The sequence below is a fragment of the Engraulis encrasicolus genome, chromosome 4 (genome assembly GCF_034702125.1).
Source record: "Engraulis encrasicolus isolate BLACKSEA-1 chromosome 4, IST_EnEncr_1.0, whole genome shotgun sequence".
NCBI lineage: Eukaryota > Metazoa > Chordata > Actinopteri > Clupeiformes > Engraulidae > Engraulis > Engraulis encrasicolus.
Genome location: NC_085860.1, coordinates 36773288 through 36914350, shown reverse-complemented (window position 1 = coordinate 36914350; position 141063 = coordinate 36773288). Strand labels below are relative to the sequence as shown.

Genomic DNA, 141063 nt, shown 5'->3' with positions numbered 1-141063 from the left:
TCCTAATCAGTGGCAGTCCCCTAAGGCTGAAAAACTAAGTGTAAGATTCAGTGTGGATAACTCTGTGTCAGCACACGTGCCTATGAAAATTAAGACCCTTAAATGAGGACCCACAGGGTGCCTGAGTGCACTGGAAATGCTGTCATCATTCTGCTAGGTTTATGTCTATGTGGCAAATCTGAAGCAGAGTGTTTGTTGTTGTTCTGTTCTCATCATTAAGCTATGCAATGAGAATGAAAACATTCTTTGAACAGTTAAGATGTTGTTCATGTCAATTAAACAATCTTTTCTGATAAAAAAATGTGGTGATGCAGCCTGATGTGCAGATGGAATCTTTTCATATTTTAATGCTAATTTCAACATTAGCATTGTTTGTACATTTCTTCATTTTTTGTGTGACTTCTGGGCGTACGGAGATGTCTGAAGAGTTTGAAGGAAATGTCGATGTGTAGTAACAGATACACTTTCGATGTGAAAAGTGGCTGGGTGGATGCTGTGCTGCTCTTAGCTGAGGTGACCATGTGTAAGGGGGGATTTCAAGTGGTCTGTTGTCCTGGGCCCCTGGAGAGCAGGGAGTGGGACACAGCCTTGGGTCCTCATTATGTTGCATCTATTGGGTGAGAACGGGTCCCTCAGATGACTTTGTCCTGGGCCTGGCCAAAGCTGTCACCGTCCCTGCTTGTTTGTGTCTCCAGGGCTGCTGCTAAGGTTTTGGAGGCCCTAAGCATAGCTGGTTAGGAGCCCCCCCTCACAATGTATTATTATTATTAATAATAATAATTATTTAATAATAATAATAATATAAATAATAATTAAATAATAACCTACAAACTAATAAATATATATGTTTTTGTCATGTAATTCAGTATTTTTTCAAGATGTTTCTTTTTTTGTCAATCTCAATTTAAGAGGCCCCAATTTTGGGTGCAAAGTGGTTGGTGCCCCAAGCTCTGGTGGTTGCCCTAAGCACTCTGCATACTCTTCTTATGTCTAGCGGCCGCCCTGTGTGTCTCCCTGGTGATGTGCATGTGGGCCGGTGAGTCAGCTCAGTCAGTCAGGACCAGCAGCTCCTCTGATCCTCCAGCCAGGAGCCCCCATGTACTCCACCTCACGCAGAGACCATCACAGGCCACACAGCAGTATGCACACACACACACACGCTCAGCAGTACAAACAGACACACACACACACACACACACACACACACACACACACACACACACACACACACACACACACACACCTCAGCAGCACACACACACACACACACACACACACACACACACACACACACACACACACACACACACACACACACACACACACACACACACAGCACTACACACACACACACACACACACACACACACACACACACACACACACACACACACACACACACACACACACACACACACACACACACACACACACACACACACACACACACACACAGAGTGAGTACTCAAATGTTTATAAGGTAGTGAATAGTGATGTCAACAATAATCGATTCGGTAATGCATCTGCGATGCGGGATCAGCATCATTTAGCAACAAGTAATCTATGTGGAATATTTGTTCAAGTTCCTACTACTTCCATGGGCATGTCCGGTGTACATTAACTTCATTAAACTCTAATTTTGTTGTTAGAAAAAAGTGTCTGTCTCTCAACTAGCCTACGCCTATAAATAATCAAAAATGCATGCCATTTCCTCAGTCGCCTCCCGCTTCTCTGGGAGACTGCACTGAAACGTGCCATCACGAACATGACCTATAATAATGTTGTAATAATATAACAGCAGTGCGAACTATATCTGATTACTATTTGGGTCTAGCAACTAGTGGTGTGGATTGGCACTGCCCTCACGATCCGATTCAATCACGATTCGGGAGGTAGTGATCCGATTCGATTCGATTCTATGCGATTCGATACGATCCGATTCAATTCTACAATGCATTGCAATGCAGTACATTTCTACTGAAAGCAAAGCAAATGTTTCATCAGTCATGATGAGGCAACACAAATAGGCAGATACTGAGCAACAATTTATTGGCTGTTTTCTGGATCAGTCTGTATCAGTCTTGATGAATCCATTGAATGTAGGGGAGAGATTATGGCAATTTGGTCAGTTTTTCTTTCCCTTTCTATAATGTAAATAGGATAGTCTGTTATCATCCATCCATCCATCCATCCATGCACTCCCCCTCCCACTACTGTGACAGCAGCCAGTGAGCCCCATACATGGAAGCCGTGGCTGTGCCCACCTGCCTGCCTGCCACTTTCCTGGTTCATGTGCTCATGCGTCCTGGTGATGTCTCGTTGCGTAATAATTGAGCAGATAGGTGATTATAATTGTAGATTTGTTCCCCAATACAAAGTGTTCTCTGTGGAGTGGAGGGGTCTCAGACAGGTGTGAGACAATGGGGAAGCGAAAGAGGAGAGGTGGGCAATGTCTTGGCAACGCAGCAACGACCTTAAATGAACAAGGGTGTGTGTGTGTGTGTGTGTGTGTTCACATGTGTACATGGGGAGGATGATTCTTCTGTGTTCCTGAGTGACAGTGTCTGACGCACATGGCAGCTGAGCTCTTTGATATACAAATGAAGGCAATGGAAGTACCCTCCTTCTCCTCAAGGTTTGGTCTCCATGCTCAGTACCACCCACCACCACCACCACCACCACCCCCACCCATCTGAAGTGGCCATCCCCATTCATAACAATCTCATTTCATGCATGTAACTATGGCTGCTAAGACAGCAGCAAGAGATCAATTTCAAACAAACAAAACACAAGGTCATGACAGCACAAACATGCTGAGTTGCCAAATATCACATAAGAAAAGGCAACCCTGATTCACTGGATGAATGAATGAATGAATGAATGAATGAATGAATGAATGAATGAATGAATGAATGAAATAAGAGGGCATAGTTACATCATTACAATGTCCATAAATAGGCCTACATAACCTACATAAAACTTGGTGAATGAGGGGTGATACATAAACTTTTGCACTGTGGCCATTGGATGGTAGATGCTTACAGCAAAACAACAATTTGTTCTGTAGGGCCTATGTTTTGAATAAAATAATAATAATAATAATAATAATAATAATAATAAATATAGCCAATTAAGTGTCTATGACAGCACACGGAAATATTAAACGAAACAAAACGTGCGCTGTCATATACACCCCTGCTGTTTCCCAACATGTGTAAACTACAGTACATCACCACTCCAACAACAGAGCTGACCAGCGCAGACCTTGTGTGCGTCTCATAAATAAATAACCAAGCTATGAATTATGTGTCTTGCATCTCCACAAGCTCATGTGACATCAGACCCTGCCGAGGTTTCCAGGATAGGCTACCTGACTAGTATTAAGCGTTCCAATTAGATTGGATTGACCCGACCCCCTGCGTGCGCAAATGAGAACCCACTGCGGATGTTGAAGTAAGGAGAGCCAGTTGACGCAACCGAAGAGAGAGGACACATTTTCTTTAGTTCAGACAGTTGAGGAACAATAGACCAACAGAAGAGGTGAGTTTGGAAATATGTGTGTGTTAAACGTAGGCTATTCTGCGCTTTGTCAACTAAATAATAGGCCTACTTGCGCGCAATTTGTGGGTTGCGCATCCACTTACAAATAAAAATTCCTTAACCAGAAGGGATTGCATAATTGTTGTTATGTTTTCAAACAACCGCTCTACTACTGGCACCGACATGCGGCAGTTTATCATCCGTTTTGGGCACATTTTGAGGTCCTGCGCACCGGTGGCGTTGAACGGATGACTGCATTTCCCAGATACCACTTCTTTGTCGCTCCTGTGAGGTGGAAACCCACGTGAGTCTCATTCAGCCGTGAGCCGCAGAGAGGGAGTGAATGGCGAGGTGTTCGTGTTGACCAAATTCCGTCAGTTCTGTGGCGGACGCTTCGGTCCAGACCAACAGATTGAAAGAAAAGTCTATAATCTGGAGGTTCGTTAGCGTTGACGTCCAGTATGCCTCCGTGATTAATTTGATTGCATCGCAGCAATGACGAGGCTGGATACTGCACCACTTTGTCAGCAAGCTGTAGCTTAATGCAATGGTGCACACACTGCGCCTTGGTGATTCGCGCTATTGAGAGATAAAAAAAAACACTTAAAGCAGCAGTGATGATTCGCTGCATCGGATGTGCATTTTCTCATTCAACCAGTCAGTCGTGTCAAGATCAGGCCAGATCGATTTCTGTCCATCATGGTGAGATGATTTGGCTGTGATCTGCAGCAGTTGTCTTTATCGTTTACATCGATCAGAGGAATGTTATGTGTTTGTGTGCCATTTCATGTTGTTATGGGGGGTGCGTGGGTGTTGACAATTGCAGATGCCGCATCTAAGTTGTTCGTGCACAGGCATTCACTTGTACTTCCATTCCATGTTGCATTATTGTGGAAGCAGGGGCAGGCTGGATGTGCTTGATTCGTCTGTCTCACTCAACTCATGTATGGCCTCGGATTTGTCTCCCACAGGGGGCAGAAGATGGAAGCCCTTGAAAAATGGAACAAAGACTTCATAGCACTGAAGCTGTTGGATAAGAAAACAACTGCAAAACAACATGGCAAAACAGGTACCAGTATCGAAGTTACTATTAAATACCTGAGTCGTTTGCACTTAAACTTTGTGAATAGAATGCTCATCAAGTTGAAATTCCTCAGTTAAACTCAAACTTGCACTTTGTGCCTAGAATGCACACCAAGTTTAAATTCCTTAGTTAAACTCAAACTTTTTGATTTGTAGCCTATGTAACGTCTCACCTGAATCTAATGGAGCATGTACTTTTTCTTGTTCCCACAGGCATGATCGTTAAACGTCTCAATTCTTTCAAATCTCGAAATCGTTTACACTCCCAGCCCATCAGCCGTTCAGAATGTGTCACAGGTAAGGATGCCTCTCCACCACCACCAACCCCACCATATAATTGCCCATTGCCTATGAGGCCTTGATGGATATGTGCTCAACTCCTTGGCAGGGCATCATTTCCGCACATAATAATCATGACCATGCGCTGATGGCTTGATTGCAGCCCTGCTATATATGATCCAGCGTTTCGCTGTTGCTGACTTATGATGGTGATGGCCATCTGAGCACAGCGTTCCCTCCAGGGGCTTTCTGCTGTGCTTGTGTGTGCGTGCGTGCGTGTGCGTGCGTGCGTGTGTGCTGTTGTGTGCCTAGCAAGGTGGCTCCTTATCTATCCTAATTACATTTAGTGACAGAGACAAACATTGACATTTTCGCTGTCCTTTTGTTAATCACGTTGAGCCTTTTCTTTCCCAGGGTTTAGGGACGGTGTTAATGTTTAGCCACAATGCAAGCAACCGGACCTCTGTCCACAAAGCAAGCCTAAGGCCTGTCTATAACTTGGGCCGGGGTTGCCCATGTGCTGTCTCCCCTATAGCTGTGATGGATTAGAGTTATATGTATCTTCTCCATCAATTTCCATCAAATATGAACCAAAATTAATATTTATGTTCTTGTAAAACACACACACAGCACACACACACACACCACCCACATTCGCAAAACACCTCAATAGATCTTACATCATTTCAGCTGAGCTTGTTTTGAAAGGAAAACCCATTATGTTGACAAGGACATCCAGGCTCATAAGTTCTCTCACGACTCTTCCTGTTGCACCAATGCAGCGGCAGTTTCACTCTCTATAGAGAGAGAGAGAGAGAGAGAGAGAGAGAGAGAGAGAGAGAGAGAGAGAGAGACAGAGAGAGAGAGAGGTGAGGTGCGTTCCAATGTCAGTGCTGTAGCACCATTTATCTGCAAACGGGATTGATGCACGGGAGTGAGAGCGTGGAGTGGAGTGGAGTGGAGGGGTGGAAGTGGTAGCGCTAATGCTTGAGTCGTGCTGCTGGTAAAGACACTCTGGCATTATTAGTGAGTGTCCTCGTGGATTCAGCAGCAGCAGCGGCGGTGGCGGCGGCGGTCGTCAGGTGGTTCCTCCAATGGGTTCCACTGATACTGTGTGTGAGCTCAGGGCCGGATTAATGCACAGGGTTGATATGGCTGCAGCCTAGGGGCCCCCACGTGCCAGGGGGGCAGATTTGCGACTAGACTTGCAGAGTTTTGACAAGATGCAATACTGAAAAATATATCTATTTTGTTTACTACAGTTGGTAGACATGTTATATTAAATTCCTAAGTCGTAATTACAACACTGACTATATATTTATCGCGAAATGTGCCTTCTGGAGGCTCCACAGCAACCTGTAGCCTAGAGAGAACACTATTGCGTAACATTACACTTAGCTGACACTTTTTATCCAAAGCGACTTGGAGTTATTTAGGAACCTGGGTATTGGTTACAGGCCCTGGGGCAATGTGGGGTTAGGTGGCTTGCTCAAGGGCACTTCAGCCATGGGTGAAGGTGCTGGTAAGGATGGGATTTGAACCTGCAAACCTGTGATATAAATGGCCAGCGCTCTAACCATTTTTTGCTTTTGCCTTCTGTGATAAGACGGTTGAAGAGATGGACAGGGAATGGATGGGATAGGACTGGAAAGGCCTTTGGAAGGCCTTGGGCTGGAATCAAACTCAGGTCCTGGCGTATTAGTATGGTGCCTTAGCTGCTTGAACCACAGTAGTGGCCCTTTATAACTTTTCTATGATGGCTTTGTCAGACCGAGCTCCATGTCCGCCAGACTAGTGATGCTTCTCCTCATCCTCCGTGTCAAACTGAAATTCATAGTAGGCCCAAAATCAAAATCTGGGCTAAAGTAGCGGGCCACATTCAATATTTATTATAAAATGCTCTGAAATTATGCATGCGCAAAATACCTAAAGCATGGCGAATATCACAAATACTCATTCCCATCATATACATGTACTTGTATGTGCTATTATGTACTTGCACTAGCCTGGGCCCACTTATAATTGCTATGCCTGCCAGACATATCTCTGATTAATGGTATATACTGTATGGGTGGCTATAATACACGTCTGCAATGATCTCACAGGCCACATTAAATCACTGTGTGAGTTGAGTTTGACACGTGTGCTCTACTCCCTAGGCTCCTGCCCCAACCTGATCATGAGTAGAAATGAGCACCCGGACCCCAGGCCCCTACCAGTGGCCCTCACCCCCCAGCTTCCCCCTCGGGCTCACAGACCCCTGTGTCTGTCCGTCTCCTCCGACAGTAATGGCCGCTTCAAAGCCCTGGAGACGCAGGAGTGGAAGAACAACCTTAAAGCTCAGGTGACGTTTGTGTCCTGTGTTGTTATTAGTTGTTGGTAGACTAAAGGACTTTTCTGGACAATTTCAACATGCAGCTGTATAGTTCACACTGCCCTTGACTTGTCATTACGCGAAGACATAGCATTTGTTTTTGCTTAGCCGTTTCCTGGTATCCTAGCCTGCTAAATAGGGGCATTGTATGCTTACATGGTGTTTGAAACTTCTTAAGACACAGCTTTTTCAAATAAAATAATGTGTTGCACAAAAACTCAATTTTTTGGGATGATGGTTGCTGTATGTTAACGCTTCAAACACCATGTACAACAAACCACAGCTGAAATTGGCCAGAATTGTCCTTAAGTGTAATACATTGTATTTTAGTTCATGTCCATATGAGAGCAATGACCACAATATATCCTTTTATATTATCTTTGATCCTGTTTGTTTGAAATTGTTGTTTAAAACCTGTTTGTGAAGGCACAGATTAATACAAACACATCTCACAGACTGGCTGTCCTTACTTCATGCCGTAACAACAAAATTGGCTGTGTAATATTTCCAGAATTTGTGCTGCCCATTCACAAATGTTACCTTTTCCTTTTCCACAAATACTTACCACCGCTATCAAATTCAAAGTATTCATTATGACTGGGAAAATTGCACTTTTCACACATGAAAAGGGGAATCTTCTCCATGTCCGCCATCTTGAATTTCCAGACATAGACAGCTGCAAAGCTCACTGTACTTTGGTCATGCTAATAAATATTAATTTATTACTTCATAAAAATCAAATGAAAAGATCAAATTTGGCAGTAGGAAGCACAGTTTCAATGACCAGCATAGTTGCAATACGCCCTTTGGCTGCCATCTTACACGGCGCACCTTTAAATGGCTTTTTGAAATCAACAGTGACTGCAGTATGAGGGCTCAACCTCAAGGACAACCATGTCATGATTACATGTAAATATAACCTCCAGTATATTATAAGGCCCATCATGGCGATTCACCCTTAAGTTTATAATTGCAAATCAATTGCTCACCCAGCCCTAGTGCGAGTAGACGCATAGAGATGAAATATTTAACACTTGGCAGGCTAGGTCTATGTCTAAAAGATGGCTGCTGCTCGTAAATAAGAGCTACTGCTCTATCAGCTCCAGAATCGATTGAGGGACAGCGTAAAGGTAGTGTCAATATGTACATGTGTAAGTAAGTAAGTACTGCTCACACTGTTTTAGCCAATCTAGAATTGACTGAGGTCTTGCTAGGTTTCCTTCTCTTTTTTTAGTTAAGGTTACCACCTTGACAACAACCCGCTCCTACCTTGACAAGGTCCACTAAAACATGCATAGTTTTTATTTATACATGTATTAAGATAATCAAATGTAACTTCTAAAGTTTCTGTACAAAAACTATGAAGGGTATTATGTTTGATGGGTATTTTGTGGTTTTGTAGATTTTATGTTTGATAGGTTTGATGCATCGTCTTTCCAGTCATGATGGTCACATGTCTCTGATCTAGGCTACAACCTGCCCTCCCACTTTGACTAACAAACATGGGAAACATTCACCATTTCCCAATGTCAAGTGTATGAGCCTTGGTAGTGTGTCAGCCTAATTAGTCACGCCCAGTGATTGGATACTCCGCAGAGTTTACCAAAGAGTATCCAACCACTGTGCTTGATTACGAAGGCTGACGCACTTCGAAGGATGCACACTAGACATTGGGAAACGGCCATAGTCTTGTCTAATACTGTGGTGTTGTGGCCATGTGTTGGCAGATGGAGCAGGCCCACAGCGCCGGTGCGGCCAGCAGCACGGGCTCTCTGGAGCGGGCGTCTCTCTTCTGCGCGTCGGGCTCCGCCACTACCTCCTCCAGCTCCGGCCTGTCCAGCCCCGTGGACACCCTGACCAAGAGCAAATCCTCCAGCCGCTTCTCCCTCTTCTCCCCGCCTTGGAACAGCAGCTCCGAGTCCGACTCCAACCCGCCATCCCGCTCCGGCTCCAAGAAGCTGCGCAACTACAACCGGCGGGCGGTGTCAGGGCTTGGGGTGGGGGTCGGGGTCGGGGTAGGCTCCATTAGCTCCAAGGGACCTTCCTCCTCTTCCGACAGCTCCGAGGGCAAGCATGGCAGTGGCGGTGGTGGCGGCGGCCTGGAGCACTTCCAGTACTCGGAGCCGGTCATCTCCAAAGTGACGGACTACATTTTCGTGGGGAACCTGAACGCGGCGTACAGCGGGCGCACGCTGTGCCGCAACAACATCGACAGCATCATCGACATGAGCAACCTGCCCGGCGAGGCCAGCCTCAGCCTCATCCCCTGCACCTGCTCGCGCGGCACCAAGCACAGCTGGTCGCGCCTCAAGGTGGACATCGGCGAGCTGCCCGAGAGCGCGGTGGTGCCGCCATCGTCGTCGGAGGGCTCCGCGGCGCTAAAGCCGCGCTGCTTCGAGGACATCAACGAGTGCATCGACGCCTCCACGGAGAAGCGCAAGCGCGTGCTGGTGCACTGCCGCGACGGCTTCTCGCTGGCGCCCACCTGCATCATCCAGTACCTGATGGTGCGCCAGAACATGCGGCTCATCGCCGCCTACGAGCTACTGAGGGCCAAGCACCCGCTCAACATCAGGGAGTGTCACCAGAACGTCCTGGTGAGCTTGGAGAGGGCCTTGCGACCCGGAGGGAGCATGGAGCCCGAATGCTTTAAACAAGCCATCTCGCGGAAAGTTGCCTGGACCTGACCCACTTCTCCACCCCTTCCCACGCACTCTACACTCTCCAGTCCCGGGCTTAGTCAGATATACATATTTTTCATCTTTTTTCCCCCACTAAATAGTATATTATTCATATGAAATGATATGTGTAGAGAATGGAGAAGGTAGCTGTTTTTTTTGTAATTCAGTGAATTGGTTACTAATGGTTGTGTATTTGGTGGTGAGTTAAACAGATGCTGAATATTTTTTTCCTCTCTTTCAGTGATGGTGGTTTTCAGAGTTTGTGGATTTTCGCCTAGTGTAGTTCTCAACACAGGGAACTTGATCCCCTGGAAAACAATAGTTCTCTTCACAGCTGCTAAATCCTACATTTTAGTGAATTCTAGTCACCACGTGTAATACTTTGCATTTTTCAAAACGGTTATTGGTAGTGCGAATTCCATGTGCAATCTGTGCGAAAAAGGGGGGGGGGGGGGGGGGGGGGGGTATATGAATGAAGATTGTTATTGGGGAGTATGGGGGGAGCTGGGAGGTGTGTGTGTGTGTGTGTGTGTGTGTGTGTGTGTGTGTGTGTGTGTGTGTGTGGTGTGTGTGTGTGTGTGTGTGTGTGTGTGCGTGCGTGCGTGCGTGCGTGCGTGCGTGCGTGCGTGCGTGCGTGCGTGCGTGCGTGCGTGCGTGCGTGCGTGCGTGCGCGCGTGCGTGCGTGCGCGCATGCGTGTTTGGGGTGGGATGGGGGGGGGGCGTAACCTCAGCTGGGGAAGGGCTCAGGCTCAGGCTCTAGCAGTTGTGTCCCACTGATGACTGCCATAAAGAAGCCAGTCCAAACGACTGATTACAAACCACAGAGACACAGCTCCCACAAGCTAGCTGTCCTGATGTCAACTTTCAAGACACTCAGTGTAAAAACACACTGTATATGGCATCTGAGCCCAGATCAGGGTGTGTGATGCATGCACAGCATTCCCCTTCCTCACAGTCACAACCACAGGGTCATGGGACAGAGAGGAGAGTGCCATGGGTTGTGGAGAGTTGTCCTCTATGAGGAAAAAAAACGGACTTGCATACAGAACTCTTGCTCAAACCTTGACTTTAAAAATATATATTTTCGTGGGTTTGACTTGACTTTGTTTTTTCTCTGCCTATTTTTTTTTTGTTTAAATGTGAGCTGTTCTGTATATGGTGAAACTGGAAATGGCCGATTTGTGTGTGTTGACAGAGTGCCAGTATTAGTTTTATTGAATATAATTGTGATACAGTGTTCTACTGTTCAGACACGGTTATTCATTGCACTACTTATGAGGTACTTTACGCACAGGCTGTCTATGTTTTGGTCCACTGGGCCGACAGTTGGTCCCTTGGTTCACTGGGTTATGTTTTAGGTCCTCTAGAATTATATTACTCTTTAACAGCTGTACTAAATCACCATTAGTGATTGCGATATTGTACTCCCCAGTCATTTTGTAGTTCACTGGATACTTTAATAGTACTGGTATTGCTCTTGCTTGTCAATAGTGGTGTTCTATTTTGATACTTGGTGACTCATGTTACAGGAATGGAGGCTCAAAGAGTTTTTTGGTGCCTTTGCTTGAAGTTCTTTCTTGACCTGTTGTTGTTACAAAGGCACTCTCTGGTTACCAAGGACCAGCGTTGACAATGGGAGTTGGATCTTCTGAAGTGCTAGAATTGAAGTGCTGTGTGGCGTGTGTGCCTCTCATGGCATATGGCACAATGCGGTTTGATATACGTACTTGCTCGTCATTGTAAAAGTTTTGTTTTCAGTGATCATGCTGTGAGCAGTGGCAGTATATTTCAATGTGATGGTGACAAGTCTGTGTCAATCTATGCTAATCTACCACAGTACAGTTCTCTATACATGCGTATGCCATTGGAGGTGCTCACGTGACCTCTTGTTCTGGGCATTACAGAAAGGTCAGTCTTCATCAGGTCCTAGGCTTCACATTTGGCAGCCAATATGCCTGCTTAATATTGTTGAAATTTTGTTTTGTTTCGATTGTTTTTCTCCTTCCTTGAAAGAGTGATGTGCCCTCTTTTAGGTCTAACAACTTGATCTCTCAGGTGAACGCTATTGGCCTAGAATGTTCTCAATGAATTTGAAACCAGAATATGTGATGATGATGTATTTTCTGTATTATGTTTTTAGTCATATGCATTTCTATGTAGATATTAAAGATTACAATGCTAAAGTCCTTGAGTCAATCCTTCATGTTTGTCACCATGTATCACATTTTTACTCTCTAGCAGTCCTTATACAAGGGATCCACATAACCGTATCCTCTTTTTTTGTTTTAGTGTCTTGGTTCAGATTATGCACTGTATTTCATATGCATATTAGTTGTTTTCACAAATAAATTCCATTGTTTTCATCACTCATTGATGGCCACCAAGGGGGTACCAACTGGGGCTATGACCTCTACACCAAAGAGCCAGGCTTGTTGTGATGACAAGTCAGAACGCACCACAAGCCTAGTGATTGCTAGTTGTGCCGTGCCCTTCGGGAAGCAGATCTGTACTCTCTTCACACAGGCTGTGTCTCAAATCACGCATTTGTGCACTTCGGGCACTGTGTTTCAGTGCCTAGGGCGCTCACGCTGAAAAATTCAGTTGAGCCAGTGCACTGAAAGTGCCAGGATGATTCCCTAATAATGGAGGAAAAATGCAGTGCTTGAATGATGGGACACTGCATGCACTAAACGGCGGCCATGTTGACAATGACACGGAGGAAATGAGGTATTCACTTCAGTAGAAGAGTTTGGTCAACAGTTTCCTAATTCTGTAAGTTATGTTGATGGGACACCAACCTTTTCATGCCAACAAAAATATTGTACAGTCATGGTTAGAAAATACTCAATTTCTTCCAGAAAATGGTTGCAATCACAAATTCTTTGTTATTAATATCTTCATTTGTTTTTCTTGTAATGAAAAAACACAAAAGAGAATGAAAAAAAGTCAAATGAATGATCATTTTACACAAAACTCCAAAAATGGGCCGGACAAAAGTATTGACACCCTCAGCCTAATACTTGGTAGCACAACCTTTAGACAAAATATCTGCGAACAGCCACTTGCGGTAACCATCAATGAGCTTCCTACAACACTCTGCTGGAATTTTAGACCATCCTTCTTGAGATTTGAAGGGTGCTTTCTCCAAACCGCCACTGTGAGACCCCTCCACAGGTTTTCTATGGGATTAGGGGGTGGACTCCTACATTATGCAGCAAAATGTGTTTTTAGACTTCATCATTTCATGCACACGGTCAAGCAGTCCAGTGCCAGAGGCAGCAAAGCAACCTCAAAACATCGGGGAACCTCTGCCATTTTTGACTGTACGGTCCAAGTTATTTTCTTTGAAGGCCTCATCTTTTTTCCTGCATTCATTTGAATGGAGAGGAAAACACTGAGGCCTTCAAAGAAAAGAATACGGTCTGTACAGTCAAACATGGCAGAGGTTCCCTGATGTTTTGAGGTTGCTTTGCTGCCATCAATGCTTTGTCATCAAGTTCAAACCATTTGTGCATTTGTGTCATATTCCCATTTGCAGGTTCTTCCTGCTCCACATTTTTTGGTATGTCTTTCAATGTCCATATGTCTGATTCAGGATACGCAGTGCATTAGTCTCTCTCTCTCTCTCTCTCTCTCTCTCTCTCTCTCTCTCTCTCTCTCTCTCTCTCTCTCTCTAGTGTGATGAAGAGTGTGATGTCCTACCTTGGCTGGGAGCACACTGAGTCACTCTCACAGTGCAACTGTGTACCAGCTGCAGTGGGCTCTTAGTGCTTCTGTCTGGCCCTGTCTGTTAACACCTTGATCTCTGAGCAACCCCACACTCCCCTCACCACCACCCTGTCCTCCCTCTGATGTGAAGTGGAGTGGTCTATTCCTACTCGATAGTGATGGGATTTTCGGCTCTTTTCTGAGATGCGGTTCTTTTGGCTATGGAGTGCCGGTTCTTTCGGCTCCCCCATACATACGCATTTCTCGCTTAGTTTCTGGCCTACTACTGTCGTGTTTCTTCTCCTTGACTGCTGTCTGTAACCCCTGCCGATGCGCAATATACATATTGGCCAATTTTGGGTATTTTCACACAAAGAAATTGGGAAAAAGTGTTTTCCCGCACCGACAAGGAAAAACAGATCATAGACTCTGGAAATTGCAGAGCATATGTGCAACAAGGGGGAGGGGACAGATAGTGAGGCACCGGAAGACCATAAAAAATGTACAAAATAAAAACAATTCTGCTCCGAAAACAGCTTCCATTGTGGAGCCAGTTCCTGTCTTTCACTTCAAAGACATGGCTCTCAGAACCGGCTCATTCGCGACCGACACATCACTGTGACTGTCGAGTCTTGCTGCTGCTGCTGCTGCCTCTGCTGTACTCGAGATGTGTACTTCCTCGGGCCTGCTGAGTACGTGGTTTCCTCAGAGCTTCCCAAGGCGAAACTCAATCCTCGTCTTTTTCTAACAAGCAGCACACTACAAGCTGTCAAATGGTGAAAGCTTTCTCAGTTTCATTTGTGGTCTCTCTTGACGGCTAAAAATTGAATGCAGGGATTACTGGGAAATCGTTATATGAGTTATGCAAATAGTGGGAATGGGTAGTTTTTGTCTACGTACTGTAGGTCTGTGTGTCTTATCTCCTCATGTGCACTTTCACACCTTTCCATTAGTCATCTCTGATTTCTGCACTAGATGTAATCCTCCCCTCTTCCGTGATAAAGCCCTGTCAGTGTGCCAACACTCAGTTGCACAGAATAGTAGGCTAAGCCCAGCAGGCTGCAGACTACCTCTGCACAAGACATAATATCTGATTCCTAATGTTCTCTCCACATGGCAACGATTTAGATCGAATTTGTCACAAGTATTTGGTCATTCCTGCCTTTTGTTTGCATGGCACAGCCATTTTGGGGGTCCGAAGTTGGTGTTTTGGATGTTGTAAGTGGTACATCTTGATCTTCTCCAGGTTTCCACCTCCAAGTAGAAAAAGAGGACAATGATACTGTTGTAGACTTACCATGTAATGCTCCCTTCTTCATCTTCAAAGACAACTTATCACTGCTAAACACCATCCCTCTGCTGGACACCCCCACTCCCCCTGCGGACCTCCATCACCACCACCAGGACCGCTGACAGCTTTTGCTGGGCCCGGGACAAAGCCATCTGAAAAGGCCCCCTCCTCAATTCATACAATGTAATGGGGTCCCAATTCTGGGCCCTTCCTTTCTCTGGGCCCGGGACAACGGACCCCTTTGTCCCCCCCCTCCCCCTGTCGGCGGGCCTGACCACCACCACCACCACTACCACCCCCACTGCTTGTGTTTTATTTCTTTAATTTCAGCCATGTGTCCCCCACCTACCCCTCCCTTCAAGTGAGGAACAAGACACTGGAGGACCACCAGTCTTCCCCACAATCCATCAGACCGGTCCCCAGTGACCAGCTATTAAAAGGGGGGTGTTGTCTGAAGGAGCAAAATAATGACTATCCCTCTCCGCCTGAAGGAAGGGGGTTATTTACGTATGTAAAAAAGAAAGAGGGGTGGAGTTGGAGGTTTCCATATAGTGTTTCAGCCACTTGTATGCCAATTGGTCTTTTGAATGAGCGCGATACCATAAAGAGAAAGATGGGCTTTACTTGGCCATTGGGAAATGCAATATAAACCGTCGGCATAATCCGGCCCTCCTGCGGCTACTACTCCTTGTCCTCCATCCTTGGCGTCCACGGACCTCTCCTCCTCTTCATTGCATAGGTGAGACCCATGCCACTGTTGGCCCAAGTGAAAGCCATTGTTAGCTAACTGGATTAACACCTTCACTCTTCAAAATGCTTTGGTCTTCATCCGCTTTGGGGACCACGTTGTGTGCCTTTGGATGTCTATGAGCTGCATCTGATGCTGATCTAAAGCCTTTTGTGTGTAAGCCAGGTTTATTTTGACAAGGGTTTATGGTTGATCTCTCCACTGTAGCCTGGATATATGTGGAAGTTAACAATAAAACATTTTGATGGGAAAGTTTGTAAGGGCTTTCAGCGGAATATGTTTTGAATTGGGTGGCCTATTTCTTGTACCTGTAGACTTTGTTTTGATGTTGACTTAAAAGATGCCCAAGCCTTCTCTGTTGTTTTAGGAATGTACAGGTATTGTCAAAGCTGGCACTCACAATAACCACATTGGACACATGGACACATGGACAATAACCACATTGGATTCTGAAAGCAATGCACCTGCTTTATGTAGCTATCAACACAACTCATAGTTGGCTTATAAATATGGTGTTGGCATGGTGAGTTCTGATCATAGTTAGGCGGGGCAACAGCGGAAAGGTATTTGTGAGAGAAATTAGAGATCATTATCTGCATTATGACACTATAGATATCACCCAACGCCTTCTTTGTGCCAGGTTTTTTATCTATGTGACACATTTTTAACTGAGATTACTGGAACGCTTTGCCTTCTTTTGAGCCACTGTGATGGGGTTTCAAGTTGCTCTTTTGCTTATGACTGTTCATTTTTAGTTCTGTCACGTCCAATGTTGTTATTTTTTTAATGGGAAAGCAACTACTGCTATTATTGATACAAAGTACAATGTGACTACCATAAATCCTAAAATTGAGCAGCTGTATGAATATATGATAATTACACATACCTGTTTGTATGCATGACAAAAGTGCCCCAATTTTGTATTATTTAAACTGATCACTTTAAACTGCACTTAAAATTTGTTTAAACATTAACCATTGGAATTCACCATAAACCTTGTTCATGTAATCTTTCCTGAGGGAATTCCGTTGCATCCATCTAGGAACTTGGTGCCATGTCTTAAACATCCCAAACATTTTTTTCCCAGAAGGGTGCATAGACCCTAACAACACTGGGTGGTATCCACATTCACAATTGTCAAGAGACAACGCTACTATAACAGAGCCACCAGAAGAACAACAGCTGAGGTTGATGAACTCCTCCAAATATAGACTTGCATCCACTTAAGCCCAAATGGCTAATCTGCAGTTGGTGTAATATTTCCTCCTGGACCTTCAATTACAGGCACCCCTGTAGGGGCATACCTAGCAAAGTGATTCCATATTTAAATCCACTTGAAGGGTGCAAAGTGCTTCTTTTTTTTTACTTCACAGATGTTATCACTGTCATATGCATGGACCGGTTAGACAAAACGTCTCTGCTTGTATACTATTGTACATTTATGTTGTTGCGATATTTAGTCTACTTGCTTGTTATTTATCCACTGTGCGCAAAACCAAGAATATTCAGTTCAATATGTGTAGTAGAGGTGTGCTGTGGAATGAGTCTAGTCGCACTCGCAGAAAGGACACTTATTTTATTATTATTACATCATTTTTGCAGGGTGTGACCACTCTCCCGCCAAGATGTCAGAGTGAGTTTTATTTATTTTTTCATTTACCTATACCAGATCCATTAATCTTTTGTGTTGGTAATTACTATTACTATTTGCTGTAGATGTATGAACTATGTACTACCATTTTTATTCAATTTTAGTTGTCATACACTTGATTTGTTATTAAATTATTTTTTCCTACATTGTATTTTTCTCCCATTTCCAATGCCTCAGAAAAAAGATGTCATCCAGTCGGAAATACCATCTCAAGGTAGGCTACACACATATTATTTTAACACATTATTTTACATATATTTTACCACAATATATGACTATACTGTAAAAATTAAACAAATTTTGTTTTTGTGTGTCTGTGGGGGAAGAACCCCCCAAAGTTCTCAGAGGACCCTAAAAGTGAGGGACCTGTATGTGACCTAAACTGGTTCTTGGAAGAACCCAAAGGTTTACTTGAAGGTTCCTCGGAGAATCCAGGAATCCAAAGGTCCTTTCAATTCTAACGAGTGACCTGAAATGTTCAGCTCATCACATTCAAACCCTTGGATTGTCATTGTGTAAGAACCCCTAAAGGCTATCTAAGGAACCATGGGGTTCTTCCCAAACTTTTTAGTTCCCCAGAGAACTTTGAGGTTCCCATACGATCTGAATGAAAGTTCTTTGAGCAGTCTTCACATTTTTACATTGATGGTGACCGTAGGTGACGGTGTACTCGTGAAAAATATGCCTTTTCACCTTCTACCTTGTGTCATCCCTACAGAGCTTGATGCTCTCCATCGCCAAAGGCTTGCTGGAGACAGAGATCACAGACAGAGAAGAGGAGAAGAGCCGATACATGTCAGAAAACTGCCCATCTCTGTCTTTGCCCAGTGGTTCACAAGCCCTAATGGTAAAATATTATGCCATTTAATTAATATGTACACTGGTTATGTTTATGTTCATGGGCTTTAGATCAGAGGGTTGCAGGTTCGACTCTCACCCTCTTACTCCCTACCATACACCCATGGCTGCAGTGGCCCTTGAGCAAGGTACCTAACCCCATAAAGCTCTAGGGACTGTAACCAATACCCTGTAAATAACTGTAAATTGATTTTAGCCTTATATATAAGCCCTTTTGGGAAAGGGTGCTCTCTAAATATCTCAGCCTCCGAAGCACATAAAAACATGAAATAAGTTGCATTTAAAAGCTAGGACCCTCATTTTGCATTAGAAGTTGTGTATTTAGCTCCAACATACCAACATTTGTTATTTAAAAACTCAAATCTCAAGAGCCTGAATGCAGCATATGTCGCTCCAGGCTAAGATGGGTTAAATAAAAGCATCAGTGAAGTGTTGTGTAATGTTATCTTCCAGGTTACAGGCGATTATAAAATCCAACATTGTGATGTCATGGCATTTTGCATTGGTGATTTGTGGATTGTTAAAAGACGTGTTTTATTCAGGGCAAAAAGTAAGTGCTTCGGTTTTCATTATTTGGTTGAATCGGCTGACTTCCAGGAGCTGATGAGGACGACAACAGTAACCAAAATGTTTATGACTGCAACAGAGATTCAGTTCACTAAAACTACTCTGTGCCAGTTTTATTCTTGACATTTACAGCCATCAGTGCACAGTGGGGTACACGTTTAATCAGTAATTTCTGTTGGTGATGGGGCGCAAGTAAAATCAGTGTTAAATGGGGTACATTTACCAGTACCAGTAGTTGTGCCAGTGCCCAATTACGGTATATCATACACTGTGTGAAGGATGCAATGTACACAAATAGACAGTTCTCTGCATGTCTGAGTGTCAGTGAACATAAGTGCATGAATGATACAGCTGTAATGCAATAGTGATAGATTATGCTTAAGGTTATGCATGCCTGCAATTTTGCTTGCCTAGGAACTCTGCAGAGAGATACACCACAAAATTGAACGGATTGATGAGGAGAGATACGACCTGGAGGTGAAATCCACCAAAGGCGCTAACGAAGTGAGTACTTATTCAAATCACGGTATATAAATTTGGGTCCGGCAAAATGAACAATCAGAGCTGTTTTGATGCTTTTCTTTTGCCGTCAGATTGATGACCTCAAAATCAAGGTGATTGACTTGAAGGGCAAATTCAAGAAGCCGGTCTTGAGGAAAGTGCGTATGTCGGCCGATCAAATGCTTCAGGCTCTGCTGGGCTCCAAACACAAGGTGAACTTGGATCTGAGGGCGAACCTGAAGCAAGTCAAGAAGGAGGTCAAGGAGGAGGTAAGTTTGCAGCAGCATTCTCAGAAAGATGTACGTACAACATCCACAGTTTTCCATTAACAGGAAGGCTTTCATCGAAACCAAAATGCACTCACTTACATTCAGTGTCTGCATTCTTTCATATACAGTAGAGTAGATGAGTATGCCACTGATGGATTTCATTTTTTTTTTCAGGAGAAGGAGTTGCGTGATGTTGGTGACTGGCGTAAGAACATTGAGGACAAGGCTGGTATGGATGGCAGGAAGAAGATGTTTGAGGGAGGCGAGGTTTAAGTGTTCTTTTCCCAGCAGCTAATCTTTTTCTGGCTATAAGTAGGATATATGCTATAGTTTCCCACAAAATAACAAAACAGCCATCTCTGAAATAATAAATCCCTGAAACTTTTTTTCAGCAATTCAACATGATATGTGTCTTAAGGATTCAATCTTATATTTGTCACTTATCTTGGTGTATGATTTTGTTTATAGATGACTTAGAGATGAATAACGCTCTCTTGCAATAGTGATCACCCTCCAATTACTCACATGAGGAATTATTGACATTTCATTTACATTTGTAACGAGCCAATTAACTCAATAAATAGCTTTGAAATAAACCCCCTGTTTCGTATTTAATGTCTTTACGACTATTTGTATACTGTATTTTTGTCTGCATTGCTGCATATTTCTTTAAATATGTCTTGGGATTTGTATCTTTATTGATAGGACAGTTTAACAGGAAGTGACTGGGAGAGAGAGATGGGTGTAGTTGGGAAATGTCATTTGTTGAGTTTGAACCTGGGTCCCCATGAATGAATAGAATGCCCATTTATGGTATGGTGCACATTAGCGGAGTGCCACAGTACTCCAAGTGCTGCGTATTTAATCATTTACAAGTATTGGTGATTGTACACACACACACACAGACACAGACACACAGACGCACACACAGACACACACACACACACACACAGAGTAGGAATGGTGTTCAGGGACATAACTATAACATTCTAAAACTAGAAATGCACTCAGAGAGTGCAGACCTCCGCCAAGGAAGCTGTTTGATAAAACATTTGACTATGTTACACCCTATTTTTATATGAAGTCTTTCTGCCTTTTTGTGGAATTAGAAATTGGAATCAAAATGTCCTGTCCCGCAATACAGTTTGCGGTCACTGGGGTCGTCTAGATTTCTAGGCTAGCAAAGGGGAAGAATCTTTTTTAAAAGATCTGGATCACCACAAACATTTAATCACTTATTCCTTTGGTCATTTCCAACAACTCCACAAAGTTTCATCCAACTCCGTTCATGAGTTTTTGAGCTATCCTGCTGACAGACAAACAAACAAACAGACAGACAGACAGACAGACAAACCAGCGCGACCGAAAACACAACCGAAAACAACCTCCTTGGCGGAGGTAATAAATGATTATCAATACTATAGTGTATTGGAAGAATAAAGAAACACCTAAAAGCAACAGTGTGTTTGGCTTAACTGCCATGATTGATAGCCATCAGTCTGGGTCACTAAGTTATGTGACCTCTCTTTAACCTCGCCTTGTAAATTTTGTCTGGCCTGCCATCTCCCTTCGAACCGAAAGAGGAGAGAGTTCACATCAGTTCCCTGTCTTCCCCCCAGTGCTCTCTCTCTCTCTCTCTCTCTCCTGTCCATGGAACTATGACCTTTACCTTGGCATCAGTCTTCACTCGAGACGCCTGTAAGTAACCATGCATTTAATACCAAGATCCTCTCCAAGGTTTTCCGGAATATCTCATTTACGCCTACTGACATTCAACTTGGATTACATTAGATCATGCCAGCCTCAGCATCTCCTGGCAAGTATTGCATGGTCGTCAGTACGCGATGCCATCTATTAAATTATGATGGACATTTGTTACGTTTAGTCGGCGCATGGACACATTTTTGATTTACTGTCAGTGTTATAACTTGTCTCACTTTATTCTTTTGTTTTGCTTTTATTTTTATAGGACACATACCCCGCATAGTATATAGATGAGGTTCATCTGTTTGGGAACAATAGTTAAGGTAAGTCCTTGGCCTTAATTGTTTTGATCACGGAAAAAACCTGAGAACTATTGTGTGAATACCATAAGGATAATATGTTTCCCAAAATAGTTTTGGTCAACTATCTGCCTTTAAGACGAGCCGGGCAGAGGCAATGTCAGCCAGCCTTTCATCTCTGGCTGTGAACGCAGGATGACTATTCGTGTCCTTTGTTCAGCAGACAGTGGCGGCCCCTGTTATACAAATACAACAAAGTAAGAAAAACAATCTTGAAGGACGTGGTTATTTATAAAAAGAAGTGGGCAAGGAGGAACAGGACTGTATTTCATGACCTTGTCAGCCCATTGGTTTGGTGGGTAATCCATCACCATAACGAGAAAGCCTGGATTTACAGTGTGATCATAGAATGCAATATATACCTTCTTAACACTTCATCTGCTTGTCTGCGCGCCCACAGTTGTCTCATCCTCGTGCCAGAGCAGTCCTCTTCTTCTGTGAGGTAAGCAGCATTTGTGTGTACACTGTCTTGAGCGCTTTATTCTTCTCTCTTATTTCCAAAGGCAGACTTAAAGGATGTTGGCAATTGACGGAAAAGTCCAATTGTTCTTTCATTGTATCATTACCACAGCATTTTACGAGATTTATATTGGAAGAAAGACTGAGAAGCGACAGGCTACACATCTCACTTAAAGGTTACTCAGTTCACATGGGTCTGCTTTCGTTTTCTTGAATGGTTAATGTAGTGTACATCTTTGACAATACTGGATTATGTTGTCATTTCGGTATTGTACTGTAAAGTTAATGCTGTTGTATTGTAATTGTTATTGCTGTCAGATCATGCCAACAGTAGCCTAGTTTTAATAATGCATCCATCTCATCAAAAGACTCAGACTCTCTCTCCCTGACCATGATGGCTTATTGCAGCATCATCTTGTGAGGGACCTTCAACCTGTTAGACAGCACATTATCCTGAAAAGCCAGTGGATGGTGTAGATTTATGTTAGTGGACTGTGACCTCTTGCAACGGAGGCGAGAGAGAGTGATATATGGTCTGATGGTGCGACAAGCTGAAAGGAAACACCACGACTAGTAGTGCGTCTGAAACGGATCCTCAAATGTTTGCCTTCCTGTCAGCGCTGTGCTTTTGGGCCAGAACTTGGAGTCCAGTTTGCGACAGGTTGATACTTTTTAACGAGATTTTGATGGAAACTGCTGCTGTGTGTCTTGGGAATGCTAGCGTGTTGTGCGTTGATTGACATGAGTAAATCACTGTGGGCCTGGAAGGATTAGGCAGCTCTGCTGGGACCCTAATCTGAGCAGCTGGCACTGTGGGGCATACACAACACCATCCAAATATACCAGCTCCTTCATCCCTCTTCCTTAGCACAATAGAGTTAGCAGTATGGCTATGTCTTGTGGAACAATCTTGAACATTCTGTGCGCCTTTTTTCTCCACATCTACTTTGGAACCCCTGAGGTGGTTTTATCTGATGTGCTGCCTGGTACTATACACTTGTGTTGGTACACCGGTACACTTGTCCTTTTCAAAGGAGACATGTTTGGATTTGTCGAGGCTTTCGGGAATGCCAGGAAGACCATGCTCTTGTCATCAAGGAAGAAATGCAAAACAGAATCACTCATATGCCAGCTATAAAAAGATGACCAGTGGTGAGGCTATGCCGCTAGGGGTACGGACAGGACATGGGGATCGGCAGGTTATTTCCGTGGTGCTTGTCCTATGTCTTGATCATCTGAGTGATTTTCAAGAAGGCTGCGTTAGTCCAGCCTTGATCCCATCAGGGGTGTTGGGTTGCAGTGACCCCACTGAGACCAGCCTGCCTTAAGAGTGTCACTCAAAATGGGCTGGAGCCTTTCTCCATCTCGCCCCCTCTCCCTCCTGAACACACACACACATGCACACGCTCACAAACCCACATATATAACACATGTACTCATTCTCTGTGTGCCTCTCTCTCTGTCTCTATCTCTCTCTCACTCTCTCACACACACACACGGACACACACAGTTTAGAGTTTCAAGGCCAAATGTTTGCTCAATGCATTTGCTTGCCACTCAACAAATCCCAAATACACTCAGAAAGCCCCCTGAATTAGAAACAGTAAATAAGTGTGGGGTGTGCCTAAGTGTGCCTTAAATTCATGTTGGGAATCAAAATGAAATAATCACACAAACAACAAATGAAATTGCCAGCAGGCATGGTTCCATATGTTATTGACAAGTACAGATTTGCAGATTGATTGATATTTATGCCTTCAGCACCATGGCTTGGTGCCTGTAGAGTAAAGACGTGCAAAATATCTGAGTTCTGTGACTTCTATCCTATCTGTAAAACACCATATTTTACACCACCCAATTATTAAAATAACCAGTGCTATTTTCTTTATTGCAGGTGGTCAAGGATCAAATCAGACAAAATGACTGAGTAAGTAGACTGTTCCAATTTGATTATGTAGCTTCAATAGGCCAACTAATATCCAATGTTACAGCATGTCCTTGACGACACCATTTTAACGTTGAAATAAACCATCTTCCAGTCACTTCCTTGAAATGCTACGTCTAACATTACTAAACCTAAAGTTTAGCCTAAAAGTCTTCATCAGTTGATTTCATTTGAATGTCAGTATAGCATGCCAGATACTAAAACACAGATATTAGCATTACTACATATTAGCCTTAGCTTGCTTGCTATCACTATCTCTACACCTAAATACTGTAATTGGCGTACTTCTTTCTTACTTCTTCTCAGGAAAAGGATGTCTTCGAGTCGGAAACATAACCTTAAGGTAAAATGGGTCTTTCGGCACGAATCCTGGCTTGTATGAAAAATAATCGAGCCATTGAGATGCAAAAAATCTGTCTGCAACTTTTTATCCTCCAGAGCATGATGCTCCAGGTTGCAAAAGATCTCCTGGAGGCTGAAGAGATTTCGAAAGTGCAGGAAAGAGAAAAGTACATGGAGGATAGCTGCCCAGCGCTATCACTTCCGAGCAGCAAGGAGGAACTGCAGGTATTAACTACTGACCACGACATTAAATCACTCATGTAGGCTATGGTACATTTTTTGCTGAATGAGCACTGAAAGCTCTAAAATGAGTGGAGAATTCCTCAAATACCTATATTACACAGTGCATGACAATGACTTATGCTAAATTATAATGAAAAGTGTTTTTTTTAATTGACAATTTAACTGACATTCTACCAAAGGGGCAACACAAGCAGTTCCACTATCTATGAATCAATAGCCTGTATATACTCTGCTTATCTTCTCAGAAATTGTGCCAAGAACTTCATGCCAAAATAGAAGTGATCGATGAGGAGCGATACATATTAGAACACACAGCAGACAGAGTTTGCAATGAGGTGAGTAAATCCCCACCCCCATATGTTTCAGTGTCAGTACAGCTATGTACATTGTACATTTAGTCTAATTTTTCGATCTGTTATCCTTGTGGCTTAATCTTAGGTGAAGGACTTGAACATCAAAATTGTGGATCTGAAAGGAAAGTTTAAGAAGCCACCTTTGAAAAAGGTGCGCATGTCAGCCGATGCTATGCTTCAGGCTCTTTTGGGCTCCAAACACAAGGTGAACTTGGATCTCAGAGCTAATCTGAAACAAGTCAAGAAGGAGGTCAAAGATGAGGTGAGTAAGCAGTGTAAAATAGGATGAAAAATGTCTAGAACTTATGGCAGTACAAGATAAACATTGTTTTTTTTGTCATCTTCTCAGCCTGAAAAAGCTGGTGACTGGCGTAAGAACATTGAGGACAAGGCTGGCATGGGAGGCAGGAAGAAGATGTTTGAATCTGAAGCTTAATATGGCCACCAGTCTGTGCTGGCACGCACGCCAGAGCTCAACTTGCTAATATCACATACTGCTACATACACTGACTGTGGTCTGTAAATCCTTGCTTTGCCTTTGATACTAACTTTAAAGCTCGAGTAAATGATGCTAGAGGAGCATTGGTGATATTTGAACTCAACAGCCGAAAAATACCCACACCCCTCCCTGCTGTTATTTGCATGAGCACGAAACCCCTGTCCCTGAGTAGCCTGGTGATCTGTGTGTGCCGGAATGCACACTGCGTTTCCAGTCGATAAAGACAAACTTGAAACTAGCTTGAAGACTGTGAGGATATAGTCTTCAAATATGGCACAATGTGTATAGGATTAGCATTGATTGTTCTGCTGTCACATCTGATGGACTCTCATCCCAACATTTGTATGAAAATAAAGTGTAGCGCACAATGTAAATTAAGAGATGAGCTTTCATGTGTTCTTTACGCTCTATCAATCCCAATGTCTTTTCTTCACCAGTTCCTCGGTAAGTCTTCACTCCCTTCTGAACATTTCAAGTCTATGGTACATACAGTGGACATACAGTATAATGGACATAAATGGCTCTAAGCACATTGTTTTCTTTAACAGGCTATGGTTTTAAAATCAACCTAGCTGGTCCTATGGGAGGAGCTATACACCACTGCAACCACTTCAACAGGTAGGCTAATAGCCTTTCTGTACTAATTACACACACTCTGTGTGATTTAACATCTGTACAATCTGAACTATGAAACACAAGTTGCCACATAAGCCACCCACAAACATTGGGTACACACAGCTAAAAATCTAAGGGAAACAGGTTTTTTTGGTGACTACAACTGTCTGTTGAGTGTGTTGATAATTTTTAACTAGGCTTGTGAAGTTCACACTCAGCTACATCCATATATGTAATAAATCAAAACTTTTAGATAAATACACAATAAAATAAGACTAACAATCTTAAAGGGTAGTTTATTTATAAGGCGGTACAGGGAGGGCTATCTGGGTCAAGTTTCAGGTAGCCGTTGATCCATTGGCCTGAGCGTGAGGCCTATTCCATAAAGAGAAATGGGGAGTTTTGCTGAGCCATCATGCCATCATGTCATTAAAACCCAAGCAGCATCCTAGACCTCTGTGGCAGTCTTAACTGTGTGCAAGGGCTTGACAGCTCCTTGCTTTAGGGGAGAGCAGTTTATAAAAGCAGATTTTCTCAACACAACTCCACTGGAATTACTCGTATTAGGACTTAATGGGATTTTAAAATTCTATTCCTTTTACACTCCTCGCTTTGGTGGAATCTTTTTTGTTGTTATTGTTGTTCACCCTCTTGTGGAAATTATTCTTGGATGTCAATCAGGACATGTGGATAAGCACCTAATGTCTTGAACTGTCAGAATCCTAATATGGAAAACCTAAACATTAGCTTTTGAGGATCAAGTTTGATCATGCTGACAGGTAGAAAACTGGTCTACATCACATCCATCCATTCTGTGTTCGGCAGTGGAACCCTGGTATGTGAACAAGTGTCAGATGGCTTTGGCTGGCTTGATGCCACAGCTGGAAACCTTCTCTAACCTTCAGAACTGGAAGCTCTTCTCTATGAAGGATGAAACACTCAAGTATGTATAAGTAATAGAGGGCAAACATTATTATTGTAATATCTGTATTGTGGTCTGCACAATTTATATTTGGCAGGGTTAAGACTAAACGACAACAAGAATGAAAAAGGTCCGTTTAACCATTGTTTCAACCCTTGTAGTTGTTCGGGTCTTTTGACCCGGTTTTTGACTTGACAAATACCATATAGTATGAATGATTATTTTTTTCACATTAAGATTCTCTGGCCTTGGATCATTTTCTGTGACGAACATGAATGTGGAAAATGACAAGAATGAAGATAACATGAGGGTTAATATGAGCTATTTTTTCTTTTCTTTTTATGACTTTTTATAGGCCTGGGTCCAATGGACATAACCACCTTCTATTTAACAAATATAGAAACATAATCGATGTGTAAATTCTCCTAAATAGTTTATTAGGCACTCTTAGTAGATTTATGTAGGCTGAAACTTAAATCGAGTGTTATGGCAATCATCCGCAGTTGCCGTGAGGATTGCTTTAGGCTGAGGTCCAAAGCTTACAGGGGGGCCTTGATGGTCTCTTGATATACGACTCAGTGATTTGTCTCTAGGAAACTTAAGCTGTCACCACACATTTCATTTGGAAAAGAGACCCATCCTAATTTGACAGTGTCAATCGAAGTGACATGTGTTGACGGCAGTGAACATAAAAAATGAACTCTTGATATCTGGCATGAGTTCCCTACAATGAAAACCAATAGGTAATGTGAACATTACCAAAGATACTCTGTGAGTCTAGCGTGGATGTAGTATCTGTGAGTCTCTTCGAGACTTTGGTCTCTCAAACCAAGCTATGTAAACAAAAAAGAATACAAGCCAATGAAAATCTAGCACTTCAAATGTCTCAATAGAGATGTCCCGAAGGCAATGACACATCAGTTCAGTTGCAAAATGAGGGAATTGATTAGCTTCAACCAGTAGCATACGGGTTGACAATGCTAAGTCAAAGAAATGGGTTGACAATGCAAATTTTCCAGAACAAAGTCCTGACAAAACTTCGTGACAGCCAGGCTTCCTCGAGTCTACTTGATTCTTATCGGTACCATCATACAAATTAAACATTGTAAAGTTTTATTTGTAACATGCTTCATTTTAAAAGCCTCTCTGCTATGCCTCAGATAGGCAGTTGCATACTGAGTTGTAAAGTTATAAATGACCTCTTGAAGACCAGGGGCAACCTTGTAGAGCAGTTGCTTAGTGGGTGTATTTAGAGGTGCTTTCACTGTTGAGCACAGGAAGTGTATTTGGACAGCTGTCTGACCTGGAATACTGTCCTTGTTCAATGCATTTTCTTTCCACATATTACATAATATTAGTTAGGTATACTGCATAACTGCAGTGCAAATAAAGTGGAGAGGGTTGTTTTTTGGTTATGTGATCAGTTAAACTAGTCGTCGTCTCCCCCCCCCCCCCCCCACACCTCAGCTGGCAGGTGTGTTGGACGTGACCCATAGGTCCCTGATATCGCCTCAACTCACAAGTTAGACGTAGATTGAAATGTGAATAAAGCTGAAGTAAAATGGTCAGTGTGTAGGTGTTTTATAGTATTTGAGATCATCCATTTAAATGGGATAATCAATTCAAACATTAACTGAAACATGGAATTATGCTATATAATTGTCTTTGCTTGGCTTTAGTGTTCATGACCCAATGGCTTTCAACAAGACAGCTCTGAACACTTGGCCAGACATTTATACTATACCGGAGCTATTTTTAAAATGGTAAGATGGCTACACATACCATACCTAAGTCTCCAGCAGTAGCACTGTTAGAGACGATACATATGGACTACACATGGAGTTTCCAAAAATGTTTCTTTGTCGTCTTTGATTTGCATTGATCTAACCAAATAGTAGCTTAATAAACTAGATGAACCTGTCTGGCAGAAAATATTGTTGACTGGCCAAATATTGTTGTCTGACTAAGCTCCCTCCACATACACTTGCATTTATACAGACACAATCACACCTAATCCTCTCGAGTCATACACCCCCTCTGCTTTACAGCACAAACACACTTCCCCCCCAATACCCGGTACATAATCATACAGGTACGTACACAGCCCACACCCCACTTATAGCCCCCTTCTCCCAACACACGGACTACAGGTTCTCCGCCACATACAGCCCATGGCGCAATTTGCCCTTCTGCACTTTACGCCTCACACCCCCCACGCGCCTGCTTCGCCCCATGCGGAGTGCGGCGGTCAACTCAAATTTCAATGCATGTTTTACATTAAGTAATTATATTCATGCGTGTGACAAGTAAAACTCAGTGTATCCGTGTATCTTGTACCTTGTAAAATCGCTGGTAGTAATTCACTTTCAATGGAGATGAGCGACTTAGAAAAAAGCGCCCAGTGACTAAACTTGGATAACACGAGCTACAGTTGCAATACATTTAAATTCATTGGGGGTGCCGTGGCACAGCGCGGTAAACCCCCCACATTTGGGCTTACATTGCCCACTGGGACCCCGGTTCGAGTCCGGCCGGGGTCATTTCCCGCCCCGGCCCCATCTCTCTCTCCCAATTATTTCCTGTCTACTCTCACACAGTCGTATAATAATAAAGGCCAAAAAGCACCCCCCAGTCCCGTCTGGTCTGAAAGCAAAAATAATATAACATATTGTTCAACAATAAACAACACATTGGGATATGTACTGTATATATCCCCGGTTCTCTGAAGGAAATGAATGAGGCATCTCTGTGGGAATGGTCCCCTTGGGTGACATTTACCAAAGTCAATTTCTAATCCGCCGTGAGGCCAGCAGCTGGGGCAACCTGGGGGTATAAAAGCAGGGTCACGCATTCTTAGCCATCTGAACACAACCAATCCTTTGCGCCCGTGGCAGAGTAGGGCAGAGCAGAGAGATGTCTCCTTCAGAGAACCGGGGATTTCTACATATCCTAATGGTCTCTTCCAGTCAACTCATTTTGACATCTCGGTGGGAATATCAAATCACTTCCGAGCGCAATGCCGGAGACACCCGGAGGGTACCCCGCCGCGCCTGCTAGTGTAGTGAAGAAACCTGAGAGAGGAGGGTTGAATCAGAGGCTGAGCAACAGCTAACTGACCATAGCGGCTCAACGGGCGTTAGGGTGATAGGTCTCGCGTTCAGGTGCCGCGTCGAAAAGGTTGAAACAAAAGGACGCAGAGGAAAACGTGCCAGATCAAGGGAACCTCAGTCTGCGCCAATGGGCCCGCTGGCCCCATGTGAGTGGGGAGAAGAAGACTCTACATCCTCATCGTGAGGCCCTTAAGGCTGTACTTACCATGCGGACACTCAGCGGGCATTGAACGCGTGGAAAGATGCGGAAGTAATTGACTTTGTATGGGAGAGCTGGCGGCGAACGAGGCAAACGCATCGGAGGCGTTTCTAGATCAATCATCAGAAGCGTCAAAAGCCGAGAGCGGCAGAAGTTGAACTTCATCAATCATCAAAAGCGTCAAAAGCCGAGAGCGGCAGAAGTTGAACTTCATCTTAAAATATGTAATGAGCTCGGCGGTAGCAGGCGGCAGCCAATGGAATGTTCGCATTTTTCTAAACACCGGTTGGTCGGTTGGTCGAGATTCCTGGCTGAACGCTTCAGGTTGAATCGTTCGCCGCGTTCAACGCCCCTGACCAGTGCTTTCCAGGGTTACGTGGCGGTGTTCTGACATGTCGCTATTCCGACGTTAATGTCTATTGTCAGAATACCGACACGTTTTCCACCGTCCGCCGCTATTCCTACATGCCGTTATTCCGACATCCCTAACCTTAACCCTAACCCTAACCCTAACCCTTACCCCTAAAAAGTGTCGGAATAGCGGCATGTCGGAATAGTGCTATGTCGGAATAGCGATTGCCCCCCCTTCCCAGGCAGGAGTCAGCAGCGTTTTAGCTCTTTTAACGCCGGCGGGGTGATTGCGGCATTAGCCTTGTAAGGGCCATAACGCCTAGCCTGATTGTCATCAACTTTCAAATCTCTTCGAGACTTGGTCTGAACAAGAGCATAACAATTAATATTTCCCAAACAGCATGGTTGACCTGCCTTCCTTGGTTTGCTAATGGCTGTTTGCTTCTCGACAAAGTGGGAGGAGTTCCCGATTTTTCGGGAGCTAAGAAAGAACTTGCATTGCTCTTGACCTGACTAGTAGCAACAGGTGTTGCGTCACTAGGAGGGCACGGCCTGGCTTCATAACGCCCACAGCCCCGGGTGTGGGGGGAACAGCTCACCACGAGCCAGGGAGAACAGCTCACCACGAGCCCTTCAAGGGGTATCTCCCAGGGCTCCTCTGCGAGCAGATCATAGATCTCTGCTAGCCATGGACAGCCGATACAATGAGGGGCCACTAGGAGCAAAGACAGATGTTCGGTACCACAGACCTGTATTAACCTAGACTGGCAATGCCCCTCGAAATTTTCGGATTTCTCAGAGCCTCAGAATCGTAGTCCGCCATCTTGGTGGAGACTCCCGTAATTACGTAATGACGTCATGCACCGATGGGTTTTTTTTTTTTAAATATTTTTTTTGCAACACTGGTTCACTAGTAAAGTTGGACCAGGCCATGTGTAACGTCTTTAGAACAATAGCTGTAGTATAAATTAATGTTCTAGAAAAGTCTCGCTCTCAAGTGGCTCGTCATTTTCACAGCTGCAATGTGTTTGGTAATGAACAGTGCCGTGTTGTTGCTAGGTTATCTTCAGCGTCCTTATGGGGTGGGGGGTTATTAATAATAGCACAGTTAGCTTTACTGATAAGTTAAATGTTCGGCTTATTTAAGAAATATACATACCTATTAGTTGTCATTACATCTGAGTAAAGTACATAAACTAAGCTTTATACACGTAAGCATGGCCGATTCAGTGTCACAAATATCCACAAACCTGCATAAGCGGCAACGGAAACAGTCGGCTTCAGGGTTGCCAGATGATACTGATTATTTTTACCCACAGACCGCCTTCCTCAATGGCCCGATTGGGCGGGAAACCGCCCGATCTGGCAAGACCGCTCAGCTTCTGGCTCTCTAATAAAACGTTTGGTGGTAGTGAGGGTAATTTCATTAGTGGAGTGAGAATTTAGACGTTACGACTTGTCAAAATCTTACAAAAAATGATTGAAACCCACTTTGATAACGTTGTAATCACCGTTGGCTCCGTATGGCTCACAGCTGCGATAGTCTCCACTAGGCGGAGCTACGTCTGTGGGAGGAGCCCACAGGGCGCGAAAAAAGCAAAGATGTCTGCGCCCAGTCAATCCGAAAAGCTGCCACTGGCTAGAACCGCCCATTGCCAGTCTAGGTTAATACAGGTCTGTGTTCGGTACAAACTCTGTGCAGAGCAGACATCAGGGGGGCCACAGGAGGGAAGTCGCAAAGCGTCCAATGATGCCAGGGGTGTGCCAAAGCGTCCACGCCCAGTGTATTCTCGCAGCGTCCCCGATACGAGAGAAAAACAGCTGGCAGTGGGTATTTTCCGGAAAATCGAAAAGGTCCACGTCGGCCGTGCTGAAATGTGCCCATATCAAGCCCACCACTGAGTGGTTGAGTCTCCACTCAGCTGAATTGGGGCCGCTCCTTGAGAGCAAGTCAGTGCCCACGTTCAGAACCCCCGGCACATGCGTTGCTCTCACTAAGAGAAAACGCCGGTCAGACCAGAGCAGTAACTTCCTCGCAAGGGAGTGTAGCTGCCAGCATGCCCCCCTTGTCTGATGATATAGGACACCACTGCTGTGTTGTCAGTGAAAACCAGGACATGTTGGCCTTGTAAGAGAGGCAAAAAATGGTTCAGTGCAAGGAACACCGTCAGTCCGATGTTTATAGACCTCAAGGGTCTTCAAAGTAAGAAAAACGTTAGAATCATTGTATTTGGCATTTTTGTCTTGGTTGCCTGAACTAGCAGACTGGATTTCCTGTAGTAGTAGCAACGAGCATCTTTGGTAGCAGAGAACATTGAAAATAGGTGTGGTTTGTGGGTGTGGTAATAAGTTGCATAACAACATTTCAAATGCAGTACAAAGCCCAGACCACATTGCGCATACAGTAGTAGACTGGCTGTTCTGCACTGGGAAAACATTGTTACACACAGATGTCTAGTGGTGAGATCTGCATTTAGCCTACCTATAGCCTGCCTAATGCACAACAATTCAACGAAGTGGTCACAAACACTCCCTCTTTTAAAGGTTAGCCTGGCCTAACCTCTGGGGTGTGTTTCTCAACATCATTGTTGTTAACTAAGCTAGCAGTTGACTTGATGTAATTCCATGTGTCCATGTACGAGCCACCATGTGCGAGCCACCATTGTTGTCTTAAAGGGACACTGTGTGAGATTTTTAGTTGTTTATTTCCAGAATTCATGCTGCCCATTCACTAATGTTACCTTTTTCATGAATACTTATCACCACCATCAAATTCTAAGTACCTGTATTCATTATGACTGGAAAAATTGCACTTTTCATACATGAAAAGGGGGATCTTCTCCATGGTCCGCCATTTTGAATTTCCAAAAATAGCCATTTTTAGCTGCAAAATGACTGTAATTGGACCATATTAGACAATATTTGTTTATTACTTAGTAATAAACTTTCATGCAAAGATCAAATTTGGTAATAGGCAGCCCCGTTTCAATGAGCAGCATAGTTGTAGTACCTTTTTTGACCATTTCCTGCACAGTGTACCTTTAAGAAACCTTCTCTTATCACTTTTATTTCCCTTCTTCACTATGTGTAAACTTCGACTTTGTTACATCTCTGAAAATCCTTCAATCCTAATTGGTCATTTGGAAGCGGGGCGAATATGAAAATCCACCCAGATCCACGAGTAGCTTGTGAAACTGAGCAGAATTGTGCAGATCTGGCGAGAGCCAGGATAGAGTAATCCATTTTAGAAGAATTGGAAGTGTAGGCATGCTAATACCCATGGTTGAATTGAAAAAACTTCAGCACGCTAATGCTGTTGGTATCAGGATTTTAGCTTTTTGCTCTCATAGGAAACTTATACAGTCGTGAAGGCCTAATAAGTCATTTTAAATTAGAGGTGCTTAACTCGAATCTTTGAGGCGTCCGGATTGATTGGATCATTCCAAGGAGGGTATCCGGATTAGACGGATCAATCGGATCACACGGATCACTTATTTAAAATAAATAAAAATAAATAAAAATAATGTATTTTTTAAAACGTTTCTGCCGTTAAGTAGCTATGCGCCTCGCCTTTGTTGTTCCATTTATCAATTCACGTTGATAAATCAAAGAGTAAGACAGTTTGATCAACAAAACTCACTTTATGAATGTAACAGTTCCTAAACTCATGCTGCGATCCGACCCACCTGGGTCTCCTCACTAAACATGCAACCACAACTCGAACAGCCTTTGGCAGCAGTGAAACGGCATGTTCCTGATTTTGCAATAAATAGGCTAATGTGTGTGTTTGTATTTAAGACTAAAAGTCAAACATTTGGGAGCAGAAGTCTAGTTGAGCAGGGACAGTCAGGAGGCGAGCAGCAGATGACCACTCGCTTCCGCTGCCGAGTTGCCTTGCGACTCACACACTCCTGGCAAAAACGAAACTTAAGCGATTGATCCGATCCGTAGGGGATTCGCTGCTACCAACAACTCAGTCAGGATTCGTCTCACCGAGTCGCCGAGGGCGCCGCTGCTGAGTGACTCGGACGAGGGGAGTGACGGCAGCAGTGGCTTTAAAGACTGTAGCCTACGCTGTAACGCAGTGAGTGATCGAGTCACGTCTGTAGACTATAATTTCCCTAAGAGTAGCCTACAGACTGAGATGTTAAAGCGTTGGCAGAGCACTATTAACATTAAAATGTAGACCTCAACAGAGTCAGAAGCACACGCATAGGGAGCGGGGACCCGCGACTCAAACACTCAACATAGGCTGGACGGATCAAACAGGCTCGATGAATGACGAGGCGGGAGTTGGTTCAGTTTTACTCAGTGAGTGTTCGTGACTGAACAGCATACAAGAGAGATTAGAGAATGACTGTTGTAGTCAACTAAAGAGGATATATTCCGGTTTCAAAATTTCTCGCGCTGTAACTGCCATTTTGTTGACATATTAATGAAATGCCGTCTGACCCGCCTTTGGCGGATCAATGCACGACAGCCATCCGGTCTGTTCGGATGAGGTCTTTACCCGGCTCTCCAACCGGATCCTCCGGGTTTTTTATCATCTCTATGCGTTTAAAATGGTGAACCTCTCAGAGCCGACAGTGATACATAAATCTTAACGAATTGTAGTTTCTTTTTTTCTGTAATAATAATACGTAACTATGGAGGTGCTGATATTACAACTGAAACTTGCAGAATGATCAGAAAATGAACAATGACCTTCAACTGATGATCACTCGATTAAATTTTGCCTGACAAAAATGATGACGTAATTTCTGCTCATCTCTATTGTGTTGACCCATCAATAATAGGACAATTTCTGAGGCCAAATTCAGAGGGCGAAGCACGAACCAAGGCTACATTTCGGGCTACAGGCCAAGCTTCCATTCCAGAATTTTATGAGAATACAATCAAGTACTGTACTGTATTATTGATAGCATCAAGGTTTCACTATATGTTTAGCAAAATGCACTCATTTATTTCGACTAGTGGTCAGAAATCCGATAATGCCATTTGAACTACAGTGAACCATCAAATAGGCTACCTCCTAGATGTAAGGGATTGTAAAACAAATGCAACCAGAGCAGGACTAAATTATAAAAAGTACAAAGAGAAAAAATCTGGTGCCACGTGGATGTCTATTTTTTGTTATTTATTTTTTCAATCTGGCACCAGATTCTTTTCCTTTGTAGATGTAAGGGATATTTTTGGCTATTAAGCGGTTCAGAGAAAAGCGAAGTCCCCCCAAACTTTTTGGCATGTCAGACACAATTAATCGAAGCCTCATTTTTCCAACCACTCAATAATCCGATAATTTCGCATTGAAAAATTGTTGTTACTTTAGACCAAGTTCTGAGGCTGACGCAGAACCTTAAGACGGGCTTACACTGTGCGACTTTTGCCTGGATTTTGCCACGATATGGCACTCGCACGACTTTTTGGGAGTCGGGCCGATTTCTTGCTCAATCGCAGGTCAATCGTGAGTCTCGCCTCGTGTAGTGTACATGTTGGCAAACACAGACATGTTACAGTGTTGGCAAAAGAAAATCAGCCAAAGTCGCTATGGGCTCGCTGAAAAGTCACTAGAAGTCACTAGATCAGTGTTTCTCAACTGGTGGGTCGCCACCCAAAAGTGGGTCGCGGAGGGGTCATGGGTGGATCGCGGAACCTTGGTGTAAAAAAAACGTAATTCAAAAAAAAAAAAATGCAGTTTTTCCTGCAACAATTTACAACTTTTATTTTGATAGGCTAGTGAACTCTGTGTCATCTGTCGTCATAGATACAATCTGAATGTTTATGCGAGATAGATAGCGCGCAACCAGTCATTCGAGTCTTGGTTACATTTTGAGAATTGCATTGAATTGACTTGAACGCTAAAAAAATTGGGTCGCGACCGAATGAGAGTGGAAAATGGTGGGTCCCAAGACTGTTCCAGTTGAGAAACACTGCACTAGATGACGTTATGACGTTATGTATGACGTCACAGAATCATGCACTGCCCGCTGATCTACAGAAAATGTGCCCACATGCCTTCGACCACAGTAGAAATGGGCGGTGCTAACTGCCTTTGGAGATCAGAGCTAATCTGCATCCCTGCTTAACCGTGGGAAACGCTTCTGACGGCGGCGCAGAGTCACAATTATGTGGAAAAACAATACATTTGTCGCTGAAGATGCGCGTTTTAAAAAGTCGGCAGATGCACCAAAAAGTCGCTAAAGGCGCTAGATGAGTTTTTTTGGTGCCAGGGCCAGTTACATACCGCCATTCCGACATACCGCCATTCCGACATTGACTTTTTATTTCAAGAACCATTTTTCCAGCTTGCAGGAACTGTTTTCAGACCCTACCTGTAAGGGAATTTGGACCCTGACAAAATTAGACCCTAAATTAGAGTCACCCTCTCCACTTCCGCTCGTGTAGCAACATTGTTGCAAATGTCAATTGAGTTGGAACGTAAGTCACGTGCCTCTAAGTACTTGCAATGTTAAATTGGCTCGGAATGACAATCAAATACTGTCGGAATGGCGGTATGTCGGAATGGTTGCCCCCCCCTCCAGGGCCGTCCAAAAGTCGCTAATTTGGCGACACTGCATGGGGTAACGACAAGCGATTTCACCTCACTATCGTGCAATCGAAGGGTCACAAAAAAATCAAAACTGTTTGAAATCCTGGTCGTGCCTCATGAGCAAATCGCACAGTTAAAGCAGTGCTACGACCCGATTTAACATTTCACATGCACAAATTACTAGGGCCGTGCAATTTGCTCTTAAGCGTGTCCTCATCTCCACCTCAGGTGCACATGTTCCCTCCTCTGCAGACCCCCCGTTGTGGCGCACAGTGGGAGCATTCCACAGCATCACGCACGACATGCTGATCTCTAGAAACGTGCCCACATGCCTACGTTCTTAAAGGGGTATGCCACTATTTTGGGGCTTAATACAGTTAAAATCGTTGGCCAGGGTTTATAAAGGTGGTAAAGTGTCTTATTTTTCATGTTAAGCGTTGTCTTGCTTTAAGACAAGTTAAAAGAGGAAATATGTCGCTAAGCTAGTGAAAGTCAATGGATCCGTGTACACACAATAGTGGCATACCCCTTTAATACAAACGAGTTGTGATAGCTACTTTTTGGAGATCAGCGCTAATCTGCAGCCCTGCTTAAAGGGACACTCTGTGAGATTTTTTGTTGTTTATTTCCAGAATTCATGCTGCCCATTCACTAATGTTACCTTTTTCATGAATACTTACCACCAGCATCAAATTCTAAGTATTCATTATGACTGGAAAAATTGAATTTTTCATACATGAAAAGGGGGATCTTCTCCATGGTCCGCCATTTTGAATTTCCAAAAATAGCCATTTTTAGCTGCAAAAATGACTACTTGGACCATACTAGAAAACATTTGTTTATTACTCAGTAAACTTTCATGTAAAGATCAAATTTGGCAATAGGCAGCCCAGTTTCAATGAGCAGCATAGTTGCAGTACCTTTTTTGACAATTTCTTACAGTGTCCCTTTAACCGTGGGAAATGCTTCTGACGGCGGCACAGTTACAGTACAATTATGTTGAAAAACAATGATTTTGTCACTGAAAAGGCAGGTTTTTAAAAGTCGCCAGATTTACCAAAAAGTCGCTTAAGTCGCTAGAATAGGGCTATTCAATTGGAGGCCCCTTACATGGCAAGGTTCTGGCCTGCCTCACGAGGTCTGAACAAAATTAAGACATACACGCTATCTATAGATAATATGACGTTCGGCCCTTTTACTGTGAGGAATTTGATAAACTGGCCCTCAGTGACTTTTAATTGAATATCCCTGCGCTAGATGAAGTTTTTAGTCGCCAGGGACGGAAAAAAGTCGCTAAATCTAGCGACAACGTTGCTAATCTGGCAACACTGATCTCAGCTAATGCTTGTCATGTGAATAATTAAGTTTCTTCGTTGACTTTGAGCAGCAGGTGGAAAACACAACAATGGCCTGTCAGGCAGTTACATTTATTGGTGAGTCATGAAATAGTCTGCCTCCCAAGAAATGTACTGAACAAAAATTGGGTCAACTGTTTTGGAATTGGCGGAAGCCCATAGGAACGCCAGCCCTTAAGTATGACGTAGTATGGGTCTGGATATTATTGCAATTCGGTCTGGATACAACATCTAAGTAGGCTCAGCCAAATTAATTGGTTTTCGCCTCTTGTTAACACATAAGCACAATTTTAGAATGTGCATTTAAAAACTCTTTAAATATTCCATTTAGGGGGCTAAAACACACCTGTCAACAATTTTATTTCTGTAAATATGTTATGTTAACGTGCAGTACACATATACAATTTATCTGCATTTAAAAATATCTACAAACATGTAACCAGTGAAAATATTTAATCGAATATCGGTGACTTCGCTCCCTCAGCCTCTCATAGATAGGCATACAGTATCTTCTCCGTGCTTCACTCGGAGCATACTCATGAACGGCGTGACGTTTTCCATGTGCGTTACGCCTATTTGTGGGGGAAAACAACCCATGCAAGTCAATTGGTGATGTTGGGGTTTAATAAACGAAAGATATGAACCTGTAGACTAGCGTTGTTCACGCGCAACATGCCGAAAACGTGTTGTGTTGCCGACTTTCAAATAATAGAGCCAAACAGCCGTGACTGAGGCATGGACTGTGTTCATTTAGACAAGCCGATGTAGCATACAAGTTGACGAGACATTCGGGTTGTTTTCACCCATAAAGGGGCGTGACGCACATTTACGAGCAAAGTACCCGGATGGCCGTTCATGAGTATACAAAGATTTCAGCACCACACACGTGGACAGCTCCAGAAACAACGATGAAAGTGTACGCTCGCGCGTGGACAGCTCCCCATAAGAGTAACTTGGTGTGGGAATGGCGGTGTGGAGGTGTGTTGGGATGGCGGTATGTCGGATTGGCGGTTGCCCCCCGTAACAAGCACCATAGCCTGTGGACCACCTACTCAATTTATCATAGGGGGAAGTGTGGTTTACGATTATCCATGGCCCTGGGGTAACCGGTGCCCCTATTCACTTGCTGAAAATGCTTAAGTACATCATAACAACATTGCTATGACATTACAGAGAGCCATAGTGCTGCGCTAAGGGGTTAATTGGTCATTATGAATGTATCACTTGGTGTATATTCAAGCCAATCATGTCAGTTTCATTCAAACAAACCACGAGCTTCAATTGGTTAAGTAGCACATGTCATCATCTTTCCACCCTTCCCCACTGTTTGATTGGCTTCCTACCTCAGGCTGGTGCTTTGGCACTGCAATCAATGCTGTCTCTTTCTGAATTGAGTGGATTTGTTGTAGGCCCAACTAAATTCAGATGTAAATCAAATAAATCCAGACTCTTGTCTATTTACTGAAAGCCTATACTGCTCTCTTCTTTCGACTGGAGAGCGGTGTGAGCTCAGCTCATTTTCAAACGGGTTGGGTCACATTGATGTTTGCATTCTTACAGTATTTATGACAGCTCTTGATAGCATGTTTGTGCAGATTCAATATTGGTCTGAAAATGTGAAAATACCCTGCTATGTGTAACCGTAGCACATACAAGAGGTTTTAACGGATTAAATTGACCCAGGGTGATGATCAAGGGTATGATCAAGGGTACAATAATCCCTTTAAATGAACATCATTCTCATTTGTAGAGCACCACATCTCAGCTCTTACAACCAAAGCCTCTTCTTATTATTCATGTCTGTGTTATTCTTTATGATGAACTGCTGTATATCCGTAAATAAATTGTACCTAGTAACAAATTTGCATATTATAATGAGTTGATTTTCCTTGGAATTATTTTTTTGTTTACTTTGTTTATTTTATGTCTCTGAAGGACAAGAGGACCAAGTGGACAGAGGACCAAGTGCAACAAAGGTAGTCTTCTGTGGATAAAAGAGAACGTCAAGGTGATGCCTGCCATACATGTAGGTGTCTACAACACCTTCTTTTTGATGCTGGCTTGGACTGTTTGGACTGTGCCACGCTTTGCATACACACATTGCTTTACTGTCTAGTACACTACCAGGGATGCACACAGCTTTGGTTTTTTTTCTCAATAAACACCTCATATGGTAATGCCCTCCCTTTGTCGCAAATCTTTTGTAAGCCTAAAATGTTTCACTTAAAGCTTTTATCTTATATAGTAGACTGATCTAGGTCCTCAAACATTGCTGTTGTGTTTTTAAAAATGCTATAACGTTAAGAGGCTAGTAGGTATTGTATGATACATATTATTGGTGCTATTGATGTCAAAATGCGTCTTTTATTTTATTTTATTTTTTACACATTTCTCCTAACACAGCAAAGCTGATGCATCTGAGGACAAGTGAGTATTTTGCTTTTGTCACAAATGTCATGTTTTGGTTGAGTTTATATTACCAATTCACAAGCCCTGTAGCTATATTTGAACAGCCACAGAGAAAAGCCTCAGAGAGCAGCATCTTTGGAAGAAAAGTGGAGAAGGGATATCCACTCCCTCTGCTCTAAGTGGATATCGCAGTTGACCTTACATAAAACTTGGCATAATGTCTCTCAATGTTTTCAAATGAATCAATTATGGTACAGGCATGATGCAAAACAAATATTTAACATTTTTTATGAAAGTGATTTTGTAAAATTGAAGTAAATGAAAGTAAATTTGGTAACACTTTACTTGACGCCGCCTCATAGGTATGACATGACAGTATCCTAACAGTGTCGTAATGCAGTCATGGCTGTGCCATAAACATTATGTCCATGTCATAAACATTTCATGACATATCATTGAGTGACATTTGGTCATGGTTAAGACAACCATAAAAATGTCAACTTTCTTGAACATTTATGACATTGACCTAGTAATGTTTATGACTCGTCCATGACTGTCATGACACTGTTTTGACACTATTATGACACTGTTATGGCATGTGTATGACACCGGCGTCAAGTGAAGTGTAGGCCTAACTGTAAATTTGAGTAAAATTTGGTCCAGCCTCTCTCCTTCTCTTCTCATTCTCTCTCTCTTTGTCTTCGTCTCTCCCTAAATCTAGGGTTTGTAAGCACACTGCAGCTTATATGTAATTACATTTAATAGGTGCACATGACAGACATTTCAATGTCCATCCAGTTGTTCTCCAATGTCAATCAGAATCAAGTTACAGTAGTTAGTGAAGTCATGTGTTTTGGAGGGAAACTTTGGCATGGTTTTGGTTCTTGTTTTTTTTTGCACTTCTGAACTGGATTTTTGACACCTCTGCAAGGAAGGACAGAAAAAAAAGCTGGCGGTCACGTGACTGAGGAATGGTGCTGGAAAGGGGGAGGAGAGGAAATCTAATGCCTGGGTACCAGGAGCGATGTACTTAGCATCGTAGCAGCACAATTGTGGAGAAGTGCTCCCTCTGCTGGTACCATGGACACTGCAGGTACATTGTTTTAAAAATATCTCTCTGGAGTTGTAAATCCATCTGGACACCCACATACATTCACACACGCAACCATGTACACACATACACACCAACCACCCCACGTTTCATGTGCATTAGCTTCTCATATTCTGTGTTTAATCTTTTTGTGTCCAATACTGAGCCAAGCTGTCCATTTGCATTTAAATAAAGCCCAATTAATGAGGCACCAGCACACATTAGAAATTAATTCTGCAACCATATCATGCCAGTGAAAGACATATTTGATTATATTAATATGTGATTATTGCCATATGCTAATTTCTGCTTGAAGTATTGTCTTCTTTCTCACAGTTGTGAAAGATGACACGGCAGACCCAGATGTTCACCACAAACAATCAGAAATCACATATGTTTTAGCTATTAAAAGAAAAAATTGAAAAGTTTCAACAAAGTAAAAAAGAAAACCATTACTTGTACAATGGGCATACAGGACAGAAACCTTTTTTTCTCAGAGCGTTTTCCCCCTGAATCCTCTGAAAGTGTTGTACAGACAATGCCTTTCCCTGCTGCTGCTTGTCCATAAGACAGATGGGAAAAATGTGGATATTGGTCAGTCTATTTTAAGCTGAGCCTATACTGCTCCTGCGCTGCTCATTGCCAAGACAAGCATCACCATAAACAGGAGAGGTGAGCTGGTGGTGCTGGATGCAGCAAGCCTTATATACCAGGTCACACTTTACAACTGATGCCAGTGTCACAGCGAAACCTCCTCAGGGCACTCTGACCTGCTTCATCCCAGAATTTTTCGCCAGGTGGGACGTGTGTTTTGTTTTATTTTTGCTATGATCCATGCTGTTCGTCTCCCCACCTGCTGGCTGTGGGTTTTGTGCATGTGGAATTGGAATTTTACATGGAAGACATGATTGATTGTAATGACATTCAATTCAGATTTTGCTGATTTTGCTTACTTACGTTTTCCAGTGGTAATGTATGAAAAATGTGTATGAAATCTGGTCATACATTTTTCAGCGAATCATTATTTGTGATTATATGATGCGCAGCGTGGTATCAATACTGTCGCGGTAATCTGCAAATTAGTAAGTTATATGAACATTTTTAAATAATTTGTAATGATAAACAAGGAATCAATGTTGCAGTGGATATTAATGGCATCAGTGTTGGTCTACAGTATGCAACAGTTTGTAGAAGTGAATTTTCTAATTGCAAGAAGTGCTACATGAGAAAAAAAATACCCATGCTTGCTTAACTTACGGTATTCGTGCCTTTGAGATGTGGCATGTGGACTTGTTAGTGAAAGTTCCATCTTTAGACTGTTCTTGAAGCTTGAGATCATATGTCTGGCCTTCTGGTCACGACGCCTGCACTATTTCAAAAGGCTGTGTGCTTCTCCTCCTTCCTTCATTTACTGGGATTGAAACTGTGCTGTATGTGAAGATAATTCAACAGTACAATCCTTAATTTGCCTTTGCGTTGACTTTTACTAGGGAGTTTCTTTGCTCTGCTTGTCTTTGGGCTTGTTTGGGTAATTATCTCTTGATTGAGTCAGTGCTGGAAGTTCTCAAGTGTGTTTTGATTCAGACTGAATATTCTCAAACCAAGCAGGATTTTCACTTTGAAATTTGGTGAAGCTGGTTACTGTGAGGTGCATCTGGCCAAGGATTCCCAGAGGCACACAAAATACCTTAATTGTGGTGGACTAGTGCCGATACTCACAATAAAGGCTTTTTAATTGAATCTAGCTGTGTGCCTCACACCACTGAAACCATTCAAATTAAGTTTGGCCAAATTTCTAAGTGACTAATTTCCCGGATCCAAAGAGCACCTGGTTTAGTAAATACCTGAAGTAGCCCTCCTGACTACCAAATTGTTTGGTGCATTAGTGTTGAAGCAAGAGTGTGCTTGTTACATGCTGTGTGTTGACTCTGACAGCTGATGTATCAAATACTTTCACGTCGGAATCTAGCAGCCCGTAAGTGGCAGTTATTTATGTACAGTGTTAATGTGTGCTTCTGTCATTGAAGCCAGTGTTCAAATGCTGTGTAGTTTAAGTGCAAAGTAGGAAGGACAAACTAATTTTGTGCTTTCCCCATGTTTGTTTATTCCACGACAGATAAGACAACCACACAACAGCCACCATGTCTGAGTAAGTAACTGCAAATGTCAAAGCACAAATATTGCATTACGGCATCCATTTTTTGTAGAGTAGAGTATACTTTACTCTTTGTTCCTAATATTGTTTTTTGCTTTTCCTCTCAGGAAGAAGATGACATCGAGCCGCAAGCGCGACCTCAAGGTAATTTTTCTTTTCAGTAAAACAGGTTAAATGAGACATGATTCTGTTACACTACGAATGATGGAGCGTCAGGTGATTTATCGTAGCTGTGAAAAAAAAAACATATAATAAATGAAAAACATGAACCCTTCTTTGCATCTGCACTTCTTGTTCTATATATATCCTGTGCACTTTGTATCTGCTATTGATGCTGGCTATGATTATGTCCTTGTTTGTTAGTCACTTTGGTTATAAGGCATCTGCCAAAGTAGTAATATAGTAATGTAATGTAATACTACTGTGATCATGCAACTAGCAAAATTATATAATGGTGGTGTTTCATTGTTGAATATCAAAACGTTTTGTTGTCTTCAAAAAGTAATGTACATTGACAATAATTGTGTCTGGGATTGTTTCCTATCTTCAGAGCTTGGTGCTTGGGATCGCTACTGCCAGGCTGGAGCAGGAGGCAGCTGACCTTGTGGCTGCCAAGGAGGCCTACCTGAATGACAACTGCCCAGCCATCTCTCTTGACGTCAGCATTGAGGATCTGCAGGTGAACAGCTTTGTAACATGGGGTGGCTTTTACACCTTTATTATCCAGATAGGACAGTGAGAGGGTTTTCACACCTAGCCCCCTTTAAGTGAACCAAACTCAGTCCTCTTTAAGTGGACCAAAAAGCGAACCAACAGGAAAAGGACATTTTTGGTCATATTGTGAGTGTATTACAAAAAGAAACGACTGCTCTTTCTGGTCCTGTTAGGCTTTTATGGTGTGCCAGTCCCCTTTTTAATCACACCTGGTGATCTAGGGCTATCCTTAATTGATTACACCTAGTCAACTTGTCAGTACTCATAAGTGAACCGTACTGAAACCACGTCAATGAAGGTCTCCGTACGGTTCATTTCTAAGAGGTCTTGGTACACGTTGAGAGAGACAGGAACTGAGTGGGGAGAGAGAGATGGGGAAGGATTGGGAAACAGCCACGGTCCAGAATTGAGCCCAGGTCTCCGGTGTCACGACATGGCAGCACACTAGCCCACAGAGCCACGTGGTCATCACCCCCTATGTAACATTTGGACTTGTTCAGTGTCTGATTAGTGGTGACTTTTGAGGTGGTTCTGGACAAATAAAATCACTAATGAAGAGCAGGTGTGTGGATGTAGCCAGGCCGTGCCCTCCTAGTGACGCAGCAGTCTCGAAGAGATTTGAAAGTCGATGATAATCAGGCTAATGTGGATGTACAGGAGTGTCACCTGTATTTCAAACCTATTGGGTTGACCTCTTTGGCATTGTCATTAATAAAGGGATAGAAATGTGCTAAAAAGAAAGAATTGTATGCTATGCATATTGAGGTAGATCACATACTGTACATAGTAGATGACATAAAACTAGAAGCTGTGGGTGCGGTTACACGCACGACAATATGGATGGCATGCGGGATATTAGGGACAAAAAGTCTCACAGCTTTTCACTATTTTTTCACCAGCATAATTGCATAAGAAGTGTAATCTTACCCCCACCACACTCTGTAAATCATGCATTATGTACTTTGAAGTTTGGAAAAAAGTCTGTATGAATTGGAACTCTGTGTGTGTGTGCGTGTGCGTGTGCGTGTGTGTGAGGGAGGGAGGTGGCTGGCGAGAACCTATTTTTGTTCTGGAGTAACAAGGGGCTTTGGTCATCTCCTTTTCGTAAAAATACCACAGAAGACACATGAGCACTGTGACTAACTTAAGCTGTGTTTGTAGTTAAGGAACTTCTGAAATAACTGCAGCAATAAATGACGCTGTAGAACTCATGTTCAGTAATGTTCATCACATTTCATTTACGGTAGTTTATTTATATATACAGTGTTTATGTGTGTGTGTGTGTGTGTGTGTGTGTGTGTGTGCGTGTGTGTGTGTGTGTGTGTGTGTGATATATATATATATATATATACTGTATATGTGTGTGTGTGTGTGTGTGAGTATCCCTCTACTTTCACACATTTTTTGTGTGTGCATGAACATATCATAATGTTACATTATATAATCCTGATTCTGTCGATACTAGTAGTCCAAGTACATGAAGTCACATATGGTGATTTTTTTTTCACTATATGTAACTGATCTAACAAGGATAGTGAATTCATATGCAACCACAAATATGCAAGTGCTACATGACAAATATTGTCATTCAGAAGAGAATAATAAAAAAAACATGTTAATAGAAATAAAACACATCTTACCTTATTGCATCGTATGCATTTTAGACCAGATAGCCATGTGTTATTGCTGTTATATTTTGGACTAGTAAGCCGTGGTAACTATATTATACATAACGTATCATCTCTAACCTTGCATCATATATTGCATTTTTCAGAAACTCTGCAAAGAGCTTCATTCAAAGATCGACAAAGTTGATGAGGAGAGATACGATGTTGACTCCAAGGTGACCAAGGGACAGAAAGAGGTAATATTGGTGACATGTTTGTATGAATTAAAACCACTTGCGTGGGCTTGAGAGATAAATAAATGCTTGAATTCTCTCCCTAGGTTGACGACCTTAAGATCAGCGTAACAGAAATGAAGGGTATGAAGAAGCCAGCTCTGAAGAAAGTGCGTATGTCCGCTGACCAGATGCTTCAGGCTCTGCTGGGCTCCAAGCACAAGGTCACTATGGATCTGAGGAGCAACCTGAAGCAGGTCAAGAAGGAGACCAAGGTTGAGGAGGTGAGTATTCAGTGTTGCCAGAGACCAAAGATGTTTATTATCCACAGTTTTCCATAGAATAAGAAGGCACTAATCAGAAAAGAAGCACACTCAAACAAAGTCAAGTTTGCGTGCAGACATGTGCTTACGAAGACGGGATTGGTCTGATTTTCCACATTGTGCTCACTCTCCTCACTTTACAGGCTGGTGACTGGCGTGCGAACATTGAGGACAATAAGGACAGGAAGAAGAAGTTTGAGGGCGCTGAGGCGTAAAGGAAGTGAAGTGGTGAGTTGATATTCACATCAAGCCATCATGCATAGTCTCATAAATGTTGCCTCAATCAACATGAGCAGATGTGGTCTAATAGTTAGGGAGGTGTTCTTAAGATGAGAGGGTTGCAGGTTCAAATCCCAGCCTTTCCTCTTTCTACACCTCCACCCATGGCTGAAGTGACCTTAAGCAGGGCATCTAACCCCACATTGCTCCAGAGACTGTCCCCAATACCCTGTAAATAACTGTAAGTCGCTTTCGACAAAAGTGTCAGACAAGTGTAATGTAAGGTATTCAAAAAGATTGAAAGGAATTTTAAATGACATGACTCCAAATTATAATGAAATTTTAAAATAGTGAATGAAAATAATGGATCAAAAATAATAGTAATGATAATAAAAAAACAAAATCATTAACACTTACTAAGTTATTGCTCCCTCCTCTTTCTCCCTTGCAGTTTCCAGAAGTTGATATTTGCCTCACAAACAATGAACATGGACAAAATGGATGGCAACAAGATAATGGCCTGGGGCCATTCATTGTAGTTGTTTTTTTTTTTGCTCCATGTTTTTATGTTCGCTCCATTTTTGTTCTCTTTCCCAAACCCTTTTCCCATCAAGATGTACCATGTATAGATATTGCAAACTTGTTATTGTCCACAGATTATGTTCATTAAACAAGGGGTTTTGAGTAACTTTCTGGTTTGTGTCTGTAAATTCATTATGTTCTGTCAGACACTGAGACCCTGTTTACACGTATAGGGACACACCGGCTTGGGCCTTTTGTTTACACGTACTCACTTGACGCAATGGTGTTAATATCCACATGCCGTGTAAATGGGATGAAAATGTGTAAACGAGCACTGCGTACGTGTAATCAAGGCCTGAGTTGGCTTCCACAAAGTGTTGACAGAGCTCAATTTGCTCCTCCTACTTTGTTTCCCCCCCCCCTCTCTCTCACGCATGCACGCACGCACGCACGCACGCACGCACGCACGCACGCACGCACGCACTGATACCCAAACACGCAACATAGCGTGCAATCTTTCATCTCCTTGTCATTCTTGCTGGAAGGGTTGCTGAGGAACAGATGTAAGCCCATCCTGTTTGAGTGTAACAGAGCTGCACAGTTTCTTATTTAGTCTTGCATGTTTGCAGTGCAAGTGAAAAGCTACCCAAAAGTTAACACACAAGTTGAAAATAAGTAGAGATGAGCTGGTGACACGGTGAGTTAAGTTTTTGTTTGTTTTTTTGTTTTTAACAAAAATTAAATTTAAAATATAATCAAATATGAATATATAAGTTACCAAATTAAAAATTTGAAAATGTGTCTCTTTCGTGTGTGCTTAGGAACGAGGTGAAAAAGGACAGCTTTGCAGAAGAGAGGAGATGGAAATGTGTGAGTCAGAGAGCCACATGAAGAAATGCTGCCCCTTTTGTCCTTTAGCGGTATTGCAGGTACACTTCCAAGAATTCCAACACCATTGCCATCCCAATCCAAACATTATTCATACACGATGCCAAACCACATACTATTAATATCATGTTCACATCAAAATATTTGAGATAGTGGAGTCATCTGAGGGATACTTGACAGTGAGGAGGTACGCTAATCTATAAAGTCACAAGCGCAAGAATCATACGTTTTTCTATTTTTTTTTAAATATAATTGTTAGGTTAAGGATATATATATTTGGAGTATGCATATAGGATTCATCAACCTCCGTTTGAGATCCTTTTCCCACTCTTGTTCTGTCCTTCGTTGCAATGACGTGTAAGAGGATGATTTATGTTATGTTGTCAGTCCAGGAATGTGATCTCCACCACTCTAGAATATCATACCTCTTCCTCAGGTCAACAATGCGTAACTTTGAGTAACTTGTAAGTCAAGCCTATGAAAATATCGATATCGATATTCATCCTATTCTCTATTCTAGTTGCCATTGTGTACTCTATAGTCTGTAGTCTATTTTAGGCATAACTGCTGTTGTCTGGGTGCTGACAGGAGTGGCATTACCATAAAGAGAAAGAGGAAGGACGTTTTGTGGTGCCGGATGCTTTCAGCCTTATATACCAGGTCTGACTATTGCCTTAGATGCTAGTGGTTGCCCACTTCTACAATAGGACCCTCACCATCCACCAATTATTGCCCACGTTTCTCATCAGGTGAGACATTTTTTGCTTTGTGCCACACTGTTTATTAGGTTATTTTCTTTGCTGCGTTGCGCTGTAGCAAAGTGGATCTAAAAACAAGAGGAATAGATAGTGATGGGATGTGTAAAGGATGTTTAAGAGATTCACATCAAAACTGGAGTTAATGTGAGATGCAATAGCATTTTATGCTGCTGTAGCATTTTATTCTTTGTTGCCTTACTTGTTGTCTTACATGCTTATGGTCGACTGAAAGGTATGCAAAAGGTCTGACTTACTTGTCTAATTTGATGGTTGGTGGAAAGTGTCTCAATCTTGTTAAGTAATATCACCCACTTTGGTAGGTAGCCTACGTAGATGCAAATGCACGTGTCAAATGTATGGGTTTAACCCCAAGACATCAGTTGCTATTTTAGTTTGATGCCTTGACAAATGTATGGAAAATTCCTGATCGCACACAAACAGAATTAACAATTCTGATAATCACCCAAAATTGAGAAAATGCTATTTCAGGGGGGTCCTTCATGTCTAACGATCTACCTAGCCTTGCCGTTTTTATTTTCATACCATAACCCCATGTACAAATTGAAAGTAAGAACAACAAACCATAAGTAAAAGAGGAATGAATACCACTCTTAAAAGGAAAGTCGTCTGTCAGACAGAAACCCTGTATCTACACTTTACATTGTTTTTTACTTATTAATTTATAAATCACTAATTTCTAAATATATAATAATTTCAACATTAAAGTTGGTTATTAAATAATTTATCATACACATATACTCATGAAGACTGTAGTTGTGATTTATATTTTATATTAAATAAAGAACGAATATAAAACGATAAAAGATGGTGGAGATAGGAGATTTCAGCGGGACAGCGACAAAAAGTTTTTTGTGGGATCACTGTCTGATGATGCTTCAAAAGATGAAGTGAAGGAAAAGTCCAAAGTGCCCAGGAATTGTGGGAAAAGATCTTAAAGGTGCTCTTTGGTGTGGGGAAAAACATTATGGAGGATCTTGCTTTTTCAACCTATTTATAGTTTTGCAAGGTGACAGCATACTATGTCATGGATCCTTTTCCATACATTCATTCTGACTCATTCAGTATCACCCTAATTTGGGCACTGTATGCAATCAGACTTTCAAAAACAATTTACATTTCTCAGAGCTTTCTTTTTTCCCCCCTTTTTGCCCGTCTTTGTTGACATTCAGATTTTTTCTTTGTTGATTAGGAGAACACCTTGAACAGCCACCATGACTGAGTAAGTGTTTTGCTACATAAGCATTGTTGAGTTTACTCTTGAATTGATCCTAACTATCTTGCTACTGTACTGCGACTCTGTTTTTAGCCATTAGTTCTTGGTGTTGTTTAACAGTGAGTTTACGTAACCTCTGAACATTGCATTGTTCCTCAGAAAGAAGATGACATCAAGCCGCAGGCATCATCTGAAGGTAAATCTTCTCTTCAGTGGAGCCTTAGAGCCCCCCATCTTCAAAGCGTCGGCACAATGTCAAATTCTCTGGAGGCCAAAATCCCTCAGAGATCTCTCTCTCTCTCTCTCTCTCTCTCTCTCTCTCTCTCTCTCTCTCTCTGGAAGTGTTGACAGAGCTCGCTTTGCTCCTCCTCCTTTTCCTCTGCTCCCCCCCCCCCTCTCTCTCTGCCCTCTGCCCTCTGCCATCTTTAGAGTTTGATGCTGCAAATTGGGACTGATATTCTGGAGAAGGAGGCATCTGACCTTGTGGTAGCCAGAGAGGCCTACTTGGATGAGAGCTGTCCAGCCCTTGACCTACCCAGTGGCATGGAGGAGCTTCAGGTGACAATAGATGGACTTTTTTGTTTTGTTTAAAAACACTGTGTTGTGAGGAGGGGCAAGACACTGGCAGCCAACCATGTGAGCTAATTTCTTGACCAATCAGAGGTTGAGTTGTGCGCAGCTAGTTTTGCGCAGTCAGGAGAAAACAAAAATTTAGAACCCATGTATTGACCGAGGCCACATCAAAAACTCTTTTCCTAAATGCAGTAAAGGCCATTTGAATGCAGTTTTTCTTACATATTCTTTTATCTGAATTTAAGAACTGGGACAATGTCACCCTTAACGTTTACCTACCACATCAAAATGCTGACTTTACTGACACAACTTCATTTTTTATTACATTTATGAAAATGAATTTATTGGAAAAGAACTCTTCACATCAACACTCAAAATGTGATAACATGTGATCATTAGGGGACCTTACCTGTATTATATGGATTCTGAATATGAATATGAATCCGGTTTGACCTTCTTCAGTGTGAAGGAATAACTTAAGTCAAAATGGATGAAGACTATTTTTATTCAGTCTTATTTTGTTTTCTCTAGGGTTTACCTCCCCAGATCATTAATGCAATGTTTTGAAATTGTGTCAACATGTTGGTATGCAGAATGCCTCAAGCTCATTCTCCTTGGGATGATCTGAGGTGCCTTGGCAGACGTCTGCGCTCTGCAAGCTAGTACATTTCTAGACAAGCTGGGCTACTTCACAGTGACTATCCCTGGGATGACTGGAGCACTCAGCAACTTTTTTAGAGTTTTTTTTTAATTATTATTTTGGTGCACCAAATGACTGACGTTTCGGTGCACTTGTGCCTTCCTCAGTGTCCGACTGCTTTGCACAATCGTTCTGATGTGAAAGACACTTGGGTCATGGCAGTCATGACACTTAGTATAATTTTGTTCACAGAAACTCTGCAAAGAGCTTCATGGAAAGATCGACAAAGTTGATGAGGAGAGATATGATGTTGACGCCAAGGTGACCAAAGGACAGAAAGAGGTAATAATGGTGACATGTTTATATGAACTATAGCCATTTGTGTGGGGTTGACAGTGAGTTAATGCTTGTACTCTATCCCTAGGTTGAAGACCTGAAGATCAGTGTAACAGAATTGAAGGGTATGAAGAAGCCAGCTCTGAAGAAAGTGCGTATGTCCGCTGACCAGATGCTTCAGGCTCTGCTGGGCTCCAAACACAAGGTGAACATGGACCTGAGGGCCAACCTGAAGCAGGTCAAGAAAGAGGCCAAGGTTGAGGAGGTGAGTATTCAATAGACAATAGACAAGCTGGGGCCAGACCATATAGAATCGTAAACACTAGGCACAGTGATAAAAATCTGAAGGTGTCTTAACTTAACTTAGTAGGTTATGTTTCGAATAGGTTATGTGTTTTTTTTTAATCAATATTTTGTTTACCTTGTTTATACAATGATTCTCTCTGTGTAATGGATTCACTGGTCTGCCCCAAGAAGGGGACATGCAGTAGTATCAAATGTGTGGGGAAAAATTGTGCATACTGTAGGTATTTTGGCTACATCCATAGGAAGTGACAACCTTATTTGTGCTCCCTCACTTTACAGGCTGCTGTTGGTGACTGGCGTCAGAACATTGAGGACAAGAAGGACAGGAAGAAGATGTTTGAGGGCGCTGAGGCGTAAACAAAGTGAAGTGGTGAGTTGATTTTCACATTAAGCCATTGCGCATACTAGGTCTCACAACAACTAATGTTGCCTCAATCATTAAGTGAACTGTAAATAATTATTTTATTATTTTATTTTATTTAAGTGAATGAAATATGTATTATGATTATTATGATTATGATTATTATTACAAAACCATGACAAACTGCTTAATTAATGCTCCCTCCTTTTTCTTCTCTGCAGTTTCCAGAAGTTGATATTTGCCTCACAAACGGTGAACATAGACAAAATGGATGGCATCAGGATGGCAGCCTGGGGCCATTATGTATTATTATTTTTATTTTTGCTCCATGTTTTCATGTTCAATACAGTTTTTCTATTGCCCAATCAATTTTCCCACGAAGATGTACCATGTTTACCCACTGCAGACTTATATTCATCATTAAACATTGGGTTTTAATTAACATTCTGATATGCTTCTGTAGATTCATTATTATGTTCTGAATTGGCTGTCATAGTTTGCTGTGCTTTAGATTATGTTCCACTAGATGTCGACAGAGCTTGCTTTGCTCCTCTTCCTCCTTCGCCTCTGCTCTGTCCCTTCCCTCACTCTGTAGCGAGCACACACACACGCACATATACTCAGTCCATTGATACTGACTATACGTCAGTGACTCAGACTTATGCCCCCTGCACACTTGGCACTCTGGTAACCATAACACCGGAGTGGACACCACCTGGTGTACTCCGTATTACCTCAGAAAAGCAAGCAAGGTCTCGAGGCTGGTTTGAAGCATGTTTGGAACATGGCGGGCGGAGTAGAAAATGACACAAAAGTTCTTTATTTGAACAACAAGTACACTTTGCTTCCCCTTCTTGTAATGTGTTACTGATGATCATGTGTACAAATTATTGGTGTATTTGGTGGTGAATTATGTTTTCGCAATTCTGTGTCAAACAAAAACGGCTTGTCTTCTTGTCTACCTTTCTAGTGTGAATTATTAATATGGATCAAGTTTGGACATTATCGCTGTGTTTTACAAGTAAAAACGGCCAAATTGTGATATTTATCTGTTCATTTTTGAGAAGTTCTGTGGGAAACCCTACAGAGTTTCATCACCTAGAAACAGCTATCTTTACCGCACAGTATTTTCCAGAGAAGTTGAAATTTTTTAACGCATGCGGAATTTCTTCCGCACCGCACTGTCCGGATGCCGCCAACCACTTACCGTTAGTACCGCATCCGTATACTGGAGCTCAGTGTGCAGGCGGCATTAGATAGACACTTGGACACACACACAAGCACATAACATGCACCCAATCTTTCATCTCCTTGTCATTCTTGCTGGAAGGGTTGCCAAGAAACAAGTTAATCTTGTTTGGGTGTAATAGAGCTGCAGACTTTCTTATTTAGTCATGCATGTTTGCAGGGCAAGTGAAAAGTTATCCAGAACTTAACACATATTGAAATCAAGTACAGTTGACCTGGTGACATGGTGAGTTCAGTTTATTTTATTTTGACCAAAAAATAAAGTCAAATTCAAACCTATAATTTCCCAAATTAATTTTTTGAAAATGTGTCTTTGTCGTGTGTGCTTAGGAATAACATGAAAAAGGACAGCTATGCAGAATGGAAGCTAAGAAAACAATGGGTGAACTGAAGAGAGCTACATGAAGAAATGCCCTTTGGCGATACTGCAGGTACACGTCCTCCAAGAATCCCACCACTACTGCCTGACCAATCCAAACATTAGTGCAGTTGCCCTATTGAATCTTAGGTCCGATTTACGAAAAAAAAAAACATGGTAACCCTGAAATCCTAGTCTCAAGACAAATCACCACCATCATTTACCTCCATTTTGACTTTTTTTAAACAATTCATATGCTGCTCCTGTCACATTTTTCACAGATTGTCAAGAAATTAGCGTTTTTCACTGTGAAGTCAGACAACTTCAGTTTTTGAAGCGAAGCAGGAACATTTTATCTACTGTTTGGGAGCTGGGCGAATCCGAAGGTTCTCTAGACCCTCGTGTGAGCTCATAAAGCTGAGCGGAAATACACAAAGGTCTGGCGAGAGTCAGCCTAGGAAAATAAAGTGAAAGTGAAAAGTGAAAGCCCATTAGGAAACTCCAACTCCCATTGTCATTGTGACAGAGCACTCCACAGCACACAAGTGGACACTGCACACTGCATACAACGAAATTGCATTCATGCCTCGCCCGTGGAAGGGAGCAGCCCTCAGTGGCACCCCATGGGGAGCAGTGCGGTGGGACGGTAGCATGCTCAGGGTACCTCAGTCATGGAGGAGGATGTGGGAGAGCACTGGTTGATTACTCCCTCCCCCAAATTCAAATTCAAATTCAAGTTTGTCAATGCCACTGAATGCTACTTTTCTTGCTTCAAATGCTTTGAATCGAAAGTGTCTGACGTCAGATGAAAAAGCTTAAAGCGACCATTTTGTGCAAATCGGTGTCCAGTGGGCACCACTACAGTATTCAAAAATTTGTTTAGGTCAAAGGTCAAAGGTACCACACAGGAAGTTAGCTCATACAGTCTGTCAACAGCCCTTTGACATATCCAGAGAAGTTATAGCCAATCAGAAGGGGCTGAAGTTGTCCGGGTTGTAATGCTGGTAGTTGGCGATTGTGGTCATGTGAAAACAAAAATGGGTTTCAAAGGAGCTGCCCAAAATGTTTTGCTATTTTTTTTTGCCATGAAATATTAAAGGGGCACAATGTAGGATGACATAGTTTGCACGGTGCCCGTGGCATGCCTGTCTCAAAATCTACACAGTCATGAAAAAATTAACAATTAAATAAACTCGCAGTGAGAATGTTTTTCATCATGGAATGGCAACAGTTGATACAAATCTGAATACGGAATGTAAATCGATTTTTCTTTTGAGAAGTGTTTCCCACGACACTCGTAGTGGGTCGCTCTGCCAAAAGTTACATTTGGGGTTCTCTGACAGCGGAGCGTGAAAGTGGTCGCGAGAGTCATTGTTGACTTACTACTGACTCAAATAAGCATCGGTTGACTAGGGACAGTGATTAATTAAACTTTTAATCCTACATAGAGACCCTTTAATATTAAATTCAAAACTAGTCATAAAAAGTAACTAATCTAAGCCCTTAATCATTTTTACACCTCTAAGTTATTATACAATGAGTCAGACAATTTGAAGAAACTCCTGCACATGAACTATTCAACTGTTTTCTTTAATACCTGACCTTTCTATAAATTCACTTGATGAAGGTCTAGCACCGAAACGTCATGTAGTCAGAGACGGTCTATTGGGTTAGAACTTTAAGAAAATCTTTGTGGTAGTAGCCCCATAATGCATGCCATTCCACCAGTGGAACACTGTAATAGCCATTGAAAAGCTACATTACCATGACTTATTATATGGTTTTGACGTCATCGGTCGAATGCTCCATTCATTTCAACGGGGCTCCCCAACGTTCGCACGTCTGTTATTTTTCGATAACGGACGGGTTGGTCTATAACAGACCGCTGTCAATGGCAACAAGACTTTTCACTGCTAAAGCGACTTTTCAACAAGACTCTAATCAGCTGCTGTGATAGACAACACCTGTTGTCCTGGCTACCTAGCTGTTAGCGGTGTTCCACAACGGCACTGTTTTGTTTTGTGCAGCAACAATCTTTTGACATTAAAAACTATAATAGCCTAGACTTCACATTAAATAGGCCTAAAGAAATGTCCCCGCCATGTGTGAATCATTTAAGTATATCCATATAATAAGCGGGTTAACTTTCGGCGAGTCGGTCGCTTTGTGGAATAGCAGCACTTCAGAGAGAACAAGACCCCTCCGCTCCGCGTCGGGGTCTAAAGATTCTCTCTGTCGTGCTGCTATTCCACGGTAGCGACCTTCTCGCCGAACGTTAACCCTTACTTATTATATGGTTGTGACGTCATCTGTCGAATGCTCCATTCATTTCAACGGGGCTCCCCAACGTTCGGACGTCTGTTATTTTTCGATAACGGACGGGTTGGTCTATAACAGACCGCTGTCAATGGCAACAAGACTTTTCACTGCTAAAGCGACTTTTCAACAAGACTCTAATCAGCTGCTGTGATAGACAGCACCCGTTGTCCTGGCTACCGCTGTCAATGGCAACAAGACGTTCACTGCTAAAGCCACTGGCTTGTATACAAGTCAGTGGCTAAAGCGAATGTTTCATATCACTCCGCAGGGGTCCGGTGTTTTGTCACTCTAATCAGCTGCTGTGATAGACAACACCTGTTGTCCTGGCTAGCCTACCTAGCTGTTGCCTAGCGGTGTTCCACAACGGCAATGTTTTGTTTTGCGCAGCAACAATCTTAACATTAAATATGTCTAAAGAAATGTCCCCGCATGTGTGAATCATTTAAGTATATCCATATAATAAGCGGGTTAACTTTCGGCGAGTCGGTCGCTTTGTGGAATAGCAGCACTTCAGAGAGAACAAGACCCCTCCGCTCCGCGTCGGGGTCTAAAGATTCTCTCTGTCGTGCTGCTATTCCACGGTAGCGACCTTCTCGCCGAACGTTAACCCTTACATAACACAGGGCCTTGCCTTCAGTAATGTACTACCACTTGTTCACTGCTATTCTGGTAACAACAAACGTATTACGCCGTGTCTTCAAGAACAGCAAAATGGCCAGTTTCTTGGAGTTTCTTCAAATTGTGTGATGAGTGACCCATGGGACATTTCCTACGCGCCTGCCAGCTGAGGTGTGCGAAAAAATCACAAGGTTATGCAATGAGTCAGCAAGCTTTAATTATGAGGCCAAATCCATACATTAGCAGAAGGCTAGCCAGTAGGCCTACAAGTAGGGATGGCACAAACCGCACCGAAAACCGAAACCGTACAATTCACACACATACCGAACCGAATCGTGCAATCCGTCGCAAACCGCAATTCATGTACTGCCCAGAAAAATATGTAAAACAGAGATTCTAGGAGTATCTTATCCAGTCTCTCTGATTAAAACATTAGCATATAAGACCAATTAGAGAATGACACAATTAAAATCACACCATTTTCACATTATAAGCCTATACAAACCATATGTAGGATATTTAGTGATAAGTCCTATTCTATTAGCCAATTGAAAGAGGGCATTTGGAACGCTCAGACAATGCACATCAGCTGACGACAGTTTAAGTGCAAGCACAGGTTAGCACAAGAGGCAGTTCTCAGACACATGCAAAAGGTCAAATTCAACTTGCGCATCATCACTTTATAACTGTAGTTATATAAATATTGTTTAATATTCCCAGTGCACCATTTATCATGAACTAAAAAGAACCGTAGAGAACCGAAAACCGTGACCTTGACACCGTGATATGAACCGAACCGTGAACTTTGTGAACCGTACCACCCCTACCTACAAGTCGAACTCTTCTGCCCTGGTGGGAGAAACTCAACACCCAATGAACTTACCTCCTCTTATACAATACCAACCATAGTTCTTAATATGAAATTGTATTCAAGAGGTTAACTGGAAATTGGAGTAAATAATATTTAGCATCTAGCCCTATTGACTCCCACACAGGTTTCCCAGTCATCACTTGCCCGTGACCTCTATGTAGGTGGAACTGCACTTTTTGACGATACAATAGGAAACAAAGGAAGTGACCCTTCTCATACTTGGACCCTCTGTGACATATTATAACCAAACTTGAGTCACTTGTGTCCTACACCAAATTTGGCCTCTAGACGGTGCTACAGTACGCCAAAATGTTTTTGAGCTTTCTCTGATGGTTTGTTTTGGTGTGTGTGTGTGTGTGTGTGTGTGTGTGTGTGTGTGTGTGTGTGTGTGTGTGTGTGTGTGTGTGTGTGTGTGTGTGTGTGTGTGTGTGTGTGTGTGTGTGTGTGTGTGTGCGTGCGCGCGTGTTTGTGTGTGTGTGTGCATGCGTGCGCGTGCGTGCGTGCGTGTTGCCATTGTACTTGTTGGTATGAAGCATTGACCCAAAGTCCCCATCAATGAAGATCTCCACCTTCAGTGCAGTGCAAACCCTGAAGTACACTCTGCAAAATCGGAAGCAGACTGGGGTGGAAATGTTTAGGGATTATGTGAAATTTGGAGAGGTAGACAAGAGGTGGTGTGCAAATGTCCGTGGAGCTGGAAGTAGGGATAAAGTTGCCCGGTTACCACCAGACCTAATCACAAGTGAGATTCTTTCAGATCGGAACGATTGTGTAGAACTTAAGGCACTATAGTATGGGAGTTCCCATGCTAGGAATAAAGCACAGTGACAGGCAAATTTGGCAGCACTGAGGGAAAGGAGGACGGAATTTGGTTGCCAGCCATCTAAAAGGGCAGAGGTGGTGGAGAAAGAGAGGATGGGCCGCATTGTAGCCCCTTAATGCACGCCGTACCTCCGGTGGCACGCTGTAATAACATTGAAAAGTTAGGTACCATAGTACTACAAAACTATGAGATAGCACAGGGCCTTTAGTAACGCACTACGACTTGTATATTGCCATACTGGTAACAGCAAATTTATAACGCCATGTTAAATTAACAATTTAGTAAATAACAATTAAAAATGTAGTAAATAAAATGTTGACTTTCCTTTTTTCCTTTGTGTGTGTGTGTGTGTGTGTGTGTGTGTGTTTTGGGGGGGGGGTGGGGGGGCTGTCACAAACCCTCTTGAGTTTGCAGGTATGTGTCAGTCCAGGAATGTGATCTCTTATCACTCTAAAATATCATACTTGTCCCTCAGGTCAACTATGCATAACTCTGAGTGAGTTGTTAGACATTAGACATCTGGAAATATTGATATTCTTCTGTCTATTTTCAGCACATGTGGGTGCTGGCAGACTGGACATCACCATAAAGAGGATAGGACAGTTTGAGATGTCACATGCTGCCAGCCTTATAAATGTGACCTGAATATTGCCTTGATGCCAGTGTTGCTCGCCTCAGCCCTTGAACCTGCACCATCCAGCGATTCTTGCCCAAGTTTCTCATCAGGTGAGATATTTTTTTCTTTGTGCCACATTGTTTATTAGGATTCTTTCTTCCGTGCATTGTGCTGTGTCAATATATGGACCCAATAACAAGAGAGAAAAGGAATGAAAGGCAATGGGATGTGTAAAGGATGTTTAAGAGATTCACATCATGGCTGGAGTTGACGTGAGATTAAATAGCATTTCATATTGTTTTCATTGGTGCTTCCTCTGTGGTCTTACTCATTGGCATTTTTAGAAAGAAAGCATTCAGATGTTGATTGTTGTTTGTTTGGAGTGTGAAGCAAGAGGCTTAATCAGTGCCTTTTTTCATTTGCCTTTTTAGTGATGATATTAAAAAGATGTGGAAGGTTTTACATCTGTACAGTATGGTTTAAATAGGCTGAAACAAATACATGCTTATGGTTGACTGAATTGTGTTAAGGATGTTGATTAGCCATTTAATATATCTTAAGCTATGTTATTGTGAGATATATTGGATATAGATATATTTTACAAGAATGTAGTTGTGAAGATGATTGCAGTATGCATGTTAAAGCTTAACATATGTAATTAGAGATATAGATATATAATTACATGATATAGATATATATCAGAGGCATACTAAGATGTACACCACTATGCCCTGTCTTACCTGTGAGACTTGACTCGGACACTTGAGACAGGGGGCGTGCCTCCTGTCCCATATCCAAAGATTATTGCGCGCACACAGTGTCAGGTTTTAACACATCTTTAAATCATGAGCTATGCCATGTCAAACATTTTATTGCTGAGTTGGTGCCCTCTTTCTCAAAGTTAATAGAGCCAAAAAATGCAGCGTCACTGGGTACTGACAAGTCAAGGGTAGCGTGAGCAATACAACAGCATATTGAAATTAGCTGGACTGCTCCTTTAAAAAGTAAAAAGAGAAGCCATGGTAGGTAAACATCAATGAATATGTTATGTGTACAGTTCCTTGTACTGAATTTGTGTAAGCTGTTATACATTACATTACTTATTTTAGGGAGATTGAGGTACACATTTATTTACTATTAAAGATGCATATCTGCTTTATGGAGTCAAATATGATGTATGAGTTCTGTGAAATCTGACCGTTTTTTGTTGTTGTTGAGGAATTCACAATTTACATTGATTTTTCCTTTGTTGATTAGGAGGAAACCACAAAAAAGCCAACATGTCTGAGTAAGTACTCAAAAGTGTAAAACTCCTATGTATCGACAATTTCCAGGTTTTAGTGAACAACAGGCTTTCTATGTGCTTCGTCGACTCGACGAAGCACAAACGAAACGCGTTGTCACCCATCAGTTTTACATTGAGTTAACCTCGGCACATTGTTCCTCAGGAAGAAGATGACATCGAGCCGCAAGCATCACCTGAAGGTAAATCTTCTCTTCAATCTTCTCCTCTTACCAGACTCACCAACTGTCTTCAAAACTGTCACAATGTGACAGTTTTCTGAGGCCAATCTCTCTCTCTCTCTCTCTCTCTCTCTCTCTCTCTCTCTCTCTCTCTCTCTCTCTGACCTATTTAGAGTGTGATGCTCGCAATTGCGGCTACACGTCTGGAGCAGGAGAAAGTTGACATTGTAGCAGCCAAGGAGGCCTACCTGAATGAGCACTGCCCAGCCCTTAGCATGCCCGGTGCCTTGGAGGAGCTTCAGGTGAGCCTAGCCAGAGTCAGTGACACGCTGACCTTGAATGCCATTTCAATTCAGTGTTACAATGTTCTTTTATCTGATTTCATGACAGCAGTAATGTTATATGATATTCCCCTACCAATTTCAAAACTAAAAAAAATGTATAAAATGAAATAAAATCAAAATCAAAAAATAAAATCAGATTAAAAAAAAATCAGCATGGGGGCAATTGGAAGTGGGGTATTTCCCTACCAAATTCAAACATCAAAATACTGATTTTATTTTAACTGATATCAACTGGAAAAAAAAACCCACAATAGAAACATCCGAAGCATTTTGGAGAAGAGCTTTTCACATCAAGACTGAAACTATTGGGACCTTAACTGTAGTAATTAATTTGAATCCTGGTCTCCTGTGTGAAGGAATTAAGGAGGCCTATTGACCTGTTCAGAATCGACGTCCTCATGAATGCGTGCACATCGTTGACTCAAACACACCAGAGATGTTTTAAAGGTATTACGAGATACTTCACTCTTCTGTGTGGTACTGCACTCTAGGGCCGCGAGTGCAGACTCCGTTCAGAATGAATGGGCTGCGCTCTCTCGACAGCGGCCACTAGGTGAACTGCAGGCATGGGTAAAATAGGGAGTGGGGAGGCTGTATGTAAAACTGGCTGTGAACACACACACACGAACAGACAGTGCAGACCCTAAAGAGAGAAAACCTGCCGTCCTGAGGTGTGTACGTTGATAAAAAAGTAGAGATCCCGAAAAGTACACTGGTTATGCTATTTTGAGAGGTAAGAGGCTGTTCCAGAGGTTTGTTGTTACAAGACATTAAACTACTGACTGGACTACTGAACTGCACTGAACTACTGACTGGACATCGTCAGGAATGCCCGTGTCTGTGGTGCCCACTGCATATCTGAAGTTAGCGTGACCATCCATTATCTTATTTCGGGAAAAAACACCTGTCGATGGTCGATTCTGATACAACGATGCGCACGCAGCCAAATTACGTCATATCTGTTTACAAACTCTAAAGGGGTCAATATAGGAGAAGCCTATTTTTAATCAGTAGTAAAATAAGACACCCTGGAAGAGACATGACTTGTAATCAGGAGTATTTCCTTACTCATGCTCCTTACTGATAGAATTTAGGTGCCATGTTTCAAACTTGGCAAACTTCAAACTTTTTTTATTCATGTCACTTTGAGCTGCATGTTTTTTAATTGGATGATACAATTATTTTTTAACTACATTAATTTGTTTTCTCCAGGGTTTGTTTATTATTAATTTGCCAGAGCATGAGCACTATGTGTTGTGCAGAATGCCTCAAGTTCATTTTCCCTGGCATGATCTGAGGTGCCTTGGCAGACGTCTGCACTCGAGTTCTTTTCTACTTATTATTATCTCCGCCAAGAAGATTATTTGATCGTCTGAGTTTGTGTGTTGGTTAGTTGGTTTGTTAGTTTGTTCGCTGTAACTTCGCGGCCTACCACAAAGCGGAGCAGCGGTGTGGCACTGTGCAGAGCCGTACTGCCACGGTGCATAATGCGCGGCTATCAACCGGTGTTCTGTAAAATCCTCCTACATGTCATATAATCCTACAAAGCCCCATTGGACATGCACAGACCACGAAACGTCATTTCCTGTCATTTAGTCGTAATATTATCCTACACCAGCTGATCGATCCTAAGACTGTGCACTAGCGGAGGACAGATAAATAGAGTACTTTAATCTAACTTCATGTTGATGCTCCTAAACATAATCTAAGTTAAAGGGACAGTTTGGTCAATTTCAACATGCAGTTGTATTGCTCACGCTACCCTTGACTTGTCAGTACCTGGTGATGCCACATTTTTCGGCTCAGCCCTTTCCGAGATATGAGCAATTCTAATGGGGGCAGTGTTTGTTTACATTTTAAAAAAATGAAACATAGGCCAACTCCAAATATTTTCCCAAAAGGTACTGCTGTTTGCTAGTTGTCTGCTGATGTTTTATAACCTTTTGGATGTTTTTGGGAATAAATAAAAATGTTTTTTTGAAATGTAAACAAAGAGCTGCCCCCATTACAATGACCAGGATCTCGGAAACGGCTGAAGAAGAAGAAAAAAAAATCTCAGGCACTGACAAGTCCAGGGTAGTGTGAGCATTACAACTGCATGTTGAAATTGACCAAACTGTCCCTTTAATGTCGATACTCTTAACCACTGTGTGACTCTTGAAATGCGTCTCAAACGGACGTTATCATAGAATGGGCGATATCAGTTGATAAAGTTGTTGACCGTCTGCATGCACAGCTGTTCGGTAAGTAAATTAATTTCATCAAGTTTTAGAGTGCAATAAGAGCAAACAACATCTAAACAGATAGGAAGTTTGAATATTACATTAAAATTAGTACTCCCGTGCAGAAACTAAAAGGATATTTTTACAATGTTGGACAGTTTGACAGCCATGTCTGACAGAAAATCCTACGTAGGAAAATATTACAATGTAGGAAAATCTGTCAGAAGACCGGCACTAAAGCCATACTGTACTTGCATGGCCATAAGCACATCAAAACATTTGTGTAAAATATAATATATAGTAGACCCCTATGGCGCGCATATCACTGCCGGTCTCGCAGACTTCATTGTTTTCCAAATTTTTTCATGGCGGATATCATGGTATTCGGTAACCTGGTTCTCACGCCATCTGGAACATTGACAATCGCTTAGCTCTGGAAAGGCACGGGTGTGTTCAAAACAGCTCGAACCTGATTGTCGAATTCACGTGGCTTTTTTTGAATCACTACTACTTCAACCACTGACTTGTGTATACCCCGCCACGCGATCTTGCCCCGCGATTCTGATTGGACCAACCATGAAATATCGGATGCCGTTCGGGCTCGTCTAAGATTTCCAGACCCTCGTGCAAGCTCACGAAGTTTAACAAAGATGCAGGAAGCACGAAGGGTCTGAGTGGGAGCCAGGCTAGGTATTCGGCAGGCACTGAAGAAATACTTCATACATCATATGAAGGCCTGATATAGGCTACAATGTGGCACACATATCAGTGCAGCTCTCACAAAGTTAATTGTTCTCCGTCAGTTTTTTTTCCCCTGTCAACAAAATCATTTTTGTGTACATTTTGTCCGGTTGAAGTTTATCAACGCAAACCTTGTGCACTTAAAAACATGTGAAACACAGACGTATTTTCAATAACAAACTAACGGTTAAGGGATTAATAAGACAGCGAACTGTGGTCTTCAATGAGGAAAAGGGAAAAGACAATTCCTGCTCTACCGACAGCGGCAAGGCCATCCAGTAAAAATAGCCCACATGGGCCCTGCCATGGCCAACTGGTAGGGCACTCATATACCATGCGGCTGACCCGGTTCGATTCCCGGCCCGGGTCCTATGCCGACCCCTCCCCATCTCTCTCCCCAGTCGCCTTTCTGTCCACCTCTCACACTGTCCTGTCGAATAAAGTCAAATAATACCCCGAAAAATAGCCCACATGAGGAATATGCCCACACATTCTTTATGCTGATCAAATTAATTTTATCCCGCTCACTACATTTAAGGTTCATCAAAGTTGCATTGCAAGCGGAATGAACAGTGACCACAAAGTCAGAAAGTATGCATTGTCAGAGGGCAAGGTTGACCACCTTACCTCTTACCGCACACTACATAGCAAATAATAATACATAGGCCTAAGTGTGATTATTAAAAAAAGGTTGTGATTCTGATTGGGATGTGCCACGTTCAGTTGACAACAATATTTGCTTTATGGCTTATAAAGTTTATTGCAACCACCTAGCTAGCTTATAGAGTGGCTAAAAACGTACCCTTCATTCGATAATATAAATTAATCATAAATATTTGTGACATAACATTCTTTTCTTTTTAAATGCAACACTTCAATAACTTAGTTAAGCTGTAAATATATTTTCCTGATATTGATTAAAAAATAGCCTATTGTCTCAAGCCAGAATGTGAGATTAAATGTGAATATTTAGTCTGGCCCCAATCAATGAGACATCGAAAGATTGTTGATGGGAACAGCCCGTTGTTTTTCAAACTGTGCCTATTGGCCAACGTTTTGTCGTCACTGCCTCAAAATCCAGTCCACTTTGCATCCAAAGATTCAAAACAAATCTCCTGCTTTGTGCTTGGCCAGCCAGTTTCAGGGCATGGGGCATTGTCCGAGGCTAGACCCACTCGTAGGCTAAAATAATTTTGCCTGCTGGCTGGTGGATATAGTTTACTAGGCTACCAGTCTGGACATTTTTGGACACTTGTACATATCTTAGATCTCTTATTATCTTAGTACTTAAAACATGTAACTTACTCATATTTCTCTATTGTAAAAATCAGACAAAACAAAAGTTAAACAAATCCAAACAGATATGTGCACACTACCGTCAATGCTGTAATTCCATTTAAGTGCGCTTTAAAAGTGCTGTATTGGATAGCTCTGCCATTTAAAATTGTCCAGTGGTAAAACAATAATGTGATGATTGGCAGCATGATGTGATGAAAGGCATGCTGCCAATCATCAAAATGTTAATAACAATACATTTTACAATGTTAGCAGTATGCAGCAGCCGGCAAGCTCCAGTAAGTGACTTTGCAAATTACAGTAGGGCCTGTGGCATGACCAATCACAGATCACAAATCAAACATTTGGCAGTCCCACAATGGCAGGTGAACTAAACACACCAACGCTAACCAGATGACATAATACTTATAAAAGAGACACATATCATTTGGTTCACTCTTGACAATTCTCTGAACACACCTATGTATGAATATGCATGGATTGCACCACATCATGACACAAACATGACATTTCTAGTTGTTACTATTTGTGACCATGGTTTCATTCTCATAGAAATGGTAGTTTGGTGAATTATACCTCTGTGCTACAACCAAACGTTGCTTTCCGATTTGAAACCCACTGTATAATTCGGGTTTTGGTTTCAGTGTGTTATGAAAATGTTTTTTGATTTCCTATTTGAAGCCTATGGCTGACACTTTGTATCATTTTGTGACATAACCAACATTCCACAGAAACTCTGCAAAGAGCTTCATTCAAAGATCGACAAAGTTGATGAGGAGAGATACGATGTTGATTCCACAGTCACCAAGGGACAAAAAGCGGTAAGATTGGTGACATGTTTTATTATTTATTATTGTTTATTAATTATTAAAGCCATTTGTGTGGTATTGGCAAATAAGTCAGTGCTTGTATTCTCTCCCTAGGTTGATGACCTGAACATCAAGGTAACAGAATTGAAGGGTATGAAGAAGCCAGCTCTGAAGAAAGTGCGTATGTCCGCTGACCAGATGCTTCAGGCTCTGCTGGGCTCCAAGCACAAGGTCACTATGGATCTGAGGAGCAACCTGAAGCAGGTCAAGAAGGAGGTCAAGGTTGAGGAGGTGAGTATTCAGTGTTGTCAGAAACCAAAGATGTTTATTATCCACAGTTTTCTATTTTAGAATAAGAAGGCATTAATCAGAAAAGAAGTACACTCAAACAAAGTCAAGTTTGCATGCAGACATGTGCTTATGAAGACGGGATTGGTCTGATTTTCCACATTGTGCTCAACTCTCCTCACTTTACAGGCTGGTGACTGGCGTGCGAACATTGAGGACAATAAGGACAGGAAGAAGAAGTTTGAGGGCGCTGAGGCGTAAACGAAGTTAAGTGGTGAGTTGATATTCACATCAAGCCATCATAGTCTCATAAATGTCGCCTCAATCAACATGAGCAGATGTGGCCTAATAGTTAAGGAGGTGTTCTTAAGATCAGAGGGTTGTAGGTCAAATCCCCAGGTTCGAATTCTTACCTCTCCCTACACCTCCTGGCTGAGGTGCCTTTGAGTCGGGCATCTAATCCCATATTGCTCTAGAAACTGTACCCAATTTCCCAGAATTTTTTTTAAAGTCACATTGGCCATAGGTGTATGTTTAGGGTCATCTTCAAGTTGGAAAAGAGAACAATGACCCATCTGTCCTAAAGTTTTGGACCACATTAGATACAATGTTTTGGCTGACAAGTAAAGCTTTGAAGGTCTTCCAATATCATCAACCTTTCTGGTGTAAAACGCATATCTTTTTTTCTCAGGTCTTTTGTCCTTTCTCTTCCTTGTGCTGTCATTGCTTACAGCAGGAAATGGGAAGGAGTTTACAAAATTCGAAGTATTGTTTTATAGCCAACTGTTCCTTAAACTCTTTTGAGACTTATTGAATGATGGTTCAATTACTAAAACATAGCTTTTCAATGAGACTTTCATTGGGCTGCATCCACTTTTGCACCACGTAATTTCAGAAAATTAAAAAAAAAAATTAAGTAATAGAATTCAACTTACTCTTCTGTGGTAACCTTCACAGAGGTTGTATTAAACTTACTCTGTGCACATTTTGGAAATCACTTGTGTTTATTGAAATACTGTTCAAAATGTTACTTTGTGCACCATTTATTGGTGTACACTGTACTGTATGTTCATCAATGTGTGTCCTGAAAATAAGAAAAGTCAAATATCTTTCAAGTATCTGTCTTGCACTGTCTATCTTTTGCATTGTTCCACAGGCTCAAGATGTTGGGGGTTTCCTCCAGAACGGTTGGATGGCAGAACTTAACACATGGATGGCAGAACACGGATGTGTTGGGATGAGAGGCTTTTTTTTCTTCTTTTATTTTTGTTGCAACATTCTTTTTTCCTTTTGAAACATGCATTTTGTTGTACAAATGTATAGATCAACAGATGTATAGTCACGTCAAGTCATTAAAATGAGATGTCATTTAAGATCACATTCTCTTCTGGATTTTTTCAGTGCATGGATCGCTAATGACATTCTTATATCCTTACATCTTATCAGTAGACAATGGGTCTGTCCACCACCAGACATCAACAGAGTTCAGACAGGCTCTCTTCGACCCAGTACCCCTACACTTAACCCCCTCCCCATTTCTTTCTCTTGCTCTCCTTGCCCCTGTCTGTCTCTGTGTAACATGGACACACACACACACACACACACACACACACACACACACACACACACACACACACACACACACACACACACACACACACACACACACACACACACACACACACACACACACACACACACACACACACACACACACACAGGAGGGGTGGGGGGGTTGGTACATATAAAGATAGACATTGATACACACACTGATACCCAAACACGCAGCATGCACACGATCTTTCATCTTAACATTCTTGCTGGAAGGGTTGCAGAGGAACAGATCAACTTGTAATGGAGCTGCAATTAAGTTGTAATAGAGCCACAGACTTTCCTATTTAGTCATGCATTTGTGCAGGGCAAGTGAAAAGTTACCCAGAAGTTAACATATATTGAAAGCAAGTAGAGTTGACCTGGTGACATGGTGAGTTCAGTTTCTGTGCTTTTTATGGTAAAAAATTAAATCAAATTCAAACATTTAATTTCGTGAATGAAAAATGTGAAAATGTGTGTCTCTGCCGTATATGCTTAGGAACGAGGTGAAAGAGGACAGCTTTGCAGAAGAGAGGAGATGGAAACGTGTGAGTCAGAGAGCAACATGACGAAATGCTCCCCCCTCTGTCCTTTGGCGGTATTGAAGGTAGGCCTACACTCCCAAGAATCTCACTGCCATACCACTGCCAGCCCAATCCAAACATCATTGCGTTTTTTTTTTTAATCGTAATCGTAATTAACAACCACTTGCCCATACTTTGAATACTTGTTCTAAACTCTTAGCACAGTCTGACATCTACAAAACATAATTGACAAAATGGTTTCTTCTCAAAAACACATCCTGTTACTACCCCCTCAAAATAGAATTTATCTTTTTCTACACACACTAACTTTACCAAAACACTAGACGTCAAGCTCAAAAGGAATCACTTCTGTCAAAGAATAACACTTATAATATTTTCACTTCAAAAGGTATTCAAAGAATACTAGGTTTCAAAATACTACAAAAACTACATAGACTTTTATGTTTTAGGTAACATAGGTAACATGCAATATACCCAATTAACACTGCATGTCTTTGTAAAGAACTGTATATATCCATAGGGCCTACAATGTTGACATTCAAGAGGATTCAAGTAGGAAGCAAATCTTTGTTTAATTAACTTTTTTTTTTACTACAGAAGGTACAGTATAAATACTGTTTAGGCTATAATATGATAGAACATCTAAAGTTGTACTGTATTACTAATATATGTAATATATGTGAAACAATTAAGTAAACTTCAAAACTTTTGCTTACACTGTTTACACCAATTCATATGAATGTTTTGACAGTGAATATCTAAGAATTAGATCAATATCTAAGAATTAGACAGTAATGTAAAATTACATGATTTTTACCAGATTTTGTTAGGCCTAGAGATTCTTCACATCAGTCTTGTTCTCTCCAGCTGTTGCATAACCATGTGCATGTTCAATCTTTGATCACTTTCTTCTCAATTTTCCTTTTCCCCACCTAATTTCAAAATCTAACTTAAATTGGAAGATTTGTTTTCTATCTTTCATTCAATAGTCTGTTCACTGTGGTCGTGGTAATGTCATACAAAGAAATTTGAATTGACTAATGTTTTGAATGCTGTATTTCTATTTTTGCATTTGAAAATAGCCCATAAAACATGCATATTTGTATTGCTGTGGTTATCTTGTATATCACTGACTCTTGAAAGAGTGGCAAAAATATGTTTCAACTATAAAAGTGCCAATTATGTTGAAAATCAATTACATTTTCATTTACAAAATAAATCTAGGCAACGAACAAGGGGTCTGTTACACAAATGTACAGTTGTTTGAAAGATGTAAGTGTGATTTGTTATTTGTCATTGCTGTAAACCTGCCCACACCTTGTAAAACATGCTGTCCTATGGACAGACATCATCATTTCAGTTGACTAAGAATAATAAAATCACGGATGGAATTGAATAATATCACCATGACGTGGAAGAACGTATTGAAGTGGTTCTACAGAACTGCAAATAGTCAGTTTATAACAATATTTACTATTATTTTCTGATCGCTCAAAATGTGTCCCACATATTCGTCACCACTGTCAGATATTTTTAAAGACAATAAATTCAGGCATGTACAAGGTCATTGTCTTTGCTGAGGGCGCAGTTTTAAACCTTTAGCTCTACTGCATACTGCACCATCACCGAAGCTCCTGTTGCTTAAGTTTACTATTTTCTCTTCAATTTGTTAATTTGTTTGTTTTTCGTGCTTCAACCGCATTGACTTGGTGGTGTCTGACGTCACATGAAAAAGCTTATTTTGGATCAAGCCATCAGACTATGAAGCAATTGACATAAACATCAGTGCACAGCAGCCAATCAAATTTGTAGGCGAAGACACCAAGCAGGAAGTTAGCTCATATCTCGGCAACGCATGCTCATATCACAACCAATTAGTACTCAAGACCTCTACTACCACAGCCGGTCATACCCATAAAGCCTCTGAGTCTACTACCCTCAAAGCGGTCAATTCCGTGGAAATTGGTCTCTAGGGGGCACTACAGTATGCAAAAATCTGTTTTGGCAAAAGGTCCAGGAGGTTAGCTTATCTAGCAATAACAATTTATAATGCTGTGTCTTAAAGAAAACAGTAAGTTGCTGGTGGAGTTATATCAGGGATGATTGACAGTTAGGAGGTGCTCCTCTATCTGTGTAGTCTATATAATATTAATCACAGATGCAAGAATCATATTGTGTTTTTCTTTTAAAAAAAATGAAAGAGGTTGATGAAATTATTAGAAGTATGCGTATCAGAATCATCCACCTCTGTTTGAGATCCTTTTTTCTCTCTCGTATTCTGCCTATTCCCTATTACAGGATGGATTATTGTGTTGTGAATGTGATCTCTTATCACTCTAATATATCATAATTGTCCCTCAGGTCAACTATGCATAACATTGAGTGAGTTGTTAGACATCTGGAAATATTGATTTTCTTCTGTCTATTTTCAGCATATGTGGGTGCTGGCAGACTGGACATCACCATAAAGAGGATAGGACAGTAGGAGGTGTCACATGCTGCCAGCCTTATAAATATGACCTGAATATTGCCTTGATTGCCAGTGTTGCCCGCCTCTGCTCTTGAACCTTCACCACCCAGCGATTCTTGCCCAAGTTTCTCATCAGGTGAGATATTTTATTTCGTTTTTCGTTGCATTGCGTATCAAAGTGGACGAAATAACACGAGAGAAAAGGAATGAATGGCAATGGGATGTGTAAAGGATGTTTAAGAGATTCACATCATGGCTGGAATTGACGTGAGATGAAATAGCATTTCATATTGTTTTCATTAGTGCTTCCTCTGTGGTCTTACTCATTGGCATTTTTAGAAAGAAAGCATTCAGATGCGGATTGTTGTTTGTTTGGAGTATGAAGCAAGAGGCTTAATCAGTGCATTTTGTTTTCATTTGCCTTTTTAGTGATGCCATTTAAAAGATGTGAAAGATTTTCTCTCTGTACAGTCTGGTTTAAATAGACTGAAACAAATACATGCGTATGGCTGAATTGTGTTAAGGATGTGGATTAACCATTTAATACATCTTAAGTTATGTTATTTTGAGATATATTGGATATAGATATATGAATATTGATATATTTTACAAGAAAGTAGTTGTGAAGATGATTGCAGCATACATGTTAAAGCTTAAGATATGTAATACAAAGATGTCAGAGGCATGCTAAGACATGCAGCAGTGTGCCCAGTCTTACCTGTGAGACTTGGCTTGGTCATTTGAGACGGGGGCCGTTCCTCCTGGCTCATATCCAAAGATTATTGCGCACACGCAGTGTCAGGTTTGAGGACAACTCATTAGCTCATTAGCACACACACACACACACTCACACACACACAAACGGTCAAACGGTTTATTGCTGAGTCGTAACAAAGTTAATAGAACCCACCACCCCCCTCCCCAACACACTCACACACACACACACACACACACACACACACACACACACACACACACACACACACACACACACACACACACACACACACACACACACACACACACTAGTGCATAGATACACACATGCATCAATATGTGTTAGGACAATATACATACAATATACAAACAATACATATACATGACACCTAATGTACAGTAATATTTGAAGCTCCACACAGAAAGCTCAAACATATTTAGAATTAAATATGTTGTGTGTACAGTACCTTGTGCTGAATATGTGTAAGCTGTTATACATTACTTATTTAAGGGAGATGGACCTAAACATTTCACTATTAAAGATGAGTATCTGCACTATGCAGTCAAATATGGTGTATGAACTCTGTGAAATCTGACATTCAAATAAGAATGTACATGTCTTTGCAGTTTTTCTGAGCAATTAACATTTGACATTTTTTTTCCTTCATTGATTAGGAGAACACCACAAAAAGCCAACATGTCTGAGTAAGTACTCAAAGTGTAAAACTCCTATGCACAGACATTTTTCAGGTGCTGGTGAAGTGCAGCCAAGAAGTAATCCAGAGAGAAAAAGATGAATCACCGCACACTGGTGGTCTTAGATATGATATTGGATATATTTTTATTTTGGTGAACAACAAGCTTTCTACAGTATGTGCTTCGTCGATTAAGCACAAGCGAAACACGTTTTTGCCCTATCAGTTTTACAGTGAGTTAACCTCTGAACGTTGCACGTTGTTCCTCAGCAAGAAGATGACATCGAGCCGCAGGCGTGATCTGAAGGTAAATCTTCTCTTCAATGAAGCCTCTTACCAGACTCACCAACAGTTGTCCTCAAAACATTGGCATAATATCACATTTTCTGTGGCCAATCTCTCTCTCTCTCTCTCTCTCTCTCTCTCTCTCTCTCTCTCTGTCTCTGTCTCTCTCTCTCTCTCTCTCTTTTTATCTCTCTCTGATACATTTGCAAAGAAGTGATGTGGGACAAGGGGGTATGGTTTGTCAGTACGGGTGGCGGGCTGGTTTTCCATTGGTAATGGGTTGATTTTAATGGGTTAGGGTGGGTGGGTGTGGGTTTGGGGGATTGTTGACCATTTTTGTGGACATAGAGACCATGCAATGGTTCAGTGAAGGGATTTTAAAAGTCAAAGTCTCTCTGTTTCTCTTTTGCTCTCTCTCTCTCTCTCTCTGAACTCTAGAGTTTGATGCTTGCAATTGCGGCCCAGCGTCTGGATCAGGAGGCAGCTGACCTTATAGCATCCAAGGAGGCCTACATGAATGAGCACTGCCCACCTCTTAGCATGCCCAGTGGCATGGAGGAGCTTCAGGTGAGCCAGTGAGTCAGTGGCACGCTGACCAAGAATGCCACACGAAGAGCTCTTTTCCAAAATGCAATGGCAGACACTTTGTATCATTTTGTGACAAATACAACATTCCACAGAAACTCTGCAAAGATCTTCATGCAAAGATCGACAAAGTTGATGAGGAGAGATACGATGTTGATTCAACGGTCACCAAGGGACAAAAAGCGGTAAGATTGGTGACATGTTTTATTATTTATTATTTATTATTTATTATTAAAGGATAACTCCAGCCAATTTGAACATGCAGTTGTGTAATGCTCACACTATCCTGGACTTGTCAGTACCTGAGTTTTTTTGTTTTTTTTTTGTTCAGCCTTTTCCAAGATCCTGGTCATTGTAATGGGGCAGGTGTTTGTTTACATTTGAAAAAAAACCACCTTTATTTATTCCCAAAAACATCCAAAAGGTTATGCAACATCAGCAGACAACTAGCAAACAGCGATACCTTTTGGGAAAATATTCGGAGTAGGCCTATGTTAAGAAATCTTCAAATGTAAACAAAAGGAAGGCGGGGTCAGTGGTGGGCATGGAGCTGCAGTCACTCACCTCAACAGCTGAGAGCAGAACACTGAGCAGACTGGACTCTATTATGGACAATCAGCATCACCCCCTTAACGCCACCTTCACTAACCAACTGAGTCTGTTCAGTCACAGACTCCGTGCTTTCACCTGCAGGACAGACAGGCTAAGGAGGTCCTTTGTCCCTTGGGCCATTCAACTGTTTAACAGTATACAGAAGGACACTAAGAAGGACATCATTATTGGGGATTGGACTGCCTGAGATGCCAGAGCTGGCCCAGATCTGGAACCTCTTCATATGTGTGTGTGTCTGTGTGTCTGTGTTTGTTTTTATGTAGCTACTTGACACCTGAATTTCCCCCTGGGGATCAATAAAGTTTCTCTACTCTACTCTACTACTAAAATCTGCCCCCATTAGAATAGCTCAGATCTCGGAAACGGCTGAGCCAAAAAATGCAGCATCACCGGGTACTAACAAGTCAAGGTTAGCGTGAGCAATACAACAGCATATTGAAATTGGCCGAAGTGCTCCTTTAAAGCCATTTGTGTGGGATTGGCAAATAATTCAATGCTTGTATTCTCTCCCTAGGTTGACGACCTTAGAATCAGCGTAACAGATTTGAAGGGTATGAAGAAGCCAGCTCTGAAGAAAGTGCGTATGTCCGCCGATCAGATGCTTCAGGCTCTGCTGGGCTCCAAACACAAGGTCACTATGGATCTGAGGAGCAACCTGAAGCAGGTCAAGAAGGAGGTCAAGGTTGAGGAGGTGAGTATTCAGTGTTGTCAGAGACCAAAGACGTTTATTATCCACAGTTTTCTGTTTTAGAATAAGAAGGCATTAATCAGAAAAGAAGTACACTCAAAAAACATTGTGCTCGACTCTCCTCACTTTACAGGCTGGTGACTGGCGTGCGAACATTGAGGACAATAAGGACAGGAAGAAGAAGTTTGAGGGCGCTGAGGCGTAAACGCAGTGAAGTGGTGAGTTGATATTCACATCAAGCCATCATGCATAGTCTCATAAATGTTGCCTCAATCGACATAAGCAGCTGTGGCCTAATAGTTAGGGGCAATGGAAATGTGCACTCATTATTGGTGTACACTGTACTGTATACTGTATGTTCATCTATGTGTGATGTTCTGAAAGTAATTCAAGTCAAATATCTTTCAACTATCTGCCTTTGTACACTGTTCCACAGCTCAAGATGCAGGGGATTTCCACCAGAACAGTTGGATGGTAGAACACAACGGATGGATAGCAGAACGTGGATGTGTTGGGACGAGGGGCTTTTTTTCTCCTTTATTTTTGTTGCAACATTCTTTTTTTCCTTTTGAAACATGCATTTTGTTGTACAAATGTACAAAGTAACAGATGTAGTCACGTCAAGTCATTAAAAGGTGACTTTTAAGATAACTTTCTTTTCTGGATTTTTTTCAGTGCATGGATCGCCAGTGACATCCTTATGTCCTTAAATCTTATCAGTAGACAAAGGGTCTGTCCACCACCAGACGTCAACAGAGTTCAGACAGGCTCTCTTCCACCCTGTACCCCCTACGCTTAACCCCCTCCCCCATATATTTCTCTTGCTCTCCTTGTCCCTGTCTGTCTCTGGGTCTTTCTCAAAACCTAGTGCAGTGCACTTCCAAGTGTATCAGCCTCATTAGTCACACCCAGTGATTGGATACTCTTTATTAGTCACACTTGGAAGTGAAAGATGCACCCAATATCTCATCTCCTTGTCAATCTTGCTGGAAGGGTTGCCAAGGAACAGATTTAAGTTGATCTTGTTTAGGTATAATAGAGCCATCTCTATTATATAATAGAGATCTTATTTAGTCATACATGTATGCAGGGCAAGTGAAAAGTTAGCACATATTGAAAGCAAGTAGAGTTGACCTGGTGACATGGTGAGTTCAGTTTCTGTGCTTTTTATGGTAAAAATAAATTAAAATTCAAGCATTTAATTTTCTGAATGAAAAATGTGAAAATGTGTGTCTCTGTCTTATGTGCTTAGGAACGAGGTGAAAGAGGACAGCTATGCAGAAGAGAGGAGATGGAATGTGTGAGCCAGAGAGCCACATTAAGAAATGCTCCCCCTCCTGTCCTTTGGCAGTATTGCAGGTACACTTCCAAGAATCCCAACACCACTGCTAGCCCAATCCAATGTTTTGCTTTCAATCGGAATCGTTATTAACAACCGCTTGCCCATACTTTGAATACTTTTTCTAAACTCTTAGCACAGTCTAACAACTACAAAACACAATTGACCAAATGATTTCTTCTCAAAAACACATACTGTTACTACCTCCTCAAAGTAGAATTTATCTTTTTCTACACACACTAACTTTACCAAAACACTAGACGTCAAGCTCAACTTTAATTACTTCCGCCAAAGAATAACACTTATAATATTTTCACTTCAAAAGGTACATTGATTCAATCAAAGAATACTAGGTTTCAAAATTCTACAGAAAATACATAGACTTTTATGTTTTAGGTAACATGCAATATACCCAATTAACACTGCATGTCTTTGTAAAGAAATGTATGTCCATATAATGCTAACTTTCAAGATGATTCAAGTAGGAAGCATCTTTTTTTAATTAACTTTTTTTTTTACTACAGGAGGTACAGTAGAAATACTGTTTTGGCTATATAATATGATGAGTACTATAATAAGTTGTACTGTATTACTGATATATGTAATTATGTAAAACACTGAACATAACTGAAATTGGAGGATCTATTTCTAGCTTTCACTCAATAGTCACTGTGCTCCTGGTAATGTCATACAACGACATTTTAATTGACTAATGTTTTGGATGTTGTATTTCCATTTTTGCCACCCTGTGTGTATCAGATTGAATTTGAAAATAGCCCATAAAAGATGCATAATTTTATTGCTGTGGTTATCTTGTATATCACTGATTCTTCAAAGTTTGGCAAAACATGTTCAAGCTATGAAACTTTTATAAGTGCTAATTCTGTTGAAAATCAATTACCGGTATATTTTCATGAAATATTCCATAAGGTTATCTTCCACACACCACACTCTCCCGTCTTGCTGGTGCGTCTCTGAAGTAATCTAGTAGTTAGGAAATGGATCATACTCGGTGTTTCTTCTTTCTTGTTGTTTTCTTTTTATTTTAACATTGCAGGGACTGATAAAGAAAACAAGAAAGAGAGTGCGATCCATTTCCTAACTACATGAAATATTCCATGAAATCCAGGCAATGACCTAGGGCAGTGTTTCCCAACCTTTTTTGACTCGCGTACCCCCTAAGCCTTTTTGTTGTACCATGAGTACCCCCTATCTCATGCTCTCTATATATTCCTTTATCCCAGTATCTATTCAATTGTCATTATCACATTTTTCCGCGTACCCCCTGAGGTGTGCTCGCGTACCCCTAGTGGTACACGTACCCCTGGTTGGGAAACACTGGCCTAGGGGCCTGTTACACAAATGTGCAGTTGTTTGAAAGATTTCAGTGTAATTTATAATTTTTCATTGCACCTGCCCACACACTGTAAAAAATGCTGCCCTAAGGACAGACATCATTTCAATTGAGTAATAATAATAAAAAATATAGGATGGAATTGAATAATATCACCATGATGTGGAAGAACGTATTGAAGTGGTTCTACAGAACTGCAAACAATGATTTTAAAACAACATTTACTATTATTTTCTGATCGATTTTCTGAAAGCTTAATTCGTCTTAAGCCATCTTCAGACTTAAAGGGGCCCCTCATAATTAGCGGTGCAGAATTGACTCACCGGTGGGCCCTGCACCCTCCTGGGCCCCTATTTTCAGAAATGTTAAAAAAAAAAAAATTGGGGAAAATAGGGGCCCAAGAGGGTGCGAGGCCCACCGGGAAATTGCCGCTTTGCCAGATGGCCAGTCCAGCCCTGGCTGCCAATCAAATTTGAAGGCGAAGACACCAAGCAGGAAGTTAGGTCATATCTCGACAATGCATGCTCATATCACAAGACCCATTCGGCAACTCTTGGCCTTCCCATGAAACGACTTTTTTTTCCCCCACCTTTGCTCCACCCGCTCTATGTAGTGGCTAATCAATATGCCTAATGACTGGCAGTGATTGGCACCGCAAGACCAGCGGGTGGCACATTTGGAGGGGAAACGGTTTTATGGCCAGGCTAGAGGTGCCGACTGGGTCTATTTAGTGCTCAAGATCTCTACTACCACAGCCGGTCATACCCATAAAACCTCCCTGTCTACTACCCTTAAAGCAATTTTGTGCAAATTGGTCTCTAGGGGGCACTACAGTATGCATTAATGTGTTTTGGCAAAAGGTCAAACAGGCCACACTTGAGGTTAGTTTATATGTCAATAGTAATATGGGACCTGGATGGCTCTCACTGGCAGACTGAGAGAGGCATAGAGAAACAGAATGCTTTTAAAGGGGGGGCTCCACCTGCTCCTGATCAGTAATCAGGTTTCCCCACTCAACAGCGGCACCTAGAAAGGGAAACCGTGGCAGAGATCAACAATGGCAATTGGGACCCGGTGGAACCCTGCAATGACTAGGACCATGACACAATTTATAATGCTGTCTGTGTCTGAAAGAAAACAGTAAGTTGCTGGTGGAGTTATATCAGGGATACTTGACAGTGAGGAGTTGCTCCTCTATCTATGTAGTCTATATAATATTAATCCCAGATGCAAGAAGCATAATCATATTGAAAGAGATTGGTGAAATAATTAGAAGTATGCATATGAGAATCTTCTACCTCTGTTTGAGATTCTTCTTGTCTCTCTTGGGAGCTGTTTCCACGTAGCAGGATATTTTTAAATGTGGATATTTTTTTCTCCTGGTTACATTGGTTTTGGCCTTCCGTTTCCACGTAGCAGGTTTTTAAAATCCAGATATAAAAAAGCAGGCTTTAAAAATATGCTATTTAGGGGACTAAAACGCAATTGTTACAATAGAGTATTTACTTTTATCCACATGTTGCATTTACACCTAAACAGGAGAAAAAATAGCAGGCTTTTAAAATAGCAGGCTATGTGGAAACTGCTCCTTGTTCTGCCCCCTATTGCAGGATGGTTTATTTTGTTGTCAGTCCAGGAATGTGGAATGTCTTATCACTTCTAAAATATCATAATTGTTCCTCAGGTCAACAATGCATAACTTTGAGTGAGTTTGTTAAACAGGGATCTGGAAATATTTATATTTTTCTGTCTATTTTCAGCATATATGCTACATCTGCCTTATGTGGGTGCTGGCAGGAGGGGCGTTACCATAAAGAGCAAAGGACACTTTTGGTGTCAGATTCTGGCAGCCTTATAAATATGATCTGAATATTGCCTCGATGCCAGTGTTGCCCGCCTCTGCCCTTGCACCTTCCCCACCACCCAGCGATTCTTGCCCAAGTTTCTCATCAGGTGAGACATTTTTTTCCTTTGTGCCATGCTGTTTGTTAGGATCCTTCCTTCGATACATTGTGCTGTATCAAAGTGGACCCGATAACAAGAGAGAAAAGGAATGAATGACGATACGCATGAACAGCCATCCGGGCACTTTGCTCTTAAATGTGTGTTATGCCCCTTTATGGGGGAAATCAAACCGAATGTCTCATTAAAGAGGTAGGATGACGTCATTTGCGCGGTGTCCATGGCATGCTTGTGTCAAAATCTTTACCGGAATGAAACAATGCTGTTCAAATAAACTTGCTGTGAGACTTTTTTTTCATCCCGGAATGCCAGCTTTTGATACATATCTGAATACGGTATGTAAAGCAATGTTTTCAAATGATAAGTGTTTCCCACGACACTCCCTCGGACAGCGCTGCCAAAAGTTGCATATGGGCTTTTCTGACAGCGGACTAATTTAAATTTTAATCCTACCTGGAGCCCCTTTAACCCATTAGCGCAGAACTATGGCTCTCTGTAATGTCATACCAAAGTTGTTATAATGTAGTTAAGCATTTTCAGCAAGTGAATATGGTCGCCGGCGACCCCTGCTGCGGTTAGAGGCTACCTTACATGCTGCATCAGCTAGCCTAAAAGAACACAGTCCATGCTCCGGCTATATTATTTGAACAGCCGGCAACACAACACGTTTTCGGCCTGTTGAACGTGAACAACGATTGTCTACAGGTCCTTATCTTAAGTTTATTCTTTCCCAACACCTCCAACTGACTTGCATTGGATTTACCCTCAATGTTTTCCCCACAAAAAGGGCGTAACGTACATGAAACACGTCTCACCGTTCATGCGTATGGGATGTGTAAAGGATGTTTAAGAGATTCATGTCATGGCTGGAGTTGACGTGAGATGAAAGAGCATTTTATATTGTTTTCATTGGTGCTTCCTCTGTGGTCTTACTCATTGGCATTTTTAAAAGCATTCAGATTCTGAGTGTTGTTTGTTTGGAGTGTGAAGCAGAGGAGTTAACAGTTGATATTGATTTTTCTGTTGTTGATTAGGAGAACACCACAAAAAGCCAACATGTCTGAGTAAGTATTCAAAGTGTAAAACTCCTATGTATCAACAATTTCCAGGTGCTGGTGAAGTGCAGCCAAAAAGTAATCCAGAGAGAAAAAGATGAATCACCGCACACTGATGGACTTATATGTGATATTGAATACATTTTTATTTTGGTGAACAACACGCTTCGCTTGTGCTTCGTCGACGAAGCACAAGCAAAACGCGTTGTTACCCATCAGTTTTACAGTGAGTTGACCTCTGAATGTTGCACATTGTTCCTCAGGAAGAAGATGACATCGAGCCGCAAGCATCACCTGAAGGTAAATCTTCTCTTCAGTGGAGCCTCTCACCAGACTCACCAACTGTCTTCAAAACAATGGCATAATGTCACATTTTCTGAGGCCAATCTCTCTCTCTCTCTCTCTCTCTCTCTCTCTCTCTCTCTGACCTATTTAGAGTGTGATGCTCGCAATTGCGGCTACGCGCCTGGATCAGGAGGTAGCTGACCTTGTAGCAGCCAAGGAGGCCTACATGAATGAACACTGCCCAGCCCTCAGCATGCCCGATGGCCTGGAGGAGCTTCAGGTGAGCCTGGCCAGAGCCTTGCCTACCAAATTCAAACATCAGAGCACTGATTTAACTGATATTAACTGAAGAAAATCACAATAGAAACACTTGAGGCATTTTAGAAAATAATTTTTCACATCAAAACTCATATATGGAACCATTGGGACCTTAACTGTAGTAATTAATTTGAATCCTGGGTGACATTCTTCCGTGTGAAGGAATTACTGAGGCCAATATGGGAGAAGCCTATTTTTATTCTGTTGTAAAATGAGACACCCTGGAAGAGACATGACTCGTGATCAGGAGTATTTCCTTACCCATGCTTCTTACTGATAGAATTTAGGTGCCATGTTTTTTTTATTATTCATGTCACTTTGAGCTGCGTGTTTTTTAATTGGGGTGATAAAATTATTTTTACTAAGTTATTTTGTTTTCTCAAGGGTTTGTTATTTTTTCATTTTGCCAGAGCATGAACGCAATGTTTTGTCAATATGTTGGGATGCAAAATGTCTCAAGCTCAAGATTCTCCTTGGGGTAATTAATCTGAGCTACCCAGGCTCTGCCCTCCTAATGACGCAACACCTTCGGCTCCTCAACATTATTCAGGCAAAGAGCTTGTTCAAGCACATCTGAGCTCCGTCGGGCTGGGGACCTCTACCCACTTTGTCGTGAAGTTGGAGCATCTCCAACAGTCCTGGGTAGAGGCATGTTCAAGGCAGTGACATGATTTAAGTAGAGCTGTATTGGGACTAAGCAAGTGTTTGATTTAAATTTCAGAGCAGCGTTTTCTTGCATCGACCAGTTGCAAACTGAGGGAGGTGGGTTAACCATGCCATTTGGAAACGTTATTCGTTTTCTTCTTGGTCAGACCAGAATCTCGGTACGGTATGATCGGAAAGTCGATGAAAATCACACAATATCTGAGCTGCCTTGGCAGAGGTCTGCACTCTGCAAGCGAGTGCTTTTCTAATTATTATTATTGTCTCTGCCAAAAAGATTATGTGATCATCTAAGTTTGTGTGTTGGTTAGTTGATTTGTTAGTTTGTTCGCTGCTACCTCACGGACTGCCACAAGGTGGAGCAGTGGTTTGGCACTGTGCAGAGCCATATATAAAGAGAGTCTGGCTAACTCGAATCATGGACGCCATTTTCGCTCCCCACGGCGAGGATTCTACAGTGTAACCCTATGGACAGCATACCGTCAAAATCGCTGGATTTAAAATACAAATAAGGCTTCATTGACCATCAAACTTTTGTTGTAGTATTATCAAGATCCCAACATATGAAAACAAACGTTAACAAGTTTGTTCGTAGAGAAGGGATTTGCTTAAAACAGGGTTTTGTCAGCATAGTTTTGATGTGCTCAGCAGTGCATTCAAGCGTTACCTCCGTGTTGTTGTTGCCTAGGTAGGGCCAACGTCAAAGTAGATATTTAAGTACTGTACAGAAATAATATTCACAACAATGGTCAACTTCATGTACAGGGACCCTGGTGATACTTGCGCCAAAGTTTCACGTTGTGTCGAGATTTAGTAGTTTAAAAATAACGATGTGCTCAGCAGTGCATAACGCGATTACAGACAGTAGAACTGTAGGATGAGTCTGGATGCTCGTAGGATGAGTCTGGATATTCATAGGATGAGACTGGACGTGAGTTTAAATCGCAGGGGGAAAGGACCTTACTAGCGCGACAGAAATAATAACTTGGTGGGCAAAGTTATGTTTTCACAGTAGAGCATACTTACTGGTGGCAATTAAGATTTACAAGCTAATTTCAAGTTATGACAGAAACCTAATTTAATTCGTTTTCAAATTGCGGACAGGAGTTTTTGAGAGCATGCCATCATCATGGCTATTTCTTTCAAAAGTAATTGTTAACAAAAGTCGAAGGGGGAAAATACATTTACCTCACAAAACACGGAGAAATCTGCTGTTTTCAGGTTATTAATTCTGACCTTTATATTCCATAAAGGGGAGTTTATATCCATGTATGTCCCAAATCCTCCGTTTCTGTCACGAGTTAAACAATGCTGTTTTTTTCTCCTGACGCGGTCCTGCACTACAGCCATATGCACAACAGTTTGTCATAATAGTAATGTAATAATATTATATTAAAGCGTTATTTTTTATATCTGATGATGCTCATTAATGGGAGCGTGGGGAACGAAAATGGCGTCCATAAAACATGTGACCAGCCCAGAACCAATCAAAATAGCGGGATAGCTCGAACGTTCAAACCCATAGTTGGCCAGACTCTCTTTATATACGGCTCTGGCACTGTGCAGAGCCGTATTGCCTAATTTGATGTGCATAATGCACAGCTATCAACCGGCACTAAAGCCATACTTGCGTGGCCATAAGCACATCAAAACATTCAATGTGTAAAATGTAATATATAGTATAGTGCGCATATCAGCGCCGGTATCGCAGACTTCATAGTTTTCCAACTTTTTTCATGGCGGATATCATGGTATTCGACAGGCACTGAAGAAATACTTTCGTAGCCAACCAGTAAAAACAGTCCACATGAGGTCAAGTCAAGTAGGTTTTATTGTCAATTTCTTTACATGCACTGGTCATACAAAGAATTTGAAATTACATGTCTTGCTTTCCCATTAGACATAGACTAATCTAGGTAAGGACATAGACAGTATAGACATAGACAGTACTTATACATGGACTTAAGACAGTATGGACATAGACAGTGCTCATACAGACATTTAAAGTGCTATGGTATATGGCCATATGTGATTGTTCAAGTTCTTTATGGTGATCAAATTCATTTCATTCCACTCACTACATTTAATCAAAGATACATTGCGAGTAGAATGAACAGTGACCTCAAAGCCAGAAAGTATGCATTGTCAGAGGGCAAGGTTGACCACCTTACCTCTTAACGCACACTACATAGGAAATAATAATACATAGGCCTAACTGACTCAGGTTGTTATTCTGAGTGTTATGTGCCACGTTCAGTTGACAATTATATTTTTTATTTCTCCTTTATTTTACTAGGGTAAAAACACATTGAGGCAGTTGCCTCTTTTTCAAGTGGGACCTAGCCAAAAGAGCAGCAAAAAAACGCAAATCGCACTCCATAGGACTCACAGTACAGACAGAAACAAACAAGTCACAAAGACAACATATCCACAGACAGCAAAGCATAAAAGATGGAGACATAAAAACATGTAGGACATAACCATATAGAAATATGCAGGACATAACAAGGATAAAGCATATTTGCTTTCCATTTTTCATAGCAGTTTATAGCAACCACCTAGCTAGCTTGTAGAGTGGTTAAATCATACAGTAGCCTTCATTCCAGTAAATATTTGTGACATAACCTTCTTTTCTTTTTAAATACATCACATGCTCTTAAATAACTAAGTTAAGCTGTAAATATCTTTTCCCGAAATTGATTTAAAAATAGCCAGTCTGGACATTTTTGGACACTTGTACACACCTTAGATCTCTTATCTTAGTATTGAAAAAAAAGTACTTATCATATTTCTCTATTGTAAAAAGCAGACAAAATAAAAGTGAAACAAATCCACACAGATATGTGCAAACCACAGACAATTCTGTAATTCCATTTAAATGCGCTTTGCTAGATTGGATAGCTGTGCCATTTAAAATTATCCAGTGGTAAAACAATGATGTGATGAAAGGCATGCTGCCAATCATCAAATTGTTAATAACAATACATTTTACAATGTTAGCAGTATGCAGCGGCAATCAAGCTCCAGTAAGTGAATTTGTAAATTACAGAAGGGCCTGTGGCATGACCAATCACAGATCACAAATCAAACATTTGGCAGTCCCACAATGGCAGGTGAACTAAACACACCAACGCTAATCAGATGACATAGTACTTATAAAAGAGACACATACAGGTATAATTTGGTTCATTCTTGACGATTCTCTGAACACACCATTGTATAAATCTGCATGGATTGCACCACATCATGACACAAACATGACATTTCTAGTTGTTACTATTTGTGGCCATAGTTTCATTCTCATAGAAATTGTAGTTTGGTGAATTATATTGTACCTCTGTGCTAGAACCACACATTGCTGTCCGATTTGAAACACACTGTATAATTCGGGTTTTGGTTTCAGTGTGTTGTGAAAATGTTTTTTGATTTCCTATTTGAAGCCTATGGCTGACAATTTGTATCATTTTGTGGCATAAACAACATTCCACAGAAACTCTGCAAAGAACTTCATTCAAAGATCGACAAAGTTGATGAAGAGAGATACGATGTTGATGCCACAGTCACCAAGGGACAAAAAGCGGTAAGATTGGTGACATGTTTTATTATTTGTTATTATTAATCATGTATTATTAAAGCCATTTGTGTGGGAGTGGCTAATAGGTCAGTGTTTGTATTCTCTCCCTAGGTTGACGACCTTAAGATCAACGTAACAGAATTGAAGGGTATGAAGAAGCCAGCTCTGAAGAAAGTGCGTATGTCTGCTGACCAGATGCTTCAGGCTCTGCTGGGCTCCAAGCACAAGGTCACTATGGATCTGAGGAGCAACCTGAAGCAGGTCAAGAAGGAGGTCAAGGTTGAGGAGGTGAGTGTTGTCAGAGACCAAATATGTTTATTATCCACAGTTTTCTATAGAATAAGAAGGCATTAATCAGAAAAGAAGTACACTCAAACAAAGTCATGTTTGCATGCAGACATGTGCTTATGAAGACGGGATTGGTCTGATTTTCTACATTGTGCTCAACTCTCCTCACTTTACAGGCTGGTGACTGGCGTGCGAATATTGAGGACAAAAAGGACAGGAACAAGATGTTTGAGGGCGCTGAGGCGTAAACAAAGTGAAGTGGTGAGTTGATATTCACATCAAGCCATCATGCATAGTCCCATAAATGTCTCCTCAATCAACATGAGCAGATGTGGCCTAATAGTTAGGTGTTCTTAAGAGTTGCAGGTTCAAATCCCCAGGTTCGAATCCTTACCTCTCCCTACACCTCCACCCATGGCTGAGGTGCCTTTGAGTCGGGCATCTAACCCCATATTGCTCCAAGGACTGTACCCAGTTTCCTAGATTTTTTAAAAAGTTACATTGGCCATAGGTGTGTTTTTAGGGTCATCGTCAAGTTGGAAAAGGGAACAATGTCCAGGACCATCTGTCCTAAAGTTTTGGACCACATTAGATACAGTGTTTTGGCTGACAAGTAAAGCATGAAGGTCCTCTAATATCATCAACCTTTCTGATGTAAAATGTTTTTCCTTAATTTCTCAGGTCTTTTGTCCTTTCTCTTCCTTGTGCTATCATTGCTTACTGCAGGGAATGGGAAGGAGTTTACCCTACAAAATATTGTTTTATAGCTAACTGTTTGATAGAAACTATAATGAGTCCTTAAGCTCTCCTAAGACTCATTGAATGATGGTCCAATTATTAAAACATAGCTCTTCCATGAGACTTTGAATGGGGTGCTTTCACTTTTGCACCACCGTAATTTCAGAAAAATAAAAAACATGTCTTTTAAGTGATTTAATTCAACTTACTCTTTTGTGGTAACCTTCACCGATGTTTTATTAAACTTGCTCACTTGGATATTTTGGAATCCACTTATATTTATTGAAATATTGTTCTAAAAATGTTACTTTTTGCACCCATTATTGGTGTACACTTGACTGTATACTGTATGTTCATCAATATGTGTCGTCCTGAAAAGTAACGTCAAATATCTTTCAACTATGTCTTTGTGCACTGTTCCACAGCTCAAGATCCAGGGGATTTCCACCAGAACAGTTGGATGGTAGAACACAACGGATGGATAGCAGAACACAGATGTGTTGGGACGAGAGGCTTTTTTTTTCTCCTTTTATTTTTGTTGCAACATTCTTTTTTTCCTTTTGAAACATGCATTTTGTTGTACAAATGTACAAAGCAACAGATGTAGTCAAGTCAAGTCATTAAAAGGTCGCTTTTAAGATAACTTTCTATTCTGGATTTTTTTCAATGCATGGATCGCCAATGACATCTTTATGTCCTTACATCCACCAGACGTCAACAGAGTTCAGACAGGCTCTCTTCCACCCTGTACCCCCTACGCTTCACCCCCTCCCCCATTTCTTTCTCTTGCTTTCCTTGTCCCTGTCTGTCTCTTTGTGACATGGACACACACACACACACACACACACACACACACACACACACACACACACACACACACACACACACACACACACACACACACACACACACACACACACACACACACACACACACACACACACACACACACTCACACACACACAGAAACAGAAACACCCAACATCCACCTTGCTGGAAGGAAGGGTTGCCAAGGAACAGATTTAAGTTTATCTTGTTTGGGTGTAATAGAGCCACAGACTTTCTTATTTAGTCATGCATGTTTGCAGGGCAAGTGAAAAGTTACCCAGAAGTTAACACATATTGAAAGCAAATAGAGTTGACCTGGTGACATGGTGAGTTCAGTTTCTGTCCTTGGTTATGGTAAAAATAAAATACAATTCTAACATTTAATGTAATGTATGGAAAATGTGACAATGTGCGTCTCTGTCAAAAGGTGCTTAGGAAAGACGTGAAAAAGGACAGCTTTGCAGAAGAGAGGAGATGGAAACGTGTGAGCCAGAGAGCCACATGAAGAAATTCTGCCCCCTCTGTCCTTTGGCGGTATTGCAGGTACACTTCCAAGAATTCCAACACCACTGCTAGCCCAATCCAAACATCATTGCAGGTTTTTGTTTGTTTGTTTTGTTTTCAATCTGAATCGTTATTAACAACCGCTTGCCCATACTCTACTACTAATACTTTTTCTAAACTCTTAGCACAGTCTAACACCTACAAAACACAATTGACCAAATTATTTCCTCTCAAAAACTCATAGTTACTACCTCCTCAAAATAGAATTTATCTTTTTCTACACACACTAACTTTACCAAAACACGAGATGTGCAGCTTCCGTCAAAGAATAACACTTACAATATTTTCACTTCAAAAGGTACATGGATTCAATCAATGAATACTAGGTTTCAAAATACACAACATACAATAACATGCAATATACCCCCGGGGCCCACCAGGAAATGTCTGCTTTGCCAGATGGCCAGTCCAACCCTGGCTGCCAATCAAATTTGGAGGCGAAGACACCAAGCGGGAAGTTAGGTCATATCAAGGCGACAACGCATGCTCATATCACAAGACCCATTCGGCAACTCTTGGCCTGCCCATGAAATGACTTGTTTTCCCCCACATTTCCTCCACGCGCTGTATATAGTGGCTAATCAACATGCCTAATGACTGGCAGTGATTGGCACCGCAAGACCAGCGGGTGGCGCATTTGGAGGGGAAAACATGCAGTTTTATGGCCGGGCTAGAGGTGCAGATTTATGCTGGTCTATTTAGCGCTCAAGATCTCTACTACCACAGCCGGTCATACCCATAAAACCTCCCTGTCTACTACCATCAAAGCGGACAATTTCGTGCAAATCGTTCTCTACGGGACACTACAGTGTGCAAAAATATGTTTTAGCAAGTGGGTCAAATAAGCCACACATGAGGTTAGCGTATACGACAATAGCAGTTTATAATGCTGTGTCTTAAAGAAAACAATACGTTGCTGGTGGAGTTATATCAGGGATACTTGACAATGAGGAGGTGCTCCTCTATTCAGTCTATATGATTATTGCATCTGTGATTAATATTATAATCATATTGAATGAGGTGAAATTATTAGAAGTATGCCTATCAGAATCATCCACCTCTGTTTGAGATCAATTTTCCTCTCTCGTATTCTGCCTATTCCCTATTGCAGGATGGATTATTGTGTTGTGAATGTGATCTCTTATCACTCTTATCACTTATGTTCCTCAGGTCAACTATGCATAACTCTGGGTGAGTTGTTAGACAGGGATCTGGAAATATTGATTTTCTTCTGTCTATTTTCAGCATATATGCTACATCTGCCTTATGTGGGTGCTGGCAGGAGGGGCGTTACCATAAAGAGGAAGGGACATTTTTGGTGTCAGATTCTGGCAGCCTTATAAATATGATCTGAATATTGGCTCGATGTCAGTGTTGCCCGCCTCTGCCCTTGCACCTTCCCCACCACCCAGCGATTCTTGCCCAAGTTTCTCATCAGGTGAGACGTTTGTTTTCTTTGTGCCATGCTGTTTGTTGGGATCCTTCCTTCGGTGCATTGCGCTGTATCAAAGTGGACCCAATAACAAGAGAGAAAAGGAATGAAAGGCAATGGGATGTGTAAAGGATGTTTAAGAGATTCACATCATGGCTGGAGTTGACGTGAGATGAAATAGCATTTCATATTGTTTTCATTGGTGCTTCCTCTGTGGTCTTACTCATTGGCATTTTTAGAAATAAAGCATTCAGATGCGGATTGTTGTTTGTTTGGAGTGTGAAGCAAGAGGCTTAATCACATTTTGTTTTCATTTGCCTTTTTAGTGATGACATTGTACAGAGAGAGAATCTTTCACATCTTTTTAGTCTGGTTTAAAAAGATGTGAAAGATGTTCTCTCTGTACAGTCTGGTTTAAATAGACTGAAACAAATACATGTTTATGGTTGACTGAATGGTGTTAAGGATGTGGATTAACCATTCAATATATCTTAAGTTATGTTATTTTGAGGTATACTGGATATAGATATATTTTTCAAGAATGTAGTTGTGAAGATGATTGCAGCATGCCTGATAATGCTTAAGATATATGATTAAAAAAAAAGATGTCACAGAGGCATGCTAAGACATGCAGCAGTGTGCCCAGTCTTACCTGTGAGACTTGGCTTGGACACTTGAGACGGGGGGCGCTCCTCCTGGCCCGTATCCAAAGATTATTACAGACACCCAGTGTCAGGTTTTAAGACATCTTTAAATTATGAGCTATCCCATGTCAAGCTGTCTATTGCTGAGTTGGGTGCCTCTTTTCAACGTTAATAGAAAACATTACATTATATTACACTTCGCTGACACTCTCATCCTTTAAAACCTTCTTGACCATGTCTATTTAATAACCCCATGTGCGAGTTGTGTAAGACTGTAGTCTGTTATTCAGACAAACCAACATCTAATGCATTTCACAAAGAATAAACTAGATTGACGTACATCTAGCATACAACTTGCATATTTCTTAACATATGAATCTAAAAAGGTCAAACGTATATACAACCTTTTTACATGACCTTACATGACCTTTTTACATGATCTTTTCCACAAAAATGGAATGGAAGTGGTAGTACTGTAATGAGATAGGACTAAAGACATTTCATCGTAATTGTTGACTCGAACTGCATACACTATGTACAGTATATAATAGAGGAAGTGAAAATATACAAGCGTGGGCAAAAGAAGAAGAATGCTCACACTCTGAAGAAGTGTTCTTTGTGGGACGACTGTCATATGATTCTTTGAATGATTTTGCTTCCTCAACCTGTTTATTGCAAAGTGACAGAATACTAAATGTCGTAGGCTCATTTTTGTTACCAAGACATTGCGCAAGAAGCCTGTCCAAATACTCACTAGTATGAAAGTGTGACTTTTCTTAGCAGTCAAAAGAAATGCATGAAACTAAAGAGGAATAATGCTCACACTCTTAAGAAGGAAGTATTTATGTGAGCTCACTGTGACAATGCTGTAGCCTCTTAGTGCAGATGCCGGTTCATTTTTTGCTACCAAGACATTACATAAGACGCAGTCAAAACAAATGCATGATCCCACATTTATTCACTATTAAACGTGCATATCTGCTTTATGGAGTCAAATAGGATGTATGAACTCTCTGAAATCTGACTTTCAAATATGAATGCACATCTCTTTGCAATTTTTTGAGGACTTAACATTTGACATAGATTTTTCTGTTGTTGTTTAGGAGAACACCACAAACAGCCAACATGTCTGAGTAAGTACTCAAAGTGTAAAACTCCTATGCACAGACAATTTCCAGGTGCTGGTGAAGTGCAGCCAAAAAGTAATCCAGAGAGAAAAAGATGAATCACCGCACACTGATGGACTTATATGTGATATTGAATACATTTTTATTTTGGTGAACAACACGCTTCGCTTGTGCTTCGTCGACGAAGCACAAGCAAAACGCGTTGTTACCCATCAGTTTTACAGTGAGTTGACCTCTGAATGTTGCACATTGTTCCTCAGGAAGAAGATGACATCGAGCCGCAAGCATCACCTGAAGGTAAATCTTCTCTTCAGTGGAGCCTCTCACCAGACTCACCAACTGTCTTGAAAACAATGGCATAATGTCACATTTTCTGAGGCCAATCTCTCTCTCTCTCTCTCTCTCTCTCTCTCTCTCTCTTTCTCTCTCTCTCTCCCTGACCCCCTTAGAGTGTGATGCTCGCAATTGCGGCTACGCGTCTGGATCAGGAGGCAGCTGACCTTATAGCAGCCAAGGAGGCCTACCTGAATGAGCGCTGCCCTGCCCTCAGCATGCCCGATGCTTTGGAGGAGCTTCAGGTGAGCCTAGCCAGACTCAGTGACACGCTGACCAAAATGAAATAAAAGCCATTTTAATTCAGTTTTAACGTTCTTTTATTTGATTTATAGACAGTAATAATGTTATATTATATTTCCCTACCAAATTCAAACCTAAAGAAATCAGTAACACTTTATAATACAGACTCCTTGTTAAGCATTAGTTATGCATTTGTTAAGCATTATTCAAACCTTAGCTAGATCATTTGCCAATCCTTCCGCAACTCTCTCACACTCATGTATCAGTATCAAAAACTATTAACAGTGTATGCTAATGGTTAAGTAATGGGAAATAATAAAGAGATAATGGTTAACGAATGTTTTACAAAGGGTTATAGCTAAGGTTTGAATAATGCTTAACAAATGCATAACTAATGCTTAACAATGAGTCTGTATTATAAAGTGTTACCAAAAAATCTAATACATTGAAATAAAATCTAATCAGATTTTTACATCAGATTTTAAGACAGCATGAGGGCAATTCAAACATCAGAGCACTGATTTAACTGAAAAAAAATCACAATAGAAACACTTGGCATTTTAGAAAAGAGTTTTACACATCAAAACTCATACATGGAACTATTGGGACCTTTAACTGTAGTAATTAATTTGAATCCTGGGTGACATTCTTCCGTGTGAAGGAATTACTGAGGCCAATATGGCAGAAGCCTATTTTTATTCTGTTGTAAAATGAGACACCCTGGAAGAGACATGACTCATGATCAGGAGTATTTCCTTACTCATGCTTCTTACTGATAGAATGTAGGTGCCCTGTTTGAAGTCAAACTTTTTTTATTCATGTCACTTTGGCTCCAGTAAGTGAATTTGCAAATTACAGTGACAATCACATGAATCAAACATTTGCCAGTCCCAGAATGGCAGGTGAACTACACACACCAACGCTATCCAGATGACATAGTACTTATAAAAGAGACACATATAATTTGGTTCACTCTTGACAATTCTCTGAACACACCTATGTATAAATCTGCATGGATTGCACCACATCATGACACAAATTATTTCTAGTTGTTACTATTTGTGGTCGTGGTTTCATTATAGAAATGGCAGTTTGGTGAATTATACCGCTGTGCTACAACCCAACGTTGCTTTCCGATTGGAAACACACTGTATAATTCGGGTTTTGGTTTCAGTGTGTTATGAAAATGTTTTTTGATTTCCTATGTGAAGCCTATGGCTGACACTTTGTATCATTTTGTGACATAAACAACATTCCACAGAAACTCTGCAAAGAGCTTCATTCAAAGATTGACAAAGTTGATGAGGAGAGATACGATGTTGATGCCACAGCCACCAAGGGACAAAAAGCGGTAAGATTGGTGGCATGTTTTATTTATTATTTGTTATTATTAATCATGTATTATTAAAGCCATTTGTGTGGGAGTGGCTAATAGGTCAGTGTTTGTATTCTCTCCCTAGGTTGACGACCTTAAGATCAACGTAACAGAATTGAAGGGTATGAAGAAGCCTGCACTGAAGAAAGTGCGTATGTCCGCTGACCAGATGCTTCAGGCTCTGCTGGGCTCCAAACACAAGGTCACTATGGATCTGAGGAGCAACCTGAAGCAGGTCAAGAAGGAGGTCAAGGTTGAGGAGGTGAGTTTTCAGTGTTGCCAGAAACCAAAGATGTTTATTATCCACAGTTGTCCATTTTAGAATAAGAAGGCATTAATCAGAAAAGAAGTACCCTCAAACAAAGTCTAGTTTGCATGCAGACATGTGCTTATGAAGACAGGATTGGTCTGATTTTCTACATTGTGCTCAACTCTCCTCACTTTACAGGCTGGTGACTGGCGTGCGAACATTGATGACAAGAAGGACAGGAAGAGCATGTTTGAGGGCGCTGAGGCATAAACAAAATTAAGTGGTGAGTTGATATTCACATCAAGCCATCATGCATAGTCTCATAAATGTCTCCTCAATCAACATGAGCAGATGTGGCCTAATAGTTAGGGAGGTGTTCTTAAGATGAGAGGGTTGCAGGTTCAAATCCCCAGGTTCGAATCCTTACCTCTCCCTACACCTCCACCCATGGCTGAGGTGCCTTTGAGTCGGGCATCTAACCCCACATTGCTCCAAGGACTGTACCCAATTTCCCAGAAAAAAAACTTGAAGTCACATTGGCCATAGGTGTGTGTTAAGGGTCATCGTCAAGTTGGAAAAGAGAAGAATGATCTATCTATCCTAAAATTTTGGACCACATTAGATACAGTGTTTGGCTCTCAAGTAAAGCTTTGATGGTCTTCTAACATCATCAACCTTTCTGGTGTAAAACACACATCTTTTTTTCCTTTTTGTCCTTTCTCTTCCTTGTGCTGTCATTGCTTACAGCAGGAAATGGGAAGGAGTTTACCCTACGAAATATTGTTTTATAGCCAACTGTTTGATAGAAATTATAATGAGTCCTTAAACTCTTTTGAAACTTGTTGAATGGTGATTCAATTACTAAAACATAGCTTTTCAATGAGACTTTGATTGGGGTGCCTTGACTTTTGATAGTAATAGAATAGAATAGAAATAAAGTAATAGAATTTAAGTAATAGAATTAAACTTACTCTTCTGTGGTAACATTCAGATATGTTGTATTAAACTTACTCTATGCACATTTTGGAAATAATAATGTTGAATAAAATGAAATATTGTTCAAAATGTTACTTTTCAAAACTGGCGCACCCATTATTGGTGTACACTGTACTGTATACTGTATGTCCATCAATGTGTGATGTTCTGAAAGTAAGTAAAGTCAAATATCTTTCTTTCAACTATCTGTCTTTGTGCACTGTTCCACAGCTCAAGATGCAGGGGATTTCCTCCAGAACAATTGGATGGTAGAACACAATGGATGGATGGCAGAACGCGGATGTGTTGGGACGAGAGGCTTTTTTTCTCCTTTTATTTTTGTTGCAACATTCATTTTTTTCCTTTTGAAACATGCATTTTGTTGTACAAATGTACAGATCAACAGATGAAATCACGTCAAGTCATTAAAAGGTCGCTTTTAAGATAACTTCCTCTTCTGGATTTTTTTCAGTGCATAGATCGCCAGTGACATCCTTATGTCCTTACATCTTATCAGTAGACAAAGGGTCTGTCCACCACCAGACGTCAACAGAGTTCAGACAGGCTCTCTTCCACCCAGTACCCCTAACGCTTAACCCCCTCCCCCATATCTTTCTCTTGCTGTCCTTGTCCCTGTCTGTCTCTGTGTGACATGGCTACACACACACACACACACACACACACACACACACACACACACACACACACACACACACACACACACACACACACACACACACACACACACACACACAGAAACACGCAACATGTACACAATCTTTCATCTCCTTGTCATTCTTGCTGGAAGGGTTGCCAGAGAATAGATTTAAGTTTATATTGTTTGAGTGTAATAGAGCTGCATAGTTTCTTATTTAGTCATGCATGTTTGCAGGGCAAGTGAAAAGTTGCTCAAAAGTTAACACACAAGTAGAAAATAAGTAGAGGTGAGCTGGTGACACGGTGAGTTCAGTTTTTTGTGCTTTTTATGGTAAAAAATAAAATAACATTCAAATATTTAATTTCCTGAATGAACATTTTTTGAAAATGTGTCTCTGTCGTGTGGGCTTAGGAACGAGGTGAAAAATGGAAGCCATGCAGAAGAGAGGAGATTGAAATGTGCGAGCTACAGAGCCACATGAAGAAATGCTCCCCCCTCTGTCCTTTGGCGGTATTGCAGGTACACTTCCAAAAGTCCCAACACTTTTGCCAGCCCAATACAAACATCATTGCGTTTTTTTTGTTTTGTTTGTTTTTTCAATCGTAATCGTACTGAACAATCACTTGCCGATACTTTTTCTAAAATCAAAACACAATTGATCAAATGGTTAATTTTCTTCTAAAAAACATACTAAATACTACCTCTTCGTTTCAAAATAGATTGAATCTTTTTCTACACACATTAAATTTACCAAAATACTAGATGTCAAGCTCAAAATAAATTACTTCAGTCAAAGAATAACACTTGTTTTCACTTCAAAAGGTACAAGGATTCAATCAAAGAATACTAGGTTTTAAAATATTGGCTATTGGTGAAATGACAAAAAACTACATAACATGCAATTTACCCAATTAACACTGCATGTCTTTGTAAAGATCTGTATATCCATGTAATGTTGACATTCAAGATGATTCAAGTAGGAAAACAAATCATTGACATCCTTATGTCCTTAGACAAAGGGTCTGTCCACCACCAGACGTCAACAGAGTTCAGACAGGCTCTCTTCCACCCTGTACCCCCTACGCTTCACCCCCTCCCCCATATCTTTCTCTTGCTCTCCTTGTCCCTGTCTGTCTCTGTGTGACATGGACACACACACACACACACACACACACACACACACACACACACACACACACACACACACACACACACACACACACACACACACACACACACACACACACACACACATATTCACGCACACACATGCACACACATGCACACACACACATACATATTATGCACACACACACACACACACACACACACACACACACACACACACACACGCACGCTGTCACACTCTCTCTCACTCTCTCTCTTTCACACACACTCACACACATATACACACACACTGTCTCTCTCTCTCTCTCTCTCTCTCTCTCTCTCTCTCTCTCTCTCTCTCTCTCTCTCTCTCTCTCTCTCTCTCTCTCTCTCACACACACACACACACACGCACACACGCACACACACACACACACACACACACACACACACACACACACACACACACACACACACACACACACCACACTTGATCTTCCATGCCCTCTTGGGATCTTCTTTAAGGCCAGTGAAATAGAAGCTCATCTGGGTGGGGTAATGAGATCCCCAAGGCGTTCTTATTTAGCAATGCATGCCAGTGCCACCTCCTGGGCAAGTGAAAGCTCTTTGGGAATGTTGACCCAGCCAAGTCATTCCAATGGTAATGTCCAGTTATATGTCCCGAAGAAGGAGCTTACTTTCTTCTTCAAACGTGGGCCGATTGTCTAAAAGAGTTTAATTCCATACAAAAAATTTACCATTCTATAGCTAAAACCCCTTTTTGTTTTGCTTTTTCATTTTTTTTTAATGTGACAAATAGTGTCTCAATTGTATAATAGTAATATAGGCTATATCCTATATGAATGAGTGACTCTATGATGAATGAGAACTGTTCGTTAATTATCCTCACGGCTAAGAAATGATAGCTACAGCCCTGTGTTTCTTGTAGGGTAAAGGGGCACCAGGCAGACACCCATCTGATACACGAGTCAGCCTTGCACCAATCAGCGGGGACCTGACCTGACGAACATGGAGCAGAGAGGCCAACAAGACACAGGCATCACCAACCCCCCAAGCACTCCCCCACCAGCGACAGAACTTCCTCTGACAGCATAGCCAGTAAGGAGCCAGTGGCTTTCTCTACAGTACATGTGACAATGCTGCCCAACAAAATGCAAAATGCAGTAACTGCACATTTTGTCAAAATTTGGTTTAGACTGCAAGTTGTCTATATAAAACCTCCTTTATAAAGCCTTATGATCCAAATGTGTATAGATATATTGCCATCCCAAATTTGCACTAACTACAATATCCAACCTAATAGCAATACTTTGAAGGCCATTTTAACTGTTGGCACAGTTACTGCACTCTGATCTTAATATTGGGTCAATTGTTAAAAGGCAGTGTACCCAGTAACATACACATAATGTGAGTGGATTTATTCACACGGAGACTATTGCCTCATGAATTGTTATATATTATCATGTAAATATGATTGGTTCTTTATGGTGTAAAAATGAAACTTCAGAATTATCAGTTTATGTCTTTTTGAAATACAATTACTTTGGTGATGACTAAGGGTATCTGCAATACAACTTTCTCTAACCTCCTTATGTAGTACAGCCATACTTTAGAATACTGATGTTACGCCAGATATTTGCTACTCACCAACCTTAAATAAAATTGTGTTGAGTTATAATCATGTAGCAAGTACCCAACAAACCGATAAATTACATTTCGTCACAGCTAAAAGACGTAGGTCCCGTTGGCTACATTGTCGTCCCTCTTCACATCTGGTTCTCCATAATGGCCGTCAATTCTATTTAAAGCAGTCAGGAAAGTGGACACAGTGAGGGCAAAGAGGTCAGTCCTCCCAGGCCCATGGCCCAAATTTGGGTACTCATTACATTGTATGCATTGGGTGGGGGAGCCTTTCAAATGAGCTTGGCCCGTGCCCGGTGAAAGCTGTCTGTGGCCCTAGGAGCAGTGAAGGTATTTCGGGAAAGCAGGGGAATGTCAGTATTTATGGGCGTTGAGGCGTCCCCCGTTACCATAAAGAGGAGAGGTTTTTACGCTGTGGCCGAGGATGTCCGGCATATATACTTGTTCTGATCAATAGCAGTGTGCCACTCCTTCGTCTCCTTTCCTCCACCTGCCTACCCTCTTTGGCAGCCACTTTCTCTTAGGTGAGGGTAAATGCTTATAACATGTTTACTTCCATAGTAATTGTTCTTAGATGTTCATTGCCTATGGTGCAGTTGTATGTTTCCATAGATTAATTCTTTAGGGTCTAGGCGATATTGTATTGAGGCTTTACTAAGTGTGTATTGTTATGTAATATAATCAGCAAAATATGAGGGAAATAAAGGTTCCCTTTGAGTAAAACAATAGTGATTAGGGTAGTTTGGCTGTCTGGATTAAAGAGCTTTGTTTTCTGTTTGAAAAATAAGTCAAAGGTCAGGTGGCCGACTGCCCATGTGTACAAAATGTAATTTAAAAGTGCAAGTGCAGCTGAAAAATTGCTATTTTTTGAAACATCTAATGAACTCAACCTGCCAACCTGGCATCTAGTTCAGCTGCATTTGCGTTTAAATGTCCTTAAATATGTACCATATAGACTAAAACAAGTTTTCTAGCTGTTGTTGAGCATAAGCAGAGGCTGCGGTTAGTACTCTTTACTGTTAGCAAAGACACTAGTTGCTAAGCAGATTGTTAGCAAAGACAAATGATTGCTATTAAGAATGAGAGGAGAAACACTGACATCGACATTGACTTTAGTTTTCTCTGATGCTTTTATTTTAACATAATACTTGTTACAATTCGACTGAATCCTAACCATGGCTGTGTATCATGGGTTTATTGATCTCTTGATACCCCTGAAGGACTTTTTCCTGTGTATCACTTGACTACATTAAGTCCTCACAAAGATTAGAAAAGTCTTCCCCCTGGCTCCGGAATTTAATGCATTTCCATTGTTGGATAAATGAGAAAATACCTTCATTGGCCGCCATCCAAGATCTCTTGTATAGATAAATTGATATAGCTCCCAACCGTTTGGATCTCGTCCCAGTATTTTAAAATGAAATAGGTGGTCTAAGACATGACTGAGTTATGACCATGCTTGTTACTCTACACCCCTTTACCCTTTCAGCAGAAAGGCTCCTAAGGTTACTAGGAATGTGTTACTTACACACTGGGGTGTCAATCAAATCGCCCCCCATGCATAAGAAAGGGATCTCTATGCCTTTATCTTTAAGCCCCATGTATGCGTCACATTTAATGTGAATGAGGAAATTGCCAGTTTCTAGCTGAGAGTTCTTAGGTCTGGTCAAGACTGGTCAAAAGCAATTTCAAACTTCTGTGCTAACCCTGTTACATAGGTTTTTGACAATAAAGTACACTTGACTTGACTTGACTTAGAGCTGTTCAGCTTATCATCATCTAATTTCTATGAGGATGTGCATAGGAATCATATTGCATACAGAAGCAAGCTCTCTTTGATCAGTACAGCAGATCTTGTTGGAAATGGAATGGCAATAGTAGCTGCCTCAAAAATGATTGTTGTTTCTGTGTTTTTCTGATAGGGAGAGATCAACCACAAACAGCAAGATGTCTGAGTAAGTATTGGTGAAAAAGAATCTGCACAATCTGATTTTTTGAAAATGGTTCTTGTTGATAAAAACAATGCCTTTCTATCTTAATCATACAGGAAAAAGATGACATCGAGCCGCAGGCATCACCTTAAGGTACGCTAAAAATAAAGATTTGCTAAAAGCCCACATTTTGCTTGTAACGGTTACATAACTGGTACATTACACAATTGAGAAAAAATGTAGTCCATATGCAAGCGAACACAAGGATGCATGTAAGTTGTTTGACTGTGCAGAGGCAGTCATGGGTGAGCGGTTAGGGCGTCAGACTTGCATCCCAGAGGTTGCCGGTTCAACTCCCGACCCGCCAGGTTGGTGGGGGGAGTAATCAACCAGTGCTCTCCCCCATCCTCCTCCATGACTGAGGTACCCTGAGCATGGTACCGTCCCACCGCACTGCTCCCCATGGGGCTGCCCCTTTGCACGGGTGAGGCATAAATGCAATTTCGTTGTGTGCAGTGTGCAGTGTTCACTTGTGTGCTGTGGAGTGCTGTGTCACAATGACAATGGGAGTTGGAGTTTCCCAATGGGCTTTCACTTCACTTTCAGAGTAATATGGCTACTTGTGATCTTGTAGTCAATTCGTTGTGATTTTTACATAATGCAGATGGTTATGACCTGAGGAAAGTGAAAGCACTCCATTCTTAAAATGTCTTTAAGATAGTAGTGAATGAAATATGAAGCTCTTCTTTGGTGGACTTTATGATAATGGCTTCATATAATATACAGTATAATAGGCCTATCTGTAAATTCAGGTGTAGAGAATTCTGTGTTAAGTTATGGATATGATTTCTTAAAAAAAAAAAAAGAAAACTTTTTTAAAAATGCACGTTACACAGAATCACAACTTTAAAGAGGAGACATGTGGTTACTGACAGATGTTCTTGTTATTTTTCCTCTTCCTTCCCAGAGCGTGATGCTGCAGATTGCTGCTCAGCGATTGGAAGATGAGGCAGCTGATATCGCCGCTTCCAGGGAGCAGCACTTGAGCGACAACTGTGGTGACTTCTCTCTCCCCAGCACTGTGGAGGAGCTGCAGGTAAGACAAGCAGAAGAACAACTACCCACCTACATGCATGGGTGCCGTTAGGGGGGAGAAGGTGTTACAGATTCTAAGGGCTCTAGGGATTCTAAGCACTGACAGGGGCCATTAAGGGGGCCCAAAATTCAATTTTTTCATGGGGCCCAACATTTCTGGCGGCACCCCTGCCTACATGTACAAGTCTTTCTACACAATAACTTGTACAGTGCTATTTCTGCCAATTACAGACTTGGAACAAGTAGAAGAGTGTTAAACTCAACTTGTTGTGTTGAATGAACACTGCAGGAGGGAAGTACAGCAGTGTTAACAAAATGAGTTTATTCACCACAATACGTTGCTTTCACTATTGCATGGTTAGGAGGCCTCGTTCTCTGCCTTACATTGTAGGCCTGAAAGTTAATCCTGTCTCAAACTAAATGTTAATCTTATGCTCTTGTCCATAATCAATGCTATACTTCTTTGGGGTCCCTTTGCAGGAACTGAGACTGCATGATGAATTTACAAATGAGTCTCTATTGTATTGCTTTTTTATACATTTGTTATAGCAAATCTACTTGTGATATTACGTACTTACAATCATCATGTCTAACACTAGCCCTAACCCTGCACCTATGGTAGAGTGGGAGTGCATAGTATAGTTACATTGGTTTTATTTCATTGTTCCAGTTATGTTAATTAGATACAGTGTAACTAGCCTAGTGTAACAAGATATGGCATTATATATTTGCACTATACCTTAAAAACAGGGTTAGGGCTACGTATGTATACTGTAGTTCAGGATATTACATATTGGTACATGTAGACACAATGAAAAAGACACTGTAAATGAAAGTGGTACTTCTAATATTACATAATTCATGTACTTGGAATGTTATAAATGAAGTGATTGAATGGTTGACTTGACAATTGTGACCGGTTTTGTTTTCAGAAACTGTGCAAAGAGTACCACTCGAAGTGCGACAAAGTTGATGAGGACAGATATGACGCAGAGGCTAAAGTAACCAAGAATGACAAAGAGGTGACTTTTGTTGATAGATCAAGTGTGGTAAAACCACTGCTTTGCTACACCAACAGCACAACACTTATGGGTTGTCTTTATATTTTCCCAGATTGATGAGCTCAAGTTCAAGGTCAAGGAAATGAAGGGTATGAAGAAGCCAGCTCTGAAGAAAGTGCGTATGTCCGCTGACCAGATGCTTCAGGCTCTGCTGGGCTCCAAACACAAGGTCACTATGGATCTGAGGAGCAACCTGAAGCAGGTCAAGAAGGAGGTCAAGGTTGAGGAGGTGAGTATTCAGTGTTGTCAGAGACCAAAGATGTTTATCAGTTTTACAGTTTTACAGTTTTACAGTTTTCAATTTTAGAATAACAATGCATTAATCAGAAAGTTTGCATGCAGACATGTGTTTATGAAGACGGGATTGATCTGATTTTCCACATTGTGCTCAAATCTCCTCACTTTACAGGCTTCTGACTGGCGTGCAAACATTGAGGACAAGAAGGACAGGAAGAAGATGTTTGAGGGCGCTGAGGCGTAAATTAACGAGGTGAGTTGGCACTAAAGAGTCAGGACCCTGAAAGGGCTAGTGAACATACTGTTGTAAAATGCAGTCAGCATATGTAAAATCAATGGCTACATCTCTCCCTTTTTTGTCTTTGCCATGCTAGAGGAGGTAAGCATACACATTTGGTGCTAAATGTAATGTAAGAGTTACAATTAAATAACTGGGTTACTAAACCCAAAGGCTAGATTTTTATATAGGTAAAAACATGTAATTCAATTGTGTATCATTCCAGATTTGTGGAGACACCGACAACTGTAGGAGCACCAAGAACAAGGCTGGTACCTGGAACATCAAGCAGGAGGATGGTTGACTTGGAATTTAAGAGGGATTTCACTGGATTTTTTTTTCTTTTTTTCACTCCATTTTCAAGAGATCTGGAAACATCCCTCTTAGCCTTTGGACACTGAGGAGTCACATATTTTGCAGTGCAATTATTACAAGTAATCTTTGTATTTGTATATTTCTGACATATTACAATCATTCAATAAACATTTCAAGGTAATTGATCTTCTTTGTTCCTTCTTTTCTCAACCATTTGTTTGGTATTGGAATAATTACTGTACATCAGTGTAATTATACAGGACTGTATGTCTACCCGCACATGGGAAACAGATAGCTTCAAAATGGTTTATTTCCAAGGATGTGTTCATCTGTTGTCAAAAACAAAAATCCTGCAATGGTGAGTTTCTTTACTTTTGTCCTATTTTAATCAAAACATTCCAAATATAACTCATTCTAATGTTGAGTAATAAATATCTTTTTGAAGTGTTGCCCCTCTATTTCCAGTATAGCCTAGCCTAGGTCTATAGAAGCCACTATATATATGTCTAACAAGCACATGTTTACTGTATGTGCTAGAGTTAACTTCAAACTACAGATGAGCAGACGTACAACATTTTAGGTCAACCATAGGCCTATGTCTTGTCTTGCTTCTCCTTTCTGGATCCCTTACTCTGCTATGCATCTCATTTGCAGATGCTTGGCATATGGCTGACGTCCAGGGGAGAGAGAGGGCACAAAGTCTATAAGGCAAGAAAGGAACATCTTAAGACATATGGAAGAATTACAGGTATGACATCAGAAACCTGCAAGATAATAACATCCAAATAATTCATGAGCACAAAGGTGTAAAAGTAATGTAGGCCAATAGCTAAAATGACAGTAGTAGTTGTTAATAATTGGTGTAACACCAAATATTTGTGCCTAATGTGGGAATTAGCTTCATCTTTAAATTGTACCCCAACCACGTACACCTCTGTTCATGAGATTTAAATGTAAACTCTTGGGCAGATGCAATTTTCCTGACAGACAATCTGGTCATAAACTTACACCAGATTAACAAGTGCTAATAATAGCTCCCTAGTATGCTAACTATTTGCCTGATTATCATGACTTTCAAATCTATTCGAGACTTCTGACCAAGAGCATAACAACTAACGTTCTCGAACGGCATGGTTGACCCACCTTCCTTGTTTTTCTACTGGTCCAGGACAGAAAATGCTGAGCCAAAGTTTAAACCAAACATTTTCTTAGTCCCAATAGAACTTCTCTGCTTAAACCACGTCACTGCCTTGAACACGCCTCTACCCAGGACAGTTGGAGATGCTCACCTTTAATTTGTTTCCAACAAAGTGTGTGAAGTTCCCCTGCCATTGGGATCTCAGATTGTACCTGAACAAGCAGTTTTCCTGAGCAAGTGTAGCAGAGCTGAAGGTGTTACTTCACTGCGAGGGTGGAGCCTGAGAAGCTAACTGTTGCTAGCTTCCCCATTTTAAGATTTAGCTTCAACCCCAGTGCAAAGCTAGTCACCTATAATATTGATTAGTTCCTGCGTTCTGCTTTGCATTTGGGGAAGCTATATTAAACTAAGTGTAGGCTAAATGATGACAATGTCTGAATACTTTTTTTTTTAAAGTATGATTTTAAACATTCTTATAAACATATTTCTTAAAGTTATTTCTCTCTATTGTGTTAACTACTGTGACCTAAGACATTTAAAGAGTGGATGATTTTTCCCATAGGAAAAAAAAGAGGTCACGTTTAGCCGACCAGTTGAGCCGTACTTGAGGGATAAACAGATGAGAAAGAAGGATAAAAAAGAAAATCTCCTCAAACATTGTTCAGCTGATCACCTCAATTTGACCTCCTCTATCTGAGTTATGTTTTCTGTCTCATATTAGCTTACCTCTTGCTCTTAATCTAGTAACAACTGATCACAGTAAGATGTGAATATGAGAAGCTCACATATATCTCAAAGAGACAAGATTTAACGACAGATGAGCAATACTGCTTTCCTATGGGTTGCGTCTGGGAGGGGGCATTTGGCACACCTAGCACGTCAGACACTGACACATACCAAATCAGGGTTCATGCTGAAACCCAGCCAAGCCATTTTGAAATTGTAAACACTGGTTAATTAAATTAGTGTCAGTCTTTTAGGGTTTTCACACCTGGTCCCTTTCAGCCATTTAAGTGAACTCAGACCTGTGACTCACCTTTATTGACGTGGTCTCAGTACAGTTCGCTTATGAATCCTGACAAGTTAGAGCTCTAGAGGGCTGCCTGTGATGAAAAAGCCATAAAAGCCTAACGGGGCCAGAAAGAGCAGCTGGTTCTTTTTTGTAATATACTCACAATATGAACAAAAACAGAACTGAGTCCTCTTCATGCCCTGAAGAAGGCTCTACTGCCGCTACTCGTGGGCAATTTTAAAAGTCCTTAATGGACATGTCATAATAATAAAGACATTTTTAACTATACTTTTTGGAGTGCCTTGGTGAAGAAAAGTTTTTTTCTCTTTTCAAGCAACTTTTTTGACATTGAACCTTGAACCAAAGAGCACCCACAAGAATACTTTTTTCATCTTTCTAAAGGGACTGAGCACGCCTCTGACTTCCAAACATTAGAACTGAGTCCTTTTGCTATCGGTTCACATTTTGGTCCACTTAAAGAAGACTGAGTTCGCTTCACTTAAAGAGGTCTAGGTGTGAAAATGCCCTTAAACTCTTTGGCCTACTATGTCCCATAGTTATCTTAGTGGACAGCTTGACTCAGCAGCATATTTTACATCAGTTACATTCAGACTATATCTGACTGGATTGGGCTTGGTTTTCCATCCTTCATAGATGATTCTTCTGTTGATCTGAACCAGTAACACACAGAGAACGAAAAAAAATCAGTCTGCCATCCAGGGGACTCCTGTTGAAGATTGCAGTAAGGCATTGCACTTACATTTTATTCATGCCAGCTGGTGGTATGGACTGTGCATGTTCATTTGTGCCTTGTGGTAGCCATGATTTTGCTGTTGGCATTTGCATGAAATAATTGAGTAATGGCGTGTTTACATGTAGTTAAAGCATTCATCAAACAGCCTACTAACAGCAGTCGTACACTATATCACTACATCACTGTGAAGGTGACGATATAAGGAGAGAGAGAGAGAGAGAGAGAGAGAGAGAGAGAGAGAGAGAGAGAGAGAGAGAGAGAGAGAGAGAGAGAGAGAGAGAGAGAGATGGAAGGCTCCCAAAAATTTAAAATTGGGGAAAAGGGTTGCCTATTAATGACTCAAAATCTCTCAGATGGAAATATGTCACTAAATAAAACAGTAGAGTAGCAAACACTAAAACAACATCTTTTAGCATAAAATAGATATCATCACCTCAGCAGCAGACTGTCCCTCCTCAGCTCTGGCTAATATGGATGGGATGGACAGGAGTTCAGGAGGCTGCCTTCGCTGCCGCAGCTCTTGCAACTGGATTCATGTTATCTGATTATTTCTAGCCCTAACGTTAACAACAAAAAAGTTATTTTACTACTATTAACAAAGAAGCACAAATACATACAAATAGTTTTGCATTTGAAGGTCACATAAGGTCAAATAGCTATACACTTAACACAGCATACTGTATAAGTTCTCTATCATACCAAGGCTACCTGTCCAGTCATTATGTAGCCTACTCCATTTGTAGGGAGTTGAAATATATTTCTCATGCTGGCCACTCCCTTGAATCGTGGGCAGTGGTGTCGTACAGGCGGGTGAAGTGTGACTGAGTCACCAGGGCCCCATGTATATAGGGGGCCCACACAGTGCCTTATTTATATAGATATATGACTGGGGGTGTCCGTTGGAGATTATTGTATATAGGGCCCACATTTTGCTGCTACGCCCCTGATCGTGGTCACCCTGTGCTGGCAGGGGACTAGTGTTAATGATGATTGGCATATGCCAGAGTGGCAGTTATCTCTTCTCTCTCTTCTCACTTACTCACTCTCTGCACTCTTCATGTTTGTAGGTCTGAACCTGCCACAAACATGTACAAATCACTTTCAAATTACATAAGAAATGACAGTGGCCAACTTGATAATGCATGGTAGAAATTATTAATGGTTGCATTTTTTAAGATGTTTTAACCCCTTAAGACACAGCATTATAAATGAGCTGTTACCAGAATGGCAATGACCAAGTTGTAATGTATTACTAAAGGCCCCGTGTTATGTCATAGTAGTGTAGTACTATAGTAGTTAACTTTCAATGTCTATTACAGCGTGCTACAGGAGGTACGGCATGCATTAAGGGACTACGATTAATGTGTAACTTGTCCTGTAACATTTAGGCCTTGAGTGTATTATAGTATGTTTGAGCATCAGACACTTCTTGTATCTACGGTGTACGTGCATTTTGAACTGGCGTAACGTTTTTGAACTGCACCATAGCGCATGCATGCTCTGGCGATATCAATCCTGTGTCCTTGAAAATGTTAGCACCTTGCTTTGCCCACGGAGCTGCGGTACGGTAACACTTTTTCCAATGGAGGAGTCATATTTTGGCCAGACCTGTCATCACTTCATGGGGATGACAGGGGGTTGAGTTACGTGCGATGACATGCAATATGAAAAGGAAAGGGTTTCAGCCAGGGTTAAGACAAGTCTCACAAGGGGTGCCTTTTCATCTGATCTACTCTACTGCGTTGTGTTGTGATTGTCTCTGAAGTTTTTCTTAAGGCTTTGTGTGAATACTGAAGACTATCTTCACCCTTGAGCATATACAGAAAGACATGCATACTCATAAGCGTGCAAACAAACATTTAAAAAAACGCACAGCAAAAAGATCCATAATAACATCCAGACTGGTATTATACTATATGTAATACTGTACAAAACTATAGTACAGTATCTATACAGTACAGTATGTAGTTTTTGTGTTTGCTGATATATTGTTTTAATCTAGTCATGCCCATGTTTTTTTTCTGAGATTTATTTTATTAAAGCATTGTAAAACAGTAGCCTCATTCAAGATCTCTGACTTGTACTGTACATTTGGGACAAAGATACTTTTAACGTCAATGTATTTTTCAATTTTAATGTGTCATCTTTACCTATGTCCCATAAGTGGTTCTTCGACAAATTGCATGTCATTGAATCAATGCACTACAAATGAATCAAAATTGATCAAAAGGAATCAGAATTAACCACAGCGATTTCATTGCAGTACTTTCCTTTTGGCCAAGTGAAAATCAACGAGACGAAGGTCTTAAAAGTTACAAAATGTGTCTATATGGAAACAAAAACATAATAACAGTATTTGAATGGTTGCCGAAGCATGAACATATGCTTATTAGAGTAGTAGCAGGGAAAGCTTACCTTTCTTATCCAGTATCCCAGTGTCATAGCACCATACTGTCGGTCTGAGTACTAAGCCCTGGCCGATGTCGAAAGTTCTCCTCGGGGAGGTAGATCTCAGAGAGGAACTGCTGACAAGTGGCCATATAATATTCTCACACTATTTTATTTGGTCTTTGGCCATTGCAGCGTTAAATAGAGATCCTGTGTCCTGTGAGTTTATTCAACACTCTATATAACTGAGAATTGATCAGACATCATCTTTAAGTCAGATTGTTTCTACAACCCAGAGGAAACCTTCTCTTTGAGGGGATGTATAAACTTGACACCACTTGGCAACTTGTCAGAGCTGGGGATTGATGGGACGTCCCAATCATAATGTTTGTTTCTGCTCGGCCCAAGTTGTTCTAACATGACAGGCTTATGGTGATATTGGTTGTCTTCTTTGACTATATTAAGCAGAGAGATATTTCTGGGGACTGGCATGGCCCCTGTCTTGAGAGCCATTACCATAAAGAGGGGAAGTGCTATTGAATGCCAGCCTTATATACAAGATCTGCCTATTGACAAGTGCTAGTAGCCCTCCATCTGTCCTCATCCTGCCAAGTCTGTGTAGCCCAGGAGTTATTGCTTCTCTGAGGTGAGACGTCTGATCCTGTGTCCTGTTTTCTCTGGCTTGTCTTTTTCAGATGATTTATAGAGGCTTATATTTCAGCTGGTTTAAAAAATTCTTGGGATTGCTGTGGTCAATTAGACAGAATGACATGATTGCCTTCGATAATGCACAATGCCTCGAATTTTATCATGCAGTAGAATGAAATGATTGGCTTTTGTAGTTGATGGATTGTACTGGACTGAGGAGGCGTTGGTGAAATAACTTGACTAAGTATTTGTTGTAAAACATTTGTTTAAGTGAGGATCCATCTCATGAAAATATTGGCGGGAAACATGGCATGGTGTGAAAGGGGTAGTGCATCAGTCTAATTGAGCAGGTGAAATTACCAGAGGAGTTTCAATTAAATTGTTCAATATGTTTGTCAGCCACTGTCTATGGGCTCAGTAAATGAGAATGTACAGTATAGAATATATGGAAAACAATGTACCATGTGATTTATGATTGAGACTGACAGGTGTTGATCTGGGCTCTGCTTGTTAGGAAATACCTTTAAGGTTGCCACATCAAAGTGATCCAGTCTGCAGAAGAACTGAAGCATCTCAGTCATCTTGCACCTTGATTTAATGTCTGGATTGGATTTTATTGTCTCTCTAAACTAATAATGTGGATGAGGAATGCCTTTGAAAGAAAACTAATTCACTAATACATTTCTGCTGCTATAAACTAATAGCAAATCTAATAAAACAAATTATAATGGTTTCATCAGTACTTGATGTAATGCAATACTGTGACACTGATCTCTCCTTAACCGGCTTGAGCCCAAAGAAATACCATATATAAACTATTGGGATTGGGCTAATGATTTCAGTAGGCGATGAATCCAAAGTCACAAGGGCTAATTGGAATTAAATGGTGCCAAACTCCTTTTCAGGGTGTATGTATTGAAAATACCATTGGTAGTAGTATTAGCATTAGTGTCACATAGTAGTTCCTGCCTAGTAAAAGAATCATCCAGAATACAGTCCTCTTTGATTTTCCTATCACTCACTATTTCCCAGCCCCCACCAGCTTACCTCATTTATTTTGGATACTTGAGAGCAGACAGACCCTTCCCTTGCCTAATGTCTCATCCATCCAAAGAATGGTCCTCAAGTCAGGGCCTGGATCATGTGTCTTATCCCCTGTGCACAGATGATACTTTGTGCTGGTCAACAGATTCCATACTAAACTCCCTCACAGCGACTTAAGTGGGATCGTCATAGTTAAATAGAGTATCACGCACACAAGCATTGGAAACGGCAGCATGTGCTACCATCCAGCTGGAGATTATCTGTCCCACCGTGCTAAGCCCACCTTAATTTAAACTAAGTTTTGCAGCCACGGCAAGGAAAACTGAATATATAAACCACAGACCCAGGGAGCAAACTGCAGCACACTACACACAGAGTGCACCCAACTTTGTATTCCTGAGTTTTAAGCACAATATAGAAAGTCAAGCTCAAAGTTTTTTGTTCTTGTTTGTTTGGGGTTTTTTGTTTGTTTGTTTTTTCTACTCATCTTAGACAGTGACCAGACAAAACCGCCAAGATGTCTGAGTAAGTATTGTCCATTGCAAAAATACAGTAAAATCAGATGACTTCTCATTCTTTTATTTGTAATTGACAACTGCTTTCTAATCTCTAGGAAAAAGATGCCCTCGAGCCGCAAATATGCTCTGAAGGTAAAGCAATGCAGAATTAGTAGAACACAAGACCTCTCTCTTGTCTTTGTGTACTGTACGTGTATTGATGTAAATGTATGAACTGCATCATTATCTTTGTATATCTTTTAGGGCTGCACAATTAATCGAAAATAATCGAAAATCGTGATAAATCGTGATATCGAAATCGTGATCGTGGCAATAGTGACCTGCGTCCTTGAAGCCAGAGCATGCTGACAGGCTGGTGTTTCTGGCCAGAAATCTAAGTTTCATGCTATTGCCTTTACACAATTATTAAAATTCATTTTATTTTGCTCGTCCCGTATGTAATGAATTCTTGGTTATAATTTATTTTGTTGAAATTTTCCACAAAAAAAAATCAGTAAACAATCAATAATCGTGATTAATAATCGTGATTATGATTTTGACCCAAATAATCATGATTATGATTTTTGCCATAAACGTGCAGCCCTAATATCTTTGTTGTTAGTCTGTCAGGGCTGGACTGGGGTCAAGAAATGGCCTGGGTACTTTTAATCTGGACCGGCCCCTCACATACTGTACACCCAGCCGCTTTCATACTTTATCCGTATTGACTCAGTCCACTGTATTTTGAAGGTGGAACAATGTGCTGCCTCCTCTAAATTGTGGGCCAGTACCTCAGGAAAAAGACCTCAGGAAAAAGACCTGCCCTGTATTACCAGGGGTGGATTTCCCGCAACCATAGTTGCAATGCACCCCAGATGACCAGTCCATCCCTGTTTAAGTTTGTCATGCCATTTGCTCATGTTTGTTCTGTCTTTGACTGTCTTCCAGAGCTTGATGCTTTCGATTGCTCAGGCCAAGCTGAATCAAGAGGCTGAGGATAAAATTCAGGAGAGGAAGAATTACATGGAGGAACACTGCCCTCCTCTCAATCTCCCATATGGTGTACAAGAACTCCAGGTGAGAGAGCATCAAATCCATCCGGTTTCCTGCATGACAATTGTTAGTGAAGGTGGTGTGGAGTAAATCCCAAAATCTTCAAGATTGATTAGCAGATTGGCCACCGCACAGTGGTTGACTTTTCAGATTTTTTATTGCTTTTTTAAAAAAGTATTTTTTGGGAGTTTTTTGTTCTGTCGTCAAGACATGTGAGAGTAGACAGGAAATAATTGGGAGAGAGAGACTGTTTCTTACCTCATAACAAAAATAAATTGTAAAAAATAAAGTTCTAAAGCAATGGTCTGGACCAAGTTGGTGTCAGAGACATGCAACTGTTATCATTGGCAAGGCTTACAAATGCAAATTATTTTCAGGGCATGTAGTCCAGGTGGAATGTGATTGTTGTCAAGGTGGCCGGCCTAACTGTACTGGGGGAAACATTTTGGGTAACGCTTTAGAATAAGGTTCTTCTAATAAGCATTTATAGTCACTAGTAAGCAGGTAGTAATACCCTTACAAGTGCCCAATAACATGCTTATTAACTTTGTTAACATCTTATAAGCTGCTTATTATGTGTTTATAGTGGTTTATTTTTTTAGTCTTATTATTTAAATCGGTACACATATCCATCTTGATATGCTGACTAATACTAAACATGGAGGCGTCGCGAAAAACACTACATTTTCAAGATGCCTGCCATGTGTACCGATTTTCATGCTTTTACTCAAATAAAGTTACTCATCAGATATTAACAACGTTAATAAGCATGTTAACAAAGTTAATAAGCATGCTATTGGGCACTTGTAAGGGTATTACTACCTGCTTACTAGTGACTATAAATGCTTATTAGAAGAACCTTATTCTAAAGCTTTACCACATTTTGCCTCATCTGTTATTAATATGATATGTACTTACATTTACCCTGATGTTTGTCTTAACTGTAATAATTGCATTCGATTTGAAGCATTTTAATCATGTATTTGCAACACCCCCTTAAGATGCGGCTTTATACATTTGTTGTTACCAGTATGGTAATGACCAAGTCGTGGTGCATTACTAAAGGGCCTGTGTTGTGTCATAGTATTGTAGTGCTATGGTAGTTACATTTCAATGACTATTACAGCGTGCCACTGGAGGTACGGCGCGCATTAAGGGGCTACGGGCAGAAGTTTATTCAGTGGGGATTAGATGCACAATTTCTCTTCTTCATATAATGGCAAAAGCGATAACTGTATTATGACAATAGAAGTAGTATTGTATCTGAAACGACATATATAAACGAATATATATGAACGAATATTTTCACTGAACTTGGAGCCTACAGTATAGACAGATAGCAAGGATGCTGTCCCAAAGATTGGCTAAGTGCACTAGCGGAGACCTCTAGTAATCTAAATACATGTACAGTATTTGTGAGCCTTTTGCCATGTACAGTGTGTGAGACGCTTTTATTGACGACAACAAACGTTTCTCATCCATGATCACTAAGCAGAAAATCACAACTGCATAAAATTGCATAAATTTATTTAATTTATTGCATTAATTCATCCATTAATTCATTTGAAAGAACATGTTTTTTTTTACTATCACTGATTCTTGAGAATGTGGCTAAAACAACACAAAGACGTATATTTAAAGGGACACTGTGCAGGAAATGGTCAAAAAAGGTACTGCAACTATGCTGCTCATTGAAACTGGGCTGCCTATTGCCAAATTTGATCTTTATATGAAAGTTTACTAAGTAATAAACAAATATTTTCTAGTATGGTCCAAGTACAGTCATTTTTGCAGCTAAAAATGTCTATTTTTGGAAATTCAAAATGGCGGACCATGGAGAAGATCCCCCTTTTCATGTATGAAAAGAGCAATTTTTCCAGTCATAATGAATTCTTAGAATTTGATGCTGGTGGTAAGTATTCATGAAAAAGGTAACATTAGTGAATGGGCAGCATGAATTCTGGAAATAAACAACAAAAAATCTCACACAGTGTCCCTTTAAGTAAATCATCACAGGTTATTAAGAAGTAGCCTATGTTATCACAGATGATGCCGTTGGCTGTGCAGCAACACATTTTCCTTTTTTCCATAAAATAGGCTCTTACTTTGCTATGTCAACACCATCAAGACACAATTAAAAGTGAAAAAAGTTGTATACAAATTATTTGAATAATTCGACAACACTTAAAGGTGCAGTGTGTAATATTTTTAGTAGTTTATTTCCAGAATTCATGCTGCCCATTCATAAATGTTACCTTTGTCATGAATACTTACCACCACCATCAAATTCTAGGTATTCGTTATATGACTAGGAAAATGGCCCGCCATTTTGAATTTCCAGAAATAGAGATTTTAGTTGCTAACCTTACTGTACTTTGGTCATACTAGTAAATATTTGTTCATTATTTAGTAAATATTCATGAAAAGATCAAATTTGGCAGTAGTCGGCACAGTTTCAATGAGCAGCACATTTCTAATACCTACTCTGGCCACACAGTGCAACTCTAAAAGAACAGTCCACTGTGTTTCAACAATAAAGTACTGGTATGTTCTTCTCTGAGCTGAGATGAGTTCATCCCAACTCGTCTCGTCTTCGGACACGGCCTCAGTCAGCAACGTGCACTGCACCAACGCATTAACTTGACTCTGCTTTGCCTTTGGGAGCATTGGGGTGGCCGAATTTTTCCACGTGTTCCCTATTTAAACACCTTTCCATGACTAGTTAGCCGATCCAAAAGCCGTTACACTAAATGAAACGTGGTGATTTTTTTTATCTACAGTAGATAAAGAAATGAATGAAAGGCGTAGTAACGCATTCGGAGCACTTCGACTTTGACGTATTGATATGTTCACACCTTGTTCCCTTTCCCCCTGCCCCTCTCTGTGTTGGCTTATTATGAGTGAGGTGAGGTATAGTAGAAGTACACATTTAAATTCAGAGTGCCTTGAGATGCGCAACAAGAAGAATGTTTTACTTCTCCATTCTGACATGTCATTTTGAAAGAAAGACAGCAGATGTATTGATGTTACTTTTTTCTATTGCACAGGAATTAATCAAGAAAATCCATGGAAGCATTGACAAGATCGATGAGGAGAGATATGACTTGGCGGCAAAGTCACTCAAAGGAGCTGGAGAGGTTTGTATTACACTGTATGTATATTAGGCCTGCACAATTATGGAAAAAGTGATAATCACAATGATTTGGGCAATTTTGTGCAGAATGTTGTTTAAAATCACACAATGACATATAACCTAAAATGTAGTTTAAAAGGAATGAACAAAATAACACTGAATCGTAATAATTATGTAAAAGGCAATAGCATGAAGCTTAGGTGGGCCTACAGACTTTTTTGGCCAGAAATACCAGCCTGTCAACATGTTCTAGCTTGAAGGACACTGAAAGACCCCTGTGCAATCACAAATGAATCGTCGTGGCCAGGATTTTTAATCATTGCGGACAAAATAGCGATTTTCGATTCATTTCGATCAATTTTGCAGCCCTTCTGTACCGTACATCAACCAGTGTAGTGCCTTGTCAATCTCCCAATACACGGCCAGTTAATATTTCTGTTATCAACAGGTTGAAGACCTGAGGTTTAAGATCACAGACTTGAAAGGCATGAAGAAGCCAGCTCTGAAGAAAGTGCGTATGTCCGCTGACCAGATGCTTCAGGCTCTGCTGGGCTCCAAACACAAGGTCAACTTGGATCTCAGAGCTAATCTGAAGCAGGTCAAGAAGGAGGTCAAGCAGGAGGTGAGCGTTCGGCATCATACAGTACAGTGGCAAATACGAGTTTATAGAAATCCTAACATAGTTAACTGAATTACAAATGGTTTGTTTGGTGCCATATACATTTGTTTTGCTCTTTTGTTTCCTTGCAGACTGCAGAGGCAGTTGGTGACTGGCGTGCGAACATTGAGGAAAAGAAGGACAGGAAGAAGATGTTTGAGGGCGCTGAGGCATAAATTGCCTGGACTCTGTTTTTTTTTTTTTACATACATACACACACACGCACACGCACACACACGCACATCGTCTTGCATTTGTCTCTTCACAGGATTGAAGGTTGTGAACTGCTTCAACGTTCATTGTTTTCTCACAGAATGAATGGCCATAGCACATCCATATACCCTAATCTTCCAATAAATGTTTCGGAAAGAGATTCAAACTATCTTCTTAATTTCCTCCCCCCCCCTCACTGGCTACACTCACTACACACTCATCCACACACTTTTAAGCATTTTTGGTTCATGTTTCATTCATTCATTCATTCATTCATTCATTCACTCATTCATTGTGTAGTCAATGGATACATCATTTACTTTGGTTGACGTGAAATGCAAGCAAATACATTTAAACTGAGGCAGCTAAGAGATGTTTTCCTACATATGTTCAAAGGAGAGTCAGATCTCTTGAACTGTTAGTGACCACAGAAGGTCATGACACTTCACTCTTGAACATATGTCTCTTCCACCTGTGTGGATAGAGACATATTGTAAATGTCCTTATAATGAGGTTTAACATTAATTCAAGAGGGAATGTACATGACATGCCGAGATTCTCGGTCCACTGAAGATACCTTGAATGGTAAGAGTAATCCATTATCTTTTCTATTTGTCATAGTTCTTTGTCCGTTTGAATTGTGCTGTACATTCATCAAAAGCCTATGGACATTGGCACCCTTTGTGCATAGATTTAGTCTTTTAACGGCTCATTGTGTTTCTAAAAAGTGTATTCTGCCTCACAGGTGCAAGGGCCACCTCTCAAGAATGGGAAAATTTACGAGTCTGAACAGACAAGGGCCGGAGGTATTTCAGGAACTCCCCGGCCCATTGGCCTGAAAGAATCCCTGTGTCCATAAAGAGAGGTCCCTGGATGCCCCCCCTGAGCCATCAGAGGTCCTGCTATTGATTTGGCCATTTCTTGCGGTTGGTCAGTCTGCTCTCTCTGCTGTCCTGTCTGCCAGTCCGTGCGGCCCTCCCTTTTGCTTCTCCACAGGTGAGATTTCTCTCTGTACCTATGACGCTCCAATTGTTGGGTGACGTAACCAGGAAGTTCACTATTGCATACAGATGGTGTATCAAGTGTCTCTTAAGTGTTTCCAGGGAACAACAGGTGGAACATTATTAGTGTTCATTTCAGTTCAAATAGTGGGTTGCTACTTACTCCAATGGTCAGAATCTTACCACTTGGATTGGGTCAAGCATGTACTGTATGCACATCAAACAAAGGTCACATTACTCAAATGAACTGTACACAGTTGAGAGTGGAAGGGTATGTTATGGCGTCTCAGTGTTGTGCTTGAGGTAATACAATACTTTGTACACTTACACAGTACCTAGGTTAAGTTTGTGCTCTTCGTCTACTAGCAGTAGGCTGAAGGCTGGTTTTCTTATTTATTTAAAATGAATATTTCATGTTCTGTATGTATATCTGGTATGTTGTAAGGAAGATGATCAGTCCCATAGGCTGGGGCAATCTTTTTTCTGATCAAAGAGGCTTATGACTGATGATGAGTGATATGATTGCTAAGATATATCAGTTTGGAATTTTATTGACTTATCGATGGCTTCATTACTCCTGTAATAGATTCGTTACTCCTGTTGAGGAACAATGGATGTTCAGTGAGGGTATAATTTTAGGACCTTCTGATATGTCAGTCTACTGTAACGGGTTTAGTTACTTCATTGAGATTGTATATGCCCGTGTTAGTTTACAACTACCTCTTGTAAACTCATGTAACATGAGGGACAGGAACCCCAGATGCCAAGCATGTTACGCATGTCCCTATTCCTCCTGGCAAAGGAAATCATTTCTGTCACTGAAATGATTTTCTGTCCAATAGTTGAATTATGATGTCTTATTTAGGAACACATACAGTACTACAGATTTTGTTTCTGACCCATTTGGCGATGTTTGTGACCCATTTGGCCTTGTGTTTCTGGTATTAATGACACATTCTAAAAAGGAATGTGTCGTAAATTAGCAGATGCAAGGTCCGACCGACACGCGATCCCACCCATCCAAATATAGCAGGCGCAAGCCTTTCCTTCAGCGAAGGCACCCACAAGAAAATGGATAGGGTGTCTCAGCTGGGGACTGACTGATGGACAGAAGACAGGTGTCTTAACGCAAGCCTGCAGAAACTGAGGGCAGATTAGGTTAAAATTACACCCCATTCTCACAAAAACACACACAAACAAATGAAAGGAAATTATTACTGTTATTTTTTTTCTCATTCCAAAAGGTGTGACCAGCAGAAGCAGGCAGGATGTCTGAGTAAGTCTATACCATTGAAAAAAAAAGTATTTTAGCAGAGATTTGCATGTTCCACAGCACAACTGATAAACTGTTTGCTTTTAAACCTCAACAGCAAAAAGATGACCTCAAGCCGCCGGCATTACCTGAAGGTACGTCACTACAGTGTCATTTATTTATTATCATTTATTTCTTTTGAGAATGTCATTGTCTGCTTCATGCTAATGCTAACCCCCCTTCATGGTGCTAATTTGTCCTCTTGGTGGCCCCCACAGAGCTTGTTGCTCCAGATTGCTCAGGGCCTGCTGGAGGCCGAGGCCGAGCAGCTTGCTGAGGAGAAGGAAGCGTTTCTGTCCCAGAACTGCCCGACACTGAGTCTGCCAACAAAAATGGAGGAACTGCAGGTACAAATTCACAGCTTTTAAAAGTTTAATATTCCTCTTTTGTTTCCTTTGTGGTGAGTTGGCTCATTGCTTTATGCTTTGAACTTCGCAGCTTATGTGCAAGAAATACCACCAGAGCATTGAAAAGGTCGACGAGGAGAGGTATGACATGGAGGCCAAGGTTACTAAGACTAACAAGGAGGTAAAATGCTTGAAGCTCCCTATTAATCGCAACATCATATGCAGCTGTACATATTTGTCTTACTAAGGGACGTGCATGTTGTCTTGACATAATCCTTCTTTCATTGGCACAGATTGATGATCTGAAGCTCCAAGTGATTGACCTGAAGGGCAAGTTCAAGAAGCCAGCTCTGAAGAAAGTGCGTATGTCCGCCGATCAGATGCTTCAGGCTCTGCTGGGCTCCAAGCACAAGGTCACTATGGATCTGAGGAGCAACCTGAAGCAGGTCAAGAAGGAGGTCAAGGTTGAGGAGGTGAGTATTCAGTGTTGTCAGAGACCAAATATGTTTATTATCCACAGTTTTCCCATTTTAGAATAAGAAGGCATTAATCAGAAAAGAAGTACACTCAAACAAAGTCAAGTTTGCATGCAGACATGTGCTTATGGAGACGGGATTGGTCTGATTTTCCACATTGTGCTCAACTCTCCTCACTTTACAGACTTCTGACTGGCGTGCAAACATTGAGGACAAGAAGGACAGGAAGAAGATGTTCATGGAAGTCTAAGTCTCAGAGGTGCCCAGAAAAGGTAACAACACATGTAGACTACATGCATAAAGGCTTTTCTACTGAAAGCCACAGTGTGTAATGTGCTAACATGTTAGGCTAAAGGCATATCATTCATCATCACTGCTAAGTTACTAGTCAGTGAATGTTGGCTCTAGGGCTATTTAAAATGTAAACGGTCACTACCAGTGCCCATGACTGACCTTAGAGGGGTATATGACTAACATGATGGTCAGCTAGCCAAGGTCATGCTTGGCAAGCTACATGCACTATATGCTTTGACATTACAGTGTGTGCAGACCACTGTCTTATTCATATTTTAACAAGCTAACTAAAAGGCCTTTGATAGACTTGATTCCAAATTAACATATTCCTAGATAATATATTCCTAAATTATTTAATGTGCATAGGTGATGTAGTTATTGCAGTATTTACCATTTTTCCCTTGTGTTTTTTTTGTCTTTCCCACAGTGGCATCACGGCATGGTCACAGACCAAGAGAGACACTTACGGGAACATACATGGGAACAATTTTTTTTCTAACGTTCTGAAGCTTTTCTTTTTAACTCTCCCATTCATAATTGGGAAGGTGATGTGATATTGTACAGTGTGTTTTTTGTTTGGCCTTCCAATTAACCCATGACTGTTGATTTTAAGTTGTGAAATATATAGAGGAATGCACATTCTCTGTACATTGCAGAGGAATACTATATGAATTGTAATATACCACCATTTTCACTCTCAAGACTGTTTTATGCTAATATTATTTTATACAAATAATACATACAGGATATGTACATCATGTATTGTATTTATCAAGCTTGTAATATTCTGTCCCAATAATGCATCTCACCATGTAAAGATAAACCAACCTTTTGCATTTACCATCTGTTATTAAAGCTGTATTTTGATGCAGGCCATCACAATCCAAATTTCTTTACTTCTTTGTGGTAACCATACTCTGTATTTTTTGCTTTCACATAGACTATTGATCAGACCAGACCAGAGGTTTTAAATGTATTCTCATAGGTCTGTGGTGTGTTTAAAACAGAACACAACAGTTATGGTAATGGACAACAGATTAACAATTTAGGTTGTTTTTTTGTTGTTGTTGTTGTTGTTTTTTTTTCTAACAGATAACTGGCTGGCAGCCATTTTTAGCTCATGTTTGATGTATATTACTATTTGTTAAAGTTAATCGTTTCTGTTTTCTAAAAACATTACAACAGTCATGTAACACTTTATACTGATTGTTGTGTTTAGTTTGGAAACCTCTGGCCTCTCTGACACAGTAGTGTTTTATTAAGTCAATCCCATTTGACAAACCTGGAGTCCTCCTCCCTGCCTATCTACAGTATTTTACGGAACTCTATTGAGTGTTAGTGCTGCTGCGTCGTGGCTGCTCCCATCGCTCCAAACGTGTTCAAACATCGCCCACTAGTGGCCGTTTGGGTGGTCTGCCATTCCCCCCGCTCCCCCCACCTGACATGTCCTCCCTCTCCCTGTGGGGCAGGCTGGTGAACCTTGGCACCCTTATTTGGCAATCTTCTGTCCCCCCTGTTTTTAATGGATGCGTTTGAAGATGCAGCTCAGCACTCCTCTAGGGTTACGCCGAGCATAGCAAGTAGAGGCACGACGGGTGGGCAGCCGCCTTGCTAAATATGTCCTGTGACCGACCCAACACCAGCCCCCCCCTCCTCCTCTCATTCCCATTCCCCATGATCTCTGCAAGGGGACACCCGTCTATCTTTGGAGCGTCCCAAGACATCTTGGAGACCGCAGCTGTAAAAGGGGCATTCTTCAAGGAAGCCTGTGACCAGTACGCCTCTCCTTCTGTGGTCCTCGGCGACTCGGGCCAGCTGCCTTTGGTGTTATTAATCCTACGATTAGAGGCGTTGACGTTAGCATGATCATTTGGATAGTTGCCTATCCCCCTTCAGCACGTCAGTCGCTGGAATTCAGCATTTGCAGCACAAACTGTATGCTGCTTTGGTGTGTTATCAACAAAGCAAGAGGAAAGCTTTAAAAACTAGGGATTGCTTAAGGATTGCTTAGTCAGTTGGGCAAATAACATGCTTCAAAAAATATTGTAGAACATGTCTTGTGTGCCTATGCCAGTTGCCAGGCTCGTGTTAATATCCCACTTTTCACTGAGCAATGCCATTACTGCTTGTGGAATTCTGGGTTCCTTAAAACGCACACACACACACACACACACACACACACACACACACACACACACACACACACACACACACACACACACACACACACACACACACACACACACACACACACACGTGAGAACCCACTGTGTGAAACAGCTGACCAGCACATTGGATTTACTGGACCAGCTTTATCTATTTTTTTTTAAGAGACAAAATGACAGCTGGCTAGTTACGACTTCCTCACACATTACAAGGAGTCCTGAAAATAGACCTTCACTGCCAAAAAAAAATGGTTCTTTACCACAGTTACACTTACACTTAAAAACTAGGCATATGACAGAAACATTACCTTGTCAAATTCTATATTCATATTTTTCTTACTTGTCCTAGAGTGGCAACTTCTTAAGTTCTGTACAAGGTTGGATCCAAGTCTCAGCTGTCTCTCCTCACCGTTTCTTGAGTCTTGGTGTCGTGTGATGGTCTGTGTTGTGGCCTGTCCCTAAACACTGCTGCTTGAAGGACTGCTGTACTTTATGACCCCTTTGCTATCACGGAGACTTAGGGCATTTCTCAAAACCTAGTGCAGTGCACTTCCAAGTGTATCAGCCTAATTAGTCACGCCCAGTGATTGGATACTCTTTGGTGAACTCTATGGAATATCCAATCACTGGGTGTGACTAATAAAGAGTCTCCAATCACTGGGCATGACTAATTAGGCCGATACACTTGGAAGTGCACTGCACTAGGTTTTGAGAAATGCCCTTAGTCTGTCTCTTAATGTCTGTGTTTCCATGAACGCATGCTATGCCAAGTCAATAAACAACATGCAGTACTGTGGCCTACTGCGAAGGGAGTTGGACCGGCCACCAAAGGTTGTTTGGGTCAATCCCAACAGGTACAGAAAAATGTGGGTGGGTGTCAGCACGGTAGGCTGGAGATGCCGTCCCCTTAGCCCCCCAATGCTCCAAGGATGCAGTATATTAAATGCAGCTCACTGCTACTCTGGGTATGTGTGGGCAGCTGTGGTGTGGTGTGGTGGTTAAGAAGATGGACTTTAGATCAGAGGGTTACCGGTTCGAAACCCACTCTTCCACTCCCTATGTTACTCCATGGCTGAGGTGCCCTTGAGCAAGGCACCTAACCCCATACTGCTCCAGGGACTGTAACCAATACCCTGTAATTAAAAAAACTGTACGTCAGTACATAAAAGTGTAATGTAAGGTAATGGGTATGCGTTTAGTTTGGGGCAACTCTTGTATATCTATAGCCACGTTGACACGGGCACTTTTCATTTAAACTGATCATGAAAGTATAAGCGGCTTTAACTAACTAACTGACGACAAGTTCTTTCCAAAGAGGTCAAATTTACCTAGCTCAATGACTGTATCCATAAAATACCATTGAGGTGATGTATTGCATCATGCAAACAGAATGCAATCAGTTTTCAGACTCTAAACATCTCCAGACCAGGAGGAAAAAAATGGTTACCCACCACAGATGGGATCATATATTTATATCCCCAAAAGTGCACTGTACTGTACTGACGCGTTCCAGCCGTGGAAGGAAATATTACTCCGGGGTCAAATATGTGGTAAGTAGCCGCGTTCCACTCAACCAGCACTCCAACGGCCGAGCTTCGCCAGAAGTTTTTCGGGTTGTAAAATCATCCGATTGGACTCTATGTGCAAACCCTAAAAATATGTCGGTCGGGGACCCTCAGTAGACTGTTGATCCTGGGTCATAGCCAGGTCAAAACTCCAAGCAGTCCATCTGGCCCGGCTGCTGCACAACACCACCAACACCAACACCACTAGCACCAGTGGTGTAGTCTACGTAGAACGCGGGTATACGGAGTATACCCACTTCTACATTTCAGGGATTTCAGTATACCCACTTAAAATTGATTGATCCATTGTTTTGAATAGCACAAATATATACAGTATACCCACTTCAAATACTCAAATATACAGTATACCCACCATAAAAAGTAGACTATACCACTGACTAGCACCACCAGCAGGGGTGTCGTTCTGGGGGGTAAAGTGTGACTGAGTCACCAGGGCCCCATGTACGGTATGTAGGGGGCCCACACACAGTCAGATTTATTAACATATATGGCTGGGGGTTGGGGAGTGAGGGGGTCCATTGGAGCTGATTCTACATAGGGGACAAAAAATGCTGCTACGCCCCTGACCACCAGTCAGTCTCTGTGCAAGAATATTAGTGAGACAACTACATACCCTAGTGGCTACACCAGGGAATTATAAGCAGTGTTGCCAGATTGGGCTGTTTCCTGCCCAATTGGGCTAGTTAGGATGGCCGTCTGCGGGGAAAAATGGCATTTAGCAGGGAAAAAAACACCCAATTTTTGGCCATAGAAATCAATAGAATTGGGCAATAGAATTTAGTGCTTCCAGGCGGGTTTGGGACATTTTTTGGGCCTGGAAATCATCAGCCTCATCTGGCAACCCTGATTATAAGGAGGCTCAGATCCATCAACCGAGGGCATGGGAAATAATGCAGAGGATGTGAGGAATTAAAAGTGGTCTTCAAGTTTGTCAGAGGACGCGCTCAACTTCTTGGACAAAAAGAATGACTTTGGGTGCGCGATAAAAGGTATCAATTTAAAGAATAAAAATCTGCACTCACAAGCTGCGCCTCATTATTTATTTATAAATTACCACCACGTCCACAAGCAAACGCGTTTCGCACTGGTGAAGGCTTGAGAGCCGAAACGCGTTTGCTTGTGGACATGGTGGTAATTTATGAATAAATAATGAGACGTAGCTTGCAGATTTTTCTTCTTTTGGAATTAAAAGTGGAGCACATTCTTGATCCTGGTTCTCTGGCTCACTAACCCCAGGCCAGACCACGGTGAGATCATAGCAGTCTATGAAAGGAAAAGAAAAGTGTAATGCGTTTCTTCTGTGACATTCTCTCTCCCTCTCTCTCTCTCTCTCTCTCTCTCTCTCTCTGTGTGTGTGTGTGTGTGTGTGTGTGTGCGTGCGTGTGCGTGTGCGTGTGTGTGTGTGTGTGTGTGTGTGTGTGCATGCGCGTGTGTGTGTGTGCATGCGTGTGTGCATGCATGTGTGCATGCATGCGTTTGACTGAGTGAGCATACACATATTTGCACAAGCAAGGAATCTTGCTCTGCTTGTGTGTGAACATGGTGTTTTACTCTGTGTGTGCTATGCCTGTCTGCAATTACCTACAGTAGTAGGTCCTGAGCAGGGCCGTAACCAGACATTTTCAAATACTGAGGTCAAATACTGCGTGCCGTACCGCATACTGGACATTTAGAATGCTTCACACACTTCAGTCAAACTGACTTTTGTTTTCATTAATCACTGCCTTGAGAATAAATGGGGGTGGCATTGTTGATCATATATTGATTTTCCTGATAGATAAATTTTACATTACTGAAAAAAATACAGAGGACATGACCTCTGTGTCCTCAATGGTAGTTATGGCCATGGTCCTGAGAATGTTGGTTAATGGGTAGTCCCACTTCAGAAGGGGTGACTGCCTGGGGATGCCTGCGGGACAACTAGCTCTCTGAGAAAGTGGCCCTTCTGAGCACAGAGCATGCATGGACCAATACATCATACAGCATCGTACAGCACCCCCTGTACCCAGTCTTCGACAACCAGAGAAGCCTGTTCAGCTACAGACTGCGCGCTATCTCCTGCAAGACAGACAGGCTGCGGAAGTCATTTGTACCCAGGTCCATCCAGCTATTCAACATTGCACAGAAGGACACACAAAGAGAGATTGTCATAGGGGACTGGACTGCATAACAAATCCCACTCCTGCACACTTTATTTACCTGGACTCTTAACCCTTTACCCTTTACCCTTCGACTCCTCTTCACTGGACAGTGCAGTCACTGGACAATGCACAGCTGCTTGTGTGTGTGTGTGTGTGTGTGTGTGTGTGTGTGTGTGTGTGTGTGTGTGTGTGTGTGTGTGTGTGTGTGTGTGTGTGTGTGTGTGTGTGTGTGTGTGTGTGTGTGTGTAGAGACACAGTTGGCGACTTGTGTAACCCCCTGGACTACTGATACTCCTGGACACTTTGTTTTTGGCCACCCAGCACAGTATGTACACTTTATTTTTGGTGTGTGTGTGTGTGTGTGTGTGTGTGAGTGTGTGTGTGTGAGTGTGTGTGTGTGTGTGTGTATGTGTGTGTGTGGTGAGACAGGGGGGCGACTTGTGTTACCCCCCCCCCCCCCCATCTCATCTCTTTTTCCAAGGAATACAATGGACATTGTACTAGGCAGAGAGACTATGGACACTCCTGGACACTTTATGGCCACTTTGTCTTGGCTTCTATGTGCCACTCAGCTAAGGCACATGTGAACACTGTGGACACTTTATACTTTACACTTTATCTTTGGTGTGTGTGTGTGTGTGTGTGTGTGTGTGTGTGTGTGTGTGTGTGTGTGTGTGTGTGTGTGTGTGTGTGTGTGTGTGTGTGTGTGTGTGTGTGTGTGTGTGTGTGTGTGTGTGTGTGTGCGTGTGTGTGTGCGTGTGTGTGAGCGAGAGAGAGTGAGAGAGAGAGAGAGATGCCTTGGCAAATATACGTAACAGTGAGCTAGATATATATGATGATTATTTTATGTGTAATATGTGTGTTACGTCTTGTGGGCAATGTCTTCATTTATGTATGTGTGTATGCTACTTGACACCTTAATTTCCCCCTGGGATCAATAAACGGTACTCTACTCTACTCTACTCTCTCTATCATCACTGATATCCCACATCGCTGGTTAAAAAAAAAGCCCTGCCCTCATACCATACTGTATATACGTAGATAGAATTTTCAATGGTTTTGAATTGCTGGCTGTGTATTGTTTATACAGTATGCAGCAACTATAATTGTCCAGAACATGTTTTTGTATTGACACTGTGCTTATGTACTGTACATGTATTCAAACATTTGTGTACATATAAAATGTGTTCATTGGTTATGACCACTAGAGGGAGCCGTGTCACTGGGGATCAGAGTGATGGTGGAAGAACAGGTTCGAGACACTCTGTCATACACCACAGACAGCTTTGGCCGAAAAATGTCTTACGAAAGCCCTCCCCCAAGTCCAATAGATAAAATGTAATGAGGACCCAATTCTGGGCCCCCTCTCTCCCTGGGTCCTGGACAACTTTCCCCTTTGTCCACCCCTGTCAGCATCCCTGACCACAGATATTTATTAGTGGAAACTCTGGTGCTGGTGCTGGTGCTGCTTTCGCCATTAACTGAAACTTACAATGAGTCAATATAGTGCAAACATGTGTGGACCTCCCACACTCGATAACTGATCTTGTTTTTAATTGGGCATGCAGCCATGAAAAGGGCTCAGCATCTTGATCTGTGTGTGTGTGTGTGTGTGTGTGTGTGTGTGTGTGTGTGTGTGTGTGTGTGTGTGTGTGTGTGTGTGTGTGTGTGTGTGTGTGTGTGTGTGTGTGTGTGTGTGTGTGTGTGTGTGTGTGTGTGTGTGTGTGTGTGTGTGTGTGTGTGTGTGTGTGTGTGCGTGCGTGTGCATGTGCATGTGTGTGAGAGTGTCTAAGTATGTGAGCATGTGTGTGTGTGTGTGCTTGTGTGTTTTTTGTATAAATATATGTGTCTGTGTACATTTGTGTACATGTGCATCTGCAGGGTGCGATTTGTCAGTAAACCAGAAGTGGGGATATGTTTCAGATTTTAAGCAATATGAATGGAATTACATTGAACTGTGATAAAAAGAAAAAGTGGCGATATCAACGATATCAAGACCAGAAGGGGGGACAATCCCCTCCACCACCCCCCCCCCACAAATCGCACCCTGTGCATCTGTATGTGTATGTGTCTGTGTATGTTCCATCCTCAGCCCTCCTCCATATGTTAGCTTTTGGTGTACAACGGCCCCAATCCCACGTGATGCTAAAGGTATATTTCATCCTGAACCAGGGCAGGACTAGGGGAGAAATAGGGCCCGGGCACTTTTGTCTTAAAGGGGCCCCTCATAATTAGTGGCACAGAACTCACTGGTGGGCCCCGCACCCGTGTGGGCCCATATTTTCAGAAATGTAAAAAAATAATATAGGCCTATATATATTTTTACATTTCTGAAAATAGGGGCCCACCGGAAAATGCCCGCTATGCCAGATGGCCAGTCCAGCCCTGTCCTAAACCTTGGCAAGCCTGAGAGTGTGTAGCAACACACAGCATATGTTGAACATGGGGTCTGCATTCCTGTAATAAAGCAACAGCCCTCCCACCCACCCCACCCCCGCACAATCTGACTATGATGGATTATAGGGGAAGGGTCCTTCCCCACCAAACTGCACTCAAGAGCTACAGCATTAAACCTAATGTGAGATAGCTTGGCTTTGAAGTGTCCATAACCTTTTGTTGCTTGACATGCACCATCCATTTCACATGTGATGACGTAGACTGGGAATATGAGAAATGGCTTGATGTTACTGTTTTAGCCCTTAAAGAGCCACAGCTTAGAGTGAAAGTCAAGTCTTACGTAAGTGTTTCTTCCGTTTCAGACACGTGAAACAGTTATCCTTTCCAAAGCAGCAGAGGATGCGTGCACATCTTTAACATACTAGGTGCTGGACCAAACAGAAGATAACCCTTTCCTATGCTCTTAAAAATGTTAATGGCACAATGTTTTGGCTGTTCGGTCCTTCATCAAAGAGTAACAGAGTACCGATGTGGAGGGTGTGAGGGTAAATATACCCTTAGTAAATATTCCATGGATTGTTGTCAGAAGGTGAACCTAAAATGTAACTATCCATGTGACCCTCTAATGACTGAAGTAACACCGTCAAAACTTGTCAAAAGGATAAAAATGTACACGTCTGAAACAAAAGTAAAACTTAAGACTCAATTTCACAGGTAGAAATAATGAATGTGAAGTAGACATAATAAATAGAGTGAGAGTATAAAGAATATTTCAGGAAGGTGTCGTGCAGCATAAAGGTGTAGTGTGTATTTTTATTTTATTTTATTTTTATGTTATTTCCAGGATGTATACTACCCTTCACAAAGTTCATATTTCAACCATTAATTTCCACATATTCAATGTGGCTTGGAAATGTTCACTTTTCATAAATGAATATACATAACTCTTCCATGTAAATCCCCATTTGAATCAGTTGTCATGTCATCTTTGGCTGCCAAACCTATAGTGGTCAGACCAGTAAATGTCAGTGTGTACTTATAGCCTACGTGAGAAAGATCACATTTGTGAATAGACATTATAAAACTAAAGGGGCTAACAAACTGGCATAGTGGACCTTTACTGTAAAACCCCTTAGCGCAGCACTATGGCTCTCTGTAATGTCATGGCAATGTTGTTATGATGTAGTTAAGCATTTTCAGCAAGTGAATAGGGTCGCCGGCGACCCCTGCTGCAGTAAGAGGCTACAGACTTGTTGGGCATGACTTCTCCAGTAGAGTTTTGTATGCGGTCAGGGCCGCTGACAGCTTTTGCTGGGCCCGGGACAAAGCCATGTGAAAGGGCCCCCTAGCCAATACATACAGTGTAATGGGGACCCAACTCTGGGCCCCCTATCTCCCTGGGCAACATACCCCTTTGCCCCCCCCTGTCGGCGGGTCTGTATGTGGTGGTCGTGTTAGACAAACAGCTCGGTGCCCCTGGCAGAAAGTGTTCTATTCCATCTGACTGATGGAGTGGCATGACGGATTACTTTTCTCATCCACGTAGCAAATTGTGGGGCTTAGTGGAAACCTTTGATGCTATTTGCCAGTCTTGACGAAGAAAAAGACCTTTCGTTGAAAGAAAAATTACATACCCTCGGAGCCTCTTGACATATTTGGTGCCCCACTTTCGGATGGTTTCTCTGTAGTCCGTAGTTAAAGCTGTAAAGCTTGTCAGATTCCTGTCCCCCAATTTAGAGGGCTGTATCCTACCTACAAGAAGACGAGAGAGGGGTGTGTGTGTGTGTGGGGGGGGGGGGGGGGGGGGGGGTGGGGGGGGGGGGGGGGTAGATAATGACTGCTGTCAAAGAAATGGGATGTTGAGGCTGTAAGTTAGCTTGTGAAGAACAAACAAAGCACAGAGGAGGGGTTTTGTGCAAAAGTGTTTTCCCTCAGTGTGACTCACTCATATGGTCTAGAGAGGTTTCATGTCAGAACAGATATGGGGGTCCTTTCAAACTGTTTAGTAAAAATCTCAGCCGTGATCTGTTCACATGCATACCTTCGCCTGTTAATAACCAATGGTGTACTCCCTCCTCTGTCTGTCTCTCTGACCTATGATTTGCTTATGCTTATATTTTGCTTACGCTTATATTTTACTCTCCTTGAAAAGTGGGTTTCCCCCATCACTATTTTGAGCACTTCTGGCAAGAAGGGTAGCTTGTCACAACTGGCAATTAAAATGTTATATGTTTCAATGCAATAAAAAACATTATAAGGCAAGCATGTCTATTGCCTCTATACGTTATATGACATTGATCCCATACAATAAGAGAAAAGTCAAATAGGCCTACATGTCAGATGTCCTGATGGAACAATGCGTTCATTAGAGTCCTCTTTTACTGAATTTTTAAAACCTATTTATACTATTTTACTCTATTTAAATTGTTTTAGAAACATTAATCATTAACACCATTAGTTTAATATTTGTGTTGTATTCTGTTAAGCTTCCTGGGGGAGAGATACATATAGCATAAATTAGCTTCATTCATTAATCAATAATCATCATCAATATTGCCCATCAAGTCTTCCAATAACTAGGGTAAATGCATACAGTATATCACGAAAGTGAATACACCCCTCACAGTTTTGCAGATTTGTGAGTATATCTTTTCATAGGAAAGCATTGCAGAAATTTCACTTTGACACAATGATTAGTGACCCTTTAACAACATATTTAACCGCTTAAATTTCTTGTTCACTCAGAAAAAAACAAAATACAGCCATGAATGTTTGAACATGTACTCACAAAAGTCTGCAATCTGCAAAACTGTGAGGGGTGTATTCACTTTCGTGATATACTGTATCTAATAAAAAACACCCTATCACCTCCATCTCAGCCCCCTCCCACCCCTCCCAATCTCTCCCATTGGCGTCTGCATGACTGTACACCTCAAGTTTACTTTATTTTAAGTGTTTGCTGAACAGTTCTCATGAAAAACATTATTCTATTCTTTTTTTTATTTTACCTCAAATATGAAAAAGACACTAGGAAGAATCCATATGCAATCCAACCATCCTTTCACAGCCCCGCTTCAGGTCAGGTACTCCACACATGGGGCCCATACACCCCATCCCAATTCCATGCTCTCCCATTGGGGCCTGTGTACTGTCCACCCCAAGTCCACTCCCCCACCCCCACCCCACCCCTGCCCAAACACCCTCTGTCAGGTTAATGACCTCTGGTGCTGTGAATTCCTCCCACTGGGGAATTATTGCCGGCTGCCTGGTTCTGACTGTCAGGGGGTGTGGTGTGGTGTGGTGTGGTGGGGTGGGGGGCACAGGGCTGCTTACATGCTGTAAACCTGGAGGTGAAGGGCAGTAAACCCCCTGCCTCTGCTGTAAAATCAGTACACGCACGCACGCACGCACACACACACGCCCATACATGCACACACACATGCACATGCGCGCGCGCACACACACACACACACACACACACACACACACACACACACACACACACACACACACACACACACACACACACATACACACACACACACACACACACACGCACACACACACACGCACACACACACTGGGCAAAAGCACACCTTCTTGGCCCTGTAAAATTCAAAGGTCAAGCAGGAAAGAGACCTCACACATCACTCCTCTCTCTTGTCCTTTTCGTCTCATCTGGTGTCATCTGGCCTTCCTGAGTTCATTGTAATGACATGACGTGCCACACCAGTGTTTATTCCATAACAGACAGCCCTATATGAGATATGTAGTACGCTTCCCTGAAAAAGCAAACAAAAGACAGAAAAAATAAGATTTGCTTTATGTAATAGAAAGGGGAAGGGGGTATTATACAGACATATCAATGGTCTGGATTGCATGCTGCCAATGGAAAGCAATAAAAAAATACATACCACTGTACAGTACATTAAGGACACAACACCTCTTTTATGTAATGTCTTCTAATCTAATCTGAGACACACACACACACACACACACACACACACACACACACACACACACACACACACACACACACACACACACACACACACACACACACACACACACACACACACACACACACACACACACACACACACACACACACACACACACACGCACCAGTCATTTTGTTTTCCACTCTTGCAGGCTCCCGCTTTATGGAAAATAGGCTTATCTGAGGAGTCCGATTTTATTTGAGTGCTACTCTATTCGTGGCAAAAGCCGCCAATAAAAACACAATCTGTTTCCAATTTTCGACGGCAGCAGCAGCCCCAGCACCACCACCAGCAACAGAATGACAAGTAGGTGAATGTTGTTTGTTTTTACATTTGTGATGTTTTTCACAGACTTGTACTTAAAGTACCCCAACACAACCACAGATATTGGACGGAATGTCAAGTCAGAGATATTGACATGTCTGTTGTAATACAAACTGAAGTTAGAGCAATTTAGAATGAAACCCAATGGAAAAGCCGGACAGACCCTGGTGGTAAGTGGGTGTTACCTGATGGGACTTGCTGCAGCTTGAAGAGAATCAAACAAAGGTCAGAGGTCACTGATATGGAGTAGGGTCATTGATGCCGTTATTGGCGTCTCTGCTTCCTTCCTTCTGCACTGTCAATTGTTAAGAGAGAATGTTGATAACACAATGACATTTTAACAACTCTGGGAGTCCATAGAGAGAGAGAGAGAGAGAGAGAGAGAGAGAGAGAGAGAGAGAGAGAGAGAGAGAGAGAGAGAGAGAGAGAGAGAGAGAGAGAGAGAGAGACAGAGAGAGAGAGAGAGAGAGAGAGAGAGAGAGAGAGACAGAGACAGAGACAGAGACAGAGACAGAGACAGAGACAGAGACAGAGAGAGAGAGGCAGGCAGGGATGGGGCATGGGTGAGCATGACAGACACATGAGAGGAAGGAGGATTTGCCTTCAAAGTAACAAGTGAAATATCACTTTTGTGAGTCCCAGACTAACATCTCACTGAGAAGATCATGGTCTTGCAGGTTTGACAACGTGCCCTTTCCCAGAACAATGCTCCATGGCACATTTCGACCGGGAGACGCATGTGTGTGGTTTTAGGCCTACCTTTCATGCCAGCTGCGGCGTCTACGTGTATTTAGTTTACCATTAATGCCGGGAGTGATGTTCATGCGGCTTTCAACCGTGCAGACATTTTTGAAGTGCATGGAAAATGTTATAATAGGTGCGTTTTTGCAACCATAGACCGTATTTTGTTGACCACGACCAGATCTACTTGGTTTTAGAAAGGTTGGGATGAATAGTTGAAAACCAACGTGAACAGATATATGACTTCCAAAGGGCAGTCATGGGTAAGAGGTTAGACTCGTTGCCCAAAGGTTGCCGGTTCAACTCCTGATCCGCCAGGTTGGTGGGGGAAGTAATTAACCAGTGCTCTCCCCCCATCCTCCTCCATGACAGAGGCGCCCTGGAAGTGAAAGTAACCTGCCATGACCATGGCTGACATAAGTGACGGTAGCGATATTGAGTACATTGATTCAGATTTGATAAGTAATGAGGATGAAGTTGAGATAGAGATATCTGAAGAAGGAAGAAGAAATTCAGGTTTAAATAAGCATTGACAATGTTCTTAAACTTTTCTGAAAATCAATGTTCTGCCCTGTATACCTGTACATAATGCCAGACAAAAACTGACCTTTTCAGAAGGTGCTATCAGGTCAAAATGGGTTAAAGGGGTAGCATGCAGTTACACGGATTGACTCCTATTATGTTGGGCCTTTGAACTTTTGGAAAGCTTGTAGCCTAACACTGGCAAAGGAGAGTGAAATGGCTGCAGCGACTCTTTGGTAGATGCCATTCTGCATTACTACTCCGGGGACTCAGGGGCTCAGAGGGTCCTCAAAGAACATTCTTTTATCTAGATCTTGGCCTTATTTGGTCTTTTTCAGACCGGATACAGATCCAAACCTCTCTGTCCCCACACATAATTTTGAGTTTTTTGAAAATCTGAGCTTTCTAAAAGAAAAATAGTTCACATCAAACTGTGACCATGATTTTTGTGGACAAGTAATGCCCTCTGTTAATGTAACACCACATTGGCTCACAAAGGCTTAATGGTATGAACGCAGACTGTTCATGTAAACCAATGCTACTTGAGCAAGGGCTGACAAGATTATGTCAGCCCTTATGTTAACAACCTGTCTCACCACTCTGCCGTGCTGGGCTCTGCTTCGGAGATGAGACGTTTCTAATAAAATTGGTCTGCGTGGTTGCAGCTCACCTCCTGTGCACCCACAAAAACAGATTCATGAAAACGATCGGCCGATGAAGTCATTTGTTTTCATTCCTAAGGCCTCGTCCAGGGATGCGAACGGAAGTGCTCTCCTCCTTCACATGTGGGAATGGCAGCTCGGCCGCGACATTTTACGAGAGCGCAGTTCAGAGTTCACACAGCAGGGGAATCCTCAACGGAGTTGCGCTGGACGCAGAAGTTACAAGATGGCTTCTTTGTCTTGTGTGGATGAAGTTTCACATGCCTAGGAAATGCTGTTTGCTTTAGCTTGACACGGCGAGACCCCTTTTCAGTGTGGGCAGACAGGCGGGTTCTGGGAAAGCATGCTTGGGTATACTGAGACAGAGTCCAGAATGCACCACGAGGGTTGAAACAAGGTCTCATTTCTTATTCAGCCTCTGTAGTCTACACTTACTGTGGTGCACTGTTTACCTGTTCAGTCTGTATTTTTCTCCCTTTAGCTGCTCTGTTTCTGTGTCTGTCTCTCTCTGTCTCTCTCTGTCTCTGTCTCTCTCTCTTTCTCTCTCTCTCTCTCTCTCTCTCTCTCTCTCTCTCTCTCTCTCTCTCTCTCTCTCTCTGTATATAGCCTACAGTATATGTAAACATACAGTGTTTGGAATAAGCTCAATGTCAAATGTTTCATTTCTGAAGCACCAAATAGAAGATTTTTTTGTCGTGTCATGATTTGAAAAGGTCAGCAAAAGGCAATCTGTGAACAGATGTATTTTTCCCTCTTTGTCCTTCTCACTTTCGAAGCATCGTGTTACTTTCTCTCTGCACAGGGTGCTCATTCTTCCTTTGCCTCGATCTCTTCTGCTGTCATTGCCATGCTGGCTTGACCCAGTAGATAAATGAGGGAAAATGAAAGATTCCATGTGGAATGTGTCAGGATGGTGACTGTCTCAGGCAAATATGCATTGAGCATGTACACACGCACACACGCACACACGCACACACGCACACACGCACACACGCACACACGGCCGCACACACACACACAGGTTGTGGATGGTTTTCCTGGCCATACTATACAGTAGTCTCAAGAGACTTGCCGTAGAGGAAACCAGTCTACACACACACACACACACACGCACGTACACACGCACGAACGCACACTCACACATACACACACATGCACACGCACGCACGCACGCACACACACACACACACACACACACACACACACACACACACACACACACACACACACACACACACACACACACACACACACACACACACACACACACACACACACACACACACACACACACACACACACACACACACACACACACACAGCAGCAGCAGCAAATTGAAAGTTTTCAAGAGAACCTCCAGCTTGCACAGTGGGAGAATCCCTGAAGGTTCTCTGTAGAACACAATAGTCTCTTGGGAGAACCCCACAGTTCTCTTGAAGGTACCTTGTTTGTGTCAGTAGGCCTATGTGTAGAGCAATATGGCTAATGAATTCAGCTGATGAATGCATTGTTTCGCATATGTACCAGCTTTAGCAGAGTGTGGACCTCTGGGATATGTTTAACTGAGGAAACATACCAGTGGTGAAGAAAATAAATCATTGGAGCGTTCATAATGAGATATTACAGAGTAAAATGTGCTTGCAAGGACTTTCCTACTCTCACTCAAGAACCTTGTGGGTGATCTGACACACGCCATTACAATGATTTGTTTGGGAGATAATAATAACAATATTGTGTGGCTTTTCACAATCTGAACCCTGAAAATCCAAATGCCCCAAAACGTCATTTTGTTAAAAAGTGCACTTATTTGGAGCATGGCTTTATTTATGCTTGTTTTGTTTAAACCACTCAGGGACCAGAGGGAGAATATAAAACTGAGGCCATCATTCCTCCGCGTTGAGTCTGCTTTAAGCCTTCGACTTGAAGGATAGTGTAACGTGGAATGAGGACCTTGAGAGCTGAACATTCTACAGGAACCGATCTGGGCCAGATATGGGCCGTGCTCTACCATAGCACCTACATGCACACCCACACTCACAGACATACTGTAGGCTGCATGTACACAATGAACTTCCCTGCCACATACACATCCCTGTCACACACACACACATAGTACACCAAACATCCTCTTTAGATGTAATTTCATTGAACTTTCTCCAGTTATTGCTTTCCTCTGCTCTTCTTGTCTGGTTCATCTTCAGTAAGTATCGGGTTGCCCACAGGTCAGTTGCTTGCTCTTGTAGGCCTACCTCACTGCTGGTGGGTTCTGTGAAACCTCAACCACATGACCTCCAAACTCCTTTCCAAACTCAGGTTGTGATAATGGTGTGATATGAGCATGGCACTTTTCCTTCAGGTTGTACTATCAGCGGCTCCTGAGTTCACCGGGGTCTCGGTTCAGGTTCTGTGATGGCGTTTTGAAATGGCTTATCATGTGTGAGCTGATATGTGTGGCCTGTGGCCCTGCATGCTTCCTGTGTTTGTCTTCTTACGTAAGTGGATATAGGGGATCTCTATCAGTGTCTGCTGCCGTACTGCTGTTTAGTAACACTGCCTCTCTGTGACAACACATCCCCCAGAAGTCATATACTACGACCCTTCAACCCCTATATTGAAACGTCTCCGGGGTAGACTGGTCAAAGGCGTTTAGTTGGACTTTGCAGCTGGACAGCTTGACTTTGTAGCTTGGTGTTGTTCGCATAAAAAGTTAAATTAAAAACTTGATAACACTTTTTCTGTTTTTGTGCTTTAAGTGTAACTAAATGTATGAGGGTGTAATATTAAGTAGGCTACGTACTTACACTGTTAATAGGCTACCTAAGCCTAACTCCTACCCTAACATAGGTTACAGTGCTGCAAGTCCATAATGTTACATGTTATAACATACTTTTGTTACATTCTACCTGTATAAGGGAATGAAGTGTAACCCAAAAAATTGTCGTTCTTCATTTTATCTTCACAAGTAATCTGGTTAAACCAGGGGCCAGAAACCTGGTAGTCAACGGGATTGCATACCTTTATTCATAGCCCATTTTAAGGTAGCGTACTGGCTAACCTCTTCTTGTTTCTGGTTTCCAACCCTCATACCAGCAGCACACTTAAGATCAATACCTGCTTGGATCTTCGTCAAAATTGTATCATCGTGTGCTGTTTTTTCCCCCCAAATGAACACAGCTCCGTCGTGTCTTTCAACCATTACTCTGCTCTCCCCTACGCTTCCCCTCTCTTTTTCTTCCCTGGTGAAAACAGTGAGAGATGAAGTGATGACACCAGCTGTAAGCCCTCCATCTCTGCCCTGGAGGTGGGGGAGGTGGGGGTGGTGGTAGGGGCATGGATGGGTGGGAGGTGGTGCTGTGCTGTCTGCCCTGGGCTCGGAGCAGATCGTCGCTGTCCAAAGAAAACCACTTATCTCCACTATTATTTTTAGTTTTTTATGTTCGTTCTTTATTTATTATAAAATAAAAGACAATACTACTGGTCAGTCTCCATGGGTATATGTGTATGATAAATAATTTAGTAGCCAACTTTAATGTTGCAATTTTTTATTTTTTTTGAAAATGTGGTTTTATAAATCAATACATTTAAAACAATGAGAAGTGGAGATAAGTGGTTTTCGCTGGACAGCGACGATGATGGTGGTGCATCCACAGGTCAGATCCACAGTGTGCCCTAAGAGCACTAACATATGGGGTGCCATTATATCAGAATAAACCTATATACGTACATTCAGATAGAGTATTAACAACACTGTGGAGAGTACATTTCTGCAGGTGGCCAGTGTAATTTCAACACCACAGCTCTTATTATTCACACAATACTAAGTAGAATTGACCGAAGTGTAAAATTACTGTAACACTATTTTTGAGTGGGACCAACTGTTATCTGTTAATCAGTTAATCAACACTGGTATTTTTCACTGTGTACTGTCAAGTGGCCAATCAAGGAAGTGAGGCGCAGGGTAGAGGAAGTCGTAATGGAATCTCCTAAGAATGTTGACAGGTATCGAGTTCCAAAGAGTGCCTTTTTGTATTAACTCAATCTAAACACTTGACAGAGCAGAGGAGATCTTCTCTTCAAGTCTGCTGCCTGCGCCCATCCAACTGCGACTAATGTTCTCGTATTACTTCCTCAGCATAGCTGGGTAATCCAGAGCCTGGATGGGCAGTAAAACAGCGTCCAGTCTCTCTGCTTGAGGTCATGAGTTGAAACCAGACGAAATGCAGGAATATCTCTGTTGCATTTGAAGTCCTCAGCACACCACCGTGTTATCTATCATGGCAACAAAGGGAATTTTGTCATAAATCAACATCAACTACTCAACTGAAAGAAACAGTTTTTGCGGGAAACCAAGCCAGACCCAATGCAATGCCTGTTAGGACTGTTGTTCTCTCTGTGGAAAATGAAATATGTTCAAGGCCGCTAATAAAACATCTAAGACATGGATAGTCCTAAATGAAAGCAGAAAACACTGGAAGACTTCCACAATGCTTCACAGCGTATATTCACACAAAATGCAGTCAAAGACCTGAAAAAAACTTTCCTGAAGCATATCACAAGAATCCTTTTCATGGAACCAGCTGTTCTCTAGAGCATTCGTGAAACGCTTTTTATTTTTGCCTCTCTTCTTCTTAAGAAGTCTGTGTGAGCCGATGCATAGCTCCACTTCGCGAGCCAGCTGCTGCTGTTCAAACATGCTAATGCTGCTCGCTTTGGACCTCACCTCAGTTGCACTCCTCAAGGGACCGTTGCAGAGCTGTCTGGGACCAACCAGTCAATCGGCCTGGGACCGAAAGCACAGAATTTGGGATCACCACCAATAGCACAATGTTATGCTTCATGTGTACACAGTACATTTTTGCAGTGTTATTTCAACACTCGAATAATCGAATTTGACACAAATCATGTTTGCCCTACTCACTCAGTGTTAACTTCACACTGTGTAATTTACTGTAGCCGCGTCTCGGACTTCTGGCAGGTTAGCACGACCCACAGCAGTACCAGCTGCAAACAGCAGCAGCAGTGGCAGGCAGGGATGCTGACTGTGAAGGACACATGGGTCAGTTGTCCTGGGCCCAGGGTAAGAGGGCCACAAAATGTGGCCCCCATTACTTCATATGTACTGAAAGGGGGCCCTTTTGGATGTTTCTGTCCAAGGCCTGGCCAAAGTTGTCAGCGGCAGTGGTGGCAAAAACAGCCTTATTCACTCTCTGGATTTTTTGGAAAGAATTGGGTCATTGTTGACGGGAATGCTGCTGTGGGCTGATTTTGGTCTTTGACTTCAAATAGTCAGCTCTCATCTATCGCAAGCTGATTGGCGAAGTTATCCCATCAGATACTTTCTTTTTTCGTCCTCCTCTTCCTCGTCTTCTTCCATGCTGAATTCCTGAACTTGATTTAATATGAAGACATCGTCTTGATTCAAAGGTTGTCCGTTTTACACTAAGTGGGTTGATTTGGAACATTCTTGTCTGTGCATTCTAGAGTGGGCTGCGCTGGAGAGTGGCTTATAGACTGGCGGAGCAGAGATGTAAGGACAGACAATGAAACACAATAGCATCATTCATCCGCTGTGCGCGTCCACTCTAACACTTTAATGCGGGGTGTAATTAACGGATGTTCCCATAAACAACAAAAAGCTTACATACTGTATGTGTACAACACAAAGACACAGCATACGCACACACACACACACACACACACACACACACACACACACACACACACACACACACACACACACACACACACACACACACACACACACACACACACACACACACACACAGGCAAGTACAAACATGTTCCCAAAAAAACAGATGCAAACACAGACATGCAGCAGACACATACATATTCATTCAAGCACGCTACTTTTCCCCCACAAACACTCAAATCCCTAGCCCGCCCACACACACACACACAGACACACACACACACACACACACACACACACACACACACACACACACACAGACAGACACACACACACACACACACACACACACACACACACACACACACACACACACACACACACACACACACACACACACACACACACACACACAAAGCGGCATCTGATGATACACCTCCTCCACGTCTTCTCGATAATGGTCCTGCTCTGGGAAGGCTGCCATCGGCCGGATTAAATGTCAGAGGAATTCACCATTGTTGTGTAGAGCGGGTAGCTTAGACAGTCTTGGTAGCACACATACTGTGGAACACACAACTCTGCACAAGCCTGCCAGTGCCATGAAATGAACCACTTACCTTAATGTGCTCTTTCACCCTACACAGGTAATCAGGAGAACACAAAAGCAATTGTGCTAGCCTACTCCTCAGGCACTGGACTGCTGCTCATTGTATCCGTTCTAAGGTAGATCTAGCCTTTCCAAAGTCCTGTTTTGTCACATAATCACTCAGTGAAGCAGTTAACAGGGCCCTAAATTAACTTTTTCCGTCCCCAGACAAAATGGCTAGTGGATGTTAATCTTAGCTTGCCACACACTCACTAATGGGTCAAAGTGACTAGTAAGTTGGTATTTTCTACCACCCAAACTTAAATTTGTTTCACCAGCATTTGTCCAGTTGGCTGGTGTTAAAGGGACAGTTTGGTCAATTTCAACATGCAGTTGTAATGCTCACTATTGGGGCCATTTTCTAAGCAATAATTCATGCTCATATTTAGTTATTATTTTTGGATATGTTTAGTATTTACGTATTGTAGAATGTTTATGATTGCATTATAATTATTTTACTGCCTTACTATGTTATAATTTCCCCTTAGTTTAATGTGCCTTTAGTTTAATGTTTAGAAGTATCTAGAATGAATAGCCAATAGGAGCTGACGCTGAGCAATGACGTCTTGGAGCTCGCGCATATCGAATGTAAAAACTGCTGTGTGTTTGTCATATTTCAGATCTTAAGTAAAGACGGGGCGAACACACTGTTTTCTACCGTCGTTCAAACTTTAACACGTGTAGACTCGTTCATTCCGTCTGACTGAGTGGTTATTTGGTTTTATCTGAAGAAAGAAATGGTCAACAGTTAAGAACGAACATTTAGCCACTACATTAAGTAGAAAACAGTCGCCGAGGGCAAGAGAAGAACAGAGGGGAACCGAGGAAAGCATTGCATGCGTGGATCACGCGTGCTTGGAGGAAGCCAGCCGGCTTGATGAGGACTGAGCGCGGGGAAAACCATCGGATTTCCAGACGACTTCAATGATGATGGATGAGTACAAAAATGTCAAATTCGAATGAACAAATAAGCAATGCTTCAGACTTGTCAGTAATGAAGGAAAATTCATGATTGTTTCACTGTAATTGCCGACGCCAAGTAACGTGGCTGAGTCATCATATTCAAAGTTTCACGTGTGCTACTCTGCTAATTAAGAAGCCATACATGACGGTGTTGGAAACGTGCTACAGTTAGCAAGTCATATCAGCTAAGAAGAAGCTCACGTTTGCCTCTGGAAATAAAGCCTTAAATCTTGCTTGGGAAAACTACATGTTTTAAGATTAAAGGAACGCTTATTTGGATTTCAGAAGTTAATAAGAGTTTGCTGAGACTTGACCAACATAAATAGCCAGTCAAAATGTCTGAGGATGGAAAAAAGATGGATGACAATGTTGAGCTAGACACTAAAAGAAGGATCAAGTTAACTCCAAAGGCACTAGAAGAGAAGCTTGATAAGCAAATGACTTTAAGAAAACGTGTTTTAGCACACCTTGTCTC

The 141063-nt window shown here is 41.7% G+C and overlaps 12 protein-coding genes and 2 long non-coding RNA genes across 23 annotated transcripts; 13 read left to right on the top strand and 1 right to left on the bottom strand.

Annotated features, from left to right (window-relative positions):
• Positions 1–3883: 3883 nt before the first annotated feature.
• Positions 3884–10395, top strand: LOC134446866 (uncharacterized). Its single transcript, XM_063196162.1, has 5 exons — positions 3884–4242; positions 4512–4609; positions 4837–4920; positions 7062–7246; positions 9004–10395. The coding sequence occupies exons 1-5, from the start codon at positions 4175–4177 to the stop codon at positions 9961–9963; spliced, it is 1395 nt and encodes a 464-aa protein (XP_063052232.1). The 5' UTR covers positions 3884–4174; the 3' UTR covers positions 9964–10395.
• Positions 10396–15634: 5239 nt separating this feature from the next.
• Positions 15635–20126, top strand: LOC134447720 (troponin I, fast skeletal muscle-like). Its single transcript, XM_063197334.1, has 7 exons — positions 15635–15695; positions 17307–17337; positions 17533–17569; positions 18074–18202; positions 19195–19284; positions 19374–19550; positions 19725–20126. Exons 2-7 carry the CDS (start codon positions 17330–17332, stop codon positions 19821–19823), a joined length of 540 nt encoding a protein of 179 aa, XP_063053404.1. The 5' UTR covers positions 15635–15695; positions 17307–17329; the 3' UTR covers positions 19824–20126.
• Positions 20127–22007: 1881 nt separating this feature from the next.
• Positions 22008–24361, top strand: LOC134447724 (uncharacterized). Its single transcript, XR_010034620.1, has 3 exons — positions 22008–22055; positions 23967–23999; positions 24324–24361. It is a non-coding gene; the product is annotated as an uncharacterized LOC134447724 (long non-coding RNA).
• Positions 24362–24451: 90 nt separating this feature from the next.
• tnni2a.2 (troponin I type 2a (skeletal, fast), tandem duplicate 2) lies at positions 24452–26003 on the top strand. Its single transcript, XM_063197338.1, has 4 exons — positions 24452–24584; positions 24848–24937; positions 25041–25217; positions 25305–26003. The coding sequence occupies exons 1-4, from the start codon at positions 24459–24461 to the stop codon at positions 25389–25391; spliced, it is 480 nt and encodes a 159-aa protein (XP_063053408.1). The 5' UTR covers positions 24452–24458; the 3' UTR covers positions 25392–26003.
• Positions 26004–41996: 15993 nt separating this feature from the next.
• Positions 41997–47998, top strand: LOC134447722 (troponin I, fast skeletal muscle-like). The gene is made up of 8 exons (XM_063197337.1): positions 41997–42058; positions 44172–44204; positions 44318–44354; positions 44761–44889; positions 46699–46788; positions 46872–47048; positions 47231–47315; positions 47758–47998. The coding sequence occupies exons 2-7, from the start codon at positions 44197–44199 to the stop codon at positions 47300–47302; spliced, it is 513 nt and encodes a 170-aa protein (XP_063053407.1). The 5' UTR covers positions 41997–42058; positions 44172–44196; the 3' UTR covers positions 47303–47315; positions 47758–47998.
• Positions 47999–48670: 672 nt separating this feature from the next.
• Positions 48671–53506, top strand: LOC134447721 (troponin I, fast skeletal muscle-like). The gene is made up of 8 exons (XM_063197335.1): positions 48671–48757; positions 50685–50714; positions 50868–50904; positions 51138–51266; positions 52174–52263; positions 52346–52522; positions 52843–52933; positions 53146–53506. Exons 2-7 carry the CDS (start codon positions 50707–50709, stop codon positions 52918–52920), a joined length of 519 nt encoding a protein of 172 aa, XP_063053405.1. The 5' UTR covers positions 48671–48757; positions 50685–50706; the 3' UTR covers positions 52921–52933; positions 53146–53506.
• Positions 53507–59802: 6296 nt separating this feature from the next.
• LOC134447710 (troponin I, fast skeletal muscle-like) lies at positions 59803–68319 on the top strand. Its single transcript, XM_063197317.1, has 8 exons — positions 59803–59887; positions 61035–61065; positions 61226–61262; positions 61415–61543; positions 66576–66665; positions 66768–66944; positions 67131–67215; positions 68098–68319. Exons 1-7 carry the CDS (start codon positions 59818–59820, stop codon positions 67200–67202), a joined length of 606 nt encoding a protein of 201 aa, XP_063053387.1. The 5' UTR covers positions 59803–59817; the 3' UTR covers positions 67203–67215; positions 68098–68319.
• A 3276-nt stretch (positions 68320–71595) lies between these two features.
• Positions 71596–75337, top strand: LOC134447714 (troponin I, fast skeletal muscle-like). Its single transcript, XM_063197322.1, has 7 exons — positions 71596–71685; positions 72942–72971; positions 73232–73268; positions 73685–73813; positions 73927–74016; positions 74958–75134; positions 75265–75337. Exons 2-7 carry the CDS (start codon positions 72964–72966, stop codon positions 75334–75336), a joined length of 513 nt encoding a protein of 170 aa, XP_063053392.1. The 5' UTR covers positions 71596–71685; positions 72942–72963; the 3' UTR covers position 75337.
• On the top strand, positions 71663–87345 carry LOC134447715 (troponin I, fast skeletal muscle-like). 5 transcript variants are annotated; one of them, XM_063197324.1, is made up of 9 exons: positions 75571–76490; positions 79585–79777; positions 80821–80850; positions 81105–81141; positions 81278–81406; positions 85598–85687; positions 85793–85969; positions 86146–86230; positions 87133–87345. In XM_063197324.1, exons 3-8 carry the CDS (start codon positions 80843–80845, stop codon positions 86215–86217), a joined length of 513 nt encoding a protein of 170 aa, XP_063053394.1. In that variant the 5' UTR covers positions 75571–76490; positions 79585–79777; positions 80821–80842; the 3' UTR covers positions 86218–86230; positions 87133–87345. The 5 variants fall into 5 exon arrangements, with proteins under 5 accessions (XP_063053398.1, XP_063053394.1, XP_063053395.1 ...); XM_063197325.1 differs by having other exon boundaries at positions 78845–79777; XM_063197327.1 differs by lacking the exon at positions 75571–76490 and adding an exon at positions 78230–78964.
• Positions 87346–87697: 352 nt separating this feature from the next.
• On the top strand, positions 87698–97324 carry LOC134447716 (troponin I, fast skeletal muscle-like). Of its 4 annotated transcripts, XM_063197329.1 has the most exons (10): positions 87698–88078; positions 89345–89537; positions 91279–91308; positions 91563–91599; positions 91752–91880; positions 93140–93229; positions 93339–93515; positions 93702–93786; positions 94710–95655; positions 97193–97324. In XM_063197329.1, exons 3-8 carry the CDS (start codon positions 91301–91303, stop codon positions 93771–93773), a joined length of 513 nt encoding a protein of 170 aa, XP_063053399.1. In that variant the 5' UTR covers positions 87698–88078; positions 89345–89537; positions 91279–91300; the 3' UTR covers positions 93774–93786; positions 94710–95655; positions 97193–97324. The 4 variants fall into 4 exon arrangements, with proteins under 4 accessions (XP_063053399.1, XP_063053402.1, XP_063053401.1 ...); XM_063197332.1 differs by lacking the exon at positions 89345–89537; XM_063197331.1 differs by having other exon boundaries at positions 89345–91308.
• Positions 97311–103319, top strand: LOC134447713 (troponin I, fast skeletal muscle-like). Of its 2 annotated transcripts, XM_063197321.1 has the most exons (8): positions 97311–97362; positions 99828–99860; positions 99953–99989; positions 100804–100932; positions 101864–101953; positions 102045–102221; positions 102402–102482; positions 102733–103319. In XM_063197321.1, exons 2-7 carry the CDS (start codon positions 99853–99855, stop codon positions 102471–102473), a joined length of 513 nt encoding a protein of 170 aa, XP_063053391.1. In that variant the 5' UTR covers positions 97311–97362; positions 99828–99852; the 3' UTR covers positions 102474–102482; positions 102733–103319. The 2 variants fall into 2 exon arrangements, with proteins under 2 accessions (XP_063053391.1, XP_063053390.1); XM_063197320.1 differs by lacking the exons at positions 97311–97362; positions 99828–99860; positions 99953–99989 and having other exon boundaries at positions 99996–100932; positions 102733–103318.
• On the bottom strand, positions 102813–108587 carry LOC134447719 (uncharacterized). The gene is made up of 3 exons (XR_010034619.1): positions 106159–108587; positions 103392–103522; positions 102813–102903 (listed from the first exon to the last, which is right to left on the bottom strand). It is a non-coding gene; the product is annotated as an uncharacterized LOC134447719 (long non-coding RNA).
• Positions 105640–117636, top strand: LOC134447711 (troponin I, fast skeletal muscle-like). 2 transcript variants are annotated; one of them, XM_063197319.1, is made up of 8 exons: positions 105640–105713; positions 110298–110330; positions 110419–110455; positions 111251–111379; positions 114403–114492; positions 114937–115110; positions 115239–116355; positions 117605–117636. In XM_063197319.1, exons 2-7 carry the CDS (start codon positions 110323–110325, stop codon positions 115320–115322), a joined length of 522 nt encoding a protein of 173 aa, XP_063053389.1. In that variant the 5' UTR covers positions 105640–105713; positions 110298–110322; the 3' UTR covers positions 115323–116355; positions 117605–117636. The 2 variants fall into 2 exon arrangements, with proteins under 2 accessions (XP_063053389.1, XP_063053388.1); XM_063197318.1 differs by lacking the exon at positions 105640–105713 and adding an exon at positions 108677–108759.
• LOC134447717 (troponin I, fast skeletal muscle-like) lies at positions 116297–119722 on the top strand. The gene is made up of 8 exons (XM_063197333.1): positions 116297–116355; positions 117605–117636; positions 117731–117767; positions 117891–118019; positions 118111–118200; positions 118313–118492; positions 118680–118767; positions 119217–119722. The coding sequence occupies exons 2-7, from the start codon at positions 117629–117631 to the stop codon at positions 118743–118745; spliced, it is 510 nt and encodes a 169-aa protein (XP_063053403.1). The 5' UTR covers positions 116297–116355; positions 117605–117628; the 3' UTR covers positions 118746–118767; positions 119217–119722.
• The last annotated feature ends 21341 nt before the right edge of the window (positions 119723–141063 follow it).

Bases quoted from the DNA above. Each gene is read 5' to 3' on its own strand.
- LOC134447717 (XM_063197333.1), top strand. The intron at 117,768-117,890 runs GTACGTCACTAC...TGGCCCCCACAG, and splicing joins GCCGCCGGCATTACCTGAAG to AGCTTGTTGCTCCAGATTGC. The intron at 118,201-118,312 runs GTAAAATGCTTG...TCATTGGCACAG, and splicing joins TTACTAAGACTAACAAGGAG to ATTGATGATCTGAAGCTCCA.
- LOC134447713 (XM_063197320.1), top strand. From the start codon at position 100,756: ATGTGGTTACTGACAGATGTTCTTGTTATTTTTCCTCTTCCTTCCCAG. The intron at 100,933-101,863 runs GTAAGACAAGCA...TTTTGTTTTCAG, and splicing joins GCACTGTGGAGGAGCTGCAG to AAACTGTGCAAAGAGTACCA. The intron at 101,954-102,044 runs GTGACTTTTGTT...ATATTTTCCCAG, and splicing joins TAACCAAGAATGACAAAGAG to ATTGATGAGCTCAAGTTCAA.
- tnni2a.2 (XM_063197338.1), top strand. From the start codon at position 24,459: ATGATGCTCCAGGTTGCAAAAGATCTCCTGGAGGCTGAAGAGATTTCG. The intron at 24,585-24,847 runs GTATTAACTACT...TTATCTTCTCAG, and splicing joins GCAGCAAGGAGGAACTGCAG to AAATTGTGCCAAGAACTTCA. The intron at 24,938-25,040 runs GTGAGTAAATCC...GCTTAATCTTAG, and splicing joins CAGACAGAGTTTGCAATGAG to GTGAAGGACTTGAACATCAA.
- LOC134447715 (XM_063197328.1), top strand. The intron at 81,142-81,277 runs GTAAATCTTCTC...TGACCTATTTAG, and splicing joins GCCGCAAGCATCACCTGAAG to AGTGTGATGCTCGCAATTGC. The intron at 81,407-85,597 runs GTGAGCCTGGCC...AACATTCCACAG, and splicing joins ATGGCCTGGAGGAGCTTCAG to AAACTCTGCAAAGAACTTCA.
- LOC134447720 (XM_063197334.1), top strand. The intron at 17,570-18,073 runs GTAGGCTACACA...TCATCCCTACAG, and splicing joins GTCGGAAATACCATCTCAAG to AGCTTGATGCTCTCCATCGC. The intron at 19,285-19,373 runs GTGAGTACTTAT...TTTTGCCGTCAG, and splicing joins CCACCAAAGGCGCTAACGAA to ATTGATGACCTCAAAATCAA.
- LOC134447721 (XM_063197335.1), top strand. The intron at 50,905-51,137 runs GTAAATCTTCTC...TGCCATCTTTAG, and splicing joins GCCGCAGGCATCATCTGAAG to AGTTTGATGCTGCAAATTGG. The intron at 51,267-52,173 runs GTGACAATAGAT...TTTTGTTCACAG, and splicing joins GTGGCATGGAGGAGCTTCAG to AAACTCTGCAAAGAGCTTCA.
- LOC134447711 (XM_063197319.1), top strand. The intron at 111,380-114,402 runs GTGAGAGAGCAT...TCTATTGCACAG, and splicing joins ATGGTGTACAAGAACTCCAG to GAATTAATCAAGAAAATCCA. The intron at 115,111-115,238 runs GTGAGCGTTCGG...GTTTCCTTGCAG, and splicing joins AGAAGGAGGTCAAGCAGGAG to ACTGCAGAGGCAGTTGGTGA.
- LOC134447710 (XM_063197317.1), top strand. From the start codon at position 59,818: ATGCCAGTGTTGCTCGCCTCAGCCCTTGAACCTGCACCATCCAGCGAT. The intron at 59,888-61,034 runs GTGAGATATTTT...TTTGTTGATTAG, and splicing joins TTGCCCAAGTTTCTCATCAG to GAGGAAACCACAAAAAAGCC. The intron at 66,666-66,767 runs GTAAGATTGGTG...TTCTCTCCCTAG, and splicing joins TCACCAAGGGACAAAAAGCG to GTTGATGACCTGAACATCAA.
- LOC134446866 (XM_063196162.1), top strand. From the start codon at position 4,175: ATGTGCATTTTCTCATTCAACCAGTCAGTCGTGTCAAGATCAGGCCAG. The intron at 4,243-4,511 runs GTGAGATGATTT...TGTCTCCCACAG, and splicing joins ATCGATTTCTGTCCATCATG to GGGGCAGAAGATGGAAGCCC. The intron at 4,610-4,836 runs GTACCAGTATCG...TTGTTCCCACAG, and splicing joins AAAACAACATGGCAAAACAG to GCATGATCGTTAAACGTCTC.
- LOC134447722 (XM_063197337.1), top strand. The intron at 44,355-44,760 runs GTAATTTTTCTT...TCCTATCTTCAG, and splicing joins GCCGCAAGCGCGACCTCAAG to AGCTTGGTGCTTGGGATCGC. The intron at 44,890-46,698 runs GTGAACAGCTTT...TGCATTTTTCAG, and splicing joins TCAGCATTGAGGATCTGCAG to AAACTCTGCAAAGAGCTTCA.
- LOC134447714 (XM_063197322.1), top strand. The intron at 73,814-73,926 runs GTGAGCCAGTGA...AACATTCCACAG, and splicing joins GTGGCATGGAGGAGCTTCAG to AAACTCTGCAAAGATCTTCA. The intron at 75,135-75,264 runs GTGAGTATTCAG...CTCACTTTACAG, and splicing joins AGGAGGTCAAGGTTGAGGAG to GCTGGTGACTGGCGTGCGAA.
- LOC134447716 (XM_063197332.1), top strand. The intron at 91,600-91,751 runs GTAAATCTTCTC...TGACCCCCTTAG, and splicing joins GCCGCAAGCATCACCTGAAG to AGTGTGATGCTCGCAATTGC. The intron at 93,516-93,701 runs GTGAGTTTTCAG...CTCACTTTACAG, and splicing joins AGGAGGTCAAGGTTGAGGAG to GCTGGTGACTGGCGTGCGAA.